At 37.7% G+C, this 144,179-nt stretch overlaps 6 protein-coding genes across 10 annotated transcripts; all 6 read right to left on the bottom strand.

The window, feature by feature from the left end:
• Positions 1–25,546: 25,546 nt before the first annotated feature.
• ssb (small RNA binding exonuclease protection factor La) lies at positions 25,547–37,546 on the bottom strand. 2 transcript variants are annotated; one of them, XM_036571483.1, is made up of 12 exons: positions 37,463–37,546; positions 36,615–36,679; positions 36,289–36,392; positions 35,993–36,167; positions 35,274–35,381; positions 33,360–33,463; positions 31,453–31,524; positions 31,196–31,238; positions 30,922–31,059; positions 30,240–30,432; positions 28,478–28,612; positions 25,547–26,856 (listed from the first exon to the last, which is right to left on the bottom strand). In XM_036571483.1, the coding sequence occupies exons 2-12, from the start codon at positions 36,669–36,671 to the stop codon at positions 26,762–26,764; spliced, it is 1,224 nt and encodes a 407-aa protein (XP_036427376.1). In that variant the 5' UTR covers positions 36,672–36,679; positions 37,463–37,546; the 3' UTR covers positions 25,547–26,761. The 2 variants fall into 2 exon arrangements, with proteins under 2 accessions (XP_036427376.1, XP_036427377.1); XM_036571484.1 differs by having other exon boundaries at positions 37,476–37,532.
• Positions 37,547–39,177: 1,631 nt separating this feature from the next.
• Positions 39,178–46,465, bottom strand: LOC118807598 (kelch-like protein 23). The gene is made up of 5 exons (XM_036569634.1): positions 46,407–46,465; positions 44,013–44,921; positions 42,088–42,411; positions 40,400–40,552; positions 39,178–39,613 (listed from the first exon to the last, which is right to left on the bottom strand). Exons 2-5 carry the CDS (start codon positions 44,911–44,913, stop codon positions 39,303–39,305), a joined length of 1,689 nt encoding a protein of 562 aa, XP_036425527.1. The 5' UTR covers positions 44,914–44,921; positions 46,407–46,465; the 3' UTR covers positions 39,178–39,302.
• Positions 46,466–51,063: 4,598 nt separating this feature from the next.
• phospho2 (phosphatase, orphan 2) lies at positions 51,064–53,364 on the bottom strand. 3 transcript variants are annotated; one of them, XM_036571481.1, is made up of 2 exons: positions 53,283–53,364; positions 51,064–52,088 (listed from the first exon to the last, which is right to left on the bottom strand). In XM_036571481.1, the coding sequence occupies exon 2, from the start codon at positions 52,080–52,082 to the stop codon at positions 51,357–51,359; it is 726 nt and encodes a 241-aa protein (XP_036427374.1). In that variant the 5' UTR covers positions 52,083–52,088; positions 53,283–53,364; the 3' UTR covers positions 51,064–51,356. The 3 variants fall into 3 exon arrangements, with proteins under 3 accessions (XP_036427374.1, XP_036427375.1, XP_036427373.1); XM_036571482.1 differs by lacking the exon at positions 53,283–53,364 and adding an exon at positions 53,170–53,282; XM_036571480.1 differs by lacking the exon at positions 53,283–53,364 and adding an exon at positions 52,941–53,141.
• A 1,433-nt stretch (positions 53,365–54,797) lies between these two features.
• On the bottom strand, positions 54,798–65,630 carry ppig (peptidylprolyl isomerase G (cyclophilin G)). Of its 2 annotated transcripts, none has more exons than XM_036571479.1 (13): positions 65,512–65,630; positions 64,449–64,513; positions 64,264–64,338; positions 64,027–64,134; positions 63,845–63,889; positions 62,871–62,958; positions 62,571–62,646; positions 62,243–62,382; positions 61,090–61,276; positions 59,970–60,194; positions 57,415–57,496; positions 57,126–57,277; positions 54,798–56,644 (listed from the first exon to the last, which is right to left on the bottom strand). In XM_036571479.1, exons 5-13 carry the CDS (start codon positions 63,884–63,886, stop codon positions 55,633–55,635), a joined length of 2,004 nt encoding a protein of 667 aa, XP_036427372.1. In that variant the 5' UTR covers positions 63,887–63,889; positions 64,027–64,134; positions 64,264–64,338; positions 64,449–64,513; positions 65,512–65,630; the 3' UTR covers positions 54,798–55,632. The 2 variants fall into 2 exon arrangements, with proteins under 2 accessions (XP_036427372.1, XP_036427371.1); XM_036571478.1 differs by having other exon boundaries at positions 62,571–62,600.
• A 2,074-nt stretch (positions 65,631–67,704) lies between these two features.
• On the bottom strand, positions 67,705–73,367 carry klhl41b (kelch-like family member 41b). The gene is made up of 6 exons (XM_036571477.1): positions 72,168–73,367; positions 71,130–71,287; positions 70,583–70,690; positions 70,078–70,263; positions 69,197–69,343; positions 67,705–68,169 (listed from the first exon to the last, which is right to left on the bottom strand). Exons 1-6 carry the CDS (start codon positions 73,284–73,286, stop codon positions 68,058–68,060), a joined length of 1,830 nt encoding a protein of 609 aa, XP_036427370.1. The 5' UTR covers positions 73,287–73,367; the 3' UTR covers positions 67,705–68,057.
• Positions 73,368–78,405: 5,038 nt separating this feature from the next.
• On the bottom strand, positions 78,406–127,691 carry col28a2b (collagen, type XXVIII, alpha 2b). The gene is made up of 36 exons (XM_036571476.1): positions 127,451–127,691; positions 126,754–126,942; positions 124,332–124,906; positions 111,475–111,495; positions 111,310–111,369; positions 106,275–106,328; positions 106,149–106,193; positions 105,015–105,041; positions 104,826–104,870; positions 104,685–104,729; positions 104,422–104,475; positions 103,063–103,131; positions 102,721–102,789; positions 102,457–102,525; positions 98,959–99,027; positions 97,813–97,881; positions 96,837–96,905; positions 95,405–95,473; positions 95,185–95,256; positions 94,420–94,488; positions 93,133–93,204; positions 92,832–92,900; positions 92,255–92,323; positions 92,069–92,137; positions 91,869–91,937; positions 91,703–91,771; positions 90,283–90,351; positions 90,021–90,089; positions 89,824–89,904; positions 89,148–89,183; positions 88,123–88,159; positions 87,450–88,007; positions 82,542–82,837; positions 81,343–81,586; positions 80,395–80,586; positions 78,406–79,575 (listed from the first exon to the last, which is right to left on the bottom strand). Exons 2-36 carry the CDS (start codon positions 126,935–126,937, stop codon positions 79,568–79,570), a joined length of 3,741 nt encoding a protein of 1,246 aa, XP_036427369.1. The 5' UTR covers positions 126,938–126,942; positions 127,451–127,691; the 3' UTR covers positions 78,406–79,567.
• Between the last annotated feature and the right edge of the window lie 16,488 nt (positions 127,692–144,179).

Genomic DNA, 144,179 nt, shown 5'->3' with positions numbered 1-144,179 from the left:
CTTGTTATGCAGTCAGAATGAGAGGAGTTGAGGAGATGTAATCTGTGTCTCGTGGGGTCCATTTATCTGCGTTTTCCTTTTTCTGCAATTAATTTGTTGTAGCTGGAGTCTCTCTCTCTCTTTCTCTCCATACTTTACTTTATGGTCAAAGAAATTAACATTAGTATATGTGTGTGTGTCACTGTCCAAAGAAAAACAAGTATCTCCAAAATAGTAACTTTAGAGGAGAGGGCAAAAACCTTCTTTACTTTCAATACAAGTTAATGGAAAGAGATTTTATTATAAGCAATTTTGGAGTATTTCTATTGGTCCAATCATCATGAAGTTTTCACACAATGCAAAGGACAGCTGCTGAGCTAAAATGATGCAGAAAAGTAAAAACTGAAAAAAATGGAGATACATGTTTTTGATTCGACAGTGGCAATACACACACACAGACACACGTTAATATGTTTTATTACTCTTTAGACAGTAATTAGAGAGAATACTGCCTTTTTTCTTTTCTCTGTCTCTTTATGGGTTTTTTTCTCCTCCTTCCACCACTTCCTTCGATTTATCACTCTGTCACTCTCACTATCTCAATCCACACCCTGCCCTCTGTCTCTCAACACCCACCATCTATTCATTCTCTCTCTCTCTTCTCTGCCATTTCATTCCTTTTCTCAGACTTAACAGTGATGGAATACACACGTTCCACCTGGGGCAAAGAGAGGGAGAGAGAAACAACTTATCACTCTATCACTCACTCATTTCATTGCACTCCACTCTCATTCAATTTGCGCCAGGCTCATTTTCTTTCCTTGAAGGAAATGCCTGTTGCTTACATACCTCCTTCTTTTCATCTATTCATTCTTTGCTGTTGTCATCTTGGTGAAGCAGAATCTGCAATGAAGATAAAAAAGCAACACAACTAATACAAACAAATTCAGATTTTCAAATGCTTTTTCTTGAAGGGCAGATAGCCCACATATTCTGATGAAGACGGAAGGAAAAAAATCATGTAATTGTAATAACAATAATAATAATAATAATAAGCGTTCTGGTGGTTTGTTGGTGATAAACTGAAAACCTTTGCCTTAAATATCACAATTATTACAGTCAATATGCTATAGACTAACTCTAATGCCCATAAGGATCTTAATCTATCCCTGTGCCATCCAGACTTGCAGGTGATATTATAGGGTTATAACACAGCTACTGGCCTGTTAAAAACAGCACAAAAACAGTGAAACAGTGCACAAACACACACACAAAAGAACATAAAAAACTAATTAATAATTGGGAAACAATGTTCTAGTTAACAATGCTGAATGGAGACAATAACAAAGACTGGATTCAAAACCTTTCAGAGAGCATGAATAAAAATCTTATGAAAAGAAAAGAAAATGACTCATTTAAATATGTTGTGTGAGAAAAGAAACAAACAGAAAAAAGAAATAAACTCGCAAGAATGTTAAAGAGTCAGAAAAAACAGAGAGGAAGGATAATAGGAGAAAGAGAGAGAGAGAGAGATAAAGACGACAGAGGGTACAAGACAAACAGAACAGAGAGCGAGGGAGATAAAGAGGACAGAAAGTACAAGACAAGCAGAAGAGACAGAGAGAGAGGACATAAGGAGAGAGAGAAAGAGACAAGGAAGAGAGAAAGAAAGGAGAAAGACAGAAAGGCATAGAAGAAAGAATATACGAGACAAACAGGAGAGACAGAGAGAGAGGACATAAGGAAAGAGGGAAAGAAACAAGGAAGAGAGAAAGAACGGAGAGAGAGGGAGAGCCAAAGAGGACAGAGAGAGGAGAAGAACAAGAGGAAAAAAAAGAAAGAAAGAGAACGTGGAGAGAGACAAAGATGACAGAGAGAAGAGAAAGAAAGAGGAATAGATAGAGACAAAGAGTAGAGAAAGAAAGAGGAGAGAGAGACAGAGGAGAAAGAGGGGAAAGGGAGACAAAGACATACAATGGGGGAGATACAGACAAAAGAGGAGAAAGAAAAGAGGAAAGAGACAAAAAGCAAGAAAGAAAGAAAGAAAGAAAGAAGAGAGAGGGAGGGAGGGAGAGAGAGAGAATGGACAGAAGTCACAGAAAAATGAAACAATTAAAACACTTCTTGAATAAATGTGTTAAATCCTTTCTGAAGCTGTCAGTTCATTTGTTTTCTTGCCGCTGGCTCTGAGCTCGGGGCTCTAATGCTGTTTTAATAGAGTCATGATAAACTAATGCCCAACTCCCCTCCCATCGCTCACTGCAAACGCCATGCACTCCTAATGATGATGAATTCTGGGGCAGACTCCGACGCTTAACAAGGCCGTCCAGGCCTTCAACAGGATTTCACACTACATCCTGCACTACTTCATGCCTAAACCACTCTATCTGTCCAGTGACTGTTCAGTACACGTCGCCTGTCGAATGTCTGCAGAAATTTATTTTGAAATTTGTATTTTCTCACTGTAAGGTTTCAGTGAAGTAAGAAAAATAACCTGCAAAGGTTTTGTTAGATAAAAACAGATATTTGCTTTTTCCTTGGTAAAAAAATTTCCTTGCCTAAATAATTTTCTTTTTACCCAAAGGTTGGAGTGTCGATAATTGCTGACACAAGGGGATAAAATGTGTAAGCTTTGCATTAATACCAAAGTATCGTTATTGTTAATACTGACACAAATATTTGCAAGTGTGATATTGTTTTCCTATAAATAAACCTTTTTAGCTTGTGATTTGTTATAAAGGGCCTGTTTCCTACATTTTTCTTGTATTTTATTTTTCCCCTAAGACCCACTCACAACATTTGTTTGGTTTTATTTACCAAAAATGTTCATAATTCATTTTTCCATGATGCTTTTCCAACCTGTACTTTTCCCTTACAATCAAACAGGCTGTTTTTGTTACTGTGCCTTTAAGACGTATTTATGTAAATGTGCTCTGTCCAGGCTGAAACACTCCTTAGTACTTCAGTATGAATGGGTGGGGCTAAACTGCTTTAGGCTGAGTAGGTGGATATATGTAAATGAGTGGGCTCTTGTGACATCACAAAACAATTAATTCAAAACTGGCTGTTTTTTCAGTGTAGTTTCCATATATGGACCGTATGGATTGGCTAGTAAATGGTACATTTTGAAACTTCAACAATTTACATACTGCATCTTTTTTTACATTTTTTTTTTTTGTAAAGCATGGACTGATAATAAATCAAGTCGTTCTCTGATGCTGCTAAATCATCAGTAGGAGGGATACAATGTATATGTGTTGGGTGTGTTTGATACAGAGTCAAACTGATTGCTCAGTTAACCATAAAAGAACATTTCTTCCTCTAGACCTACTCAGCTTTTATGTAACACAAATATGAGAAACAAGAACAGAGCTCATTTGTTGCCAGGCTAAGAGAACTCGAGGACGTGAGGAGGGGGATATAATTACAGAGCGAATAAAAATGAACACATTTTAACACTATAGAAAGAGTAGAACGAGATTAGAGCCGCACAATTGCCATATGTACGCAATATGCAAATGAGCTCTCTAACCAATCACAACAGAGACTCTGACCCTGATCCATTCTGAGTTTGTCACAGTGGAAGGAATCACTGTGTTGAATCACTATATCACTGTATGATATAAGCTTCTGCAAAGCTTCTTTTTAATGCTAGAAGCACTGAGATTGTTTCCGCGTGAGTTAGCGAGCACTTACTATTGCTTTGTGTAATCAATGCAAGGATAAAATGGTACTGGCGTGTAAATATATTTAAAAAAAATGTGGCCTTTTAAACTATCCTTTTTAGATCACATCCTTATCATACAAAATAAATTAAATAGCAACACTGATATGTCACATTATTTACAAGGAAGAACAGTTTAAATTTCAGAAAAAGCCACGTTTTTGCATCAGCTTTAAAGGGTTAAGCCACAACGGCATCAGGACATTAGGGCTCACAAGCTAAGAAAGTGCTGTTCTGCACATGCACATACTGACTCACTGCTTCCTGTCACTGTAGTCTGTTGTGGTACTATGACAAAAACACCAATTTCATGCAGTCGCTAAAATGTGAGGATAAATTTTGATATAATTTTACTCTTTGTTGAACTGCAGGTACCACAATGGGTTCTTTGAGCCATGGAAAACCCCCAACACTCAGAAATGTGGTTTATAATTGGTTAACTCTTCTTGGATGTTTTGTAGACTGATGTTTGTACCAAATATGTTACCATAGTGCAGAGTTCACATATTTCCATTGAGAACATAGGCCTTCTCAGTACATATGGAAAAAAAATATTCCTAAAACATTCTAATAAGAGAACAGAACATGTCTGCACTAATATTGCTTTAAAATATCTGGACTGTACAATAAGCTGTTAGCTAACGTAAATAAATGATATTGGTATTTAAAATTACAATGGTGTCAAATATATAATCCACATCTATATATATAATAAACTACCAAATGTGGTGTGTAGAACAGTTCTATACATCACAGTAGGCTACAGCTTCATACCAGGGATGGGCGAGTAGCTAAGTAGCACACTACTTTTTGTAGCTAACTACAATTTTTTTAGCTAACAGCTGTAGCCACTACAGTTTTATGAAATGTAGCTAATAGCTGTAGCGCCTACAAATTTTTGTGTAGCTATAGCGATAATTTTCGCTACAATTTTGCTACAAGCTTCAGGCAATCCACGCAAAATCTGAACCATAGAACACAGTCGTTAACTGAGCTGGTGGCGATCGGACAGTTCGAACAAACCCCACTTAACTCAGGGGTCGGCAACCACAATGTTAAGAAGAGCCATTCTGTCCTTTCAACAAAAATGAAACCGCCTTGGGAGCCACAACATTTTATGCCCATTTTACCATCTTGGCTGTACATGTCTCAGTATGTGCTGATGTGCTAGGCTGAAAATATAAACGAAAATGCAGACTTACTTTGCTCTGCTTTAAGCTTTAGGTCAGCTATAGCCACTTCTCTCGCATCTCAGGAAACTTTTCCGCAAGTTTCTTGTAAAATGTCTCTCAACGCTTGACTTTTTACGGGGCTGAAATCAGATCCTCATTCACCAGCTTCTCATTCGAATTGTCCCGTTCCACCTTATATGCCAGATTGTACTCCTGCGCCATTTAATGTGGAACGGGACAATTCGAATGAGAAGCTGGTGAATGAGAAGCTGACTTCAGCTTCACAACTTGTTGCAGATTAAACACATCAGGAAACCTGTTGAGTGATTATAAATGTAAATAAGTCCATTCATCTCCAAATTATCTATGTTCGTCTTAAATCTTTCTCTTTGCCTTTTCGTTATAGTGTGACCAGCAGTCTGCGTGCTGATCTTCAGTGTTAAAAGTTGGTGAATTAGCAGTTATACGTTAACTCCAGCTTTTAAAACCATTTATTGTGGAAACTGTGTTAGAACTGTGTGTTATAATGATTTTACAGCAAAGGAGGATCATGTTATTTTACCTAAAAATCTAGTTCTGCTGTGGAGCCGCAAAAGCTCTGCAGCAGTGGAGAGATTATTCAGGCCTGATTCTCACCCCAAACAGAGCCAGGGTCACTGATCAGGACTTTGAGGCTAAAGTGTTGCTGAAGTTTAACAAAGGACTCTGATTGTCATGTCTGTAAATATCTTGCTGAAATGTTTAAATTGGAGCAGTTTTATTTCAACAGTTGACAATGCTTTGCACTAAATTGTTTGGTTTGTATTCGGTTATTTTTGTTGATTTTTGTTAGGAAAAACCTGAAATGATTGATTTTGCCTTTACTGAGTCAAAATTTTTGTTGGATATCACGCATTTGATTGTGTAAGTTTGGTTGTTGGTTACACTTAAACTTACTTTTTGGTGATCTTTTCAATTGAATGTTTCTGGCAGTCGGGCTTGTTTGCTGTGTCTGGTGGAGATTCACAAACATTCTGACAATCGTTCTTTGAAAGTAGCTTAAAAGTAGTGTACTACTGTTCAAAAAGTAGCTAAAAAGTAGCCACTATTTTTTCTGGAAAAGTAGCTAAATTGTAGCTAGCTACAAATTTTGAGAAAGTAGCTACAAAGTAGCTAGCTACAATTTTTTCAGTAGCTATCCCAACCCTATTTCATTCTGGCTCACTGAAGTTTCGTTTACACAAGTTTTGAGAATTAAGACTCAAATCTGAGCATGTTTTGGTGTGTGGAGTTGTTAGTTTAAGTTATTTTTACTTCAGTATCACTGTTAGTTAGCGAGAAGGCCGGAAACTTTGTCTGAATACCATTTACTTTTTTTTACTAAAACATGTCCTCAGTGTGGCCGAAGATTGGATTTTACCTTTTTTTTGCGTGAAAGCATGTCAACATGTTTTGTTTTATTTACCTTTTCCCTGTTATGTTAAAATCTTGGCATGGACATTATCATCGGTCCAGAGTGCAAGACGGCTCTTGATTTGGGGATAAATTCAGCATCATTTCATTGTTTCATTTCAATGTTTATTCTCTCATCTGTTACTCAATGCTCAGTATACGCATTTCCACTCTCGTAAATGTACATGGATAATAAAAAGCACATTCCATTTACACTTGTGTTAAATGTGGTCAAGTTCCGTAATCTGATCACAATATTCTTGGTGTGTTTACACCTGGTATTTGAGTAAAATCTGAACATGATACAGTCAGATCACTCAAACCACATTTGGAGGTGGTTTGATTCAGAGGTGGTCAGAGATGGATCCTGTTAATCATACAGAACTACGCAGGTGAGAGAAAAACAATAAAACAAAAGATGGAGGATACAGGAGGCTGGAGTTAATCCCCAACCAAGGGCCCTTTTACACTCTGGGCTGATGAAAGTGTTCAAGCCAAGCTTATTGACTCCTGTGGTAATGGAGAAAAGAAGTAAACAAAGGTAAAATGGAAACAAAGCATGTGTTGATGTTTTTACGCAGGAAAATAAAATCAGATCTCATCCGGCCACACTGGGGGGATGGATTTTAGTGAAAAGAATAAATGAAATACAGCTAAATTCTATCCAGATATGACTAGTAAACAAAACACATGTCAATGCAAGGTGCAAACAGGCTCACAGAGAGCACATGCAGGGTAATGGTGGGGTTTAGAAACAGGGTGGCATGCATGTATTTACAATTTTCATTATTGTGCATTTTCATAGATATTTGTATGCCAATTTTAGTAGTTTCTTGGGCATAACAGTAACGCAAAAATAGCTGCAGTTTCTCATCTCAGTAGCCATTAAATGCAGCTTCGGCCTGTTCTGGAAGTTGAACAATGCCTGTCTATTTTTCTGTAACGTTGGAATATCTTTCGGTGGAAATGTGTATCATTTACAAAACTGAAAGCTGTATTTTTGTCTAGACAAGCAAACGTAAAGATTTATAAAAGTTTATCACTATGTGTAAATGTTATATTTTATTGTAGTAGGTGTGCATGTACATCATCTTTTTAGTTTGTTTTATCTCAGCATGGCCGGCTTTGAGGAGAGGTGAGGACTGTTTTCAGCAGGGGGTTCTCACCCCTCCCCTTTCACCCACTGCTCACTGGCAGCTCAACATGGAGTCAACAGCATTACACACAGAGAGACAACAGTGTCTTAATTAATCTGAAAAGTGTTATGGGGAAAAATATATTAATTAATTAAAAATATCTGAGGTGATTTCCATTCTGCTGAGGGAATAGCTGCTAGGGGGCCTGCAGAAAGAGGCAACACTCTAAAAAGGTCTTTTACACTCATGCATCTTTTTAAAAAACTATTTTGAAATTTCCAATGAAAGGTTTTGTAGGAAACAAAAGGTCTTCCACTATAGTAGTTGAAAGAACTATAGTTGTACAGTTAAAAGAATTCTTTGTGGCACTGTTATTGTTAAGAATGTAACATTTTATTTATACCAGATTCATTTATACCACATTTTTCAGTTTCTGAAGACGTGTATTTAATGAGCAAAGACTGTCAGACACTTCTTTCATCATGTTGGAGTTATTGTGTAGTGAATTTAATCTCTGCAGCGTTACTGGTATTAATGTAGATTCATTTCTGATGTCGCTGCAGTCATCGATTCTTAAAGTCTGTGATGTTTTTTTTTACTTTGTGCTGTGAACATCATGACGAGTCACAGTTCCTGATGAGCGTCTATGGGTGCCCATAATGAATTAAAGTATTCATGTAATCCAGCAAAGTAAGCTATATTGGTCAAATGAATGCAGGTCAGTCTTTAACCATGGCACATAACTGACCCTTTTTATGTGAGTTTTATGTTTTGAGATTAACACATAACTGAACAACTGTTATATGCAGTAACATAATCAGACTGCTAGCATTTCGTCCATATCCTTATCATGAAGCCCTAACAGAGACTATTACATTTCCACTTTCAGAGAGAAACATTCCTCATGTGTGTGTCTAAGAGAAAGAGAGGAAGAGAGAGAGAGAGAGAGAGGGAGAGGGAGAGAGAGAGAGAGAGAGAGAGAGAGAGAGAGAGAGATGGTTATCTGACTTAAATTTAGTATTTTTCTCTTCCCTGCCTCTAAGAAAAGTAGTCTTCAATCTTGCTGTTATCACAAGGACAAAAATCCCAGTGATTACAAACGAGAAAGGAAAGGAACTTTTTGTAACGGCCTTAATCTCATCTAATCCCCACAGCCATTCATCTACCTACTAATTTAATGTCTCAACCTGCTTTAAACTGATTTCCCAAAAGGACATGTGTGTAGAGGTGTCTGGACACTGTGAGATGGACATCAGATGACGACTTTTCTTGGTCCATTCTTGGGGTCTCTCACCAACACACGCTTCTGCCAAGCCTCCAATCCAATCCCCCTTTGTAGCTACAACAATGCGGTTCGGATTCTGACGCAATACGGGATCAATGTAGCATTTTCGTTCCTCTTTTGTTGCATTCAGCCGTACAGCAGGGGGATTTCGGAGGAACATGCAGCAGAGGAATAATTTCGTCACCCTGAAATAACCGCTCTAAAGTAGCCTATAATTTGCCAGATGCAGCAATCATCGGTTTCCATGGTAACCAGCAGGGTAATTTTCTCGTTTTGCCATGAGGATGATGGTTGGAGGGCGAGGCAGAGAGACTGAGGACAAACCCACTGATCACAGAACAGGAGTGCTACCCAGCTTCAGTCCATTATCATGACATTTTGTCACTGTGCTCTCAAAGTGAATATGATGATGATGATGATGATGACAGAGATGAGGGCAATGATGAAGCCCCTTTCAGTCCACTGTTCTTTATTACTGTGCTCCGAAAAAGAGATCTGAATCGGTTATGGAAATTATGATAATGGCTGATGATATTGACAGTGATGGTGATGATGATGATGAAGTGCTGACGGTGTGATTATAAAATTGGCGGTGATGAGGAGGAGGAGGATAGCTATGACGGTGATAGTGATGAGGACGATGGTGATAATGGTGGTGATGATGGGGTTGAGGTTGTAATGAAAATGACAAGGAGAATGATGACAAAGGTGGTGGTAAGGATGAATAAAGATGATGATGGTAATGATAATGAGGGTGATGAGGAGGATGGTGATGATTATGAAAATGTTGGTGATGAGGAGGATAGCAATGATGATGGTGAGGAGGAGGATGATGATTATGATGATGGTGAGGAAGAGGAGGATCATGATGGTGATGTAGCCCCTAAATTGAGCCCCATTCTAACTCAACCAAACTTAACATAAAACTTTCCCCATAAGATTCTGTTTTCATGTTACTGCCACCAAGTGTGCTGTAAGCAGAAGAAGTTTATTTTGAGTTAAATGGGTCACTTTTTAAAATCTGGCACAGAAAGAGAAGCAAAAAGAGAGAAAAGGGAGAGAGAGACAGAGAGCGAGAGAGAGAGAACAGCGGCTGTGCAAAAGAATGCCACCCCTTTCCTCAGGTCACTCGACTCCAGCTATAATCCAATCCATGGTGTGTAATGAACACACTGAGGGAGTGTTTTTCCAGCAGCCTCCGCTGAGCATCTTCATCACTCTCTGACCTATTTGCAGCACCTTCATGAGCAGTAAGCTTTTTCACATTGCATTCAAGTAAATCTTCAAGAACGAGGCAACACTTTGGACAATCAAGGGTGTTCAAACGTGTTTTCCTGGCATTAATTTTAGATGTTGTAAAAACAAGGACATGAAACAATGATGCACCAGTTAGTCAAGTGGACTCCATTGAAACAGCCCACGCTCCTGTTCAGAATACTCTCTGCATGACAATAAGCAGAGTTAAGGTCAACTCAACTCTTACACACTGCTGCCCCCTACAGACGAATGCATGACATGAAAACTGTTTTGCTTAGAAAGGGGAAAAATGAGGAGTGAGAGACAGTGAAGGAGAAAAAGAGAAAGGTAAAGATAAAAAGAGGGAAGACCAGTAAGAAGAAAAAGAGATAGAAGGAAAGAAATGTGGAAAGAAAGAAAGGAAGCGACTGAGAGGGATGTGAAGAAAGACAGGATGTGGGGAGAGGAAAGGACAGAGAGACCAAATGAAAGAAAGGGATAAGGAGAGATAAGAGAGAAAGAAGAGAGAGAGAAAGGAAGCAAGTTAAAGAGAGGTAAATACAAAGAAAGGGACAGAGGAGGTTGGAAAAAAGAAAAGGGGAGAGAAATTAATTAGAAAGAGAAAAAGAGGGAGGGGAACGGAAAAGAGAAAGAAAGGAAATGAGTGAGAGAGGGATGGGAGAAAAAAGGATGAGAGAGGGAGGAAAGGAGAGAAAAAAGGAAGGAAAATAAAGGCATAAGAAGAGATAGATAAAAGGAAAGGTAGAGAGGGAGAGAAAAGGAGAGGGAAAGAAGAGAAGAGAGAGAATGCAAGAGCAGAAAAAAGGAAGAGATGGGTAGAAAGAGAAAGAAAGACAGTGAGAGAGGGAAAGAGGAAGAAAGGGATAGAGAATGTTGAAAAGAAGAAGAGAGAAAGAGGGAATTAGGCAGAGAGAAAGGGGCAAGAGGGGGGAGGGGGGGAGTGACAGAATCTCCTAATCCAAAAGCTCTGACGTTTTGTAACGATCTGCATTTTCTACGTCATCCTCTTCCTCACCCTCTTCATCGTGACTCTCCACCTCGCTGCAAGCACTGTGGGTTTTTTCCTTTGTGTGTGTGTGTCAGTTCATATAAAGTTTTCCCCTTTAACAATACATCACGAATTATGCATCTGTGTTAGTTGTGTTTGCTAGTTATCTGTTTTAGTCCTGTTTTAGTTAGCCACGTGTTGGTAAGTTATGTGTGGGAGGTAATTAACTGTGTAAGTTATGATCTGTGTTGGTAATGTGTGGGAGGTAGCTAACTGTGTTATGTGTGGGATGTAGTTATCTGTGTTAGTTATGTGTGGGAGATAGTTCCCTGTGTTGATTATGTGAGTGTGGGGTGGCGCGGTGGGTAGCTAACTATGTCAGTTGTGGGAGGTAGTTCCCTGTGTTGGTTATGTGGGGGGGGGGTAGCTAACTGTGTTATGTGTGGGAGGTAGTTCATTGTGTTGATTATGTGTGAGAGGTAGTTAACTCTGTTAGTTATGATCTGGGTTGGTTATGTGTGATAATTAACTGCATTTGTAATCTGTGTCAGCTGTGTTAGTTATGTGTGGGAAGTAGTTATCTGTGTTGTGGGTAGGAGGAGGTTATCTGTGTTAATTTTGTTCAGGAGGTAGTTTTTCACAATAAGTGCATCATTTTGCTGAGCACTGGTTGCGAGTGAGTAGGTCGGTAGGCAGGTCAGTAGGTAGGTAGTTAGATAGATCATTTTATTTTCCCAAAAGGGAAAGTCCTCTATTGCAGCAGTACAAAGTACAGTAAACAAAAGTGAACAAAAGCATTGCCGTACGCAAGTTGCAGGTGCGTAAATAGATGAAGTAAAGATAAATATAATATACTGAAAAAACAATAAAAAATATAATTTGCAGTACAAAAATAATAAGTTAAATTGCAAAAATACTATGCAGTTGTCAGTGCAGTGGTGCATGTCCGTCCAATGAATGAACCGAGTAACTATGTACTGTGAACGTTAACCTATGTTAACAGTTGTGTAATACGAAATATTTATGGATGAACAATTCACTTTACACTGCAATTAACCAAGTTTCTACATTAGCACACACAAAATCAGAAAATGGACACATTAGATAAATTCTGAAGATAGATTCTAAAGAAGAGTGTCTACATCAATTTTCAAACCTGCCTATAAGGAAGCTGTTCTGTCGACAGCTGTGAAGGTGGAACAACAAAACAACCTGGAATTAGCCAGAAGTTAACATACTACAATTTGCCAAACAAGACGGGCTGTGAATTGGTTTATAGACTGGCGGGAACAAAACCACCTTCATGTTAATCTGGCAAATCTTCATAATGCTGAGCTGAACCTGATATTGTGATAGCTTCCTGGCCCTTTCAGTAATAAAAAAAACTATTTATATACTACTATACAACATTTTTGGCAGGAGGAACTGCAAATATTAAAGGACTCAAAAAAGCACTCACTGTCATTCAGTGTTCAAGGCTTCTTCACTTTACATGTTTCTTTATTTTGCAGTGCTGCTGTATATAAAGTAAAAGAACACTCAAGGTCAACCAAAGCCATGATGTTATTCGTGATAACACACTCCTTGCCATGTTCTATTGTATAGTTATCTGTGTTGGTTAGTTATTTTCATTTAGTTAGTTATGTGTTATTTCTGTGTCACTTGTCTTATATCCACATTCTACATTCTCCTATCTACCTGTATGGCAAAATAACAAACCAGTTCTACACTCAAACATGAATGAAATGAGTGGGCACTTTTATTAGAAACACAAATACATGTAAACACACATGCACTCATGCACAAACACACGTGGCTCTAGCATTCACATGGGCCAGCAACATCAACAAGACAAAGAGGAGCTGTGCAAACAAATATGAAAGGATACACAAAGCTGGGCTGACAGATTACACACATGCCCGTCTGCACCCACACACACACACACACACACGCACGCGCGCCCACATATACACACACATACACAGTAAGTAGGCTATGCAAAGCTAAAGTGACAGCTCTGCTGAAAGGGGCAGGGATTGCCAATGAGTCATGTCACACACACACACACACACACACACACACACACACAGACACACACACACACACAGACACACACACACACACAGAACAGGCTGAATTTCTAATTTGTATTAGCATTATAAAAAGCTAAAAATATAGGCTATAAGCAAATCAACAAATCTTGCATAGCATCCTCTTCGACTATTATGTTAATGGACAATGGACAACATGTCATGTAACATAACATACACATAAAACAATAAAAAAACAATTATTAAATGAGGTGTGCATTCCTGTGTGTGTTTGTGCTTACTCAACACGTACATGCTAAATTCAATATGAAATATCCAATTTTACAGCAAAGCAAAGTTTTTAATAAGCATTTTTTATTTTATAGCACAACAGAGTGGGAACCTTTCGCTCTGCAGTAGAGTTTGGTGTGTTTCAGCATTTTCTAAAATAAGCGTCTCTCTGCTTAGTCTGTTTGAGCGGGGGAGGGAGAGAGGATTAGAGAGAGAGAGAGAGAGAGAGAGAGGCAATTTTCTGCCGATAAAGTGAACGCAGTGCTGGAAAAGCGTCTGCTGAGCGCTGATAACAGAAAGCAGGAGCGTGGCCTGGGATTCACACACACACACACACACACACACACACACACACACACACACACACACACAGAGAGAGCAGGGTGGGAGAGGGTCATAGGTGGAGGGTCATGTATTTACCCTGGACAAACGTTGTGTGTGTGTGTGTGTGTGTGTGTTTGTGTGCTTTTGTACATTTTTAGAACAAAAATGTACAAACTAGCTTGTCGGGAGCACCAAAAGTATGTAACTATGTAAAACGAGTAGTTGTGAAATGTTTCAAACCATTTCTTTTTAAATGGGGCTTCTGGAATTAAAAAATACTACATACAGATATATGTATAATACATATGAGATATTTTACACATATGTAATGACACACATATATTACTTATGGTACAAACTATTATTACTGCTGACTTAGCAAGCTGAGCTAATCCAAGAGCATTTATATCTTGGCAGATATTATGTAGTATTGACTATTATGTTTGTATATTTGCATACATATGGGTCATCATGGGACATACTGCTACTTACAGGTAGTTAATGTTGTCACTGCAAAATCAGAACAAATGTGAAAATACTAGCTGCCTTTATTTATTCCTATGATGAATGGACCAATAGAAATGTTCCAGAATTACTTGAAATAAAATCATTTTTGCAATAATGTGCATTAATTATTGAACCAGAAATACAGGAGTACCAATCCACACAGGGCATTTTATTGTTGAATTTAGATATGTGTGTGTGTATATATATATATATATATATATATATATATATAAACATATATACACATCTTCATGTCCTGAATATATACAAATTGTGTGTGTGTGTGAGAGAGAGATGTAGCAAAGAAGAGGGTCTTCACTGTCCTGGGCCACACACACTCCTTTGTGGACAGTGATTTAAGATGTGTGTGTGCGTTTGCTGTAAAATACAACATGATCAATAAATGCCATGTACACACAGTTGTGTACCAGCACCGTTAAGAGTTTGGCCTATTGAGCCATGTACTGTAAAAAAAAACATCTCTTCAAAGTGCTGTAAATTCTACATGACGTTCTCTGCTTGTTTTTAGCTATTTTGTTGCTTTTCTGCTGATAGCAATAAACAAAAAACAAAAGTTTTCTAAACCAAGAAGTTTCATTTTCAGACATGTCTGTAAATAGGAGTACTACTACAATAATTGCAGTTTAAATATAACAGTACATGCTGATTATATTATAAAAAATCTAACTAAAATATACGATCCCCAGACTAATAAAGCGTGACCACACATTCCCACTTTCTCATAAAGAAATAGTAAGCCTCACAAGTGGATATACTGCTTTGCTTCAGCTCATCTGCTAACATAAAAAATAGCTATAACTCTTCAGCCACTATGTTTTCAGGTAAAGCCCTTTCCACAGAGCATGCTGTTCACCTGCTCTGGAGGCATGATTTACAGGTGGAGGTCTATGAAAATGAGAATGCAATCGGTTCAAATGCATTTTTAAAATTATTTTGTCACAGAATGAGCACAGTAGAGAAGAATGTGTAACTGCAAAGAGGACAGGCGCTGTTTTGCTGCTTGTTTTTACATTTAAATTTTGCCATCTTTCCATCTTACTGTTCTCTTTAATAATGTATTTTCAAGTGCCTTATTGGAGAGCGCAAACTCAAAGATAAATTACATTTTAATTATCATTTTGACACCATTATTGCCCACTTACATTAAGCATAACCATGTAGTTCTGGAAATATATTTTAAATTAAGTACTACTCATAAACCTTCTAAATCTTTGTGTAACTGAAATGTCAATACCAGTACACCAAAAGGCAAATTGAAATTGCAGTATTACATTTTCATTTTGAGCACAACATTGCATATGAGCAGGAAATTTAAATGCAAACATGCAAATACACTGCCATTTTACATAGTACATTTTGAAGAACAATAATAATAAATTATAATCATTATAATAAACTATGTCCTCACTTTTGTCCAAAATAATAACTCTTTTATTCTTTTTAAAACATAAAAATGCAAAAAAAAAAGCTTGGTGTATTGTTTTTTTTGTCCACATTCCTGTACTATCTAAATCATTCCTTCAGTGAAATGTGTATATTTTTGATAAATAATTCTGCATTGTACTAAAATAATCAAACTGAATCAAATCATGGTGGAATATAAGCTTTCATGATGCACTGAATCATTTACTAAAGAATCCAATCATTGTGAGGTCAGAGATTTACAGAGCAAGAGCAAAAGAAGAAACTGCAGAGAGTGAAAAGCAGGCTAGAGGCACATTTTTACTGCTGTGCGTCACACACACACGCACACGCTCACTTCTGACATCACTAGGGGTGCGGGGAAGAGGCGTGTTTCAGACATCATGAAGCTGTCGCGTGATTGCCTGAGCAGCATACAGCTTCTCGGGAACAGCCACATCTCAAATGAGTGACGGCCATATGCTAATGAGCCTATTTATGCTAATTGCCCATGATCTCCCCCACTTGCGGCCAAAGCTCTCCATTTACATTTCATTTACATACATTAAGAAGTAACGGTTCGGCTCAGGGGGAAAACTCGGAGGGCAACACACAAAAAATAAAACAGGCACATTATCAGCAATCAGAGCACTGACACACACACAATAAATCAAAGCACAGCAGACCCTGTATACAATCATTTCTGTAGACAACAAAAGGCCTCAAACATTCATCTTCTTCACAAATGTCCACGGCTGGATATGTGTGTGAATTTATCTTTGTCATATGACTCAGCAAAACTGTCCATTTCAAAATGAACAGAATTCTACACTCTTTAAAAAGATGGTTCTTCAAGGGATCTTTAGTAAAGACAATATATAGTACCATGAACACTCAAAGAACTCTTTGCATGATTAAATGGTTCTTTGCATTGTGAAACGTTCTTCTGACTGATGGAGAATATGCTGTATATGGTTCTACATACAGCCTTTTTGAAAAGGGTCCTATATAGCACGAAAAAAGGCTTCTTCTGATGTTACAAGCTTGACAGACTAAAGAACCTTAGAAGAACCATCTTTTTTTAAGAGTGTACTGGTGAGCAATTTGTTCAATATCAACCGTCATCCTAATCTCTTTTTTCTGATTCTTCGTGAATAGACACAGCATTTATTAAATAACTGCATAATTCAGTTGTTGAGATGTAAACATAGTTATTCAGAGTGGTTTGATGTGAAGTGTTCTCAGTGGTGGTGACATGAACCAGAGGTTGCAATGTCCACAATACAAAGGTAGCCATTTTATTTCTTATTCAAAATGTCCAGTGAACTCATATGCAACGCAAAATCTCATTTCAGAACTCTTGTAAAACAGTGTATCAGGTATTATATCCATAATCATTTAGTGTAATCATTTAATAACTTTGTGTGAGGGAGCTTTCCTATCAACACCACTGTAGACAGTTCTGACTCATAAGTTTCTCTAGAACGAAGCCTTTTAACATCAAACTCCTCTGAATGACAGTCAGCAAATTCTCCTGTAATTGAAAGGTAAGAAACTGGATTGGGGATTAGTATAAACACATACACACACACAACCAATCAGAAGCATGGCGCTCTTCATTCATGGTTGTCGTGACGACCCTGATTGTGCATGCTAGCGTGAAGCTGATCGTAAATAGCTGGAGAGGATGTTAGCGCGCTGCCGGCTAATCACAGTGGACAGCTTTCATAGCACATTAGAGCTGCCCAGAGATGACCACTGGCCTCTACGGTCACATCTATGTGCAAATATGCTAGACAACAAGGTCAAAATTGTTCTTTCTGTGAATATTAAAATCTCATCTCATATGCAGAAAAACAGAACTTTTACTGACCCAGTTAACAAGGGCCTGATTTGTATGTTTTGAGGTGAACGACCTTAAAAGCTGTACTGCATTTATGGATGGATTAAAAATGTTGTGCATAAGTACATTCACTAATGCACTTTATTCCTCCGTACCTAGTTATTTGCAGTTGTATGCAAATATTTGGACTTGTTTTGTTGATTTTCTAAGTGAAATTATATTAACACATCCTCTACAGGGAACAAACTTATTTATGAGTTACATACTTGAAAAAATCATAAAATATAAAACACAAAATGTGCCATAACATTTGGACACACCCCATTTTATGTTTTATGTTAGAAAATCAACAAAACATGTAAACAAAATATGTAATTTGACCATGGATGCACAGAATTTTGCTTTTGACTGTAATTCAATAATATAATATAATAAATATAATGTAATATAATTTCTGTAATTATGTTTTTGGTATTAAAATGTATTCTTGTACAAAGAAAACCTAAATGTTTTAATGACACAGTTTAGTTTGCTGCAATTTACATGCTTAAAGGTAAATTACCATGTAATTATACCATGTAAAATAAAAAACCATGTGAGTTGCGTTTGTAAAACTCGATGGCCAAAATGTAAATCCATAAAGGATTATACAAGAATATATTCACTGATGTGTTTTATTTCCCACATGCCACAACACTCAAACTTACTTGCACATGCAAATATGAAATGATAATAAAATAAATTTACACTAGTGGTGTACATGTGCATCATACTGCAATATATTCATCGGCTTCAATTTTGACAAGCTATAATCATTTATATTATATTTATATAATATAGTATAAAAAGATAATCATGTAAAAACATAATATTATTCTATATTTGTATACATATATTGCTTAAAATTTGGGCCTTATTTGAGTGGGAAGTAGAATTGCACAAGGGAACATCCACGTCAAATCTGGATTTTTCTGTTTAGAACATCATTTTTTGAAAATAAATTGAAATATTGTTTTGGTTACACCAAAATATAGCAATTATTGAAAGCAAGTGTGCTGGGAATATAACCGTTGAACTGTTTTTATTGTCACATTTGTGTATTCAGTACAGTTTAAAACATTATTAACTGTACTAAAATAACCAAATCAAATCGTGCCGCATTAAACTGTTTCTTAAAAACTCACAGTGCCCCTTAGTTTGATAGGAAAATGAATAACTTTTCATGGGAACATTGTAGCAGCACCTACCTCCTTACACCTCTCTCTCTCTCTTTCTTTTTCTCCCTATCTCTCTCTCTCTCTCTCTCACTGCAGTATTGATAGCTCCATGGTAGAGTGACTTTGACAGACTCCTCTCCTCCCCTCATCCCTCGTTTCTGCAGGCCACAGAGGGGTTGTCATAGAAACAGTCCATCTGAAGTGAGAGATCCGAGTGTGTGGTTGTGTGTAAAAGAGAGAGGAAAAGAAAGAGAAAGAGAGAGAGAGAGAGAGAGAGAGAGAGAGAGAGAGAGAGAGAGAGAGAGAGAGAGAGAGAGATGATTGTACCTTGGTCTCTGTCGGCTGGATGACTGCCCGAAAATGTGGGTCAACACTGAATGTTCCATCTAAATTAACTGCGAGGAGAGACAGAGAAAGAGAGAGAGAGAGAGAGAGAGAGAGAGAGAGAGAGAGAGAGAGAGAGAGAGAGAGAGAAAATCAGGAGGACAGAGACATGGATAAAAAAAAGAGTCAGGCAGACGGAGGGAGACAGAGAGAGAAAACTGTATTAAACCAGATACAGTACATCTTCATTTAAACCTCACATGATTACACACACCCACATGAGGACACATGTCCACACAAACACATAAACACTTAGTTTTTTTTGTACAATACCAGAATGTGAGATCATATTTATGTCCTGTCAAACACACACACATGCACACACATAGCTGTGACACCACTCTTTTCCTTGTGTGTATGATAAATGTTTTTGTATTTTCCAGCTAAAGATCACTCTATTGTGTTTATGATTATGGCCTAGAGATAACAGCAATATTTCGGTTAATCTGTGGTCATTTATAACATCCGGATGGCCGCTATCAGTACCACTCCCACCTCATTCATCACACTGCACTCACACTAATCACACACACCTTGTACACATGCATTAATATCAGTTTAGATGCTGTTACTGACAGCCCGGAGCAGACGAGTCTATGTCTGACCTTCAGATAGGTTCACTGCTTATCTCCGTAAAGCAGGGTGGCTGGTCCACCACTGCAGGGATGCTATGAGGGTGAGGTGACCACACACACAAAGTCGCCCTGAATCAATCTCAGGTTACATGCAAATAAGCCTCCTGAAAAACAAACAAACAAAAAAAAACCGACCTACATAATGTACAGGACATCTGCAGAGTGGCTATATGGCAACAGGCTTGAACTGAATAAATGGTGGGAGTTTTGCTGAACAGAAAACAAAGTTTGGCATTTTTCTTTTCCTTTAGATTTAATTGCATCTGGGAATAAAATACAACCTAATGTTAAAAATTAAACATGTTAAAAAGTTAAAAAAAAAACATACCTATAAAATATTTGCAACTTAATATATACACTTATTCTAATATCACAATATCTAATCTAAAGGAAAATCAGCATACTCTAATTCACTTACAGAAACTGATGATAAGCTAAAAAAAAAACTTATTCTCTAAGTGAAAATAATTTAACACATCCTCTGCAGAGAACAAATTTAAATATGGCAGTGTCTGCTAATTTCAGTTTAACATAATGTGCAAAAGTGTGCTCTCTGTAGACTATGTGTTAACTTATTTTCACTTAGAAAATCAACAAAGCATGTCATTTGACCAGAGGTGCCCAAACATTTGCATACAACTTTGTGACTTTAAAACATTGATGAATAAGGGTCAAGTAAACTAAAGTTAACATTTTGGGTATAAGAGGTTTTGGAATGAGAGGTAGCATTTTTTTACCTAAAATAAATAAGATTTTGTTTTCATCTTTTATAATTTACCTTCTAATGCAAAATTCCCATAGTTTTAGCTATTGTACATCTATTAAACTAAAGAACCCCACTAATAGTGCCTTACACCAGGGTATGAATATTTTGCTCTTGTATTGACAGCCATCTGCTTGCAGGTAGTGAACTAAATGGCTGTTTGACCTCTTAAAAAGGCACTAATTAATATAGCATTTAATTTTAATGGACTGAGTAAACATTATTTACCTGCATGTCACTGCTGATGTAGTGATTGATGGATCGTCTCTCCAGTATGATGAATCCAAATTGAAAGGCTTTTCGTCCTTAATGGGAAGCCCATTTTATGTCTCCTGCTTGTCCTATATCAACTGCCTGATAAGAGTAAAAAAAACAACAATTAGATTGCAGGATTTATTAGTGTATTTAGGGTTTGCATACAATATTTTGTAAGATTAGCTACGATTGGCTATTGTATGCCCTGTTAGCACAGTTTTGATTGTTATGTCTGTATGTGTTGTTTATTTTATGTAGGTTTGTTTATGTATTCTTCTATATTTTTTACTGTGTATGATCTATCTAATTTTGTACTTTAAATATATAAGCTATTTTAGGGTGCCTCTTAACATCTGGCCAGAGACATCAGATGAAAACTATAAGCAAGATAAGCAGCAGCATAGGAGGGAACCATAGGAGGAGTCAACAAAGAAGGAAAAAGAGACCATACTAACTGAACAGGTAGAAATGAACTCATTTATAACATTAAAAAGCAGTACTGACACCACTGGCACAAGAGTTAGATCCAAATAACCTGAAGTTTTGTGCAAGCAAGAAATACCGTGTCATGAGACAGACCCCTGGATCGAGAGAGCTGAGAAGTTACCTGTAATTTAAACTGTAACTTATTATAACCCCATTTATTCTCATAATTACATTATCTTTCTCTGATTATTGCGAAAAACATTACAAAATTGTTTCCTGTCTACTTTGTGTATTGGGGTAGACATATGATTGAATGATCCTGTCAAAGACGGTGAAAACGATAAATTATCAATGTTGAATAAAAGCTAAATTTACCAGCTATTCGAGCTCAGCTCCTCATAACACTTAAATGATGTCACTTCCACTTAATCATGTGACTTAATATGACAGTACATTTTTTTTATGGCTAAATAAGCTGGTGTGATGGGGAGGCAATGCAAAACTCAAGGACACAAATAATTATTCATTTGACTTAATAAATATAATAAATATATATAAATAAACATTTATGTAAAATTTATTGAAAGTCAAAGTTCAAAATACATTTTGCGCTTTTAACACTTGGACTTTAGACTACAGTATTTTTGCTTTGAGTGACCCTAGACTTTAATTATGTCTATTTTATTGAAACAAATGATTAAACACTCCATTTTGTCACTACCAAAACAATCACAACACTACCAAAACTTTACCAAATGTTTCAGTAGTGACAACTGTAGCCAATTCTCAGCATAACTCAAAGCGCTAGTCAGAGCATAACTAGCAAACACAGCTTTGAACAGTTTACACATCATATTTTCATTAAAACACAAAAGCAGCGGCGTGTTTATAAACCGTATAAGCCACACAGTGGATTCTGACAAACTCTTCTACAAACGCGGACGCTGCAGCTTCATCTACACAACAGCTGAAGACGGTAGAAGACGCTGAAACATTAAACACGTATTTAAACCCATTCAATCAGGCTCCGAAAATTCTTCCAAAAGGATGCCAAGACTGACCTTCTCAGCTTCCGTAAGCTGCATCACTTACGTAAGACAACAGTGCTCAACGCACCGTCGTTTTCGTTTAAATAAGCGTGGTATGCGTTTTGTTGGGGCTGAATGCAGCCCAGGTGTCCACGATTAACGATGCAGTCTCACTTCCTGCTCTTACATGCAGGGTGTGGCAAAAATGATCCACATATCGACTAAAACTCTCTGTGTTTCGGTAGTGACATGAAAACGTGGGACATTTTTGAATAAAGATTTTTATTTTCATTTAAAATTTAAACGCATGATAAATCTAAGTCTTTGTAAATAGTTATTTTTACTGTGGAACTGCAGTTTGAACTAACTGAATGAATGAGTTGAATGGTCCCTATATGACAATGTGGAAACAGATAGTCATCTAAACAAGGCAAAGGTTTAATCATAATACAACTTTTATTTTGTAATATTTAAGATGAAATGTAAATTCTCTGATATGGATATGTAATTACTAAAAATATATTTTAAAAATATATTTTTTTCCACTAGCAATAAATAAAAAAGCATGCACTATGTTAATGATGAACTTTGAAATAATTAAGCTTATACACTTATTAGAATTACAACGTTCTGAAAAGTAACAGCTCTGTAGGCCTAATTTCAGTGTATTACCCAGATGCTTCACAGGTTTAGTGTCTTATCTGTTCGCTCTTGTTAACTGGATGAGGTTATATAACTGCAATCAAGTGTCTTATATAATCAAAGGCTCAGGCAGGCTCTTGTTGCAGAAAGGACGGGCAAAGGCAAGGCACCTGCTCCCCACACGTCTTCAAAATGTTCAGTTTATACACTGAACATGAGATTTAGCCGCCTGCAAACCTAAATGTGACATTTGTGTTTATCTCCTACTTACCATCTACCTTTTACTGAAGAACATGGGTTTGGTTCGTGTTCATCCAGGGAAAGAAGCAGAACACACAGGAATTTACACACCTGCATGCTGTTAGCCTCACTAATTGGAAAGAATGAAAAGAATGAAAACATTTGCTACTGCTGTAACATTATTGGCCAACATTATCATTCTCCACCAAACACCATCGTTCTCTAACCAGTCCTATCATTCTCCACCAAACACCAATGTTCTCCACCTAACACTATTATTCTCCATTAAATATTGTCCTACAACCAACATTCTCTAACCAACATTATCATTTTCCTGCAAACATTCTCTTACAAACACCAACATTCTCCTAAATTCTAATTTTCCCCAACACACAGATGTTCTCCATCAAACACTCATTATGAATTTAGAAGTTATTGCTGTAGGCTTGATGTTTTCAACATGTATTGGGGGATAAACTGATCATACCGCTCATTTATCTTCTGATTAGAGAGTGATGACAGAGGATGGTGGAGAATATTGGTGTTTGGTGTATAATATTGTTGGTTAGAGAATGTTAATGGAGAATGATGGTGATCAGTGAAGAACATTGGTGTTTGGTATATGATAGTGCTGCTTACAGAACGCTGATATTTGGTGGAGAATAGTGTTTGGTACATAATAGTGTTGGTTAGAGAATGTTGGTGTTTGGTGAATAATAATGTTGGTTAAAGAATGTTGATGGAGAATGATGGTGTTTGGTGGACAATGTTAGTGTTTGGTATATATTAGTGCTGGTTAGAGAACTTTGGAGTTTGGTGGAAAATGTTAATGAGTTAATGATGGTGTTTGGAATAGTGCTGGTCAGAGAATGTTGGTGTAGAGAATGTTGATGGAGAATGATGGTGTTTGGTATATTGTTTTGTTTAGATATGCTACTGGTTAGTGGTGTAAAATGAAAGTGTTTGCTGGAAGATATTTCATTTCTATATATACTTTTTGGTTGTTTGTTTTGGAGCATTTTGTGTAGACTGCTGGTATTTGATGGAGACGTTTGGGACGTATGCTTTCCCAGCCAACAAACCCCCAGTGGAGATTCACGATGTTTCAGAACAGAGAGGGGGAAAAAGAGTGAGTCAACATGTCAGCACTGTGTGGAGAGGAGACAGCTTTAGGAAAGAAACTCCGCTACTGCTCTAATCTGCAGTCGTGATCCCCTCTCCTGAGCTTTTGGGCCTTTCTAAGACAGATCCCTCACGTTCAAGCTGCACTAATTCTCTTCCTGACCTTCAGCAGAGGACACTGCTATTTTCTCTCCCACACACATCTGAGGACCCGGTATACAGACGCAGCCACACAACGCTAGCTCTCTTCAGCTCTTAGACACTTAATCAGGCTGAATCAAGATCTACTCAACAGTCAAGAATCCTACAACACTGTGCTAAAGACATTAACCCCTGCGTTATCACACTGCTCCTGCCCTCCTCCTTTATCTTCACCCAGCTCACCTCCTATTGCCACTGCTCCTCAAACCATTACCCAATTCAGAAATATTGATCACAACTCACACGGCACTAATTACAGTGAAGCTGGGAGGCTCTATATCCTGAGCTACATAGGAACCTTCCCAAGGACATGTTTCAGTCTCAGTGGGGACAGTGTGGGGACATCCATCCCCTACACTTTAAACCAAATCACATTCTAAACTTATCTGCAAAGGACCTGGTGTGGCTACAGGTTTTCATTCCATCAAAGCGGGAGCACACACGATCATTTGAAGGCTGAGCAATAGATTTAACAAGTAAAATGAGGTGTGCTCTGGATTGTTTAGAATAAAAAAAACGGCAACCACACCTGCCTTTTGCTGATAAAATTGGAATCCACTTTTCTAAACAGCGTAAACTTAACACATTATTACATTTACAAACTTCAAATGAATGAAGTAAGCGTCCATCACCTGCCTTTTAAAACACACACTGAACACTATTCAAAATAACCAATTATGTAGCCAAACAGCCAATCAGTTAACTAGTGTACAATGATTACAAAAGAATGTCTATGAAAACAATAATCCACACCACCACAAACGTCTGAATGTGAATGGTTTGGTGGGGGTTAATTTTGACATTCTGTCCAGTGTTTTTGCACAATGAAGGACAGTCTTCCATCTAAAGGCATATACTAAAGATGTTCTTATTCTCTTTACTGCAAATATTCGATCAGGCAGTGTCATATGTTCAAAATGGTCATACAAATCCAAAACATCTATTTGCACATCAACATGTATAATGTTATATATGTAATAATAATGTTATTGTCCAATACTCTATAGTATAAACTCTGAAGTTCTTAATGGTTGTAGAAAACAGGATGATTCATTGTGCAGTGAAAGAAGGGGAACCCCTACAATATGCTGGAGACTCTTATACACAAGGTGACATTCCAGTATGTATTCATTATGCAAGATTAAATACTGACCACATGTAACAATGCTGCCATCTACTGGCCAAAAAGTGAGTGTAGACAAACAGCAACAACATACTGCTAAACCGAAAGGATAAAATTTGGACCAATTCATTTTCCCCATTTTTATTGAAATTGAATGTATGAAACAATAAGCTAAATTCATCACACATGAAAAACAAAGTAATAAAGAAAATCCGAGTGCCTTATGTTGAAATCCTCAGAGACGTTTGTACAAACCAAGATGAATTAAAATAGCACTTAGGAAATTTTAGGGTGTGGCTTCAGTCACACGGGAGAGTTTATTGGTTTTAAAAAAAACAAAAAACAACAACAAAAAAAAACAAAATATATATATTACCATTTACTGGCTTGTTCTATTCAATTCATAGTTTTCAATAAAAACAAATTCACACTACTTGGATCAGGGGTGCACAACTCCGGTCCTGGAGGGCCGGTGTCCAGCACAGTTTCCCTGCTCCAACACACCCACTTAAGCTGGAAATTAACAGATAAGTGTAATCAGGTGTGTTGGAACAGGTAAATCACCAAACTGTGCTGGACACTGGCCCTCCAGGACCAGAGTTGTGCACCCCTGAGGTTGATGCAGGTAATATGGACTTAGGCACTGCTGTAATCAATTCATAGGAATTTCAGCACAACAGATGCCAAGTTATAGACTGAGAAGATGGCCATAATAGTAAAACAGGACCAGAGAACTTGAAACACATGGAAATGCAGCCAAACCAAACACAAAGGCATGAGTTAAATCTTTGAGTGAGGCAGAATTGTGACTTGTTGGTAAGTAACATTCACCAGACTGCAAATGCTAAACTAATCATTGACTTAAAACCTGTGTGAATTATTCAGGTCCTGTATTAGGTCATTACCTTATCACAAATGCAGCCTGATCATCAGGCTGGACCAAGCCTTCCATTCAGAAAATGAAAGCTAGACTTAAAAGATGTTAGAAAATCTATCATCCATTTGTGAACATAACCAAGATGGCAAAACCCTCCCCAAGGCATCAAGGATGTAACTTATGTGATGAGCTTAGACAAGGAAATAAACATCACATAGTAGAGAGGGTTATAAAAAATTAAATAAAAATGTAAGAGTCAATGACTATTGAGCCTTTAACAACAGGATTACGTTCAGTCCCTAAGTCCAGTTCAGTATGGGTTCTCCATGACGCTCCTTCAGGATTAGGTGGGAGGCTTCAAGTTAGTGGCTAGTGGTGGACAGTGGAATAGTCTGGGCTTTTTGCTTGTTTACAGGAGAACATCTACAGTACAAATACAGCAGGGCTGCAGCTCCCTGCTTATGAACCATTCTCCTCCTTTGCCTGTTTAGGTGCTGGTGCTTCAGCGTCTCTCCCGTTGGACTCGAGAGCTCTCTTCTTTGGACCAGTGTTATCTGTGAAAATGAGAAAAGTCAGTCAACTCCTCATTCCTGTATTTAAACTGAGCTAGATACATAAAAACTAGAACTAGGACTGCATGATATGGACATAAAACACAACGTTTGATAAAGCTGTTGGCTATCATGACCACACCACCACACAAAGGCACCAACCATTATTGCACAAAATACAAATAGCTACTTGCATCAGGACTGCAAGCACGTTTTATGCACTGTGAAAAAGCGATAGAAGGAAGGCTGAGTGGTGCCAACACAAAGTCGGCAGAGTCGACGATGCCACAAACTTGAGCAGATTAGGAGAGAAGTGATGAGGCGATTACCAATGGGAATCGAGCAGGGTTTTTGTGCTTTATCTCTGCCACTGTGAAACGTTATGACCCTTTCTTGGTTCTTAAGTATTTGCTCCTACTAAAAAGGGAGGACTGGCAGCGAGACAGCAGCAAATCGCGAAGACCAAATACTGTCTTGGTCTTATACTTACACAGTCTGTAACCACTAGACAGTAAATTGCCAGTACAGACACTGAAGCGAAACACTCCTCTTATGAAGCATCAAAAGCTATTTGACTGCTAATAATGCCCACTGTGGAGAATTTGTAGCCTATGAAATGTCAGGACATCCTATGTGGTGCTTCACCCAAAAAAACAACAAAAAAAAAAAGTCACATATCCTCAAACTGCTTCCCCCCCTCAATTTGTGTTTGCAATCAGTCTACAAACAATAAATATGAAAAAAGAATAAATATGGTATATTTTTTTTTCAGTACAGGCATACAAAAATAAAATACATTGACGTTGTCAGAATAAAATTTAATATCTTCAAAAAGGTAGCGGAGAAATTACTTTTTCCAAGTCAGTTTGGAGCATTTCTATTGGTCCATTCATTATGACAATGTCTTCACAGATATTTGATGGCGATTTTAAATTGTCAAAAAAAAAAATGAAAATACAAAGCTTTGTCCTAACACCAATGATATATTCAGTCCTTAGAAAGCTCTTTAGGATGCTGATTTGTTGTGATAGTACCCATTGCTGCTCCACAAACTTTACCATACAACACCGAGTGAGAAGATTTAGCACAAACGAAGCATTTTTATAGGCTAGTAGTTCAGGATAGAGTAGCTTTTGAACTGTGCATGTCCGTGTTTAACAGGTTGTTTAGCCAAATGTTTAAGTTACTTGCTGTCCTTGTCAGAGCAGGGGTCTAATGTTTCAAATGTTCCCACCAGCCAGCACATTGTGCATGAGAATTTCTCCTGTCATCACGGCCCTTAATGACGTTTCTCAAATGCTCATAGTAATAACGAAAAAAAACAGGATTTATTGGGCAGCCCCAACTAATGCAAACAGAAAGGTATTGAATTAAATAGGAACAGAATAGTATAAACACAAAAAAAACAAAAACAAATGCATCACAGCAGATTAGAGGTGAGCTATATAACTATCACAAATTACATTTCTATACACTTTTCTAAGCATATCATGTGTATAGTAAGAATTTAAACACTGACCAACTGCATGTTCCATTAAAAAGTGATTTGAATGGGGCCTCCAAGCACTGCAGGTCTATGAATTAAATATTTTCAAGTGGGACTGTACTGGCATTTTCTCCTTACCTGCATTATCTTCATCACCACCACCGTCTTCATCATCACTGTCAAATTTGGTTTTCTTGCCCTGGAACTGCACATGCTCTCTCCCACCTTTGTCCCTGCGGCCGCCCCGGCCTCGGCCACGACCCCTGTGACCTCCTATGCACACAGATTATGCAAAGATGATCCACACAGTAACATAAGGCACCTAGACTTTATAAAGCAAATTATGAAGACTCTAGTCTAGCAGTCTCTGTTTTGGGTGTCAGTTTCTCTTGAACTTATGCTTCATGTCGAGCAAAGGAAAAAAAAAATATCAAGTCTGATATTATGCTGCTTTCCACAAGCACTTCAAAGGAATTTCAAAAACCGTTTGGTTACTTTAAAAGTCGTTACTGTGTTTATGCAAAAGGCTTAATGTTTGATCCCCACTTTATTTCACTTGTAGAAAAATATGTTTGCAATAACTTAATATACATATTAAGGACTAAGCAGGTTTATATTGAGGAAAACATCGCATGTAAATATTCATGCCAATAATATGTCAAGCATTTCAGTCCCTTGTTGTGATGTCAGCACTCATCAGTACTCAACCCTTTCAGATGTTTAAACCACCTGTGGCCCACAAGACAGCAGTCAAATCATTATTTAGGCAAAATCTACTTTTTGTATCAACATGAAACTGAGTGTTGAAGACAAATAAGCGCAAAGAATTAGCAAACAGCTGTTTTTTGCTAACAAAACCTTTGCAGGTGTTTTTTCTTATTTAAATGCTTTGGAGAGAACCCTGATGCAGTCAGCCCAAAGCATTTCTGTAAAAATGCATCATCAAAACTTCTCAAACCACATCAAGAGGATATTTCACAAAGTGGGACTTCTCGGGTAGCCCAATAACTTGGGCCAAAAAACAAGTCCGTCCAATAGTAGAGCTAAAGAACATTCCTACTGTTCAATCTGCAACTTTTGGCTTAAGTTATCCTGCTTTGTGAAATAACCCCCTGGCCTTTGTCAAGGCTGCACAGACTTGATGTGGTTTAGTACACGATATGACTTACCACAAACTATAAACATGAACAAACCTGCAGACAGCCACTTTAGACCAAAGGGTCTGTATTCAGAAACCACGTCAGGAGTAGAAGTGCTGATCTAGAATCAGTATTTAACAATGACCATCCAAATACGGAGAAATCTGATACAAGATCCTGCTCTGTGAATATGAGCCCTGGTATTGTCTGAAATGGTGGACTTTGATTATTTTAAAGCTTACATTACATTACATCATACTGTTTTCTAAACCACTTCAGCAAGCCAGTGTGACCTTATTGAAGATCTGGGTGTGGAGTGTATTGAGAGATGTTACAGAAAAGATTTGGGCTATTTGGGTGACTGCTGAATTGCAGTTTTTTAGTAACATTAGCGCTGTAGCTCAAGATCTAAACTAAAGAAGCAAAATTTGAACTGATGTGTCTAGGCTGAACTACAACATTGGAGATGAGTGGAAAATTAAATGAAAACTAACAAGTGAAAAAAACAACTCAAAAGAAAGCCAAGTGTGCCTAAAATTAACAGGCAGTGTCCTTCTGCTCTTGATGGGACTGATCAGTAGAACTTTCTACCAACACAGTGAAAAATGATATATCCATCAAAAAGGAATCTATACTTGCTTGACTGCACAATACAGACAAAAACTAGTATTGGGATTGCTATAAATACAGATTTACAGATAGAGCAGCCTGCTAAAGACAAACCTGGAGTTGTGTAGAAATATTACTCCAATGTGAGATACCTTTTCCTCCTTTGCGTTTATTCAATGCCTCCTGTTGACTCTCTATAATCTTCTTCAGCATCTCCATCTCCACATCTCCTTCCAGCACCTCCCACTGAACTGCTTTGTCTTTAACCTTCAGCTCTGCACCTCCTGCAGCCTCTTGGGCCTTCTGCAGGGCCTCTTTAGCATTTGAGCGGAACAAGATAGTGCCCTGGAGTTACAAAGACAAGCTGTGAGCAAACACAATCCAAACTGGAACATCAGAAATACACACTAGCTTTAGAGCTCAGGCTTGAGTTTGGTCAAAGCTAGATGTGGAAATCTTTGAGTAGTTTAAGTTATTATTTACTGTACCCAACAACAGGGTATCAGCACATCACAAAGACTTCCAAAGAGACAAGCTGGCCAACATTAGCTAACTAAGTCTTCCCATTTTACTATTTATCTGGCAATACATAGCCAGAAAGTCAGTGCTGGCAGAACAGATTGTCCTCTCATCAAATCTCCTTTCTTTTCCAGTTTAACAGTTTTGAATATTTCAAACAGTTTTTCCCCATTTCATCATCCTATTAAAGTATATAGCCAGAAATGGAGCCCCACAACTAGCTAACTTTAAAGCTGGTGGAGGGACAAAAAATGGTTTTTAAAAAGGTGCCCCTTATCCCCAAGGTGAAAACTATTTGCTGACAGCAGGCCTCACCTCTTTGGCTCCTCTTGTGAAGTCAATCCACTTGATTTGGGCATGCTCAGAGAAGATTTCATGGAAGTCCTCTCGAGAAGTCTGACCCAGGTCACCAGAAAACTTCAGCAAACAACCTCTCTGCTCATCCAGAGATTTCTGAAATAAGAAAGTAAATAAATAAATAAAAAATAATTAAGCATATATGATAACATTAAAAAGAACATACGATCATTAATACAAATGTACGCCTGTGTCCTACATTTTAACAATAAATAAATAAAACCCCACTCACCATCTCTTCCTCTTCAGCCTGTTTTTGCTTTTCTTCTTTCTCACTAAAATACACATTTTCACACAAGTCAGCCGTTGTAGACTCCCCACAATTAAATTATCAGATAAACAGGCAACAGGACATATTACACAGTTACATTACAAGCTTTGTGCCATATAATGTGAAACCTCTACAAATATCTGACCTTCAGCCAGGTCAATGAAGAGCTCAGAAGCATTTTCACACCCAATTTCAGTTCGACTTATTCAGTTTCTCACCTCCTGGCTTTAGCCTTTGCACCTGCACGACTCTGCTTTCTTTCCTCTGCCTTCTTAGCAAAGTAGTCCTCCCTTCATAAAAACAGAAAAGGTCAATATACCAGATTTGACTGTAGTGGTGAACAAGTAACTACTGTATTTAGAAAGTGTTGTCAGCGCAGCTAGAGCCAAATATGCTTACTGGGCACACGTGTGTCTTTAACTGCATTCACACTAGCTTTCGACTAGGGATGTGGAAATTGGAACCATTTGGATTAGCATTATTGAGAAATAACATTTATTTCTGTAGGGTTTAAAAAATGCTTTTTAGCACATTAACCCAGAGCCTAAAATAAATGACATTTATTATGTCATCAAATATCAGCATGACATCTGTCAAATCTTAACGTGCGACAACATTAATTATTTAAGCGGACATCTGCCGACACCGATATGATTCCAAGATCACTAAGCATCCCTACATCTGACAGCAAAATCAAACAAAATCACTGCAGGATTTTGCATCGCAGACTTCCAGTTACAATGAAGCATCGTACAAAACTTTGCTAAAATTAGCTGAACTGTGATATACAAATTCTCCCAGCAGCATGACCGCTTTAGCTGTGTTGACCTCTGAAGAGGTCCTTCATACAACAGCACTGAAGATCAACAATAAATGAAGCACTAATCAATCCTCCAGTCTCACCCTGGTCATGCCCATTTTGTAGGGCAATGCAAACCGTTAATATCTAGAGTGACAGCAATTTTAGGTAAGGGACATAATTCCAGCCCTAGGTGACCTTATCCCTCGAGTTCAATTATGTGTGTTCGCAAAGGGAACACAATACACAGAGCAGTGGTGACCATACAGGAATTAAACAGTCCACCTCGGTCCCGTGGACTGCGTTTACATAGTTTTTACTCCTCCTTTCAGTGAAAGCACCCTCAGGGCAAAAGGTTCTGGAGATTTATGCAGGTCATTGTTGTATTATAAAGGGGTCAGATTCAAACTTGTCCCCATTCAGAAGCTGAAACACAAATATGTTCTACCAACAAACCTGCCAGCCGGGCAATGCAAATTAACACCAAGTTGTCCTAGACTTGGACAATGCACTAATGGCTGACTTTCCAAAAACTAGATTAAAAAAGGACTTACAAAAGCTATTGATCACTGACACTGCAATTCAGTCCAAAACTCCTCTTTATCCATGACTGGGGAAACTGGCCCTACATATGATTTAGATGCTATTTGCATGGAATTAGTTTTACAAGAGGAGGAGGGGGGTAATGTATTTTTTTAACGGCCATTTCTCAGTGACTTAACGTCTGACTGTGCCATATGAGGTATTTTTATGAACTGCACACTCCGGCGTCAGTAAAGATGCCGGTACCTTTACTGTGCCACAGAAATCACATGCAAAGAAACTCCCTCATATTCTGTAGAAATGGAGTATGGAAGCACTTGTTTACTTGTGTTTTCTGTAGCTAAAAACCAAGCCTACATGTAAAAGATACTTGTCCTACCTCAAGTGTGCAACTCATTCATTAAAATGTAAAAATGACAAACATCTGATTTTACGCAGTAAATGTTGGCTGTTGGCTGCGAATTCCCAAGTTAATGACCGTGCCATTTACTAAAGTCAGCCAAACAGACTGGGCTAAGTTAAACAGAACAATGGTTAAATTGTTTTCACCTCTTTTCTGGAGTTAAGACATTGAGTAAACATAGCAGACACTGGCATCTCGCACATTTATACCGAGACTTCTCAACTTGTGCGCATCAGTCCGAAACATTACAGACATTGTGGTAAACTTGCATGACCCCACCTCCACACAGAAAATAAGCCAGTCCAGAATGGACTATACAATGTAAAACATAAGCAAAGACTTTTATGCAAATTTACACAAAGTCCTTGACAGTTACATACTTCATCAGAACGATCATGTCGTTTCCTTTGAACTGCTTAACATCGTCTCTAGCGACAAAGGCCTTGGCTGCATCCTCTGACTCCAGTACCGCAAAGATGGAGCCCTGCAGAGGGGGGAAGGGGGGGGAAACCTTTAAAAATTAAGTTTTATAAAACATTACCTCATACGGTTTGATGCACAATGCACCACTCCAGAGAAACTTACAGCATTATGCACACAAACAGCGCATTATATGTTCAGAAGAAAGCCATTTCTATTCAATCAAAGCTGCACAAGTGCACTATTTGGGCAGAGAAGCCATAGTTTCATGACCTATGCAGCACACTATATAGGGAGTGAGGAGCCACATCAGATTCATGAAGCGTTCTTATACAGGAGAACTGTTGGCACTTTTGTGCTCGAGTGTGTGTAGATTCTATTTTTACCCAAGAACAAATCCCAAAAACGAAAACAATTTTTTTTTTATAAACAGTTGGTGAATGAGGCCCATTGAACAGATTTGTCCATTTCTCTCACTACTCTGCACTCTAATCTGAATGTTTTAACCTTTAGAAGGATAGAAACTTCAAACTAAGCAACGTTAAACTAGGAAAAAGAATAAGACTGCATTACACACTGGTTTACAGTGATTTGCGTGGCTGATGCTTGTTCAAGATTCACAAATATCATAGCAGATCTAATGAAATATTTCCTCAAGCGAATCCACTGATACTACGTCATAAAAAGATATGCATGAGTGGTACACGGGGTACCCTCATCTACCTGTAGTCAGGGAACATAATTGCACCTTGATCCATTATAATTATATACAAATTATGTAAGTTGTGTAGACTCCACACCCCGTCTCATCTCCAGGCTTCTTATTTTATTGTTCCGTTTTAAAACATTAGGTTATGAAAACATACAAAAGGTGCTTTTCCTCTGGGAAAAACTTATTTAAGGTGCACAAAGCCATTAAAACCACTGTTGTACCTTTGAGGGTACATTTACATTTTGTTCATCAAGGTATAAACAAAAGGTGTACCTGCACAGTACTTTTATTTTCAACAGTGCAGATAACAATGCAGTGTACGCATGCGTGATAGTGGTGCACATGCACAATGCAAATATGGCAGTAGCCACACCACTGAACTAATGGATTTAAAAGATGCCATTTTTTCTTTATCCATAGGATGGCACTGTTTCTTTCAGGTGAGTCAGGAATCAAAAACACCACTACTCAAAACAAAAGTCATTATATTCACCTGTCTTTGTAAACTGTTCTAGATAAAAACACGTAAAATACATAAGTCAGTTTTAAATGCAGCTTTGGCTACTTCAGAAATAAAAGCATCTTTAATGCAATAGTCAGCATCTTTAAACATCTTGAATACAATTGATTCCCACCGCCAAGTTTTTGAAGTCACGAATATTCTCAAATGTCTACTGGAACTGAATATGAATGTTACCACGATTGGCAATTCCCAATTCCACTTATCCAAAAACTTAACAGCTCTAGAGATGAGGCAGCACTGCAGTGTGCATTGCTAACAAATGCCTTGGAAACTTTGCTTTTCCCTGTTTGCCCAATAAATTAGAAGAGATGACCAAAATGTGTGTATATATCATCTCTTCCAATTTATTGCCATTACAAACATTTATACAAAAAAAAATAAAAATACAAAAATAAAAATAATTCACACACAGGGTCGCTGCTTATTCTAAAATAAAAAAACTGGCTATACTGACCTCTGGTCCCCATAACCACTGTACAGAAAAGTCAGCTGCTTTCTATGTAAGCACCATCTTACAACCCCACCCTGTGACTTTCAATTACTTTGTTTACTCAACAACTGATGAATACAGCACTTTGGTAGAATCTGTGGAATTACCCTTTAAAAATGAAAAACCACTGGCAGCACTGGTAGTCTTACTTTGAAGGTCTTCTGTAGGCCTTTCCTCATTTGAATGTTCTCCACATTTCCTTTATCAGCAAGCCAGTCTTTAATCTCATCTAGGGTTGTGTCCAAGGGAAAGCCTTTCTGTGGAAGGATAATTAACTTTTAATATCAAAAATATCCAGCGTTCCGTGTGAGGTGATGCTAAAGCCTGACATTAGAATTAGAAAAAGCACAACATTTTACACAGTGCCTTTCATTTGCATTAGTAACAAAGAGAAAGAATTAGAACTATTCTTAAGGTGCCATCTAGAAGCATAACAATTCAAAAAGATTGAGTAGTTTTTCTTTCAATAAAGGGATTCATATCTATTCTCAACTTATTTCCTTTTGTTTTTAATTCACAAAGAATAACACAAAATATTACATAAAACAGAAAAATGCAGTAACTAAATCAGCCTTCTCAGTTATAGTAGCCTTAACTGATGCCAGTAGGCCAGCCATAACGAAGAAGTTTTATTCTGAACTGTTTCTTTTTTTTCCCCCCTCCTCTGTAATAGACAAAATTCATCAACAATGCCAACAGTCTGCCACTACCTCCTAAAGGGCACCAATAAAACTCACAGGTACTGTCTATGTACGCACAAAGCGTACGTACTTTGGGCTGAGCAGAAGCTCGAAACCAAACACTCATTTTGATTTCTTTTTAGTTACATTTTACACTCCTAGTGCCATCATTCAGCATGTACACCCACCATATATATAGACTTGTGTTTAACAGCATCCCTGTACTCCTCATTGTGCTCAGGTAGAGGTTTGCTTGGGCACCGTCTGATTTTGGTTTGGTCCTCGCTGATCTCCAGCAGCCCCGTTTTGGATTTCTGTAGCGACCTGACTATAACCGCAGCATCCGAGGTCAAACTTTTCAGCCTGCGATGAAAAATTGGTGTGAGAAGGGCACAAGAAAAGAGCATCACAGGTCAACAATTTAACTGCAAGGTCGATTCCAGTCGGCATGGAAAGCGCCCAGCCCTAGCATGACTGTACTTACCTGTTAAACTTGAGCATTGTCTCCAGGGTAATCCAGCCATCATCCAGCTGCATCTGCTCCTTCAGGAACCTGTCTCGAGGGAGATTATGGTCTCCAAAATAGTACTAAAAGAGCAACAGAGGACAACTGTGAGACAAATGTTAAAGCATACAGCAGTGGTTCCTAAACTGGTCCTCAGGGCCCTTCAGGATGGTTCACATTTTTCCTTCATCCCTACGTTTTGCAAATTGGGTTGGAGCAAAAAATGTGGACCGCCTGGTAGTCCCTGAAGACTGGGCTGGGAGCCACTGGCCTACAGAATATAGAAGTAGGCTGGATATTCTTACCTCTATCTGTTCGGCCACCTTCTTCTCCAGGGGAGAGATTTCTTGTTCTTCTGCCATCTCTAATACTATGATAATTAGAGAAAAGAAATAGGTAAGGCCTACACAATGGAGAAGAACAAATTTAACACCTGTTTGACTAAAGAAGAGTAAATAAAAGTAAACGGCCACAGCCAGCTAACTGGTTAGTTTGTAGAACCTCAAACTCAACCCCCTATTTCTTATTAAATCACTTTCCAAGATCGGTAAAGCAACAAGCGTAGTTAATTTTACAATGAAGCTATGACAACAAACCCCCTGTTACGTTCGTGTGCATGAATCCAGCTACTTCCTGCACAGAAGAATGCGAGACCACGTTAGTTAGCCACCAAGCTAACGCTACACAGATCAGTGGAGCGAGTCATATAAACTGTAACTCTACTTTTAAGTTAGGGATATGTATATAATATGTCCTGTAAGTAAATATGACATGATTTATTGAGATGTGTCTTGGCCACAGTTCAGCTGGACAGCTAACCTAAATTCCTCTGGGCCAGGCTGCTCTAAGGTTAGCTCCAAAGCTGTAACTAGCTAACCTTATTGCAACTTTACTGCACAGGCTGATGTTTTCTGAGACTGAAAGAAGCGCGTTAGAACAGGGAAACATGAAACTGCGAAGTGCAGCTGGATCTACAAGATCCAACGTGACATGAGCTTCACCACGCCACATGTGGACAACACACACATACGGCGGCCTGCAAACCCACATACACACACAACCTGCTCAGCTCTGCACAGACACTCAGACATACATTTTCATATACAGAAATCTTAAAAAAAAAAAAAAAACATTTCAAAAACACGACACTTACTTTTAGAACTTACTGCTCTGCTCTTAGCTGCACCGCTTCTCACTCACGTTGCTAGAGCGATTTTTCCCATGAATCCATGCGAGTTCGTGCATTAAATACGTCATTTGTAGAGCCACTGATGCACCCTGGGACATGGAGTTCGTAGAGTGTTTTTCATAGTTTTACTAGTAGTACTGACAAACCATACCAGCCAACCTCATCTTAATTGAAATACGGAGGTGGGTAATAGAAAAAGGGTAGGATTTGGTAAAAACCGTGAGTCAAACCAACACCTCCACCTCATACCCAAATTCTTTGTTCTCTGTTTTGGACCTACATAACATTTATCCTCTTATTACAGTATTATTTTGTGCACAGTCACCTAATAAAGATGCTGCTTAATGAACCCAAACTACTCAATAATAACAAACAATTAGATATCTGAGCATGTTGTGTATTTATTTGCCACGAATGCTGCATTTTTAAGTATTTTATACTAGTAAACACCAATGGCACAGCAATTTTTACAGCATGCTTAGGCAAAATGCATACTCTTTCCATAATCAGACTTCTCAGTGCAATAAATGCCACATTCGGGAGAATTTATTTTTGCCTATACAGGACATATGCTGCTTGATTGCGCTAAGCATCAGTTTTTATAGCCACTTTAAATGTCAGCACATGAAATCAGTACTCTGGTTGTTAGAAGTGAGAAGGCTGTATTGGCCAATATCGCTGGGGGTTGCAATCCAAACATATAGCTGATTACTGTTAGCTATTACTGTTATGATACTGAGTAGTGCACAAGAATTGGAGAATGTGAAAACCTGTGAGGTTTACAATTAATATAGCTGTGAGGCCACAGCAAATAAATAAATAAATAAATGTTTTACAAGTAAACCATGAGACTTGATAGCTATGATAAACATGGCTGAACATGACTGCAGGAACAAAATGTCATTACCAGGTATGTACATTTTCATGCTAACAGATGGCAACACAGATTCAGTGTCTGTTAAACTGTATTTTATTTTGCAACCATCATAACCACAACTATTTTTGAGACCCCATAAATATATGCTTGAAACACTGAATTTTGCATAAATTCTGCAATATAATTCATATTTATATGTAATTGTACATGTAGTCATTTGCTATGAATAATTATCATACAATTGTGCTGCTGTTTGAAAGACTTCAGAGACAATGTAAATAATAAAAACAAAGTGTTACGCCTGAAACTTAATTCATTAGTTTATAATATCATACAAAACACCTTCTTTCAAAGTCCACTGCATACAACAAAACAAAGCACACATTATACTTCCATGTTTAAAATACTGAATGTATATAACTACATGTATAAACTAACTGAAACTACTTCATGTTTCACATTCCATTTTATTTTTCACATTCTGTAGTCATCAATAAAGCATAACATGCAAATCTGAAAGGATGTCTTTCTAACTGCTTTTTGTGCATTTAAGTTATTGTGCATACTGTAAAATAAAACTCTGTCCAAACACTACAAAATGAATTAGAGCTGTCAGAAAATAGGTTCACCTAAGCATAGGCGTCAGTCCACTTTTAGATACGTTTTCCTTTGTGCTTTACTTGAATGATGCTCTTTGAACAGATTTACATGAATATAAAAGGGATGCAATTTTTAAATCTAGTCACATTCAAGTCTAAAATATCAATGGCCTTCATTAGGATTATTAAAAATAAATACATTTTAAAATATGGCACTATTCAGTAGCTCATTGCTTATTGGCACAAAAAGTCTCCAATGGATAGCTGCCTTACACCTTCCTCCTTGTGCTAAAGAATTAATTTGTACATTATGATAGTAGCGTACATTTTACACGCTGTACAAGCACACACAGCCATGAGAACGTGTCGGAACTGGGAGATTTCCAATAATCTCCCATGTGTCTGTGTCAGGATCATACCTTTCAATCGTGTCTAGGTATGCACCTTTGGAGAGGGAATAACCTCCAGTTACGTAAACACAACCGTTAATGACCACAGCACTGCACTCCATCCTTCTCTCCTTCATTTCAGAAAGCTCTTTCCATTCATTCCTCCCTGGGTCATAGCAGTCCACTGTGGCGTTCTGTCCCCCAACCAGATAAAGGCAATTATTCAAGGTCACGGTGGACAGACCATATTCTGTGGGAGATATCAAAAAATACAAAATAAAAATAAACAACTAAATAAACTTAATGACTTTTGTTTTTGTTTAGCAGCAATTTTCAGTCATATGCAAAAGTTTGAACATTGCTGGTCATATGACATTTTGTAGATTTTCTAAATGGAAAATAAGTTAATGCATCTTCACATGGAACAAATTAAAATATGGTATTTTTCTGCAAATTGTATTGCACAACTTCTACTTATTTGCTGAGTTTAACATATTGGAAACAAACAAAACATAAAATATAAAAAGGTGCTGTAACTTTTGCCACATTTTATGCAAATATGTTAAATTAAGCAAATAAACAGTAATTATGAAGTAAATGTGCAGAAGTGAGTTCTCTGTAGAGGATGTGTTAACTTGTTTTCACTTAGAAAAGTCAGCCTGTGAAAGGTTAGACATTAAAACAGATTATGTGGACAGTACTGCACTGACGTGCTGCTAGAAGAAACAGAAAAGCATGCTCTGAGGTTGAATTCCCTTGTTTGGTGTGGACCATCACAAAAATGAATTCTTACCAGCAGCGAACCGAACCAGGCTTCATTTGGAAGCAGATTGAAACCCGCGGTTTCTCCTGGACCACAGTTAATTAAAGTGCACCGAGTACAGCTGGAGTGTCCATACTTTTCAAAATGGACTGAACTAAAGAAAAAGCTTGATAGGTCCACACTAAACGAGGTAGGTGTGAAAATGCTCCTAACTCTTAAAGTTAAAATACCAGTGGTGATTCACCATTGAAATCTTAAAACAGAGAAAAGGACCTGGGTGAGGACAGGTAGTTGCAATGCTCCACACGTTCAGATCTGTTCGATACATCTGAATCTTTTCATAAGTGCAGGCCCCTTTAAAACCATAATGTCCACCAACAACGTAGATGGTGTCATATAAAGCACATGCAGTGGCGTTGCCCACACCTACAACAGAAGAAAATGACAGTGAGGGACACCACACTTGAGTATGACATTATTAGTGCCAGCTCTACCTAATAAGCAACATAAGCTGCTGCTTATGGCCCCACGGCTGGCAGGGGGCTTCTGGATATTTTACTGCACCATTATGTTATCCAAACAGATTATAAAGAACTGGGTATCTCACACTGTCTAACTGGTTTCTGCTGATTTTTTGGCAAAGCAACTGGTTGATCATGTCTCAAAAAAAAAGAGTGCACACATCTGGAACCAGAAAATGTAAAAGAAAAAGAGAAGATGAGAGGGAAAAGCTTGAAGTTAATGGTCTGTTCTGGGTTTTTTTGTGGTGTTAACGTTATGCCATTTTTTGGCTTGTAGTTAGACAAAAAGAAGTAGTGGATCTGGGCTCTGTCTAACAAGCCAGGTTCAACTTAGACAGGCTTTCTGACTAAGTTTTAGCTTCACAGATAATGGTGGTTTTACAACAGCAGTTATCAACTTTCTCTGCTGACCCAGGTTTAGATACTCAGGCAGTGATTAATCCTCATGCATGAGAACATAAAGGAATGTTTATGTTTATGATGAACAGTCAATCATTTGAAACATGTGGAGGAGTCGCCAAAGGAGGAAAAAGAAATCAAATATGTAGAAAGTAAAGCATTTATGGTAACAAAGCAACGGCGTTGCCACCATCACCAGGGTTAGATCCAACTAAGCTTAAAGTTAGCTGGGTATGCTAGAAATACTACATTGTGAGAGAGACCCTTGGGTCTAGAATACTAGAAGGGTTATCTGTCATTTAAATTGAAACTTATTGGGACCCAAAACACCTGCAATACACAAAGAAGCCAATTATAAATCTCCGTAATTTAGACAGCTAGTGGTAGTCATTGTTATTAGCATCTGGATTTACAGCATATCAGCTAGGGTTTAGGGCCCCCAAAAAGATAGAACTGGTCCTGGACATTATTATGATGTAGAACAGGATTAGTCAGTTGTTCTCATTCCTAGTCCTTAGGACTTCTCAAATGTGAATTTCAAAGGCAAAAAAAAAATTGCTACTACCCACTGCCCAGGCAACCATTTGCCTACTGTAGAGCTGCAGTAATCAGTTGACACTAAAGGAGTGTAGAGGCGATATGGCTTCGATTGTTTTGCTATAACAACATTTAATGATGGTAGAGGCTGGGAGAGAAAACGAAGAAGGCAGAATGGTTTGATCGATTATTTAACTGAATAACAGTACCCGGGTGGGAGAGTTATCTTATGTCCGTGTCCATATAGGACAGATATTAATGGTTAGAAAAAAATTCCCTGACGGTGTTCAGAGGCAGGCAAAAACCGCTACACTTCGATCAAAGATTACAGAGAAATGGAATGAGCTCACGATGACTATGACTAACATTTTGATTTCAGGTTCACTTTAAAACTGAACATTAGGACATGCTTTTAATAATCATCAATCATTACTGACATTGAATTATTACGCCAAGATATTTGGCCATATCGCCCAGCCCTCGGTATAATGTTTGTCAGCCTACCTTGCACCATTCTGGTTAGAGGAACCCATTTCCTCTTTAGAGGGTCGAAGAACTCTGTTTCTGCAGTGGGAGCACCCCCTCTGTACCCTCCCATCACATAAACACTTCCATGCAGAGCTACGGAGCAGTGATAATACCGTGCCCACAGCATAGGAGTGCCAAGTGTCCACGTATCTCTGTCCCCGTTATACACCCACACGGTGTCCAGAGCCTCTGTGGTGTCTGTGTGGTATCCACCAGTAACATAAACATCTGCGCCCAGCTGAGTCACGCTGTAGCTTTCTCTGGTGTGGTCAGGCATGTCCTGTCCCTGCACCCAGGAGTCTGGCAGGGACAGAAGTGGGTAATAACTAGTTACTTTTACTCAGCAACCTGTACATTTTGTGATGTGTAAATGTGAAAATTTGATGGATTTGTACTTCTCTAAGTACAATGATTGACCATATTCTTCTTTCATGTATGTTTTAAAATGAATACTCATAATTTCTTCTATACTGTTAAGCTTTATCACCTGTCTGTAAAGCACCTTGAGCTAGAAAGTGCTAAATAAATAAAGATTATTATTAGGAACCCCTTCCTTTGTAACTCCACTTTGCTGGTGCTCAGTTACAGACTGTAAGCCATCAATGGATACACAGTTTCTGTTAGCCATTTTTTAGCCCTACAACATGGTCACTTTCTGACCTCAGCTGTGCCCAGAGATGGAAGTCGCACACTGACCTGACTTACAAGTCAACTTGTGCTTGCGCTTAACAGACTCACCGTTTGACTCAGAAACAAGCTTAAAGACTCAGGGAACCTAAATCTGTTTTTCTTTCTAATTAGACATTGTACATTGACATAATTAAGCATGTACTAAGTACACACTTTGAATCATGTTCCAATGACCAATCAATGACTAATACATTTCTCTGCTCTCAATGTAAACTGGGCCCTAATCTTGGGACACACGTCCGTAAGCATTCCCGTTACAAATCACTGGGCACATATATTTGATAGCCTAAATCACCTGACCAGAAAATGCTAAAAGTACAGATAAGATATTCTGATATCCTAAATCTCCATAACAGAAAATGTTACCAGCATGAAAAGAATAAGTAGGATATTTTGACAGCCTAAGTCTGTACTGAATTAACATTAAAAACACAATAAAACATTGAAAACGCTAAGTTAGTATGCTATACTAATAATATGAACATACTCAACCACTTGATGGGTAGCACAAACTGTCAGAACAACTGTAATTCCATTCATTAGGACATCATGTTTGATACGACTTCAAATAACAAGCCTTTCGGTACAGAAAAACTGTCAGCCTAAAGGAAAGAATGAAGCACTACACGCAGTAAATGTGGTGTTTAAAGGAAAGAGGAAGACTCGCAATAGCTAATTTAGCTTTAGTTGTGAACTAATTTAGCCAATATTTAGCAGGTTCTAGATAATACAAGACTGAACAGCTAAACCAAAGACGCAAGACTCGGACTCTTATCCCAGAGACTCTACTCAGACTAGCACCCTAGGGACTCAAGACTCTACCCTGACTCATGTGAAGCAACTCGTGAACACCTGTACAAGCATCGAACACATTACGACCATGTTAGTGTAACGAATGAGGGGGCTGATAAATTGTGCATCAACAGATGAGTTACAGTCAGCAACTGTACACCTGTATAGTGGACCTATACGATAGGCAGAGCTCTTAAGAAGTTTGGAGTTTGTAACAGGAAGGTGCATGTATTTTCAAGTGGCAATACTTAACAACCTTAAGCTCCTATGCTGATATATGCTGCACTCCAGGAGTTTTGGGCCTGATATGTTTCAGCTTAAGTTGCTGTTTGTTAGACTACAACTAGGACAGGTTATTTTTTTTTCATTGATGTAACAACACTTTAACTTGAGTATAAGTTTTAGGCTACTCTACCCACCTCTGGTCTGCAGATCCCAGGCATGGACTTCAGCTAGGGGGCGCCAGTGGTACCCACCAATGACATACATACTGGAAGCTGGCTTTTTGCTAGTCATGTGGGAAGAGTTTAAGCTAGGCTTTAGCATTTGTGCAATCAGGGCACGAATAGTTGTTGAATCTGTGAATAAGTAATTGTCCCACACGTTGTAAGCAGAGTTAAAGCTTAGCTCATCTAAATTTAAACACAAACAATACATTAATTCCTGAGTGTGTTTTAACCTAGCTTGGCTATCATGGCTAACCCAGCGCACCAGTGCATCTAGCATAGTCTGTTCTTTCTGCGTGAGGTTCGGCAGTGATAGCACATCTCTTAGCCGTTCAGAACTTAGCTCCACAAACTCCTCTTGACCTACAAGCTCCTCAAACCTTGACAGAATGGTTCTCCTGGCCTCCATCTCAAGTTTTGTACACATATGCAACTCAGCAAAAGTCCGCATGCCCAAGCAGTTATCCACGTCCAGCAGGCGGATCAGAAAGGCCTCACAAGCCTGCTTCACTGACCCCAGCTGCAGCAAACTGGATGCTTCCATCAGTCTCTCCACATTGCCTTGAGTTACAGTGACTTTTGAAGTGTAAATAAAGTCAATAACTGCACCCAAAACCTCGCTGTCCACGCCTGGAAGCCGCACACACTTGTCCCTCTTCTCCCGCATGTCTGCGGTGAACATGGCTCGAAAGAAGGGACTCCGGGCTGCCAGCACCATCCGATGGCAGAGAAAAACACGTCCAGAGTCACTCAACAAGGTGACATCTGTGAACAGCCCCTCGGCCCGAAAATCCTTAAGAGCATCGAGCATCTCCGTTGGGTGTGATGGGTCACAGAAATCATAACTGTAACTCTCCTGATCTTGACTTGACATTTTTGATCCTGAAAAAAACACAGTTATTAGTTGTTTGCAAGGCCACAAAGCAGGGTTATTACAATAGAATACTTGTATGTGCACTGCACATCAAAGGTTTGTCTTCTTTTGTCAATGTATTATTTCAATGTATTATTTTCAAAGTTACTTTTCAACTAAAGCTGCACTTGAAGATTTTTTGGTTAAAAGCTAAAGAACTTTAGGAGCAAATCAAAATGATGGTGTCCATGTACTGCTGCAAGTCACACTGTAAACCCTGAAATAGTCAACATTGTACTAACGAAGAAATAATGACAATAGTAGATTATACACTTACATCCTCATAGGACACGTCCTTCACCAGTCAAGTGTCAAAGATCTTTTGAATACTCTTTTAACAGCCCTGCAATCATTAGATCACCAGCATCCAAAGCATATAATTCATTTAGGAGGCCCAAGTATCTTATTTTGGCAAAGAAGAGTATAGACTGAAAATTATTTTAATTATAATTGTTACTATATATTATTATAATTATATATTATAGTGAGAATAATTGATTCTAACATTCCAAAACTGATGCAACTGAATTGCCATCTTCAAATCAATGTATCACGATGCAGTGATGCATTTTTACACCTCTAATGCACAATTATTAATTGTTTGCAGAGTCACAAACAAGAAAAACAAGAAAAAAAAATCTCTGTTGATGCATTCATGTATTTTTTCCTATGAGAAAGCAGAGTCCAGTGTTGGCCACCCCATTGCAAGCATTCAACCAGGAGCTGAACATTTTTTATGAAGAAACACCTTAGAACCCTTCATGAACCGGCTATAAGAGATAAGTGATTTCAAAGCATCAAAGTGTGATACCTACCACTGCATCTCAAATGCTCACGTTACCAGATATGGTCATGTTACCCTTCAAAGTTTATAGACTGAACCTGTTGTAAAACCCTCTGCAAGGCCTGTCATTTGTAATAATCAGAGCCAAAACCTTCACCAAATGTGGGTCACAATGTGGCTTTTGATTTATAGGTTTATTTATTTACTATGGACAACACACATTAATCAACACAAAGCACATATGTCAGTATTAGCTAAATGGTTAATTTTCTATTGTATTTGGGAAATTAGCCACTGAAATAAACTGGATGTAAAAATGCTTTAACTGTGACTGAATATGAGCACGACGCGAACGCCAATAAACCGATTGGATTTCAGCTCCTGTAACATCACCGCTGGCTATCACGTTTCTACGGCAGCATAAGAGTCCAAGTGACAGAAATGAGCGTGATAATAATAAAAAAATGGCCCAAACAACGTATTAAAACGCAAACAGCTGTGCTCTACATGCAGTTTATAAAACGAGCTCATATTCGCTGATTACATTCCAGAGCGCACAGTGTTGTGTTTAAATTAAGGATAGAGCTGTTCAACGATTTAACAAAATTAACATCCTGCACAACCAGGGGAGACTTAAATGTGACCAGACAGTTCATGTCCATAAACTTACCGTGTTATCTTCAGACCAGGAATTAAAATGCTCTCGGACGGGGTTTCTGCATCTCCACGTTCATGCACGCTGTGTAATTTGGGTAGCGATGTTTTTCCCCACCCGTATTCCGGCATGTACGGCCTTCCTGCGCTGTGATTGGTTAGCAGTTCATACTTAAAGGAGAACTCCACCATTTAAAAAAAATCTACATAATTCAACACTTCAGATGTAAACAGTCATTCAGAGTGGTTTGATGTGAAACTTACTGATTTATAATTGCTCACTGTGTTGTGATAGAAACCAAATTTCTGAAGAATTTAATGCCTCTAAAATATCCCTTACAAAAAAAGTTATTACACAAAATGGTTAAGATTACGCTGCCTGGTGCCTGAGACATTATTTTGCGATAGCTTTGTGATAAAGGTTTGGCCTGAAACGTCTTGTTGATCAGTTTTAATCCGTTCATGGCTGAGGGGTATATGTAGGGTGTCGTACATCTTACGTAAGGCAAAATAGCCCCCCATCCCCCCCAAACAAAGCATATTTTTTCAGATTTTCCACTATTTTTACCATCATAAACATAAATAAAGTACATAAAAACTTACATAAAAACACGTTTAGGTTTACTAGTGGTTTTGGACAATGAATAAAATGGCTATATTTGTGTTGTAGTCAGTGCTCTGAAGAAGTCAGGGTTCTGAAGAATCCCTCTCACAGCAGTTCGCATTTTTCTATTCAGCCAAATTAGAAGTTTTAGTAAGAATTTTATTTGTATTGTCAGAACTGAGGATATGTGAGTCAGCCATGTACGCGGATCATCCACACCACCAGATTCTACAGCAGCGGACTGATCTGATCTGATCTGATGGGGCAGTAAACTTCTGAAAACCATAACCTGGCAGGTTTTAACAGTCTGAAACATTAACAGAGAGCAAAATCTCGGGAGCTACAAAGTTAGTTTCATTTTTACGTGTATGGTTTCTTTCTTCAGTAGTTTTCGAATGATGGGGAAAAATGTTAATATGTGTAAATGATCATTATAAGATAGATAAGATAAGATAAGATAAGATAACCCTTTATTAGTGCCACAACAGGGAAATTCTCAGTGCTACAGCAGCAAAGGGACAGCAAGGCACTCAAGAAAAGTAAAGTAACAAGAAGAGAATTAACAAGCAGGTAATTAACCTAGTTAATAACTTAACAAGGTTTTTACAGTTTGTTACTTGTTACTATATATGTAAATACTAAATATAAAAAATAAGATCAAAATATAAACTCTATCCTTCACAAAAAATAACAATATAAAAAAATTATAAATAAATAAATAAAGGCAAAAATATTTGCACTGTAATGATATTTTACCTGAATTTCACATAGAGTATTGTGTGAGGAGTTAACAATATAAACATTAAGAATAGAAAAACAAAGAATCTTTACACTATAGAAATATTTTTAAAATATTACACATGGAGTATTGATTATATTGCACACAGGAAATGGTGATGAATTCACAGTTTATGTTCTGTAGGAGTGTGAGGTCTAATGGGGGGTGGAGGAGAGTTCTACTGGGAGCAGAGCTGGTTGTACAGTCTAACAGCAGCAGGAAGGACCTGTGATAGCCTCCTTTACACACTTGGGGTTGAGCAGCTTGTCACTGAATGAGCTGCCCAGTGCTGCCAGAGTCTCATGCATGGGTTGGGAGCTGTTCTCCAGCATGGATGTTAGTCTGGCTAAGGAGGATGCTCCTGTCTTATAAAATGCAGTGGAGAAATTGCATTAATACGCTGATGAACTGTGGCCATTTTATAGGGCTTTATTTACAAAATATGAAGTTAAGGACTAGGTAGCACAACACGCTTTGTCCAGGATTAAAAACTTGATGTGTTAATAAAGGAAAATGTAAAAAAAAAATCAGGGTACACTTTTTTGTCATGTGTTGTAACATTAGCATGCTGTTGAGGAGGAGGATGTTCCTGTCTCCCACCGCCTGCACTGGGTCTAGGGGGCTTCCCAGGACAGAGCTGGCCCTCTTAATGAGTCTGTCAAGTCTCTTTCTGCCCGCAGCTGAGATGCTGCTACCCCAGCAGACCACTGCATAAAAGATAGCTGATGCCACATCTGTGTTGAAGAAGGTCCTCAGGAGTGCCTCCTGCACTCCAATTGACCTCAGTCTCCTGAGCAGGTAGAATCTGCTCTGGCCTTTCTTATAAGTGCACTGTGTTTTCTGACCAGTCCAGTCTATTGTTGAGGTGAAAACCCAGGTACTTATAAGAGTCCACTCTCTCAATGTCCGTTACCTGGATGTTCACTGGTGGAGGGAGGTGACTGCGTCTGCGAAAATCATCACCATCACAGTCATTTGTGACTAAGACGATCAGCTCCCGCTTAGTTTTCATGTGAAATTAACGCCTTTTTAAACTCGTGGTACACGTTGATTTCTATGAACTGCTGAAACCAGTGAGAGCTGATTAGGGAGCGTCTACCATCATCAAAGCCTGAGCAGGACACACCAACATGAAACCTGATGGGCCAGTACAGCCTTTCAGCAGAGAGAACACACACGATGGCCAGTCAGAGTTTCCAGTTTGATTTGTGTTTACTGTTGATGAGAGGTCTCAAAATAAGATTGATCTTTTGACTTAGGCAAGAAAAACAACAGATTTTTAACAAATAAGGCTAATATGTTAGTCCCAGGAGAGAAGTATAGTTTTTAACTATATTGCATTTGATCCAATGTACTGGATCATTCTACATCAATTACTTGTTCCCTGTGTTTTAGTCTAAGAGCTTTTAGTCTCAGTGTACCTATTTATTTATTTATTCGTCATTTTTTTGTAATCTTTTTCCTGGGGAGCAAAGCATGATTATAAACTTCAGGGTTATGTAAGTAAATATACATGTCAAAACTCAAACAAATTATACTGTTATGCAAATTTGTCATCTTTATGTTTGAATTATATATATATATTATATTGCTCCACTTAGATTTGGCCATTTCGCTGTGAGGCAGTGAGGAAGTCACCTATAATCTATCATTTTTGTGTTTGGTGTGTTAAGTTCAATTCTTGCTAAAAAAGTCTTTTTTTCCTCATTTCTTTATTTAATTATGCATCTTTAATTAAAGACAAGTAACCCACAAGTAACAGAAGGTATCAGATTACATTAATATAGTAATGCTTTGGATTAGGTTACAATTACATTTCTTAACAAGTAACCAATAATCTGTAACAGAATACATTTTTAAGTAACCCTGCTTGTAGACATCATATCACCACCACTGTAAAGAAATCTAAATCTGTATCTCTATACAGCAAATAATTTTACATTAGATCACTCTGAAAGACTTTTATACTGCAACGATGGAATTACACAAAAATTTTGAAAAATCGGCGGCATTCCCCCTTAGTTCAGTACACAGGGTCTTTGTAGCCAGTCCAAGCTCAATAGATTAGGGGTTGCACATATTCCTTGTTAAATATTCTAGCAATATTCACCATTGTGATACTCAAGATCATAAAAAGCTCCCATATGCACTCCACTTCCTGTTTGTGAAATATTGTATAAAGCATATTGTACTCAGACTATGTGGCAATATAATTACAAGATGGGTACGCTGCCCTTTCTGTGAGGTAGCTTTTACAAGCATTAGATCTTTTGGACGCCTGGTTCCCATCACCACTGTAGTGGATTATTCTGACTAAACAAGTTTCCCTAGAATGGAGCATTTCACAGTAAACCACTCTGAATCATTTTGTTTACATTTCAATAATTTAATTATGCAGAAATTGAGTTTTCCCTTTAAAATAAACTCTTAGCAAATCACAATTCAGTTGTACAATATGTCAAAAGCTGGTCAGTATATGCAAAAACCATACATTAAAATGTATTTTTATGTAACATTTCCACCTCCTCAGTAACACAATAGTGAATGAAATTATAATTCAGCTACAGTATTTTAATGTCAAAGAGTGCAATAGTGTAATTAATACACTTACATTACCAGAACAATGGACAATGGACAATGGACAACACAAACTACTTTTAACATACTGGCTTCATTTATGCAGTCACACAGATGTTAATGAACATCATTATACTTGTTCACTGAGTTTATCAACAGATTTATCCCTGAGATTACCACTCACTGACAAACTCAGTCAACAGACACAAACAGTAGATACTGTTTTTAAAAAATGACATATTGATTCTTGCATTGTATGATCAAAATGCCCCATAAATACTGATAAACACAGTACAAATTAGTGCTGATAGCAGTTGATCAAAGGAACCCACAACGTGGTTACATGTCACTCAATGGAAGGAAGTACAGAACTATTAGAAATACTGTTATCACTTTCCACTGACATCAATTTCAATATCATATAGCCAAGCAGTTCTTCTCAAACAATCCAGGCTAGTTGGGAAAACAATGTAAAAAAAAGGTCTATGAAATAAAACTCGAGCCTATGTTTTATGGAACAATTTCACATATTACCCTTTTATTAGCTTAACTGACCCATTCATGCCTGGAGAAGCTTTTCACAATGTTGACAAATAATGCTACTGTAGCTATGCTTCTAATTTGGACAATTTTGTTGTAGCTAACCAAAATTAGGCTAGTTAGAAACAACACTTCCTCAACAGCATGCTAATGTTACAACACATGACAAAAAAGTGTACCCTGATTTTTTTTTTTACATTTTCCTTTATTAACACATCAAGTCTTTAATCCTGGACAAAGCGTGTTGTGCTACCTAGTCCTTATCTTCATATTTTGTAAATAAAGCCCTATAAAATGGCCCTGGTTCAACAGTGTATTAATGCAATTTCTTCACTGCATTTTATATATATATATATATATATACACACATACATACATACATACACACACACACATTTTATATATTGTAAACGTTACATTTCTTTTAAACTGTCATAGATCCTTCACCACCTAATTAAAAGGTCAGATTACTGCTGGATGAGGTCAAGCAACTGGTGCTGAATTTCACTTCCACTGCTCCAGGGTGCAATTTGGGGCTTAAGTGCATTATTCTCACGTCTGGCCTTGGACAGCAGTTTTTCAAGTGTGTAACCTTTACGTGGCATCACTAGATCATTCTCTTCCAAAACCTTTATAGGACAAAAATCATTCCCTCCATCTCCAACATAACATATGGCCTGGTAGTGGACACCAGAGTTGGCTTGACTTTCTCTGAAGTCACTCAAAACTTTCTGTTTGCACAGGTTAACTGGACAGTTCTCACACTGGTGTGAATGGAAGCACTGAACTCCTATGTAACCACCATTATCAATGCTAGCAGGATTTGTAAACACACTGTCAACAGCACCCTTCACTCCATGCACCTCTAAAATCCAGTCTATAAAGAGTGTGTTGGAATCAGAGACTATAATGCAGTCTATATCGTGCTTGTTTTGCGAAATGAAAGTCAGCAGCTCTACCATTCCATCTGTGAAGGGAATCGTTTCCAGAACTGATCTGATTGTGTCCGGGTAGATGGACTGGTCTCTGAGGTAAGACAAAACTCGGCCCATGTACTCCGTCCAGCGTCCTTTTTCATAGGAGGCCTTCAGCCAGGCAGGCAAACTCTGCTCTGGAGCACAGCGGACCACCCATGTGTCGCTGTTATCGTCCACCAGAGTGTGATCGAAGTCGAACACAACTAATGTCTTCATCTTGGCCTGGAAACACATTCGACAAATCCAGTAAATCAGATCTGCTTTATATTTAAATACCTATAGACTTGTTATAATAAAGCCATTGTCATTAGGAGTTTTTTAATTCTTCCTAATACTAACTAAAGTAAATGGAGCTCTGCATATATATTATATATATGCACACACATACACACACAGTCTTACTAGGCTCAATGATGTTGAAGTTAGCTCCTTATTCGGTAAAATAAAGGGAGTGTCCACATTCGCATATTTGCTGTGCAATTTCCACCTTTGACAGACTCAGAGAGACTAATAATGGAGATACACTAGTAAAGGAATTGAGAATGTGCACGGTTTGTCATACCATTATGAATATATAGAATATGACTATAAGGTAATAAAATATTTAATTCTGCAGATATAGGATGTTTCTTCAATTCATTTCTACTGTATAATTTTATTACAAGTAGCTCATTCGTAAAGTTGCTTTTAATCCTTTAATCATTTTTACGTCATTTGAACTGTACAAATGTCATGATTTTTCCTGAATCTGGCGAATGTTGGTAGAGTTCAGGCTACACGGAAGGAAATTAGGACACTCGTTGAACCTATTATAGTAAAGGCATAACTTGCAGGCAGTCAATGCTCAATAACTATATTCAGGTAGCTACTGCTTTTAGACACCTCTGCTACAAAATACGCCGTATCTCCATGATTCAGTAATGCTAACATATCGACTTTTCACTGTGATTTTAGAAACATGGACTCCCAGGAGCTGGATGACCTGGTGCCCGACAGCGCAGAGGACAAAGGTTGAAAAAAAGGATCGATTAGGGTTTTGGTAAATCAGCGATACCCAGTGATACGCATCCTTACCAACATTCAGGCGTCTAAACTACCCCACTTATCGTACGTGGCCCCCTCTCGTCTCTCTACACACAGGAAAGAAACCATGTTCTCCGGTAAAGGCGGATAACAGACAGGTGCTCTACTTTGTTATAGGGAAAATCAAATTTATTACATGAAACCGTGACCATTTCTCCCTTCTGAGACTAACCAGGACGGTAGCTAGCAAACTGTCAACAGAAACCATCAAAACACTTACCGATCAGCGTTTAAACGTAAAATAAAAAAAATAAAAAAAACACTGACTAGAGAACATCTATCAAAAAGGTAACTTATGTAGCTAGTAAAGCATTCAGAAACACAACTGCTCACCAGTTCAGAAGTACAGAAACCTTCTTCTCTGAAAAACAAACCGGCAGGTTGAATATAAATTAAACACGTCTACTGCCCCCTACAGAAAGGATGCGGCATTGCTGAAATTAGAAGGTAGCTCAACTCAACAGGAAAAAACACACTTATATATATTGTAGTATTAATTAAACGCGTATCTAAATCTGAGTTTTAAAGAAACAAAACGTGCCTTCTCTTCTTGTGCCCGGCCCATTGGAAAAAAAATAAGTAGCTAGCCTCGCCATCTCGAGCTGGTTAAACCGGTTGACCAGCATGCCATGATTTTGTAGGAATTTTGGTCTACAAACTTTATTATCAGTTTTCGGTGTTGTTTCCAAAAATCGTGCCACAGTTAATATTTGGGGGAAAAAACTGTACTCGGATTTTATACCTGTTGAAACGCTAAGTCTTGTTCAGTAGTAGGAGTATTAACACAAACCTCACATTCAGGGTCACGTTACACGAGCTGTTGTGTGCGTTCATTTCCTTATTTCTATTTTTCTTAATTTGTAACTTGACCGCAAGAATTAGCTAGGCATCTAGGCGGACCATAGCAACACTGACAATGATACAATTACGAGATCATTAATTATTAAATTATTAATGAAATAATTTTTGTTTTCGTGCATCGTTTTACCAGAAGACAAGCTGTAATTGGATGATTATCGATGAGATCTGTGGTCCGGAAACTGCAGCCTCCTGTTCTGCAGGAACTTAAGAGTAGTGGGGATTTTATTCCAGTACATATGTCATGTCCGTAGTTTTTACAAGTCTGCCAAGTAATAATTCCAGAGGGAGTTTCCTTCTACAGCACTATTCGAGCTAGATTAGTTTTACCAGAGGTGGATAATTTCCTAAAGTAGTCCAGATCAAAACGTCACACACAATATTAGATTAGAAAAGAAAAAAAACTTCCATTTCAAAGCAGACAGAATAGCGTTAGGCTAGGACAAATGAATGACAAATGCCCAACAGGGCGGAAAACACTGCCGTGTCAGAAGCACCTTGAGATATTTATCCGATTTCATTCTCATTAGCCCATCTCCAAAAAGTTTTAGATTGCGGCAGTCTGGTTTTGAACTGGTTTTTGAAGCATAAATCAAGAGCTCCATTTTTGTAATTCGCTTTCTCTCCCAGCTGCCACAAAAACAGCGATTACAAATTTGTGTCATTACATCACCTTGATGTCGATTCAAACAGGACTCTTAATTTGTCAGTGGACCTGTTAACGCCAGATGAGCAGAACTGAGAGGCAAACACACAGGCCTACGTAAGATAAGGAACAGAAGGATTTATTCATTACCGCACAAAGCTCAGCGATCCTGATTCAATTAGTTTTGTTCGCGTTTTTTTCCTCTGGCTGCAATTTTGTGAGCCTTAAATCTCGAGTCCGAGTCGTGACTAGAGTGGACAGGTGAATCGTCCTTTTCGAACAGTCATTTCCAAAAATAAAAAGGAACACATGACCGTAAAAGAAAATGACAGTTTACAAGACAATTTCCTATTTCAGAATCAGTTTTAATTCCCAAGTTTGACTGAACTGACACTTGCATCAGGATGTTATTACAAACATAAAACCCATATAAAACTCCAAAATACAGATTCCCACCCATTATCTCTCCCTACAGATTAAGAACCACACAGCTAAAGACAGCAACGTGGGGAAAGGCAAAAACATTAACCATTTTCTCTGAGTAAAAATTTTGCAACCAAACATTAATTCTATTTCAAAAACAGGCAAAGAAAATAGATTGTGCAGGGGAGGAAAAAGGCCTGCGTCACAACATGGTGGAGGGAAGAACAAAGGGAAAGAACAAGAGAGAGAAAAGAACTACACAAAATTTCCTGATCAAGGACCATCAGAAATTTGCAGTCTTTTTGCTTCCAGTTCAACTAAATCTGTGTGCACAAGTCAATATAAAAGGAAGAGTGTAAATGCAAAGCAGAAACATTCTTGTTCATAAATGTTCTTATGGGGCAGCTGATCAATGTTGAATGAGGACAGGGGTGTTCTAAAATCATACGCCAACATTTTTCAATCTAATCTGCTGCATCTGTAGCATACAGTCAATTACTACTTACAATTTCCTTGTATTTCGAAAAAGAACAGAAAATTTGTTGACTACAAATCAAAAGGCAGCTGCTAAACCAACTGCCCACTGGCTGCCATCACTGGTGTTCTGAGAGCAGATGTTTTCTGTTCTTTTTTTTTTTTAAGCACAAGTAAATGAGGTGAAATTATTTTCTGTAGTAATTGATCATATTGTACAAATATGACACACAATAGCTTGAAAAACGGAGGAGTACTTCTTTCAGCGAGTGAACAGGGAGGTTAGTCGCTGTCACTGGAGCTTGAGTCCTTTTTCTGATTCCTGTGATGATTTCTGTCTCTCCTGGGGCTGCGTGATTTGTCTTTAGCCTTTTCTCTGGATTTGGGGCTTTTGCTCCTTGTCCTTTTCTTACGTTTATCTCTGTCGCTGTCCGAGTCGCTGCTCTTGCTGCTCATTCTTCTCCGTCGCTTCTGTTTGTCGTCACTCTGCTGGTCACTCCTGTCTTTGCTTCTGTGTTTATGGCCGGAACGGTCTTTAGAGCTTCTGTCTCTCCCTCTGGTCTCTTTGCTCTTGCTTTCTTCATTATTCTTCCTTTTCTCCCTGTCCTCTCCTTCTCTCCGCCGCTCTCTGCCCCTTTCTCTCTCTCTACTTTTCGATTTCCTTGACTTTCTGTCTCGGCTGCTGCTGCTTTGTCGTCTGTCCCTGTCTCGTCGGTCTCGGTCACGTGACCCTCTCTGGCCACGCCCCCTTGACCTGGACCTCTGTTTGACATCACGATCACGCTCTCTTTCTCGGCTTCGTGATTTTTCACGGTGATCTTCTCTGCTGTTAGCTTTCTTACCATCTTCCTTATGTTTTTCTTTCTCCTTTCCATCACTTTCAGTCTGTTTTGTCCTCTCTTTGCTTTTGCTCTTCTCACGTTCTTTCCCTTTTTTCTCCTTCTCTTTAGCATCTTTCTCCTTGTCTTTTCGGTCTTTGCTACCTGACCGGCCCTTTCCATCATCCATTTTGCTGCGTTTGTGTTCCCGCTCTCCTTTCCTCTCTTTGCTTTTGCTGCGACTATGCCCCTTTCTCTTTTCTGTTTCTCCATCTGTCTTTTTCCGTCCGTCTCTCTCTCTGCTTCTCGAGCGATGCCTGCCACTCTTCCTCTCTCGACCTTTAGAGAGACTCCTTGATTTGTTTCGCTTGCTCTCCTTCTTCTCTCTCTCAGAATTTTTCTTCTCTCGCTCTATGTCGGGTTTTTCTTTTTCCATGGGCTCTGCAGTGTCTGTCTTTTCTTGTGACATGTCACCTCTGTAATACATGAATAATTTAAAATGATTTTAAAATACTGTAAACATTAAACTTATTCTTGCAAAAATCAATATAGCCCACAGTGTCAGAAAGCCATTAACTTTTACAATTTGATTACAGTTCTACAGGAAATTACTTAACAGGAAATCTCAAATTTCACCATGATTCAGTTAAATTATTTTTGTGCGATTCAGAATTTGAGAAAGTTTTCAGACTGGAGAAACCATTTACACAATACTGAAATACACAAGAATAATACCATTTTTTAAAACTTTTTAAAGCTACAATTGTTATTGAGCAGATGTTTTATAGGATATAATCAGTTATAATTATCAACACAGGGGAGGATTACCTTCAAATATATAAATAATGATGCACTGCTCTATTTTCACACCCCTAGTGTCCACACTTGTTTGAACTGTTGAATTTTACTTTCAGCATGCACATCTCCCCAGAGGTTTAGGTATTTTTCCAGCCTTACTTGTCTCCTTTTATCCAGCGGTCCTGGGTGGCCTGTGTGTTCGGTGTGGCCTTCTGTGTTCTTTGCATTTCCTGTCTCCAGTGTGGGGGGGTTTCACTGCGGCGAAATCTGTCCCACGATCGAGATCGAGACCGGGATGGAGTCCGGTAACGCTACACAAAAACAAACAAAAAAAACAAACCATCATTTACTCAATTAAGCATATTCACACTGTGCTCATAAAATGAGCAAAGAATAGTGTAAGAACAGAATTATACTGAGGACAGACACACAGGCATGTTTCTCTCACCCTGGGTCCTCTTCCTTTAATTCTTCGCCCTGATCTGGTCATCACCAGTCGTGTGCGATTCGGTCTCGAGTTCGTCATGGGTCTGAAACACAAGAAGTTAAACCCACAGATTTACTAAGAGCTACCCATGATCTAAAACTTCTCTGTTGCAGCAGCCACATGATCCGCATTACAAAAAGGTAAAACTTAAGACACAAAGTTTGTTTTCTAAAATCTGAACCAGAGTTAAGGTTTTTGTGCTGCATCTTTTTCCATTTGTTTCACTGAGTTTCACAGTGCAATGACTGAAGTGGCCAAATTAGATACATGGGTGTCTGGTCAGAACTTTGTATGGGATACACAAGCTCTGTTAGTTTCACATTGAAGCCAAAAAAACAAAAAACAAACAAACAAAACAAAACAAACAAACATCTGTCCATCACTGTGTAAAATCCAGATCCTTCCCTCACATATATTTTTGATACTTGATTTCTACATCTTTATGATTATTAACCCAATTAATTAATTTAACCAATCAAGTTAAATCAAAGTGAAATGCATTGCTTTGCTATTTTATTGCTTGTCTGCAGTGATCAGCAGCTACTTGTGCTGCAAGAACAATATGAGCATCTCTTAAGAGTCAACTGTTAGAACAAGCAGAATTATGCAGATGGTACAGCATATACTGTCATAAACACTGTCTGGTGTGAACCATTGTAAACATGTTTCCACCAGCAGCAAACTGAAACAGAGTTCACCTGGAAACAGACCCATGATTTTGGATTGGTCTGTACTAGGGCTGGGCGATAAAACAATAATTATCGCGGTATGACTTTCCTCGATAGAAATAAGAAATGTTCGCTACAACAGAGCATTCTCACACTCCACATTCTAGCGACAGCCCTGGTGGCGTTTTCTACTGCAAGTCGCCACAAGAGGGCGCACTTCCAAGTTTTTTGACGAAGTGAATAAGGAGTGAAATGTCACCAAAAATATACTTTAGCAACGTCTGAAACGTGGCGATATACAAATTCCCTGTTGGAAGCGGAGCTTCCTGTGACCCAGTGTGAGTGACAAGATAAGTGGCGTAACTGTACAAGTCCTAGAGCGAACTCACCTCTTTTCTAACATCCTTACAAGCTTTAGTAGCATTAAGTCACGCCTGCTCCTCACAACTACAGTGCTGTTACAGCGCTCAAACAGTCATATTTTAGTGTTAGTGCATTCCCAATCAACGGAAGTGAAAGAGCACTAGACTGAAACTAGTACAGAAATCCAGATGTCTGTTAGCTGGTGTTTGAATACTGTGATATACTGTGATATGGATGTGGTAGGAGTGATGGCAGTATGGCGGTGTGATCCATCATTGACGTACCGAGCCAGCTAATGTTTGCTGTTTGTGTATTAAGCTGACATTGCTGAGAAACTAAAAACAGTTTAGCAATCGTCACCAGATAGAATTTTTTTAGCTCTCTTAAATTATGAATATTACAAAAATTGCAGCCATGCTTTTCCAGCTGGTAAAAATAGCTAACCAGAAACTTTCTCCCACTATCCCATTTGTGAAATGTTCCACCGTTTGGCAAGTGTTTGCCACAGCAATTAACCACTCAGGAGCCAAAATCAGACTTCAAACTTGAAAGAAAGATTTGACAAATCATTTGACAAATCACGATACGTACCAATATCAACTGATATGAATTTTTTTTAATCATGATAATATTTTTGGCCATATTGCCCAGCACTAGTCTGTATCAAACAAGGTAGGTGTGAAAGTTGTCAAAGAAAACTTGCCAGGGACATCTGCATGACATATACAAATACTAATTGAGCTTCCAGTGAAATAAAGCAAACCCAATTCCAAAAAATAGCTCAGACAGCTAAAAGCCAAATAAAAACAGAAAGCAGTTATTTATAAATCTATTTCATCTGTATTGGAACAAAAATAAAATAAAATAATCCATAAATATCCTGTCTTTTTTTAGCTTATCTTTTCAAATTCATTGTGCTTTTTTGTGAACATATGCTTATTCTTAAATTGACACCTGCACCTAAAAATTCCAAAGCAGAATAGGGACAATTTGAGACAGCAATATTGTGAAAAATGTAAAAAAAATTGTAAAACGGGCAATGATGCTTGGTTTTTAAAGGAGCACCCAAGAAAGATCTAGTCTTTTATGAGCATAGATGGGTTGAGGCTCATTACTTTGCCAAAAATGCACAAAAAAAAAAACCCCAAAAAAAACAACAAATGAGCAGTTTAAAAACAACGTCCTTCAGCGAGGGACCTTTGATCTCTCAGAATTAATAAACCAGCATGCTTCTGTGATGGATATCACCAGATGGGCTTCAGAAATACTTTGACAAAACGCTGTTGAAACACTGCTCAACACTGCGTCCACAAATACAAGTTAAGACTGTACTATGCACAGTGAAAACCATATCCTCCTAGGCAAAATCACTCATTAAGGTACAGCAATAATGGATTGTGTGACCGTAGTTAATGGTGTAATGCCAAAAAAATAAATAAATAAAATAAATATTTTAAAAGCAAAAGTCAAGTCACAACACCTAACCTGTCTCGGTCCCTGTCTCTTTCCCGTTCTCTTTGCCTCTCTTTTCCAGAATCCTCTTTGTGTTTTTCCTTTTCTTGCTCCTCTTTGGGCTGCTGCTGCTGCTGCTGCTGCTGGGGACTACGTCGCATAAGGAAGCGATTCTCTGGAATGGGCGGGACTTCCTCTGGACGGATGGAGGAAACAGGCTGTTGAGGCTCTGCCTCCTCTACCTCTTCATTATCAGAACTAAGAAGGAAAAACAGAAAACGGGGAAAAAGTGAGTTAATTAGTACGTCAGGAATCACTTAATACCAAATCAGAAACCACATTAAAATTATGTATATCATTGCTGACAGGCCCCCCCGGCTTTTCTTTGTTCCCTTTTACACTATAAAAAAAAACGCTAGCTGCCTTTTAAATTGTGTCAACTTTTAATTAATAACAAATTAATAAAAATGAATCTATGTTCACATGAAGTTTTTTTAAAAACCTATAAAGCTCTGTTTTAGCGATAAGTGGTCCTATGATAGCAACTATACAAAGACCCCGTTTACACATGGTCACTTCATGTGACTAGTATCTAATGTGTATCCTAATAAGACTTCAGCTACATACTTTTACAATTGGTAATCAAATGTGTCTCCAGTTGGTCAATTCAATGCTTTGAGGGACGGAATAACAACTATCAATTATTTATCCGTTCAGCACCCAGCCACTTTTACTGTTGCTGTCTTTGGCTTTCCTCTATATTTGCTCCAGGTTCTTTATCTTCCGTTGACACTGCAACCATGTTCTCAAGCCATGGTTACTCTAAGGTCATCTGCAGTTTGTTTTGCACAGCAATGCCTGTGCATTGTCTGGTCCCCAACCATGTGCGTCCTCCATGAGTATTTTCCTTCTACACACATGTACGAGTTACGATTATCCTGGGAGGGGTTTGGGTTGTTGAATGTGTCTTGGGGAGACGGCGGCACTCATATCCATCTCCAAGGATATGTATCCATTTTACATGTGTCTTGGGTGCATTTACACTTGCATTTTTATGTGGCTTGGCCTTATCCAAATATAATTCTGATACTCGAGATGCATGAAATGACCAGGTGTAAAGGCGGAGTCAAAGATGCATAGATCACATACGAACCCCTTCTCCTTTTTCTTCTTGTGTTTCTGTTCCTTCTTTTTCTTCTTTTGCTCCTTCTTACGTTTCTTCTTCTGCTTCTTTTCCTCCTTGTCTGTCTCTTCAGATTCAGATGAGGATTCTGAGGAGGAAGATGAATCGTCGCTGCTCTCGCTAGATGACTGCTGTTTCTTTTTCTTCTCTTTCTTAGCTAATACACCCAAAAGAAAAAAAAACAGGACTTCGTAAGGGCACACAGACACATTCTTTTAGAATCAATTTCATAAGGAATGTGTTTGGATACATGACCATTTGTACTACTGAACAGAATAGTCTAGTCCAGGATTCTTCAAATCCTGTTCTGGGGAGCCAGTGTACAGCACAGTCTGGTGATTTCCTGCTCCGACACACATTACTCTTTTGTTAATTACCAGGTTTAGTAGCTGTGGGTGAGCAGGGAGATCACCAAACTGTGGACATGAACTTAAGCACACTAGTCTTGTTTGTTAAAATTGGAGATTGCACCAATCTGATACTCATCTAGTGTATCTGCTCTGATACCCAGATATCAGAGGATTAAAAACACAAACTCCAGTCTTATGTGGTAACAAGTCTAGCCTGAAATATCTGGTAGAAGAACATATCATGAAGTAAAGTCAGACAAAGCTACAGACACAAACAGCAAAAAAAGTTTAAATTGGCATTGCAGTAAGCTTTCTAACTTCCAAGAAAAATCTAAAAATAGCTCTACTATTAACTGTAATAACTTCCAGGCTTTGCTCTTGTTAATTATATTGATGTTGACTTAAAAATATTCCAGGTACATCTATGTTCTTAATAACAACTTCAATAAATAATCAAGGGTTCATGTGAAAACATCTTTATCTGAAAATTCCTTTACACATAAAACTTTTGTCCAAAAGTTTTCAATGGGTTTTTTAGTGGCAAAACAAGTCATTGTCTTGTTTTTCTGTAAGCCATTTTATGAGCACAAAAGATGATGTGGATAAAGCATTACCAAAAAAAAACAAAAAAAAACAAAAAGAAAAACACATGTAAAGATCCAAGTAAATCTTTACATCTTTAAATACTCATCTTAACCAAAACACATACAAAGCTTAAAAGATACAAAAACAAAACAAAACAAAACAAAAAAACAAAAACAAAACTAAAGCACCTTTGGATTTGGGGATGAGCTCTCCACAGTTGAGCACCTTGACTTCTGCGTAGGGTCGGCTGCTGGTGTCTGTCTTCTGGGCCTCAATCGTCCGGATCACGTCCTGGCCTGAGATCACCTGACCAAACACCACATGAATTCTGGAAAGATGGAGATGAGAAGTTATTTTAAAGCACTGTAAGCAGGCCTGGTACATATTCCACAAAAAATTGTTATAACTAGGCTAATATGTGGTGCACAACATGCATTAAAGAACTTACAGACAAATCTACACTGCTATGTAATCCATTACACTTAGATTTGCTCATACACACAGACAATCCCTTACCCGTCGAGATGAGGAGCAGGTTTTGTAGTTCTATGGTCAGGGACACAAAACAGTGAGGCAGAATGTAAATACAAATCTAACAAACACAAAAACAGTGATTAATGCACATATACAGCTCATTCACAGCATGATCATAAGCAATTCACAATGGCCATACACTTGTAGAGCTCATTCAACATTCTACATAATAAATTTAAAAAGCAAACATAACTTAGAGCATTTTTAACCAATATGTGAAGTGAAGTCAGAAGGCAGTATAAATACTCATAAGAGTGGCCCGTTACTCAACTCCTGACTCACATAAAAAACTGTGAGCCATTGGTGTCTTTGCCTCTGTTCGCCATAGACAGCAGGAACTCCTTATTATGTTTGACAGAGAAGCTCTCGTCTAGGAAACAAGAGAGACAATATTAGAAAATAATCATCTTAAAGCTAATATGTTTAACTTTTAAGCAGGTGCTGTTCTGGTCCTGCAATTTACAAATTGTACATGTGAAGAAGGGGTGGGCAATATGGCAAAGATACAATTTCACAGTATTTTTTTTAGAGGGCTCCGATACATTGAAATAGAAGTGGACAATATGGCAAAAATGATACTTTAAGCTTTCATGACACGTTACAATATATTTTTGTAAATTTGAGAAAACAGTGCTGACATAAAAAAAATACAATCAAAAACTATGAATACAATGACTTGTATTCCATATTTTACATACTATGCTTCACTAAATCCAATAAAACAGAGCAAACTGTGCTCTTTGTGATCAAATACGCAGTTGGGAAGCGTTTTTAAGTACTGACGATATCCATGGTACACTGAGAATAACACATTGTGACAAACAGTAATGGTCACTCATCACAATAAGTATTGTCATATTGCCCAACTACATGTTGAAACACATCAGAAAAAACATTGGTGTTACACTTAAGTATTTAATCTAAAACTATAAGTATTTTTCTTCCGTGTTTCCCTTCCAACACATTACTACACCCTGTTAAGCAAGCCCGATTAATCTATCTGGGGCCCCCAGCATCGCTGGAAATCAAACTCATTATTTCCCAATAACAGAAATAGCTCTGTTTAATTCTTTTTCATGAAACACAGTTCTGTCGATATTCACTACTGCAATGCCAACTCATAAAAGCACAATTTAGATGATACTGTAATATCATACTGGCCAATCCTTACACAAAGCATTTTTGGGAAATCAGAAGATAAGTGAACATTAGAATATTAAGAAAATGTCTTCAAAAGTGATTAATTAAACCTGTACCTTCGAAGAAGCCTCCATATATGGATTCACCTCCTCTGCCATTTCCTAAAGGAGAAACATTTATATCTTTAATTATATAGCAGCAACAGCATTCTAATTTTTATAGACAAGCGTACAATACAGAGTAATATTTCATGTAAACTGATAAGTCTACAGCGCAGAGTTTACAATGTACACAGTACCTTCACTAAAGTCTCCTCCTTGTATCATAAAGTCCTTCACTATCCTGTGGAACAGACATCCCTTGTAGTGCAAAGGTTTTTGGGTAGTTTTGCCAATCCCCTTTTCACCTTAAAAAACAAGAAATAGTGCTGTTTTTACATTGTTGATTCAAAGTTGCTCTGAATGTATATCAAATTATAAAAATCACAAAATTTGCAAAATTGGTTAAATGTATGCAAAATGCATTGCTAACTAACCTGTACAGAGACAGCGGAAGTTTTCACACGTCTTGGGACATACATCCGAGAAAAGCTCAAAGACCACTCGTCCAGCTTTAAATAAAATAAAATAATAAATAAATAAATATAATACAAGGCAATGTGAACTCCTTCAAAGTTAGTAATTTATCTTCCCTGCTTTCTATTAGTATGTGCATTCTTACCAAGTGTATTGCTGATACCAATGTCAAAGAAGCAGCGAGGACGCTGCACCTTCACCCCCATAGTTCTGATAAACACAAACGAATGACAGTTAGTTAGCAATTCTAAATCAAGTACATTCACAACAAAGCCTTGTATGGTCCATCAAGCAAATTCAGGCAATTAATTCTGCTTTATCTATATTTCCTTGCCAAACCAACAATAAATTGGTCATTCCAATTTTTAAGTTAGTTGTGTTTTGTGAAACACAACACAGAAACAACTAGAAATGCACTGATGTGAATTGTAAGCTCATGCCAATATCTAATATTTTTCTCGTACATATGTTGAGTGCAAGACAAACATTTCTAAAATGCAGAACTTGTGACTAGAACCACCTTAATTACCATTAGAGATGTGAGAATTATTTGTAGAGTTTCAAATGTATTAAAATGAATAAAATTCAGATGTTTTAACGCAGAAGCCCAGCATCACTTAAACATTAAGCTCTTCCAGAATATAATAAATACACCAACAAATAGCAATGTAAAATGCCTGTGTTCAGATTTCCGAGACAAATTCTGTCACTGTAAGGTTATGTTAGTTCCTAGTTGGCGGACTAATAAACGTATTCCAGGTGATCGTAGCTTAAATCGCGTTGCACGCTGCTAATTGTATTTTTTAAGTGAGTTAACTACGTGAGCTATTAGATAAAACAGAAAACAAAGCAGCTGCTTCACTCTCAGTGAGTTCACGTTGTTCCATTCAATTTCACTCGCAGCTTCCACACACGCTTGGCTCACCAGCTAATCCCTGACAAAACACCACTTTATACTGACGCCTGTTCTTTCTGCTCGCCGAGTGCTGAGTAAATATATACCACAAGACACATTCTTCTAGTGTTTCTGAACTGAAACACTCGGTAAAGATAATTACAGAGATGTTAGTCTTGCGCTAGTGCTAGTGCTAATGCTAACCGAGCAAGTTCCTCCGCCGAGGCCTTCGTTTGGCCAAAAATGAAACTAAAACTCACACACATTTTCACTGACGACAAAGAGGTGTTTGGAAATCAGGATTCGCACTTACCAGCGTTTAACCAGTGGCTGGAGCTGAAATAAAAAGAGCAAATATATAAAACGCAGTAAAACTGCAGAATGGAAACTGGCTCGGCTTTAGCGCGGCTTTCAGAAGATGGCGCTCTGAAGGGCGGCGGTGCATTGTGGGTAATAAACCCCCGCCCCCTCCAGCACGAGAGCGCTAGTGATGATCGTTCCGGCTCACATCAATCGGCTCTTTCGCCAAAGCAGCTTTTCATTCTGTAGCATTGCCAGTTTTTTGTTCTCAAAATGAACCAAGTTAACGATCTTATATATCATTTAATTTTCAATAAACCTTAGTCTGGCTTCTAATAAACTAACTCCCAACACTTGCATTATGTTGGCTCTTCAAAAACAGAATAAGTCAGACGTTGGTAAGTTTCACTGGATGAATTTTGGGAGGCAGGATTGATCATCGTCATCAGCCAGTTATCAAACAGCAAAGGCGGGTAGAGTTTTAAAAAGAAGCACCAACGAGGCACACAAAGGATTACATGAAACCCTCACGAGCAAAACCAAAGGTGTTAATAATAAGGGGAGGAAAAAAAGCATCTTAAATGCGAGCTGGCTCCCAACAACCACCTAAAAGAGACAACTCGTTGAAACGACACACTAGAGCGCGCGGAGAGAGCGCGAGAGGCGGCGTGACGGAGCTGAGAGCTGATAGTTTCAGACGTCGGAAAGCTCACAGACAGCAGTTACCATGCAGTGGAAAAGCGGCTTTTGTAAAAATGTAATCAGCTTGTTTTCAAATTTTGTAAGAAAAAAGAAAAGAAATAGAAATACAAGGTTTTATTCCGACAGCGACATAACTGGAAAAGTAGCTGGTGCTGCTAACCACAAATGGGCAAGGCCTGGCTACTTTCACAGCTCCATATATATGAGCTTTTTGTGTACAATTCTAATGGATGTACAATGTCTTACTTACTATGTCCATTTTCTTATGCTCATATAACTCAACAAATTCATCAGTTTTTCACTGAAGTACTTGTGAGTAAATGTAAGTAGTTGCTACCTCCTTAGGCCTAGCAACAGCTTAAGGTCTAGTGTCATTAAGATGCTGGAAACAAGGCCTATAGCGTCATTAAGATGCCTGAACCAAATACCATATTTTTCCTTACTCTTTTTAGAAAGCTTTTTGTGGCAAGGTCTGACGAAAATGTTCTCTAAAATAGCAGGAACCAATTTTAAATCTGTATGAAACTACAGGGAGGTTCACTCGAAAGAGGCCCCGAATATTCTGTTATAACTCTCGCTAGGACGAAGCAATCTGAACGAAACAACGTGCAATGTGCTCCTCAGTATATGGAGCTTCGAACATGCCGGGATGCCCCTGCATTGGGGCGATGAGGTAGGCGCCGGACAGCTGTCGCGACGTTTAACCTCCGTTTGCAACTTCGGGGTGCATACACCTGTACCCATTTCATGTGTCTGGCAGAAAACGGAGGATCACTTCCAGCATCGCAAGTAATGCAATCGATTACACATACGTCAAGGTAGGTAGCGTATTTTTTGTTCAGATTGCTTCATCCTAACGGGCGTTACAACAGAATATTCAGGGCCTCTTTCGAGTGAATCTCCCAGTAGAACCCTGCAGGGTTTAACTATGTTCAACTAGCCATTCCTCATCATTAAACTAATAATTATGATTATGTTAATGTCAGCTGGTCTTGGTCAATTTAGCTACCCAAGATAACTTACGTCAGCTTTTAAAATAACAAAACAGGAATTTAATGTGGAGTAATTTATCATTAACAGCTTGCGCTAATTTAACACACTCCAAATTAGCATGTTATTATTTGCATAAACAGTTAGCGTTGGGAGGGATCCTGGTTCTTGATCACCACACACTATTATCTATTTTTAGGTCTATTTCTAGATTTTAATATTTTTTATAGTCTTTGTTGTTTTGACAAATTCAGCAGCTGTGGTTTCAAGCAATGTACCAGCTCATATAAAGAAAAGAGGGGTCTGTCGTATTGCACGGGACAAAATCTAGGACATAAAATACAGAAAGCCCTGGTTAAAATGTATGGCAAAGTTAAAAAAAAAACTTTTTGTTACAAGGGAAACCACTTTAGACTGTGACCCATTCAGTCACACATTTCAGTAAAAGATTGACTTGACTGAGAGCACTTATTAGTTTGGGAAAATAAACAAGCCAAAAGGAAGAATCAAAATGTACGATTTAAAAATATTTAATTTACAAAATAGAACACAAATAGCAACGAATAACTAGGCCAAATGTGTGCAACAGTTATTTTTATGTGAACAACCTGAGACTTGAATGAAGTAGTGAAGGGTTACTAGAAAGTCCCAAAATGAACAGAAATGTAGCGTATGTCAAATGTACATAAAACACATACATATACTCATTCATACATTCATTACACAAATGCTTTGTTTCTTCTTCAGAAACTGAAAAATGTAGGACATTTAAGCTTAGTTTAGATTAGTCTAGGCACATAATTGGGTGGATTCTGAAGATGGACTCTGGGGTCATAAGGACAAGACAGTTGAAAAGAGTTGCTGAATTTAGAGTTTGGGCATCCGGGCAGCATTGAGACGCATTGCAACACAAGAGGCTCCGGACGCATAGGGCAAATCTCTCAACATACCGCTCCACTGCTTCTTCCCATCATCATACCTGAGAACAAACACAAAGGGAAAGCACTTAAAACACAGCCTGCATCTGCTGTCCACTTATAAATACTGAACATGCTTAGTAAGGCCACTATTTTAGAAATGCCTGATAATCCTTTTCTTATATAGGTCCTAAACTCTGGGATAGCATCCTATAGAACATTAGGAATGAGTAAAAGGCAAGCTCGATAGATGTTTTTGAATCCAGATTAAATATTTGTTTAGACTAGTGTATGCCTAGAACATTTGGTCTCTTTTTTCCTGAAGTTTGTAATTGTGCTGTTCTGTCATATAGACCATGGAATTTTATACGTCAATTTTACTTATCGTCTATTAATATTATTTTATTGTCAGTGTTTTACTAAGTAGACAAAGTGAAGAGAATTAGCTTCTCTTAGCTTAGCTATTAGCTATTAGCTTAGCTATTAGCTTTTATATATATATATATATATATATATATATATAATATATATATATATACATATATATAGTTGTAAGCAAAAGTTTGAACATCACATACTTGGCCAGATTACATGTTTTTGTTCATCTTCTAAACATGAATATGGCATTTTTCTGCAAATCTTAGTGCACAAATTCTATATATTTGCTGCATTTAACATTTTGGAAACATAAAATCTGCGATAGCTTTTTTACAGATAACATTTTTCTTCCACAATATGTTCAATTCAGCAAATAAACAATAATTGCACGTTAAATATGCAGAAATGTGTTAACTTATTTTTACTTAGGAAAAAATGATCTATTCGTGTATATAACACTAGAATGAGTGTTATGTTTCCTTAAAGGTTGGCAATATTACCCAGACTTAACACTGATTATTACCAAATGCATATAATAATTAGTGTTAATTATCAGTATTAAATTTATAGAAAATATCTCGAGACAAAATATTTGGTAATATAGCCCAGTCCTAGACCACAGTCCTAGTTGAAAACATGCTGAAATAGGCTAAAGTAAACTGGACTTTAGAAAACTCAGACAGTGTAACTGTTTAAGACTTGATAACTTACTGCCAAACATCTGTGATTTCTGAGGGTCCGAATTCTTTGTTCTCTAACTCCATGATGGCAAAGCCTCCGACAGCATAGAGTTTTCCTTCACTGCTCACGAGGTTCACTGAGCTGCGTTCCTGAGGGAACTCTGTGAATGTGTCCCATCTAGACAGCAAGATAAGAGCATAAAACGATTAGATCCACTGTAATATGGTCATGCCATACTTCCACACGTCAAGACAAATGTGATCCACAGAGGGATCCAGAAATATTGGACAATATAATGTTTTTATAATTTGGAAATTTTCTGACAGAACACATTGTGACATTTTCCAGTGTCACAGCTGCTGGTTGCTGTGTCACTGCAATAGACACAGGAAGAGGGATTAAAATAAATTCTTAGAAATATAATTTAATTATTAATAACTTATAATTTAATACAATTTACTTGGAAAAGCATGTAGACAAAAGAAATCTAGAAATTATGTTGCCACATGTCACTTGCAGTACATTTGTTGTGGAGACCAACAGACATATTCATTGGCTGATATTAGCGTGCTGTAGAGTTATAGGTTTCAGCTGATGAAATTGCTGATAATACATTTAACTCAAGTCTTCCGCTAATGTAGTAAAAACTTTGGCACCCAAAACCTAAACTTTAACATGAGAATAACGTTATAATACATTCAAACTTTTTTATTTTTTTATGAAGAGAACAATGAGAAATAAGAAGCAAAAGAGGTGACACAAATCAAAGGTCCAAAACATTCTGGGTAGCCCTCATCCCAGGGCCACAATATAATATTTAAGTATTCGATTTTAAGAAGCATGATCATAGACACTCATATCAGAGGAATATAACTGGAATATAAAATCTAAATCTATATCTTTGTACATACTTGTTTGTTCCAAAATCGTAGATTTCAGATGCAGCCGTCAGACCTTCCTCATTCACTCCTCCAGTTACAATGATTTTCCCGTTGTGAGCAACAGCTCCAAACATCGCTCTGGCTGTCTTCATACCAGCCAGTTCTCTCCACTCTGACTGCTTGTGGTTATACACAAACATCTTGTTTATAGCTTTACTGAGAGACAGAGAAAGAAACATTTCACTTTCACAGTTCCACAGCCTTCATAATATCACCATCTTGTTTACACCGATATATTTAGCTCCATTTCTGTTAAAATACTTTTTTGTCATTTCTGTCCAGAAACAGAAACATGGAAATAACTACCATGCAGAGGTTGAAAAGCACTATGTTTAGTATGGGCCTAGTGAGGCATCACTACACCCCCCCTAATGCTGACAGAGCACAGACAGCTGCAACACACACAGACAGACACACACACACACACACACACACACACACACACACACACACACACACACACACACAGACTCACTTATCATCAGTCTTTCCTCCGATGCAGTAAATCATGCCGTTATGTGAGATTACAGCGTGGCCATGTATGTGGAGAGGAAGTTTCTTTGTCTCACTCCATCTCATCTTCCTGTAAATAATGACATGTGATTAGATTCTTATGTAAAGCATAAAAAGACGGATCAGGAATACTGAAACACTGCAACAGTGCCTTATATCTGAATATATTTAGGATGTTTTTTATGAAGTAAAAGTTATGGACCACTGAAGAAAGATACGCAAGATTGCTTTAAAAAAGTCTGAAAGTAGGCTGAATGATCTAATCTGCAGACTGTGCTTAACTGTAGTCTATGTGAATCATTAAAGCACTATGAATTGCTTGTACAAACGGTGCTGTACATTTTTGTTGAGTCATTGGCGCAAAGTTCTAGATCAAATAATAGATTTTTTGCCTGTATTAATCATGTTTAGCAGTGTATAGACAGGATTTATTGCCTATATATAAGATACCATTTTTTTGTAGCATGCTGAGAGAAAGGCTGAGTGATATAAGAATTGTCATTACTCACTCAATATCATAACACATGACAGAATCAAGGGATTCGTTGGTCTGCAAGTCTTTGCCAGCGATAGCAAACAGCAAATTGTTACTTTCACCCAAAGCGAAGAGACATCTGGGGCTTGGCATGGGCGGCAGGGCCAGCCAATCAGCAGTAAGGCTGTCCAACTGAAATAAAACAACAAATAATTACAATCACTGTTTATCTATTATTATTATTATTATTATTATTATTATTATTATTTTTATTTTTTTTTTTTTTACTGAAAACATAGTACTTTCTGGCATTAAATGTGCTCTTAGCATGAAGGACTTCACAGATAAGTCAGAGATTTGTTACTTTCCAGGCCAAACAAAATCTCAAATGGCTCCTATTCATTCAGAATGCTAGGGCTATTTCACTAATATACACTGTGAGTATGGCATAATTGTTATTTCACCCAAAATTTAGTTTAAAAATGTGCTCATTGTAGCCTTTAAAGATTTAAATAGTGCAACACTGAATGGAATAAAACTGAAAATGTACTAACTGTTAATTAAACTTTAACTGTATTATTCAGTATCTACTTTGAATTATTCAGTAACTACTATGAAACTAATACGTATCACACTAATAGTATCAAAAATGCTCTTTAATTTGTAACAATAGCAGAACACTTTTGGTGCTATTACACAAAAGAGAACATTTTACCATGCAAAGAAGCATTATGCATTCAAATGGTTCTGTGAGTCACAGGTCTGTATATAACCATTACCTTTACTAAAGAACCCTTGAGGAACCACTGTAAATACAGAGATTAGTGTGTACCTCATTCATTATTGATGAGTGTATTGAAATAAGCACTGCATTGAATTTAGTGTATTTAAATATGCACATAATTTCCACATTAATAAAATATGTTATATCAACACAATGTGAAGTAAACTAAAAGACAAACTTGTGTTAATATAATATTTTACATTGCATTCATGTGTTATTGAGGTACACATTTGAATTAAAAATTGCAATGCATCACTTTTTTGTCAGGGAGTTTAAGTGGTCACCAACCTGGTAGAAGTAGCATTGAAGTGGTGCTTCTTTGTTGTCTTCATCCACAAACAGACCACCAAGGATGAAAAGTTCATTCTTCTTGGAGCAGAGGCTTATGTGGTTTTTGGGCACTTGTTCAGCCATGGCCGCCAGGAAGCATTCGTTTTCTCCAACGTCGTACGCCACCGCCGCCTTGTCGTTTATCATGACGATCAGATTCCGCCCGTACATCCCCAGCCTACGGTTATCATTCAGGTACCCTGGCAACAGCTCTTCCTCATCCTCCTCTCCTCCTGCTTCTCCATTCACCTCTCCTTCCTTCTTCTCCTTTTTTGTCTTCTCTGGAAGTTTTCCTTTGAAAGCATCTTTGATGACCTGCAGTTTCTTTAGGAGCTCTGGGTCAGCCTTGATGATGTCATCGGTCTCCACCTTCTCCCGGACGTACTTTTCCGGAAGCAGACGGAAGCGGATGTAGTTAAAAGCTTCACTAAGGGCTTTGGCGCGTTTTTCTTTGTCGCTTCGCACCCATTTCATCAGTGACTCAAACACCACTTCCTCCTTTTCTACATTCAGCATGTCTCCACCGATCAGGGCAAAGAGCTCATGAGGTGCTAGCTGCAAGAATTCCTCTTCATTCACCAGGCTTTCAAAACGGTCTGCTATAAAATCTCGGGCAGCTATGGCTAGCCTGGGCACATTGAGGACCAGGCCAAGCCTAAAGATGGCCAGACAGTTGGCCATGGACAACTTCTTCTGCAGATAGTTCACACAAACTGTAAACACAGATGGAATCTGAAAGCGGTTGGCTACTGCAAAGATCTCTTGAACGTTATCATCTGTCAGCTCAATTTCAGCAGAGTAGAGGTATTTGATGATCATGTCCAGGATGTCTGGGTCAACATCGTCTAAAGCAACCTCTTTGAGGTCTTCTTTGACCTTTCCGTCTTCAGAGAAGAATATCTCCCTGAAATAGGGGCTGCATGCGGCCAGAATGAGGCGATGGCATGGAAGGCAGCGGTCTCCCACTTTTAAAGTGCAGTCCACAAACTTGTTCTCATTCAGCAGCTCTTTCAGGCCATCCTGCAGCAGTGTGCTTTGGAACAAGCGGAGTTCTTCCTTCAGCGCTTTCGGATCCATGGCGGTAGGTGGAGGTAAGTTGCGGAGAACAAAAAAAGGAAGGAAGAAAGAGAGGAGAGAAGGTGGCTGAGATTCTGCTTGCCACACAGTCCTGGCTGGAAAAGGACAGGGCAGAGAAAAGAGTCGCAGTCTGAAGAGGCTGTCATTTAATCTGGGCTTTCTAAATTTAAACTGGGCTTGACCCTCCTCCCCTCTGCTGTCCCCCAATCCTTCTATGAGGAGGGGGAGTGCAATGACAGCAGCTGTCACAGTAAAACAGGCAAAGACCTATGTGAGATTTAACCCTCAGTAGTCTACATTTATTATTCTCATTTTTCTACACTACTCAATGTAATTAAATAACTAATTACGTTGTTTTGAAATAGATTACCAACCAGGACTGAACCAGACCAGCAAATGTTTTGTTCTTCTAAATTCCAGGACATGCTTAATCCTTAGATGTTCATAGTCATTACTGTCATTTTGCTAGGTATTCAATGTATATTATATAATTATTTGTATGTAAAGATGTATTTATATCATCAAATACCTAGGTTCATAATTCATTTTACATTCTATATCGACAGCTTCAATTCGGGTCTTCTGTTTTTTTCCATCTTTTTCAGTATTAAATGCTAATAGTGACAAAGAATTATATATAGTTTTTGCCATGAAAAACTAAAATGTAAAGGAGACTTTACTTTTTCTCAAATTTAACTAATAATAAAATATCTTTTCTTCTACTTACAAACTCAAATCTTGTGTGGGTTCAAAGTTTAGAATCTGCTCTTTCCACAAAATGTCTCCACTTATTTCAATGAGTTACAAATTACAAATTCTACAAATTATGAATTTACATTTACAGCATACAGCTGGATGAAAATGTTGAATATCCCCAGTCAAATTACATATTTTGTCAATTTTCTAAGTGAAAATAAGTTAACACATGCTCTACAGAGAACACACTCAAATATGGCATTTTTCTGCATATTTTAGTGCACAGTTTGTATTTGTTTATTAAAAACACAAAATATAAAATGTGCCAGAAATTTTGCATACGCCCCATTTAATGTTTGTTTTTTGCATGTTGTTCTGCACAGTAATTGTACATTACAATTTGCAGAAGTGTGTTCTCTGCAGAGGATGTGTAAGATGTGTAAGGTCAATAAAAATACACTTTAAGCAGAGGTGCCCAAACTTTTGCACGCAAATCAGAATAAACGAGTGTTGATGCTGTAATATTGTGAGCGTGTTTTGTTGTGTGGATGTATATTTTATTGGTAGTGTGTGGTTGTGTGTGTGTGTGTGTGTGTGTGTGTGAGAGAGAGAGAGAGAGAGAGAGAGAGAGAAAGAAAGAGAGAGACAGAATTCTAACACGTCTCAGATCAGAGTGACAGTGAGTGAAGCAGCTGCTACAACAGGTGATACCCCCCAACACACACATATGGACACACTTAACACACCACCCCACTACACATAACACTTCAAGCTGATCACCATGTTTAGAGTGACTGGAACCTTATTGTTCTTTCCTTAATGCTTTATGGTTTAATGGTTAGAGAGATAGAGAGTGAAAATTAGCATGAACATTATAAAGTACATATCAAAATTGCCACTGACTGTTAGAAATCTGAACTAAATGGAAATAACACATCACAGCTGACATTTAAAACTGTTTGTAACTGCAGTACAGGACCTATTTTGAATCTACTTATGATCTGATAAAATAGGGTGTGATATTGATATGGATCATTCTACCAAATTTGTTCAAAGTCAAATTTTAGACTTTTAATTGACTTGGACTTTCAACTTCAGTCTGTTTGCTTTGAAAGATCCTATATCTTAATTATGCTTATTTTATTAAAACAAATGAATTAAATTGAAATTATTAAAACTTTTCATTTTGTCACTATCAAAATGATCATAACACTACCAAAACTTTACCAAATGTTTCAGTAGTAACAATAGTGACCATTTAAGCTAATTTTGAGCCTAACACAAAAATAATCAATAATCAATACTAATTACGTAATCAAAAATGCTAGCCAGAACATGACCAGCAAGCACAGCTTTGAACAGTTGTACACACTATAATACACTATATATTGTACAATATTCTCAATAAATGACAAGTTTTATTAACCACAGAAAACGTGTTTCAGTAGTGACAGTTCTTAATGTTACACACTGATTTTCAGACTTTGGGACATTTTTAATTCAAAACAATGGGATCTGCTCACCATGAGGCCATGAGGGACAGGGATGCAGTCTCACTTCCTGTCATAAAATGCAGGGGTGTAGCTAAAATAAAGCTACGCCTTTGGACTAAAACTCTCATTAGTGACACAAAAACATGGGACAGTACTGTTTTTTTACTTACAAAATGAAACTCTTCAGTTTCACCAGTCCTCTGCGGATAAGGTTGGACACCCGTGGTCTAGTGGCTTTATTTAGTGGCTTTATATTCTGAATATTTCAAAAATCCCTTTCCAGATCCAGTTCTCTGAAAAACGCACACCGGTTTTTCTGTTTTTCAGCAGTACTGTGCAAAAGTTAGAGACCATCCTTCATTTTTTACATTTAATTCATTTTAAGTAAAATGTTAAAGTTGCACTATGTAAAATATGGGGGTTTGGAGACCTCAGGCTTTACAGAGTGCTGCTTGAGCTCATATGTGCTGATGTTGAAATTTAACAAATCTATGTGATGGCTGAAGGTGTCAAGGAGAAATTCGGCACCAAACCTTTGTTTTCTCTTAACCAGTTCACAAGGATCTTCTTGTTACTTTTTACTGCATTTAGCTTTATTTGTATATTATTACTGTCCAAAGAAAAACATGTATCTCCATTTTTGTCGATTTTTACTTTCCTACATCATTTGAGCTCAGTAGCTGCAAGTTACATTGTGAGAAGATTTCATGATGAATGGACCAATAGAAATGCTCCAAGATTGCATGGAATAAAATCTATTTACATTTACTAACATTGAATGTAAAGAATGCTTTTGCCTTCTCCTGTAAACTTACCATTTTGGAGATATTACAAACACAGTTTGTAACCACAGTACCATTCTTATTTTAACCTACATATGATTTGATGAAATTATAACTTAACAGGTCAAACAGAGCATGTGAAAAAAGTGTTCTAACCATATTACTGATGTGTGCAGGGCCTGCAGTTTAAAAACAGCTCATAAGAGAAGGCTGTGTTACGTTAGAAATAGTACCATAATTAAAAGAGGCTAGGATCGTGTGTGTGGGTAGTGTAGGTGTAACTTAAGTCAAAAGAGTGACAGACAGAGGGGGTACGTGTCAAACACACACACAGACACAGAATGATATCTAGTAGGGGGGTGTATGGGGGTGAATGACAGTTTATCCTGTTAGCGACCACACAGTGGATAACAGTCTGAACATGTGAATAAATAAGCTTAGCCAAACATGCAAAGGTGTTAACCAAAACAAATAGTTTCTAAAAGCAACAGTTGAACAGACAACACCTACATTGTGCCTATTTACATGTTGATGCTATTATTCTTTGCTGGACATTGCTGTGCTATAGTACAATGAAATCAATTGTTTTAGAGACTGAACATCAGAAGATCATAATTAAATGAACATAATTAAAGGTCTAGTGGCTTGGAATTTTGTATTCTGAAAGCACTGTTGTATTGACAAATCAGTCAGTCATCAATAAATAACTCATCACATAGCTTAGCCCTTTGTTTGGTGTTTGTGTTTTTGTTACTCAGTGGGTCTGGTGGACCCACCGCATTATTGTTTTTTTTACAATACAGCCACAACAATTTATGTAAAAATAGCAGATGTTTAAAATATCACAAGTGGCCAGTGTAGGGTTCTCCTTTAGCATCTGTAGCCAGTCAGCAGCCTGTCCATGTTGTCCACCCTCTCACACACATGTACACATATACAAACACATACACACACACACACTAACAGCAGGCCATGTAGGAGGAGAACAGAGTGAAGGGATACAGCACCTCCACACTTTTATTCTCCGCGGGTTCACCCCAACACCATGTGTGTAATATAAAAGTGTGGGTGGTGTACAGTGTGAAGTCATTGAAAATGTGTTATTTTGTATTTTCCTTAGCAAAGGCCAAGGAGTCTGAGGTTGAAATAATAATAAATTGTATCAGTTCTTCTTTTGGTAAACATTGAAAGTGGGTCCCACACACCTGAACACCACTCAAGGGTTAAAATTGCTTTTTTTCTAGCATTTCAAAAATCCCTTTCCAGATCCAGTTCTGTGAAAACATTTTTTCTGTTTTTATACATTCTGTTTTTATATAAAGAAATCTGTAGGGATATTTTTTCACACTTCCAAAGTTCAGTCTTAGAAGTTGGTTGCATTTTGCTTCTCACGATCAAAGTAAACCATAACACATTCAGTGATGCTGTGGTCTAGACTCTAGGGTGTTCTGAGAACACCAGCAGCTTCTTTGTTTGATTTGCAAGTGTTCCTTTCCTCAGTAATGGCTTCTTGACCTCTGTACATTTTTTCAGACCTGTATAAGAGTGAAGGTCGATTTTTTTTGTGTCTCTTAAAGAAAGGTTTAGGCACTGTTTATCTGATGGTGACAAGGTCTTGCACGGTTAGTAGGAGTCCCATTTTCTGTCTTTTATTAGAATTTTTTCACATATTTTCCTTTGACTTTTCCTTATTAAAGTGTATAATCTTACATGTAATCATCTCAGAAATATCTCCTGAAAAATTAACAACGTATACTTTGCATTATATACTTTATACTTGCGTTTTTGATTGGAAATAATAAATGAAACATAGTCTTTGACTTGTGTCCAGGTGATGGCAGCTTGCAAGTCCATGGCCTAAGAACCCAATAACTCAAACTGTCCTCATTGTAGAAGAAAGCAGCAGAAAACAGGCTTTAAAGAGCACTTGCTGGTGTTCAGACATAAATTATCCCCATAAACTGAACATAAAACGTCAACATCTGCCTAATTCTGAGCAGACATCTCATCAACATTCTGCAACCTTAATGCAACCTGACATCAGATGGGGGTAAAACATTCACAGAGGGTGGTGTTCAAATAAGCTGAGAATGTGCAAGAATGAAAAACTTCAGATCTTATTATTGTAATAATTTTTGTTTTATTAAAAAAAAAACCTGGGATAAGACAAACAATATTACACCAAAATTGTCAAAAAAGTATGTCTTAAAATTGAAATGAGGACATTGCAACATTACATTGACAGTGTTAATTATACAATACTGATTGTTCACAGCTATTGTCGTTATGGCTCTTAATCAGCCTCAGATACACATGACATAAAGCACCCATAGCATATGTGCACCCAGTGTCCACTTTATTGGAAACCCCTCCCTTGTAGATGGTGTACAGATACAGACTGTGTCCCATCAGCTGATGCACAGTTTTTTAGCCATTCTTTAAACCTCCATCAATGGTCAATTTCTGACCACAGAGCTGCTCTTGTCTGGATATCCTAGTGGACCACTCATAAACTAACAACCCTGTACCTGATACACTTATACTAGCACCACACACACTACCATGTCAGTGTCAGTGCTTTGTTGAAAATGATCAACCACCCAAATATGATCTGATCAACTATGGTTGTAACTGGAAACTGATCAATGATGAATAATGATAGAGGGGTGGGGATAAACTGTGCAGCAACAAATGGGCTAACTGTACACCTATATAGTGGACATATTAGTAGATGGAATGAAGTGGGGAGTGTTTCAAATGAAGTGATCAAGGAGTTTACTACTGTTCTTAAACACATGTATGCTTTGCTTTTACAGGTACTGCAAACATTTGTGGATCAATTTAGGGTTTAGGCTTTACTCATGGCCACTGCAGAAGTATATATATGAAAGAGAGAGAGAGAGAGAGAGAGCAACTGCTCGTTTGCTTTTATTTTGAGTGTTGAGTCAACGTTCTGTTCTGGAAATTGATGTTTGTGGGAGACTAAGCTGAAAAATGAACATTCTTTTAATTACTAAGCTACTAAGCTACCATTATTATTCACTGATAGACACTGGAATGGCTCTTTGGAACTTAATACAGCTATTACAAAAATACAGCTAAAATACAACTAGTGCTAAAATATAGTTTAATTGATTTAAGCAGGTACAGAAATTATTTACACAACAAATCACAGAAACAGTAAGATGTTAACTATATGAAATATGTATTTCAGCTGTTATGTGCACATCTCTCAGTGAGATTGACACTTGAGGTATTACAGGTATTAACCCAGTATATAACAGTCTATTATAAAAATCTTCTTTGTTCCTCATCCTCCTGTAAGAAAAAAAATGTGATTATATATATATGTACCTATCAGTAGTGATGTTATACTGGGTACTGGAGCTTTAAAGCATGTGTCAAGAAGGTAGGGCACTATCAACTGATGCTCATATCGATGCTTGTGTTGTTTTCCTGGAATGATGTAATTAATGATGGCATGAAGCCTTGTTTAGGGATTGCTTCGAGAATGGGTTTACTTTTGTCAGGCTTCACCGCCATCTGATCGTGTACAACTTTATTCACTTTCCGAGCCCTTTCACTGCCAAATTAACGGACACTGTCACCATTCAGTTGAAGCATGCTGTTCTGTTTACATTAATTAATTAAAAATAGTACAACTGATGTGTAACTAATAGTATTGTAAGTTTTATCATCAGAACGAAAAGCAGAGAACTGTACCATATCTCTATCAACATTAGGTTTTGAACCACATATTATTTAAAGTTTACATCTACATGACATTACAAATGTAGTACACTATCAGAAATCTGATATTGCAATTGCTTACATCAGCCATTTATTTTATATTGGCTTTTGCTGGTCTAAGTTTTTACACTCACAACATGGTCTTACAAAATAGTTTTACATACTTATATATTTTTGACAGTTAGGGGGCTCTAGCGAGTACTTGAAGCCTTGAGAAATTAGCCAAACTGCTTCAAGAAATCTTAAGTTGACTTCAGGAAGCCTTAATACAGTTCTAGTCACTGCTACTGCTCTCTAAATTATGCAATGTGCTTTTGGAAAGATAAGGGGGAAATTGTGTGAATTAGATTTTTTCACCTTAATATCGCTTTGTGTTAGAGAGTTTACCTGCTCGTGAGACCACACAGGTCTTTTTGCACTCCTCCTCAGTGTCAAAGCGGTTGCGGTTGCCATCACAGCCTCCATACCAGAACTGGGCACAGGCATTGGCCTGCCGGTCGTAATACCAGCGGATATTATAGTCACGACATGGACCCTGGTCTAGTGTCAGTTCACAGCGAGGGTCCAGGGGTACAATTTCTGACCATAGATAAGACACAACATACAATATTACTTACATTGCATTACATCCATTATATACTTACTGTACATTATTCAGAAAGGGTTATGTTGCTGCATTTATGACACCTGGAAACAGGAAATTTTCCACATCTGAAATTCCTACTTTTGCACCTCAACTTCAGCTGTTTAATGTCAGAAAAAAATTTAAAAAGCCCCCAAAGATTATTTCATTTTTAACTATTTGGTGAAACGGTCAACCGTGTTAGGGTTATGATTAGTTCCAGGTTTAAGACCAGGATGAGGGTTAGGTTAAGGTTTTGGGTTGAGGTTAAGGTTAGGGCCAGGATTAAACTGGCAGTGTACTGCAGATAAAAACTACGTTTAGTAGCAAAATAATGTCTTTTTGGCCAAAATGACAATGTTGTTTGAGTTTGTTCGGTGCAGCGTGCACCACTTGCTAACAGAACTTGTTTGTTCTGAGACCTCTAGCAGTCCTGGGATGTCCACTGAGCTCTTATTAACAACAGCTCTCTCGGAGGTATCTTTTAAAAAGCTTTTAAGCAGTACACATAATTGCCCCAAAACAGCTTCATTTATTTTAAAAGTGTATTTTGGATATGGCAATTCACCATTATAAGCAGGAATTGGAAGTTGGGTAGCAAGTGGGTTTTTCCTTCTCAGAAGTTGGAAACATCTCAGTTCCAACTCAGTCATGAATGCAGCATGTGAGGGAATAAAGTGTGAGGGCATATTTTTGTGTCTGTGTGTATTTACCTTTAGGTAAAGGTGGCCGTGGGGCAGGGACATAATGCACTGAACTGGATGATGTTATTACAGTTGTTGATGATGATGATGATGACGACGATGATGATGATGAGGTGGAGGAGGAGGAGGAGGAGGATCCTGATGAAGCCCTGTCGTGTGAAGATGTTCTGTTGCCTGTTGGAATGTCTACACTGCTGCTGTGCTCTGATATGGAGTGTGTGTAAGTATCTGCTGTGTGTGGCTCTCGAGGGACCTTACAAGGGAAAAAAACATTTTTAGGTATTAACTATTTGAGCAAAGGTTCAAAACAGAATTTTGTAAACATCAATTAATGCATGCAACACTAAAAAATCAAAAGTGAAGTCAACTTGAAATTTTAAGTCGATCTTCTGCATAGCAAAATTTTTCTCAACTTAGTTTAGTCAAAAGTTCTAGTACTGCATCTTAGGTCAGCTTAACAATTTGAGCTTACTCAAAATATAAATAAATGAGGTGGCTTACTTATAGGTTAAAATTGTCTAATTTTATTATTGTTAATTTCCAGCTACAGTCTACAACTCCCACTGTCATACAGTGCCCCAAGGCTATGGGCTTCCTCCTCTTAGACATCTAACCATGGAGGGCTGTGCCATCACCAGAATTCAAACTCATAATCTCTTGATGAATAGGCAGTGGGACAGTTGTGACTCTCAGGAACCACAAAGCACAAATTTTTGTGTCCATTCAAACAATAAATTAACTCTGATCATTGTGACCTGTGCTTAAATTGAGAGCATATTCTGTGTTTAGCTAAAGCACACATGACTGTGGCATGACTGTCTAATGCCAGATGCCAGATCATCAGGAGACAGGAGATCATGAGTTTGAATCCCAGAGATGCCTTAGCCCTCTGTGGTCACAAGTCTGAGACAGGTAAGCTCTGACTCCCCCAGGCTGGGGATACTGTATGATAGGGTGAGTTGTAGCCTGTGGGTGGGAACTGGTAATGACTAAACTGGGGAGGAACAGAATAAACATCCAACAAGAAAAGGAAGCAACTTCAGCTTGTAAGCAACCAGATTCATTGTGAGTAAGCTCAACTTTTTTTGTACACCTAACTTAGATGCAGTAAGAAAAATAAAAATGAAAAAAAAGCTATGGGGATGGTTGACCTAAAACTTAAGTTGACCTGACTTCTAATTTTTTTTTACAGTGTGTACTATACTCACATCTGGAGTAACTGGTGCAGGCAAACTGTCCCCTCTGCCAGTGGATGTCGCAGTATGAGTTCTGGTGTGTGTTTCACTGTGTGTCCCAGCATGAGTTCCTGTGTGTGTTTCTCCTCGGTTGCTCTCGTACACGTTGTTCCCGTAACTGCCAATCCGGTTGCCATTGTGACCAAATCCATATGGGTAATTGTTGATGCGGTTGGCATGGTTACCAAATCCATTACCATTGATGCGATTAAAAAATGGAGCTCCATTCTCATCCTCGCAGAACTGACTGACTAGTTTAGATTCCAAAGCTAGAGAGAAGGGAAGAGAGAAACATGTGTTATCAGTCTTGTAGACTTCATAAATCTACAAACATGGATTTTTTTTAGTTTTGAGATTCTTTTAACATGTCTTTTAGTTTTGACCTACACTACATGTCTAAAAGCGTGTAGACACCTGCACTGTAAAACTCACTGCACATCTTAATGAAAGAATTAAGTTAATACAACTTAAATACTACAGAAATGTGGAGTAATTTAATGTGAAAAACGCAAATTAACTCAAAAATGAATAGTTGAGATAGTAACTCAGTCATTTTGAGTAAGATTGTTTTTTTCAGCATATTTTGAGTTGAGGTAACTTTATTTAAATGTATTATATTCACTATTTTTATTTAACTTGACCTTACATGCAAATACATACAGGCAAAAAATGGGTTGGTTTTGAAGACTGCTAATGTGTGGCTTAATGTGATAGACAGTATAAATGTTTACATAACTTTATTTTGATGATTTCAGACTCAAAGATCCCATCAAACAGGATCTTTGAGTTGAATAAACATATTCAACTCAGCTTTATTAACAGTATTAACAGGATTGTTCCACTCTTTGCTGCAGTAAAAGCTTCTGCTCTTCTGGGAAGCCTTTAGGTAAAGGCTTTAGATAGTCAGATAGTGACTCCAGCTTATCCCAAAAGTATTAGATGGTGCTTCATCACTCCAGAGAATGCAACTGCACTGATCCACTGCCCAATGCAGCAGGGCTTTATTCCCCTTTAGCTGATGCTTGGCATTGGGCATTATGACCTTATAGTCAGGTGCAGCTGCTCCAGGATGTCTAATTCTATTGGCAATGCTTTTCTATGGACATTATATGAACTGTGTGTGCGCAGTTGTACGCCAGTGACAATAATAGGTAACCTCACTAATAGGTAAAGCTCACTAATTATAAAGGGTGTCTGGATACCTTTGGACATACAGTGTGTAATAATACCGCAATTTGTCCAAGCATTTGTCAACAATGTTGAATATGAATTATCATTGAACTGGATTTTACAAGAGGTCAGCACACTTTGTTTTTAAAACTCTGGCCTTATGATTAGAAAATAGCAGCTGGCAGGACAATCAATTTTCAGTTTTCATAACAAGGTCATGCTCCAAACAGAGAGTAGTTTCAGGTAAATGATTGCCACAAATGCCTACATCCCAAACTCTGCTGAATGTGGAATGGTTGAGTTACCTGGCAGTTAATTCATCTATAAGATACATTGTTCTTATTGTCAGGATGAGTCAACATGTTGCAATGATGAATTTAGATTTATCGCAGAAATTAAGCAGGGTTTACCAACAGCAGTTCCTAAGCTTTTTAACAGTGTGACTCTTTTTGGGATTTAAAATATTTTGTGACCCCCTCCTGACCCCCAGAATTAGAAGCTTGGTTGGCAATTGGTTGAAAGCACGGTTGTCAACATATCCAGTAAATGCAGTGGTCATGTTTTAATAACTCAACCAAAAATCAATCTAATTATGCTCCCAGCTGTGAGTGACCTCTACTAAAGGGATGCCATAGACCAGTGTTTCCCATCTCCAGTCCTGGACTGTCCCCTGCGCTGTACAGTTTTGTGTTTCCCTTATCTAAAAAGCCTGAGCCATATCATTAGCTAATTATCGGAGGGTAACCCTCAGGGCCTTCTAGGTCTTCAGAAAAGGCCTGATGATTCATGATCATGTTTTTATTTACACTCAAATATTACAGTACTAATCTTGTTTCATTGTTAAGTTAAGGATGGAAACGTAGCCTTCAGAATATCCTAGATATGTCCTTGACTGTGAATACGAGATACAGGTTAATCAGTGGGTTATTAGAAAGAGAAAACAGCAGTGGAAGCTCCATACCAGGGCTCACTACTGAAACTGCTACAAGGTAAACTATATGCTAATATGTCTGTCACAAGCTTAAAGTAAAACATGTAATGTCTTTTAGAAGCTTCGAATATCTGTGCTTAATCTTAATCCATCCCACCTCAAACCCTGCAGCAGTTACATTCTAGTACCTAATTGCAGCAGAATGTAACTGCTGCACTGTTTAAGGTGGAATGGAACGTTTGATAAAGAAGGTAACTTCAGCCTCATCAGAAAGTGTACATGTGTACCACAGTTAGCTTAGCACTAACAAACTACTAGAATCCTATATGTAGGCTAGCAGATGTTAGCATCATTGTTCAGGTAAGTTTTTTCCTCATGTTTTGACCAATGGCTGAAGGTCTAGTTCCAATAGTCACGGTTTACCACTGCTTATTATCAACCCCTTCTTGAACAATACTACGGAGTGAGAAACACATTTGTTGACTATGTTGAAAACTGTTTTCAGTCATTAACCAATTGTGTAATATTAAAGCATCAGTTACCCCAAATTCAAACTAGACATGACATTACGTTCACACAGAGAGTGAAGCCCAAATGACCATGCGTCCAGCCCACACTGAATCTGAATCAGCACCATTACATGACTGCTTTAGGTATCAGTTCTTTTCATTTACTTTTCTTTTTTTTAGAAAGTGTTTTACAGCAGTTTTAAACCTAGACTGCACAAACAGCAGATCTGTTTTTATTAAAATCACAATCATAAGTTTTTATTCCTGTTGTTGAATGATAAAAGGCCTTTCTTAGGACCTAGGGCTGAATGACATTTTACAAGCTTTGAATACTCATGGTGTTTCAGAATGAGCACCTGAATACTCATTCTCGAAACCACTCTCAAAAACAATCTCATAATCAAGCATAATTTCAAGTAGGTTTGTCATTGTAATTCGAAATATATCCAGTAGGTGTCAGCGATGTATTAATAGTGTATATGGCACAAATGAACTGAAATCAGCTGTGATGTAGGGCATGTAGTCTAGACAAGCAGTATTTGCACAAGTATCACTATACATACATCTTTGAAATGATTTATCAGATTTTTCATGCTGCCATGATGTACTCATCTCTTATTGCAACTTTTGCACTAAGTATCTTTCTTATTGTCCAATAAAATAAAACGCTCCCACATCTGATTTCTTGGGCATCTTTACACTTTTGCTTCAGTGGAACAGTGTAGTTTGGTGCACACTGAGACAAGCTGACGTGGAGGCCTAGCATAAATTTATGATGCAATCAACATAACCAGCTAGAATTTAAATTGTTATTTTTTTAAACATTTTCCATATATTAACAAAAAAGCTTCTAAATACTTAATATAGAAGCAAACACCAACATAAGGAACAAATATTTGAGTATTCTAATTATTTTGACCTGTCCTGATAATATCAGTACCCTCCAGAAACAGTGCAATTACTAGGTTGCTCTTAAGTTGTTCCACAACTACTATACTAACAAGATCAAAGTAGCGAAGTAGATTACCAATTTAAATATCATTTACAATGCTATAGAAAGTTAGTGTGAGTAGAAGTGGGCAATGTTTCATTACAAAGAAAGCAGAATTAGTCATGTTTAATTGGTTTAGTGATACACAGTATGAAATGTTGAATAAAATTTCACATTTATTACATTTTTTACATTGACCATATGTATAACCTTATTATATTATTGGGAATGTATTACATTTGTAAGTTGACCATTTTTGCTCAAATATGTTTTCAAAATGGATGATGTAATATTATTAGTATTAGAGCAGTAACCAGAAGTCTCCGAGAATGCTTTTGTGCTGTACACAGGAATCGACCCAGCCTGGAATGAGGGGAGCAAGTACGAGACAAAGTCTTAGAAGTGTTCGTTATTTCAGAAAAAGCCTCCACTTTTAAGACTTTTTGTATGACCACTTTTGGTTACAACTGTAACTTGCCTATTCTGGAGAAAGTAATCAGGTCAAATGACAATCATATGAAAGAAATTATATTTACAATAGAGAAAAACAATAAATTAGTCAAATGTGACTGGAACACAACCAGAGGTATTACACATGGTCAATGTAAAATATCATAAATTTTCAATAATGTAATGAGGCATTACATTATCAGTAGAAATCTTGATACATTGTCAGACACTATTATTGGGTTTTATCAAATTTTTGACCGAGTAAAAAATTTGTATTATATTTCAGGCTCTTATTACATTGCTGGGAAATTATTACATTATTGGGTTCTGCATTGTCTTTGCAGAAAAATGTGTTTTTTTTCACAGCAGAGGGTTCTCACCCATCCCTTTTCACTCCTCATTACTCGCTAGAGGCTCAACAGAGCCACAACATTTTACAGAGAACCAACAGTATATGTATATTGTATTTATTGATCATAACAATTTAAAATATCTGAGAAAATATATACTAGGGGGCCTGCAGAAAGGGGTTAGATATTGTGATATAACATTTTTTTCCATATTGCTCACCCCTAGGAGTGTGTGATTTTAATATAACTTCACGTATGTAGGAAAAGTTGAACAAGTGTGCATGGATTAAAACATTTTTAAAATGGAGGTGTATTTGTTACATCAGATGGATGACAAAAAAAACACTTCAAAAGCACTCTTGGTGTGAATTAGTCTTTAGACTTACACAAACAAAGTTTTCTGACTTACGTCAAAATTTTACACTTACGCTATAGACACCTACAAACTGAACTGTACGCTATGTGGAGCAGCTGATTTACCTGGCAGGGTGTTGAAGTCATCTATCAGATACATGTGCTCAGTGTCAGGTTGAGAAGCGATGAGATTCAGCTCACTGAGAAACTCTGCTTGTGTTGGATCGCTGATGTTAACAATACCCAGAGCATACATCTCAATGTTGGCTGCGTGGGCCTCCCTGACTGCAATGTCCAGCACCACCGGATCCCGCTTGTCCGTCTGTCCATCTGTGATGACAATGATGACCTTGCTGACACCTGACCGGGCACTGTAGAAAGCTTCCTGTGTAGCCTTTCGAATGGCAGTTCCTGTATATGTACCTTCACCCATATAAGGCATCTTTCGGATGGCCTGTTTGACATCCTGTTTGGTCATGTATCGGGCCAGATTAAATTCCACTCTGGCCTCCAGGCTGTAGAGCACCACTCCAATCCGTGTGGCATTGCGGCCCACTGTCACTCTGTCCACCAGTGCCGTCACAAAATCCTTTATGATCTCAAAGTTCTCCGGGCCAACGCTCTCTGAGCTGTCAATCACAAACACAAGCTCCATGGGACGCTCTTTGCATTTGATTCCGCAGCCTGAAATGTTTTCAATCAAAGGAAGTTTAAGATGTTGGAAAGTGGAAACAGAGTTTGAATAGAATTTGTAGCCATAACTGTAAATTTAAGAGTTTGAGAAGACAGAGAATCATACCACAGATCTCCTTAATCATTCTGATGATGTCTTCTCTCTGAAAATGAACATCATATGAACATGAATCATCAGAAATGTAGTTTTGTGTCCAAAACTCTGGGTGATTTCAGCTAAAGGAGTATATGTGGAATTGATTTGGCTGAAATCACATAAAACTGGAAATACATAAATAAACCATATTATAGCAGTGATATTACACTGATGTTAGATTGAGTTGTTGAAAACTGGTTATCATATTTGTTGGATAGTTGCTAATATGCAATTGCCTGATATCACAGTAGTGGTGAAAGGAACCAGATGTCTGAAGAGTTTAATGCTTCTAAAAGCTTCCTCACAGAAAGTTTTTACATGAAATGATTATTAATACACTGCCTGATGTCTGACTGATATTTTACAATAGCTTAGCAATAAGATTTTTTAAACTGTTTTTTTTTATCCATTTACGGTGGAAAAGTATATGCAGGACGTTTAAAGGAAAAACTGTCGAAGCCAATGTATTTGAAGTTAATGTTTTCAAATTTCTCACTATTTTACACTTAGTTATAAAAACCTACATTACTCATAAAAACTCAGAAGACGTGTAGGTTCACTGGTCATTTTGGATAGTGAGTAAAATGGCTATATTTGTGGTAGCAACTCCTGGCTCCTGTCACCACCATCTGTAAAGAAACCTGAGTTTCCTTATAATGAACTATTTCACATCAAATTACTCTCAATTACTTTGTTTACATAACAAGACTGATTATGCAGAAATGTTTTAAAATCAATGGAATTCCCCTTTAAAGCATGAGTTACTATGTATCCATACCAGACATGACACATAAGTAGCAGTGAAGTGCAAAAGTGAAGACCAAGTAACCATGCATTAAATCAACACTGCCTCCGACAGTTTCTTTTGGACAAGACCAACAAATTAGCAATTTCATGGTTCTCTCCAGAAAGGGGTGGTTGTTTTTTCCTTTTATAACTTATACATCAATGTTGAACACTGTAGTAATACAGGAGAAAATGGAAAGAAACCTCACCGTCAGCCCTGATTCTCCCTTCACTCCTTGTCTGCCCTGAAAGAAGAAATAGTGTTATGTATGCCTTGTTGATGCTATGTTAATAGCATGTGTATGTCCTTCTCTGTATGTGAATAGATAGCCTGTGCCCTTTGGATGTCTTGGAGATGCCGCATGATCTATGGATGTTCCATGGAGGTGCTGAGGATGCCCAATGCCCTGTGGATGCCCCGTGCTTTCCCTGTCCCCTATAGATCCTTCATGGATGTCCAGTGGATACTCTGTGGATGCTCTATTGATGTGCTGTATTGCATGCATGTCCTGAGAGTGCCCCATGCTCTATGGATGAGTTGATGATAGCCTATACCATATAGATCTATAAAATGTCCTGTGCCATGTCGATGCCACATGAATGCCATATTAAGGGCCCTGTGTCCTGTTCAGTGCCCTATAAAATTCCCTGTTCCATGCAAATGCTGCATGGATGTCCTATTCCCTGAGTATGCAATGGGGACTGTGGATGCACCTGTTCCTTATGGATACCCTGTGGATGCCCATCGAATGTGTACATCAGAAACATGTAAGCATCACATACTAAGATTCTGACAGCATACATGCAATATATAGTACAACAGTTTCACCTTGTCTTCCCAGCTGTAACCCTAATCATGTAATGCTATAACACAGCAGCACTTACTGGTTGTCCTGGATTACCAGGATCTCCTATGTCACCTTTGTTCCCTTTTATACCTTTTTCACCTTTAGAACCACGGTCACCCTAGATAAAGAGGTGGAGAGAAAGTAAAAAGCTTTTAGACATTTTCTAGAAAAAAATCCATTCACACTGTATATACTGAGCTTTTCTACATTGACACAGCTGGGTTGAACTTTCACCTTTGGCCCTGCGAAGCCATCGCCAGGTGGTCCTCTTGGCCCAGTCATGCCCTGAGATCCATGCTCACCCTGAAAAAACATAAAAACAAAATAATAACAGGTTTGTTTACACATATACAGTACTGCACAGTCTGTTGGAGTCTATGCATGTATGTCAGAATCAGAACCAGAATAATCTATTAGCCAAGTATGTATTTACTAAAGTTACTTGGAGATGTTTTTGTTTGGACAGAGTTGATATGCTTGTGTGTGTGTGTGTTACCTTTGGCCCTTGTACTCCCTGTCCTGGTGGTCCTGGAGCACCTGGAGGTCCTGGTCTTCCAGAGTTGCCCTAGAGATTTTCGAAAGGATGCTTAACTTAAACATTTGAAAAGGCAGTTTATAAGGAAGGGTTAGGATTTAGCCTCAGTGGATTAGTATCTGCGTGTCCTAAGATGACTGCTGTGTATCTGGAGTTTTTATGTTTTACAGGTGGACTGACTGGATTTGTTTCACTGCATATGAAACATGTGTAGATGCCTGTATGAACATGGAAATGGTATCATGTTAAAGATATGGTATACGGTAGTCACTCAGGCTTAGGCTGAGTTGGATGATAGATTATGCTGAGCCTGGATACAGTATGCTCTGTAATTTAATACATGAGTCAAACGGTTAATTGAACTTTAGTGCCCACATTTGGTACATATGAAAATTTATAGATTAATTTCCATCAAAACATGAAGGATATAGTGTAGATTTATATTATAAACTATTTATACTATGGTCTATAGGTGTGTATGAAATAGTGAAGTTAAGGAAGTTTCCACAATTAAACCCTATTTCTGTCATACTCGGAGTCGCAGATATATCTGGCGAGTCACTGGTGGGTCCAGCATGTGTATACTCAAGTTCAAAAGCTTCTCTGCCAAGTTGCCTTACTGTGTATGTAATTCACATAGCCCCATGTTTGGACGTCTTGTGCAAAATGATACCACATATTCTGGTAAAAGAGATTACGGTTATATATTTGTGTCCAATGAGTTTTATTTATACCTCATCAGTCCACAGCACTTGTTTCCAAAATGCCTCTGGCTAATCTAGATGTTTTTGCATACGTCAGAAGTTCATTTTTGTCTCAGATGCGGTTTCCTTTTGATGACTTTTCTATGTGGATCATACTTATGCAAGCAACGCTGCACTCCTGTGTCTTGGTCCTCTACATAATGCCTTGACTTCTTAATGACATTTTGGACAGTGGAAATTGGAAGCACTTATTTTTTTATAGCCTTCCCCTGCTTATTAGGCATCAATTAGCTTGATTTTCAGATCCTCAGCTAGCTGATTAGAGGATATCATGGTTGAGCGTTAGCACAAATTTGAATTTGAGTTTGAGAGAGAGAATTTATTACACTCTGGACTTGTCATCAGTTGACAAATTTTAATGCACTTCTTCACTTCTTCACCAGCCCTAACAAGTCAATTAAGGCCTTGCAAATTAACCCCTTAATATTCCAGACTTACTACATATTAAGGCTTATTATTCAGTAAGTGCAGGGACTTGACTTGACTTACAGGGATATATTTATGCTAATCAAATGCTAATCAAAGTATAAAGTATGCAGTATATAAAGTGCAGAGGTTGTGTTTGTGTCTATCCTCATTTGAATTTGACTTTTTTTTTTTCTGTTGATGTGACATACCGGTGGTCCTTGTAGCCCTTCTCCTGGAGGTCCTGGTAGTCCTGGCAACCCTCTGAACCCAATGTCACCCTGAGATGTACAGATACACACTTCATATCCATCCTCAGCATATCCTCACACAAACACAAACACACACACACACCGCAGGATGGGTTAAAGTGGATACCTTTGGTCCTTGGATACCAAATCCCTCTGGACCAGGCTCTCCTGGAAGCCCAGGAAGCCCAGGAGGACCCTGATAATAATGAACACAGACACATGCACACATACATTAAAAAAATCATTACTAATGAATATAATCATACATAGGTCTAATTTCTGAAAAGTTAACAGAGCTAAGAAAGAGTACAGTCTGTTCCAACATACTGCTGGTCCAGGATAGCCATCTCCTTTTGGCCCAAATGGACCAGAAGGACCTGGGTCTCCACGGTCACCCTGAGAGACAAAACAGAAAGAGACAACAAGAATCAGACAGATTCTGGTTCTGGATAACAGTTAATGCAGATTTGTGAAGCATAAGCTTTCTAGTAAGTAAATATTACTTTGAATTACCTTTGGTCCAGGAAGGCCATAGCCTGTTTCCCCCAAGGGGCCAGGAGGACCTGGTGGACCTATGTCACCCTGTAAAAAAGAAACATAAAAACATGTCTGTAATAAATCACAGCATTGTGAAATTATTCATAAGTACTTCAATGCAGAGCTATTTTATATGTGGTTATGTTTGTCTGCACACATACACTACTTTTCAAACGTTTGGAATCATGTCATATTAATACAACTTCTGACTGCCATGTGGAAAAGGGACATCAACAATATCTTTTCACAGGCTCCCTATTAAATTTAGAATAGGTTAAATTATGTGCTTTTAAGGCATGACAGCACTTTGCTGTTTTAAATGCATTTGTTGTTTTAAATGCACTCTTATAAACAAACCTGGATTTGACTTAACTTTACAATGTAGACTGAAATATTATGAGACCTTAAGATAGTTTGTTTTATTGTTTTATTAATGTTTTATTCAATAGTCAAAGTATTCTGGGAACAACAAGAAGTCATTACTTCTTTTAGATTTTGTCATACTTTTCCAAACACGAGGCTTTCTGGATATTGCACGTGTAATCTTTTATACCTTCGGTCCTGCTAGTGCACGTCCTGGTAGCCCTGGTAAGCCCAGCCGCCCTGGTGATCCTGGCTCACCCTACAGAAGGACAAAACACATCACTCACAACAAAGACCCTATGGACAAGTAATGCTTTATGGGCTTTTAGCTGTTTTCAGAACCATGTCTTTTGCAGATGGTAAGCCGTGTAAGAAACAACATACACAAGTATAGATGAATATACTGTATCACTTTCCTCACCAATATATAAGGTTTTGTTTGGAAGCTGTGAATCTTGAAATGAGTTCTTATTTTATTGGCCTTTGCTCACCTTTGCTCCCGATGGTCCAGCGATTCCTGGAGGTCCAGCTAAGCCACGGATTCCTCTCTGGCCCTGGTCACCCTACACAACAGCATAACAACCAATGCATTACACCACAACTGCACTCTACTGGCTTTATAGTATACATTGAATATTGATGGTCAACAACTCTACTCCCTATGAGTTTAGTTTAGTCCTAATCTGCTACAACTGATACAACCAGCACTGATACAACCAGCACAACCATCTAAGTGTTGGCTTTACTATTCTGAGATTGAGAGTATACAGAACATGAATTCTAAGAGGTTTTTAAGCATATAGGACTGAATATATGCCAATGTCCAACATGCATACTTCAGTGGATTTATTATTGAGCATAGTGTTGGTGGACACTGTTGTCCCATAATGCAATTAAAAAGGGAGGAGCCTCTCATACAAGCAGACTTTATAAACATGGCAAAAGTTAAGTGCTAGCTAGCTAGTTAAAAGGATATTCCAGTTTTCCCCCAAAAGTTCTGCATAGTTAAATGATCAAGATGTAAACAAATTCATTCAGAGTGGTTTGATGTGAAATGCACTACTCTATGCACTATAAGGAAAAAATAGTCCCCAATTACCACTATTTAACTAATATCAACAAAACACATAAAAAATATGGTGGCTTTGGATAGTAAATATACCTCTATAATAGTGCTTATATTTGTTGAAGACATTGCAACCCCTGCTTCCTATCACCACTACTGTAAAGAAAGTTGGCAAGATACTGTACAATGAAAAATTTCATATCAAAACACTCTGAATGACTTTTGTCATGTCCAATATGGTCCCTTAATCAAATTTGGATCACTATATTATAATACTATTATAGGGAACATAATTTGTGATGGTAGTAAACATCATGTCATACAAGTTTGCGACAGCAGATTCCATCACATGAACACTATAAATGTCGTGCCACCAGTCCACTATAACCACTGCGTTTAACTGCGCACATGAGAAGAATTTTCTACATCTGTAACAGGTCTGAAGAGAGGTCTATAGAGATGCTGCCATTGTAGCTTGGCTCGCTAATCCTACTCAGAGAAGTTTTGCATGAATCTTCAAACCAAACAACGCAGTACATAATTCCTCAGTAGTGCATATCTTTTCTCTTGTTAGTCTTCTCTCTCTGTAATGATTGATACAATGCAACTATATATTTTTGTAATACAACTAGAGCACAGAATGATTTCTAAAGGAAGAAGAGTGTTGGTGGCCACTCAATTTAGAGCAAAGAGGAGGAGAAAGAGATCTTACTTTTTCACCCTGAGTGCCAACCCCAGGTGCTCCCTCTGGTCCTCTTAAACCTGGAACACCAGGTTCCCCCTAAAATACACAAACATAAACACTTACCCCACATCCGAATTACGTTGACATACTCTTCTCCAGAGCCATAGACATGATCACCCCACAGTCAAAGTATTCTCATCACACATTGTGTGTTATCATGTGCTGTTCAATTGTCTTGTAACCATTTTGAAACTCCATGAACTTGTCTGCGTGTCAAATTTTATGTTTCTGTAAATGTTTCTCTGTCCTTAAGATATAAAAGCTTAGAAATATGGTTCCAACATTTCCTGAATCTGTAAAGTGAGTTATGAGGCTATGAAGAGGGATTGCGATGCACATCATCTGCTGTTCACCATGTGTAATTGGTGGATTCTTGTGTCTGTCTACAATTTGTGTGAAACTGACCAATGGACACACAGGAAATCACTAAGGTCTTATCCATCATGCTGGAATCCCTTCATTCTTCATTCAGTCGACATCGGAGACACATGTGAAATGGAGTGCAAAGAGTTTACTGCCACGTACGTTGCTGCAATGGTTTTGGAAAGTAGCAACGAAGATAATGGAGCATATTGATATGAAAAAGATGGATATTATTATGCGTAGGTGGCTTTAAAGGCGAATTTAAGAAGATATGCAAAAATTGAGAAAATGCCCTCAGAACTTCCAAGATGGAAAAAACTCACAGTTGTCGTGAACACAGCATATTTATCTGTTTATGCCAACTATTACCTTTTGCCCTGGAGCTCCATCCTCTCCAGGTAGACCTGGCAACCCTGACAACCCAGGTGCTCCTGGTTCACCCTGTGGATAAGAAAGAGTCACTTCATTCAAGTGCTGTTACTACTACACATAAGTCTTGCAGTAAACTGAACATACAAATCCACTTCTACATAAAAACCTAACCAAAATTCTTTAATGCATTTTTTCCCACATAATTCTTCATGCTGACCTTTGGTCCTGGTTCTCCCAAACCTCTCTCTCCCGGTGCTCCGGACTCTCCTGGTAACCCTTGATCACCCTTTGAAAGCACATACAGATACACATTCATTTTTCATATAAAGTCACCATCCACTTGCCAGCCTCTACCCCATCTTTGGTCAGTTTCTGATGACAGCACTGCTGTTGAACCAGATATTATTCTGGTAGTGGACTGTTCTTGGCACAGCGGTCTCTAACTGTACACCAGCAAGGTGAAGCTACAAGGAAGAGTTTCTAATCTTGTTAAGTGCTGCCGATTCCTGATGACCATGTGGATCATGTTTCTCCAGAATATCCTGTCTTCTGGTTGTCCTCTACTTTCAATTATTATTTTCCAAATGTATTGGTTCTTCTGAGAATATGTTCAAAATAAGAGAGCTTCAGTTTGGTTATCTGGGTTTCAAGTGAGAGGTAAAGCTGGTTTGGTTAAGGGTCCATTTTATTTGTTTTATTTTTGTTTGAGAGATATACTCTCAAAAGTCTTCGCCAACACCATCAATATTTTTCCTGTCTCACTTGTTTATTGTCCAGGTTTCACATTCATAAAGAACCCCAGTGAAGACCATAGCTTGGACAATTAAGATCATTGTCTGTAGAGACAAATCATTGCATTGGAAGAACTTTTCAAGCTCCTTCATCCTTGTTCTGCCAAGCGGTGTCATATTACTTGAATGCTGGATCCTTTGTTGTAAATAATTAATTCGAGTAGGCAAAATGTGTCTACAATTTCCACATCTTCTCCATCAATGGCAGTTAGTGGTCTTTCCTGTTGTCATAACCTTAGTCTTATATAGATTTGCAGTCCCATCTTTTTCCTCTGTTCTTTAACCTTCCTTATAAGGGCCTTTAGGTCTTCCAGATTTTCTGCTATGAGTGCTGTATCTTTCACTTCAAAGGTTATTGAGGTTTCTTCCACCAATCTTGAATTTGTGACATCTTCCTCCAGTCCTGCTTCTCTCCTTATATGTTCTACATATAGGTTGAACATGTATGTTGATAGTATACAGCCTTATCTTATGCCTTTTCCAGTGTGGAACCAATCTGTTTGTCCATTTTCTATCATGATCATGTAGAGATCAGTATGTTAGATGCTGCGGTATTCCCATTTCCCTGAAGACATAGTTTTACATAGTCAACACAGTCGAAGGCTTTGCTGTAGTCACTGAAACATGTTGACTTCCCCCTTAAACTCCTTGGATGTTTCAATAATCAAGTGTGCATCAGCAATGATCTCTCTTGTCCCTCTGCCTTTCCTGTATCCCGCTTTCATGTCTGGCATTTCTCTTTTAATGTAAGGCTCTGTGTTGAATGAACTTGAGCATAATGTGGCTGCCATGTGATACAGTTTCTAATAAATTAGCATCAATCGTATTGTACACAAAGTAGCGATGGGATGCTTTTACCTTTGGTCCTGGGTAACCCTCGCCCGGCAGGCCCCTGACCCCAGGAGGGCCACGTGGCCCCTCCACTCCCTGACAAAAAACCCCACAATAATTAATAATCAAATCAACATATCATTGCTACACCCAGAAACTCATAAAAACACATCATCTGGACGGCAGCATATGTTGCCAAAATGTATATATACGTATATATAAGCCCAGAGGACACAGTGTCCATGATTTTCAAAAACAATTTCAAATGTTGATTTGTCAGACCCCAGGACACTTTTCCCCTCAGTCCATTTTAAATGAGCCCAGAGAAGGCGGCGGGGTTTCTGGATCCTGTTTATATATATTTTTTATCAAGTTTTAACTTGCATTTATACAGAGATTTATCCAGAGTCTCTGAATCTTTTAGTGAGATTATGTACTGTAGATGATGAAAAGCCAAAGTCCTTTGCTATTTTATGTTGAGAAACATTATTCTTGAATTTTGCACTATTTGCCTGTGCAGTCTTTCACAGAGTGGTGAACCCCTAATCATCTTTACTCCTGAAAGACTCAGCCTCTCTGGGATTCTCTTTTTATATTCAATCACATTACTGACCTGTTGCCAATTAACCATCAGGTGTTTTTTTAGCATTACACAACTTTTTACCAGCCTTTTGCTGCCCCCTGTCCCAACATTTTTTGGAATGTGTTGTTCGCATCAAATTGAAAATGGGCATATATTTTTTAAAAAGCAATACAATTTCTCAGTTTCAACATTTGATATGTTGTCTGTACTATTTTGAATTAAATATAGGGTTTAAATGACTTGCATATCATTGCATTTTGTTTTTATTTACATTTTGCACAGCGTCACAACTGTTTTGGAAATGGGGTTGTATAATGCCAGTTGGTTCTTCATACATATGTTCTTCAACTGCCCACCACAGTTAAAGCATTGTGAGGTGTTTGGCTTAAGCTAAAGATTCAGTGCTTCATCTGCCAGCACCTTTTCTCCCTGTATGCCCAGTCCAGGAAGGCCGAGTGGTCCGGGTAACCCAGGAGGTCCGATGTCACCCTAAACAAACACATACATTATGCACAATAAAACTGTAGAGAACAATGTTGTATGATAGGGCCTCTCATCAGGTTCTGGCATGCTAAGGACATAAGTTGTTATCAGTTACATTTCTGGAATTTGCAGATATCACCTAAAAGATACTGTAGCAACAAAACCACAAGCCTCTGGCACATGACCAAGTGAGACATAATTAGGAGCTAAGGCTAGGAACTGTGCTGTTTGCACATGATTTTGGCCGCAGGCTGGATAATCTGCAGCAAACATGCCGTAGCTCGTGGTCTCATAAGCATAGTGAGGCACTTACATAACAAAGCCGTTAAATCTGTGATGACTTTCTATGCGTGAGTGAGTGTGTCTGCTCTCACTGACTGACAAACACACAAGCACAAACAACCCAGATAGCAAACTGTGATTAACAGACCATCTGAGGCTACTGACACCTGTTGCTTTGGCACTGGATAAGGGAGTGGTATGGATTTAACAAACGTAAACAGTCTGTGGACAGGAGAGAGAATATGTGACATTATCTATAAATAAAATAAAAATGGGGGCGTTACCTTAGTAACACTTTATTTAACATTGGATAGATGCACCAGGAAATTATGTGGTCTTTTTAAGTTCACTATCTGTGGTGTCAACATCAGCTATTGTGGACTATTCAGTCAACTATACAGTGGACTATTTGCAGAGATTGTGTTAATCAGTATGTTTTCATTCCATTTTTTTAATAGTAAACGTTAATGTTAGTGATGTTACTGCCCAAACACTGAAGTAATTAACATTGTGATATCGGTTAGCTGACATAGGGACACTGTCTACAACCTGGCCATTTACAACACTGGACACTGTACGACATTAACATTAAAAAAAAAGCTTGTAGCCCCTGTCAATATATGTGCGCCCTTGATATTCTTGTTTATTAGTGCAGTCACCGTAATGTTTTTACTTCTATGATGTTTTCTGATGCATGAAATACTGAAGTGTGAAAAGGTTCTCTGATTGTAAGCACACTGAGTATGATGTTTAGAAGAATGAAGAGCCCATTTTCATGGCCGTGATGCATGTATGTGTTACCTTGTCTCCTTTAATGCCAGGTCCTGTTGGCCCCCTTTGTCCTCTTGGTCCCTCAGGGCCTCTCTCTCCCTGTGTAACAAAAAAAAATGTTTGTATCACTCTATCACTATGTTTCATTCACTTGTTAAGTCATTCACTTTACACTACGTAGTATGGCATATGTGTATGTATCAATATAGTGAACTGATACATGAGTTATAAAGCACTCTAGAGTGATTCCACACACAATCTTTTTAAATCAGTCTTCGTTTCCTTCCATGCTTCTCTAGTCTGTAAGTGTATGTATGTAATAAAAATATGTCACTTATGTAAGAATATGCAAGGAAATATGCAAGGAAATTTTAACCTAAATTTATCCTTAACCTCAAGAACCAAGAAGACACTGCCCATTTAGTTGTAAGAAATAAAATATGGACATTTTCATTATGTTGGTCCTCATATTGTATTGGATATTAGAAGCATTTTTCAGCTTCTGCTTGTATGATTGTGTTGTCCCCTCTTAGAGATCATATTAAAGGTGTTGTTAGCAGTGTCTGTGAGGAATGTTACATGTAAGAACAGCAGACTGCCAAGGTCCAGTGAAAGCCACAGAGCTGTGATGGTGCATGACTCACAATCAAAACTAACTAGTGCTTTAAGAACTCTATAACCCCTCAGGCATAAGAGTTATGTATGTAACTATACAGAGACAGGATTTGCAGTAACTCTCTTTGTCTATAATGCTGAAAGTCTGACTCTGTGGTGTGTGCAAGGAAAGACTTAAGTTAAAACACCTTGCAATTGCACTGATAGATGGAAGAATGGATTCTACTAAATATCAGCCAATACTAGAGATGTGACACAAGTGAGTCAAGATACTGAAGCCTAAAACAGGCTGGCTTCTACAACAGGTCCAAAACATACCTCAAAATCCACTATGAACTACTATGAAATCCACTATGAAGCTTTTGTAATGGCTCTCATTGTTGACTTGAATGTAATTGAAAATTTGTGGGTAGATGTTAAACATTCTGTGCATACAAGACAGACCAAGAATATTGCAAAAGTAGAAGTATTATGTAAGGAAGAGTGGGTGAAATTCCTAAAACAAGAAGAGAAAATCCTAGGTGGCTACAAAAAGTGTTTGCAATACCTGCCTATGGAGGTGATACCAAGTACTGACTTAGTAAGGTGTAAAACTTGGCAATGCCACAGTTATTTATTTTATTCTTTTCTTTTACTAAGTTAATCAAATAAAAAGTAATAGAGCATTACCATTTGAGGATTGTTTTAACCTCTGCTACAGAGGCTGTGTTTTTTTAACCTCAAAAATCCACAATATATGTCATTTGGCCAGGGGTGCCCATATTTTTGCATACAACTGTATCTATATCAGGACAAAACTTTGTATCTTCATTTTTTTTTGTTTTTTTTGTTTTTTTTTGACATACTTTAATAGCACCAGGTACTCTTTACATTGTATGAAAATTTCACAGAGAATGGATCAATAGAAATGGTCCAGAATGATTTAATTGCATGAATTACGTTAACTATATTAATTAGGAATCTTTTTTCCTGTGTTGTAGTCAAGACCATACAAGGCAAATCCGAGTCAAGATCAAGACCTGAATATATCGAGTCTGATTCAAAACTGAGACTTTTTAGCAGTCGAGTCTGTGTCAAGACTTATACAAGATTAAGATCTTTTTTCAGAAAATGAAATTCATTTGTGGTTCATTGTAAATTCATTATCATTCAATATACATGACATATAATAACAAATAATACAAATTATGATGTGTAAAATGTAACATTAAATAATACATAGCTTGAAAATATTATTATATCATAGTCTTAATCCAACTTTGTATTGTAACTTTTGAAAGCAAATGATGGTGAGGTTATTCTCTGTACTTTCTTCTCCAAAACAAAGTGTGAAATTTAACTACATATATGCCCTAAAAAGACCAAGAGTCCAAATGATGTCTAGACCGATGCAAGAAAAGACCATGAATTTATGGCTTTAAGACTGGACTTGAGTACTATAACGCTAGATTTCGAATTTTTTTTGCAGGTGTTCAAAACAATTTATCTTCACAGCTAAAACACTACACAACAGTAGTGGAATGATGTGAACATGCATGCTGGGTTTGTCTTCACTCTCACAATATTTTGAATAAAATACGAATTAATAACGATGATGACTATAATCATGTTATTGTACAGTTTACTAATGAAACTATAGCTAGGAGGCAGGAGAAGTGCTGGAGTGAGTGTTTGATTGGTGCTAAACTCTCATTCAATCAGTGCTTTAGATGGCATAATTAATAGAATGTTTGTTCTCACAGCTTTGCAATGTGATGTACACCCCTATTATATAACATTAGAATAAATACACATAAACCTAAATACAGTAAAACGCAACATAAATTGTCTGAGTAATTAATATCTTGGTTAGAAGAACACAAGTTTGGTTCCTGACTTCTCACTACACTCATCATGTATTGGTTTAATTTCTATTAGCAGCACATCTAAGGATAGCTCAGCTGAAGCAGGTATTAGACAGTAACAGTAAATACAGGAACTACTTGAGGAGAACTTTGAAAATGGTTAAGCTACACACTCACAAAAAGTCACAATGGATTTTTAAAAAATATATTTATTCTAATGTTAGCATTTTTGTAAACAAATCAATGCTTGCTGCCCTGATAAATAGCTTTGTATATACATTTTTCTTTCTAAGAAATGACTGTATATACAGAGAGAGAGAGAGAGAGAGAGAGAGAGAGAGAGAGAGAGAGAGAAAGATGTTGTCTGCTAGACTGTTCTGCATTTAGACACTTTTAGGCCCAGCATCTGTCAGCCATCAGCTCTTGATGTATGTTCTTCCTCTCTCATTTTCCTCTCTCTGTCTCAGAGGAAAGTGTGATGCTCTCTGATCACAGCTGATTATCAGATGGCAACATGCCCATACAGTGACTCACACAGATTCCTAGTTTAACTCAAACAGATTTAGATCTTTGACATCAGAGCAAGGAGTTAATTTAAATAGCATTCACACGTAAAACAGTGGAAGCTCTGTCTTACAGGAAGTCGTCTTTTTTAAAATTTGACAAAAGCACATAAATCTGGCTACTGTTGCCTCTGCTATAGCTAGCTATAACATGTCATCAGTGTCAGAATTCAGAAAGTCTACTGGCCCTTATTCATCAAAGTTGTGCATCAAAGTTGTCAGTCTATTTTGAGGCAAGTGTCTGATGATTTAGGCACATGGTTTGCACAGTGCAACTTGGTGGGCCATAAGCTTCCATTACTTGTTAGCTACATTGTGTTACTTCCACTACATGTTAGCCCTGCAGTGTCAGTACAAGAATAATGAAGCAAACTTTACACACCAAACACGGAAATCAAACATATGTATACAGCACAGTACTGAGGTGTAAAACACTCAAGGCTGAACTGACACCCACATACACTTTTCACGTCGTAGACTAGAGACAGTAATACACGTGCATATACCTTTGGTCCAGGAAAGCCCTCTCCTGCAGGCCCTTTCTCCCCTTGCACACCTTGTGGCCCCTGAGGTCCCTACACAACAAGTAAGAACATACAAAGAACAAGTCATGTATTTATTATTTGTGTTTGAATATATGACTGGCTGACTGACTGATGGAATTACTGACTGAATGTCTGACTGCAGGACTGATTGATTGATTGATTGACTGACTGACTGAATTACTGACTGGCTGAATGAATGAATGAATGAATGAAGTATATAATTACTGGTAAGCCAGGTTCACCAAGCCCAGGTGGGCCAGGAGGCCCCATTCTGCCCTGGAGTCCCATCTCACCCTACACACACAGAGACACACACACATACAGTTAGGCAGCAACCTCTTCTCTAGCCCCACAAACTGTTCTTTTTTCCTTGTGCAGTCTTTTCACTGTGTTTGACTTTATCAGTTTTGTCATCCTCTAGCCTTTGATCAGTGATTAGTTAGCTTGCTTTTCTGAATTAGTTTATTATTAGTTTATTATATACACAATGGCTCGATTTACAAACTGGTCTTAAGATGTTATTTAGAATGACTTGTTTATATGTAGTATTGTTTTGTAACTCCTTACCTTTGGCCCAGGAAGCCCTATTCCAATTTCACCCTGAAGTCCTGGTGGACCAGGAAGGCCTCTCTCACCCTTAATGTGCATCACAAAACACACACAAACACATGTAATTTCACTGCAAACTGCTGAGTTCATCATTAAGGTGCCCCTTTGTTCTCTTACACATTATTTTTGATTTTACTAATTTGCTTAAGTGGTGGAGGCTGCTCCTTAAGGTAAGCTAATGCTACAGCTAAGACTGGTGCCAACCAGAACAGTGTTATAGGGTGAATAGCACTTGTATCTTTTTCACATGGTCTTTTAGCAAATCTTAATGAGAGCAATGCAAAGGATGGCATAAGTGCGAGTACCTTAACACTTAATCACAAATACAAGCACAACTGTCCCACTGTACACCCCTGTAAATCTCTTCTACTCCTCAAATTAAGTTCCATCTACAGCTCTCTGAGAACCCCACCATCCTTTAGCAAGTCCAGACAGTAGCCTACTGCTCAGCTGATGCATGACAGCCTTCTAAGGGTCTAAAGAACATTCCTGAAAAATAATTAAGCTTTGCCTTGTCCTTCGGAGCTCCTGTGCAATCACTAAGAATTGCCGAGAGCTGATGAATGTCAAAGACTATCACACACTGAAATAACAAAGATGGCTTCTTGTAAATGTTGTGTAATATCATTTAAAAGCATTTTCAGCATCATTCTGATGTCAGATCATTTCATTTTTCAGGCACAAACGTAAACTAAAACCTTACTTTACTATACACTACACTAGGCTCCATCTACACACTACACTATACTCAGTATACATATATAGTACATTATACACAGTCTTTACAGTACACAAGACTGTCTATGCAGTACACAAGACAGTACAGTACACTACTATCGGTCTATACAGTACATTACACGCAGTCTATACAGTACACTGCCCTAGACAGTCTAGACAGTCTATACAGCACACTAGACTTAGTCTGTACAGTACACCATACACAGTCTATGTCTAGAATCAGTCAATTTAGTGCACTGCAATTAGTCTACACAATGGAAAAGTCTTAGTCTATGTAGTTCTCTACAATCTTTTTATGTACTGTATTGAACAAAGTTTACATAGTGTAATAGCAATAGTCTATATAGAGCACTAGAATCAACATTATGTAATGTATTAAACTTAGTCTATACTGTGCACTCCAATCAGTGTATATAACGCACTAGGCTGAGTCTTTATAAAGGGACAGATTTGTGCTATTTCTGCTCCAGAGTACAGAGAGTTATATTCATGTTCTTCTGCTTGACCACCTTAGAAATCCTGGACTGAAAACAGTGATGGGTAAGATCTTGTGTTCGACTGATGTTGCAAGTGACTCACTTTTTTCCCTGGTGGACCCTCAGGGCCAACATCACCATTAGGTCCAGGCAATCCCTGCATTTGCACAGAAAACAACCATTAAGCATATAGCTATTTGTTCTAAGCCAATAAGCTTTCTTCACTCTTCATTTAAATGTTTAAATATTGTGCTTTGTTGTGTATTTGTGTAGTGTAGCGTATTAATTACCAGCAGTAAAGAAGAATTTCCACCTCATGTAAATTTATTGGCCAATAAAGTATACTTATCCTGATAAAGCTCATACCTGCAGCCCACGGCTTCCTCTAGTGCCCACTGGACCCTCAGGTCCCTGTTAGGAGCAAATGATATATCTATTGTTTGTAATAAATTCAAACAAGGTCTATATGAGGATGAACTCAAATACTGTTCAGTGGATAAGACATACTCTGTCTCCCTTTACTCCAGGCATTCCACACTCTCCTCTCTCTCCCTGGCAGCGGGATAAACAAGAAAACATAGAGGATGAGTTTTTACTGAAACACCAACAACTACATGAAGATAAGCAGATACAAAACCATACAGATGCAGAGACAATCTATAACAAAACGTTTGGAACAATCCCACGAGCTCTTACCTTCTCTCCTTTATACCCAGGTTTGCCCTGATGACCAAAGAACAAAGGAATTTTAGCAGCAATTTCAAAACTGTCTTTTAAAAGCAAAATTAAGATCTTTCATTTTACTCAGGCCTTTAGTTTTTCATATTTTACCATGCTTCTTGTAAACACCTCAGAAGTTCAGTCTTAGAAATTGGTTGAATTTTTCGCTCCTCATGACCAATCTAATCCCAAACACATTTAATATTGTTAAGGTCTGGATTCTGGGATGGTCAGTCCATTGCCCACTGAAAACACCCGCAGCTTCTTTGTTTGATTTGCAGATGTTCTTCTTTTTGTTTATCTCCTTTTCTTATTAACACCTTCCTGACAGCTACACACCCTTTCAGACCCATAGTGTTGAGGTTGTCTTCTCACAGTGGACAATGGACAGCAACACTTGTGGATAACTTTTACTAATTTATATTTTTGAATTACTTTTTCTTTCAGTTACTTTTGCTTTTCACATATTTTAGTATCCAGTCATCAGTGCAGGCATACACAAAATACACAAGTTTTTCCCTGAGAACTAAGACACAAACAGACTTATACACATACACCGCTTACAATCAGACAAGGCACAGGTGTACTTGAATGTGTATTAACAGGTCCAGCATATGAGGGTATGTAAACTTTTGACTGTGTAATTTCAGTTATTATGATAAACATAGTAATTGCAAGTTTCTGTGATGATAAATAGCTTAATCTGAGCTTTAATACTAAACAGAACAAATGTGTTTTATATGATCAATCATATTAAGAATGGTATAATGTATAATGACAATAAATAGATAGTAATGACCCAAAGAAAGAAACACTAACCTGCCCTGGAATCATTTTCTACACTTCTTTACTGTACTTTACTGGTCATTTGCTGACTTATGTCATAACAATTATTAATAGTCCTAGCTTTTTCTTCGTCAAATCATTTTCATCATTATTGGGCGTTGCGCTTAAATATATAAAGAAACATGCTGATTTAAAAAAAAAATGCTACTGCAAAAAGCAATAAAGCTGAATTACATATTGGTAAAAAAGCATAAGCCAGTGTCAATCAAGCTTCCAACCAAACAAACAAACAAACAAACAAACAGACTAAGCATCAACACTCACCTCTGACCCCTCTCGACCTGGAAGTCCTTGATGGCCGCTTTCTCCCTACAGTGAGCAGGAGGCTGCATGTCAGAGACTTTGACCCTTACAAAGAAGACAAGAGATACAACAAAGTACATTTCTGACCTTCTGCCCTTTTGGCCCTGGACTTCCATCTTCACCCGGCCGACCTTTCTTCCCCTGCCATACAGAAAGAGAGAAAGAAAAACTGCAAGTCATACTGTAAAATGCAAAGCTATTTGGTGCTAATAAGACAGTACAGTATAGCGGACTACCTGACCACAGTTACTGAAGATTTACCAAAAAATACACAAGAAATCTGAGCTACCAAATAAACAAAGAAAATAATAGCTGTGAAAAAACTTAGTTGTGAAATTAGTTGCACTTGAATCCCCAGTGGAACTAAGGGGCCTTGCCCAAACCCTGAAAAACCCTGAAAAAAGCTGTTGGCATTATGCATTCCACATTTCTTTTATAGCATAAAGGTAAGCATTCTTATGTAGCTATCAGGTCCACCTGCCTAATGCTGGTTAGGTTGTCAATAGGTCTGTGAAATGAACTTGCTACACAAACTGGCTAAACTGTCTCACATCTGCAAGCCTTATTTGATTGATCACTGGGAATATGAAGAATATTTATTCCTTAATGGTCTTGAGGTGTGAACTACAGAGAATGAATCTAGTTTTGCATTTAGGTGGTACCAATAGACGCTGTATGCACAGTTTTTCCATGTATGTGCAAGAACATTCTTACACTTCTGCAGCTGTCCTGGTACAACCCTGCAAATGAATAAATGACTTGACATTAAGCAGAAAGTAAAGGAATTCTGTGAATGTGTTTTAGCTTGCAGTTAATCTTCTCTGGAGTTGCAGTGCTTGAGGCGATTGCTGAAGGTACACGCACTCAATTATCTCTGTGTGTGAGTGAGAAAACTGGAGAAGTAGGGGTGCAGAATGGGTACTTGTTATCAAATCAAATTAAATCAAATCAGCAAAGTGTGATTTGCCTGAGGCCCCCAAACTTTTGCATATGACTGTATCTTTGTTGCAAGCACCTATTGTCTATGAACAACTCAGCTGAAAGCTATATGACAGGGTTAATTGTGACAGAGTGAGGGGCTGGTTGTGACAGTTGCTGTAAAGCAAGCTTTCCAACCTAAATACAAAAAATATATGCAGTAAGAAAATATGTGAAAAAATGCTTTGTTAAGCCAATTTATTTTTGACCACAAAGTAGAACAGTAAATTTCAGAACGATAAAATCAAAACATATTTTGATAACATCTGTTATATGTTTTATATGAATCAATGAATAAAAACAAACTAACAAAACTAACAAAAATCTAACTTTGAGGCTTAATTGGAACTAGGTCAAAACTAATCCCTCCAGGCTCTCTGCATTTTGTGTCTTCCACACAACTCAGTAATCAGTAAAACAATATGAGAAACTTTACTTGGTAACACTTTACTGTAGGTCAGGTTCATGATTCATCCAAATGACATGAAAATTATCTAAGCCTTTCACAACAGCTGACATAAACCTACATGAACATTTATTAAGGCTTATTGCAATAAGCAGCAGCTGTTATAAAGGTAAAAAGATCTGACTCTATGAATCATCGTTTTGAGTGCCAGAACATTTAGCAAACACTTTTCTGCTTGCCTGCCCTTGCTATGGTATCACTTGAATTCATTCATGGATTGGTGGAAAGAAAACATTTGACAATTGTGCCAAGATGAAAGATCGTCGTGCATATTTTCTTTTCGAGCAGTGAATATCATGAGTCATTCTTACAATTCTTTATTACAAGGGATATTATCCCTAATGCCCAGAAAGCAGTGTGTTTCCCTGCTCTGATATGTTGCTTTGGATATGTATTTGCAGACCACAATGATCATACACTGCTAGACTTTGGATTTGTAATGCGATGCTGTTTAACAAGGTTTTGTGAGATCTAATGTCATTATCATAACACTCATATTCCTGTTTCCACTTCCACCAACTCCTTATGTTAATTTGTGGATTTGTGATTTCATTGATGGAGTGCATTTGTGTTTGGATCAGGTTTGTGTGTGTTGACAAGTTGGCTGCTGCCCCTACAGTTTATTGTGCCCCACCAGACTTTTTGTGGCAGAGATGCCACGGCTGTCATAACAGAGTATAAGTACCAAAACCTTCACAGTATAACTACAATACATTATGTTTTTATTTCAGAGTTAGCACAAAGTGCCAAAGCATATTTTAGATGTACTTACCTTTGATTTTGCACCCACTTGCTCTTGTCAAATTGTGAAACTGTGTAACATAATCATCATTATGTATTTGACATACCAAAAACACACTGAGCTACAAGATCACCTGTCATAATGTCATGATATTTTATCCCAGAAAGTGTTATGACACACCTACTGTCAGCAACATTCACTTGACATTATGTCAACTTGACATGGAAGATGACAAAAGCAGTCTTTATGGCAACTGTCGCTTATTGGAAGAAGTTCATTATTATTTCTCCTATCCATTAAGTGGTCCTACATTGCATGTGCATATCACTTGTATAGTGTAGTAGCTTAGTTTTTCTAATGCTTTATTATGTTTTGAACAGTAATTCAGCCTTACTTTAAGTGTATTATACATACTCAGCTTAATGTTATTACTTGTCCTCTGAAAAGGTGACTTAGGCTATAAAAGTATCCAAACTATAGTATGTAGGGAGCTATGATATATGGTCAAAAATATGTGGACCACTTGACCATCAAACCTATATAAGCTTGTTGGACATCCTATTCCAAAACCATGGGCATTAATATGGAGTCGGCCCCACCTCTGCAGCTCTAACAGCCTCAACCATTCTGGTAAGGCTTTCTGCAAGATTTTGTAGTGTGTCTGTAGGAATTTATGCTCATTTAGTCAAAAGAGCTTTTATGAGGTCAAACACTGATGTTGGATGAGAAGGTCTGGCTCGCAACTGACGTTCTAATTCATCCCAGTGGGCTTGAGGTCAGGACTCAGGCCACTGGAGTTCCTCCATGCCAAATTCATCAAACCACATCTCTATGGACCTTGCTTTGTGCACAAGAGCACAGTAAGCTGGAAAAAGAGACGGCCTTCCCCAAACTGTTGCCACAAGTTGAAAGGAAATAATTGTCTAAAATGTCTTTGTATGCTGCAGTATTAACATTACGCTTCACTGGAACTAAGGGGCTGAGCCGAATCCCTGAAAAACAGCCTGAGACCATTATTCCTCCTCCACCAAACTTTACTATTGGCATTATGCATTCTGGAAGGTAGCTTTTTGCTGGCATATGTCAGACCCAGATCCAGATCGGACTCTCAGATAGTGAAGCTTGACTGATCACTCCGGAGAATGTTTCCACTGCTCCAGAGTCCAGTGGCAGCGTGCTTTACACCCGTCCAGTCAACACTTGAAACTATGCATAGTGATCATAGGCTTGTGTGCAGCTGCTCGGCCATGGAAATCCATTTCATGAAGCTCCTGACGCTGATGTTGCTTCCAGAGGCAGTTTAGAACATTGTAGTGAGTGATGCAACAGAAGGACAGGTGATTCTTATGCTTTACGCATTTCAGAACTCAGCGGCCCCACTCTGTGAGTTTGCTTGGTCTTCTGCTTTGTGGCTCTTACAGCACTTACAGTTGACTGAGGCAGATCTAGCAGGGCAGAACTTTCATGAACCAATTTGTGGCAAAGATGACAGTGCTATGTTTAAAGTCACTGAGCTCTTCAGCATGACACATTCTACTGCCAGTGTTTGTCTAAGAAAATTGCATGGCTTGATCTTATACACCTGTGAGCAGTGGGTATGGCTGAAATCCCTAATTTCAATCATTAGGAGGTGTGTTCAAGGGCATATTCCAGCGAAAACACAGTAGTGGAGCAAAACAGGAAAGAGTAGTTTCCATTTTTTGGGGAAAAACAAGAGATAATCAGATGTGTTGGAAGTGATCAACACAAAGAAGAAGATGCTGCATGAGGCTGGCAGCAGTTTTCATGAGAATTCCAAAAAAAGGCGTTTAACATGGTTGATAAGCAAACAGAGATGTTTTTCTGTTTTTGAAGGTTTCCATATGGACTATTCTACTGAATTAGCTCAAACTGTAAAGATAAAAAACAACTATTTAAAAACAATTAAGTATTCAGACCTTAGATATTTATAAGGATTATGTTATGATCTATTTAAATACAAGGCATTAACAGAGATAGTAATAAGCTGTGTGTATAACTGTTCAACTGTTCAACAACTTTTCAAAGCTGTGTTTGCAAGTCAGGTACTGGCTAGTAATAATTGTCACTACCGAAATAGTCACTACTGACACATTTGCTAATGTTTCAGTAGTGTTCTGATTGTTTTTGTAGTGACAAAACAGAAAATTTAAACAATTATTTTAGTAAAAAAAAAACCTAATTAAAGTATAGTGTCATTCAAAGCAAAAGGATTTTAGTCTAAAGTTCAAGTCCAAAATGGGAACCAGTTTGATAGAATGAGCCATACAGGGTGATTACATTTAACAATTTAGCATTGAGTTCTGGCATGTTAACCCAGAAATGTCCTATATAAGCTGATGTTTTCTGTAACTTGAACTGCATATGTCTCTTTACTATTTGTTCATTCACAGGGAAATTTCTCCAAATATGTCATAGGTCTTTACGTATTAATGCCACACACACAGGCTCAAATGCACAATCAACATTAAACTGATAAAGACATGATACCAATGGTAGATCATTGACTTACATCCTCAAAAGACACACCCTTCATCAAGTTTTGACTGAGTTCTCTTCGAATATTCCTTCCACACACTTTCAATCATCAGGTTCACCCACTTGGGGAAGGAGTCTGAAGCCCACCAGACCAGAGAGGTCTCCAAATCTTACATAGTGTAGCTGTATACTGAATTTCATCCACTTTGCAAAACTTCATAAACATGTAGAATTACACAATTGTGCATGGAAGGATACACAACAGAGGGAGCTTTGTCAGGACAAAGAGAAACTACATCTCCACTGAAACCTCTCTTTGGCCCATTTCACAACATTATCACAACTTGTAGTACTACATGGAGTAACTGGAGTGATTATAAGTGTTGTTTTGCAGTGGTCATTGGGTTTGAAGAAATGAAGTGGAAAACATGGGTACTCACAGCAGGGCCACTGGGTCCTCTCTCTCCTTTCTCACACACACACCTCTTATTCAAGGGACACTGTAAACACACCCAAAATGGTCCACAAGATGATTGACACTGACGTATTCACAGCAAGTCATATTAAAACACTCATGTTTCTCTGTCATTCAAATATCCACTTACCGCTTCATCTGCCAACTCCGTCTAAAAAGGAAAAAAAAGATTAATATTAACCAAATTATATCATGAATATACTACACCCATCAGATCATATATGTGTAATAATATGTGAGTGGATTGACTGCGTAGGAACAACATCATCTGGTGCTGAAGTATTCTAACTAATCTGGTGCGATCCACAGGAGCATGAGTTCCCATTTCAGTTTTGGCTTCTCTCAGTGTTTTTTCATCATACTCCTAGGGAGTAGTTCTTTTGAATCTTGGTTTATCTATATTACTTCCTCGTGCTCTTAGGGAGTTTTTCTTGACGCTGTGTCCCTCAGTGATGCTCATTAGTGGCTCTGGAACAAAACTTCAAGGATCACTATTTTAGATGGTAAAATATACCTGACAAGCATTTTTACTGCCTGAAATTACATGATAGATATAGTTAAAGCTTTGCTATGTAAGCCTGAAATAAAAATATAAAAGTGAGAGGAAACAGGCTGGATTTTGCAGGAGATTTTCAGACAATATTATACATCTTTGCAGGGTTGTGGAATGCAATCCCCAAAAAATACAACTGAACTGAACCAAAATTAACTGAATAAAATTAATTTAATTTAATTACACTGAATTGAATTTAGATACATGCTGGGCACCGAAGTCTGAACCACCATACCTTTGAATCTGGTTCAGTTTCTCTGTAGTATTGGACAGGGGGGGTAACCAAGGGGATGGCCAGTCGGTCAAACAAAAACCTCAGTCAAACAAAATGAGGGTCAGCCATCATCAGTAAAGCAGTCACCAGAGAAAAGGTGTCCAACCTACCCTGAGCGAATGGTTATGCTTTGCCATCAATGCCGGTGCCAATCAGTTGTGAGAGTCTAATGACACTGCACTTAATAATCAGTATAGCTTGCTGTGATAAACTACTTTGCTGAGCAGACAGGGGAGAACGCTGGACAAACCTTAACAAAGCTAAAAGCATCTAAATAAATTTCTACATCAGTACAATCCAGTACTTTAGTTTTGCTGTCATGCTCTGTATGGATCACATGGCTAAAGATTTTGCCCAGTATACTTGTTTCCACTGTGCGCTGTGTACTTTTAGCAGTGCTACTGGAATACATTCATGCTAGAATAGGTCAGTTTGTCACCCAGCTAGGTTTTCATTTAATAAGTTCAGGTGACTTTGGTGGAGACTGCAGAATAAGTTTGAGAGAAGAAGGCACAGAGAATAACCTTAACCATCATTTGCTTCCAAAGGTTAAAATGCAAAGTTGCACAATGACTATAATATAATAATAATGAACAATATTTTTAGGCTATATTTTATTTAATGTTACATTTTACAAAATATATTATAAAATATAATAATATTTACTAATATATGTCATGCATAATGAATGATAGCCAGCCAGTGTGCAATTAACTACTAAAGAGCTTCCGTTTTTGCCCATTTTTATATTTATTTTTATGCTCTGAAAAAATCTTAATGTGTTCCTGGTCTTTTCTTGGCCTTGACCACTCCTGGTCTTGACTCAGATTTGATGTGTCCTGGTCTCGGTCTTGACTTGAACTTGCCTCTAGAGTGGTCTTGACTACAGCACTATTGCATGAATGTAAAAAGCAGTAAATCGTGCCTTGTTGGGTCTCTGTGATTATTAGATACTTCAGAAGCAAATGGCAGACCCCTTCGCTAAATTCCTCTGTGGTGCCACCGTTGGCCCATGTGATAAAGTAGCCTCCATAACACTGCCTGAGAAAGATCCACTACTTTACAGCTTCTCTCTGCTGTTGCATTGTTTTTCTTCTGTACATGAAAGGCAGACATGGATATAGAAAGAAAAGACTGAAATTCCAGGGAAATGTAAACCACATGCAATGTTGAATGTTATACAGAGAGTCTCTGAGGGCCTTCTGTTCTGAGGGGTTCAGCACATTAGTGTCAGTGGTATTTGTCAAAGGAACATTCTCACATTGAAATATACTCTAAAAAATAATCTTTGTTGTTGGAGATGAAAGAGCACAAACACTCACTTTCTGCATTTCCAGCCTAGATATCTTAATTTCAGACCTTTTAAACATCAAAGCTTTGATTAAATGTCAAGAATTTACCCACACAAAACAGTGTAATTGTAACTTAAACTTCAGTCCTTAAAACGTATATTTTTCTTAAATACAGACGATACCATTTCTATGAAGAGCAGGAAAAGAATAGTCTGGAAAAGGGAACAAAATCTGGCTCTTTAAATGTTCAAAAACAGTGAATTGGTTCATAAACTAAGCAAACTGTGTAGACATTTTCTAAAAGTTAAACTAATAGCGCCACAGGAAAAAATCTCTTAAAAAGTAATGGCACTTGTTAAAACAGCTACCTCTTTCATTGCATGATCTAGTTTGTAAGAAACTTCCAGTGTTCAGTTAAGTTTATGTTAGATGAGCTCACTGGTTTACTTAGATACCCAGCTCCCTTGTAATGAATGGCTGACATTAGCAGGCATATTAGTTCAGTGTCAGTGATAATTTCACTCAAGTCACATTGGCTAATGCTAATTTACCATTTTAAACTGAGCTAACTGATTGAAATTTCTAACTAAAAACACATGAATTACCAAAAATATTAATTAAATCGAGATTAGAAACCCAAGTAAATGTCGTCAAGGTTTGTCGAAATTAGATAGCAAAGCTACACTTTTCTTGGTGATTGCAGAGCTATCAATTCTTGCCTATGTTTACATACTATACACATCACATGTGTTACCACTGAGACTGAGTAGGTGAGTAGGCTTCATCATGATTTCCCATTGGCTAAAGGGGCAGCAGGCTGAACCCAAAGTGCATTCAACAGTCGAACAACTATACGCAGTTTCCCCATGAAAATAGTTACTGAAATTTTCAAAATCCAAGCCAGAACGCCATTCCCTCCCAACTTTTACTTCCAGTACAAGGTTTCCTGTGTGTTCCAGCACATTTACACCCTGACTAATGCATTCTTAAAATTATAGAAGCATAAAAAGCACACATCTGTATTTTGGTCTCATTGTGAGCTTCGATGCAAAAATAAAACAGCATATCAAATTGTTTACTGCCATATGCCTCCTTCATCTCCAAATCAATGTGGAAACGCCCAAGAGCGGTGAGCTGACAAAGCTGATGCGGCAGACTGTGGTGAGAAAAAGTGCAAGCGAAAGTGTAGCTTAACATAGCTAACAAATAATTAAAACTTAAATGCAAGCCAGTTAGCACTGTGCAAAACACGTCAAGTTGGTAAGTCATCTGAAATGGGCTTTTTATGTGGTTTCTGACACTGTATGATGTACTGTTATATATTAACCCTTAGATGAGAATTATAACTTAAATCTATAGCAATATTCAATACTGTAATTCAAATGTCAAATTTGATCACATAATAAATAATACAGTAAATTTCCATCAATTTGCATTCTGCATGAACAAGGTTTAGTCTGTACCACATTCCGATGTCAAAAAATGAAATGGCCATAGTTCCACAAAACAAGACTCTAAATACAACAATAATTTTTCATCAAATTCAAATCATAACAAAAGATCTCCTCTACTATTCACAAACACAAATGTGGTTTGGCAATGAGCTGTCAGAAATAACTGAAACTGAATCAAACCATGCTTTCATTATAACCAAATACAAATTTTAATGGGTAAAATGGACAAAACATGCCTTCCAATCTATCCTTTTTTAAGATGGCACCTCTGCCATGTCCCTTACTGTACCTGAACATTCAGCTGTGCTTACTGAAACCAGGAGAACTAAAGAGAGAAAGGAAGAGTTTAAATGAAAGCACCTGGTTACCAGAGAGGAGAGTGTCTGCGTGACCAAACACTGATGAATTGCAGATGGTACTAAGTCAGACATTACACATCACTATCAGAGAACAAAGGAAATCTACACACAGGCTTTAGTGTAAAAATACAACAGCTCTCTTCACAGTGCACCCAGGTAACCTTGGCTATACAGTAGATTTACGCAACGACTCCTCTTTTTAATCTGGAAAAGGGGAAAGATTTATTGCGGCAGAATGGGAGAGAGAGAGAGAGAGAGAGAGAGAGAGCGAGAGAGAGAGAGAGATACCACAGGCCAAAGGTTTGGAAGCAACATGAATTGTTTCAAACTAAACATGAAAATCATATTCTTTAACAAAAAAATACGTATATTTATATTATTATTTATTTGTGGTGATAGGATGCAACAGTGCTTGAGACTTGTTTTCAGACTGGAAGTTACACGATGCAGACCAAACCGAAGTGGTCAGCCAGTGATTAAAAGAAAATTGGCAAAAGATTTTATCTTATATTTGACAATAATGACAGTCAGTGTCCTACAAACTAAGCCATGTTAAGTAAGTTAAGGTCAGCATTTGCTGCCGTCCACCTGCTTGGATATATCCTCTTCCCCTTAAGCCTTTTCATTCATTTCTTCTTGGTGCCATCTTAATTCTTTGCAGTTCTTGCTGCTGCTGTCCATCTCCTCATGATTCACGTGTGAAAATATATAGAGCACTGTAGCGATGGTCATGTCAAGTAAGGGCATTTATTTTGGCAGAAAAATCACATTTTATTGAAGGAAATAAGGCCCTCCAAGCTCAATTTTGTCTCTGTTGTGGAGGGGGGGTTCCTTTACTCTTATGGGAGGTCTGGGACCCCTCTAGCCCCACTCAATTTTATAATTTATGCATTTAATTGATAAGTAGATAAACATGAGAGAGCAATTTGAGGGAGCACATAATGCTGAGATGAGTGAAAAACCTCTTGAAAATGAATTGTAAAAAATTAAGTGAAAATGCTTTTTTCAAGTTCAGTTTGTGTTAATCGTTGTGATGAGCGTTGTACAGCTCTGGATAACAGCCAAAGCTAGCTTTTCCTTCTTCGGTGACTAGAAGGAAGACTTACTCAATACTGATTGGTCAGCTGTGATGTTTTTTGGCACTCAGCAAAAAAGTTGCCAGTTTTTCAAATTAAGTAAATAGTATAACATTTTTTAAATCTTTCCTTGGTTACACACTTTTGGCCTGTCATGAACATACAGAGTGAGTACCCAGTGTGCACTGCTGACATATGAACAGGTGGATCAACGTTCAAGGGTTTTAATCAACTTTTTGATTGTGCCCTGATGTTAAACACCTGCATCAACAGCTCTTTTTGCATGGCTAATGTGCAGACAACCAATTGAGCTTTTGGGTTTAGCATGAAGGATCACACTGGCTGCACAGCATTTCTCCAACTCAACACACCATAATACACATCTCTTCCCATTTACAGCTACTGTACTCAATAGTAAAAAACCCTTGTGATTCTCCAGGTACTCTCCATATTATATGATTCGGACTGTAGTTACATGGCTCATTAAAATGTTGCTTAGTTGTCCAAGAATAAACTGGCTCAGATTTATAGCGCTGATTTATTCAAAGTTGCAAATGAATACATAATGAGATTAACAACTTATCTGTCTCCTCAGATCTATCTCTGGGGCTGAAATCAAAGCCCAAAGTGAACTGACAAAAACAGTTGTGATGAATCCACAGATGGTTTGTGGTTTTTATTATTGCAGATTAGAAGAAAGTTCTGGAAAGAGATGTTAGTGGCCAATATTCGCTCAGCAGCAGTTTCCTCAGCATGTGCTGTGTGCTTTTAAAAGGTCACAACTCACCACAACAAAGGATCTCACATCCTACAGCCCATATAACTCACTTCAAACAAGAGCACTCCCCTGGGAAGCCACCGCTGCTTTCAGACACAGACAAATTTACTGCCCTCCTCCAAAATAAAATGTTTTTAAACACCTTTTTTAACAAGTTTATCAAAGTTTCAAATATACAAAACTGTACTTACAGAAATGTATTGATAGATGTAATAGATGTAATTATTCAGTAAAATAAAGAAAACACATAATGGAGACGTGTGAGAATAGGCCTCTCCTTTTCACACACACACACACACACACACACACACACACAACTTCCAAACTGGTTTCATTGGACCCCCTTCCCCACAAGCCCTCAATTTCCTGTGGACAAAACATGTGAACACCACTAATGTTTCGCATGAAATCCAGTCCTTATTTTGTATCTTGCAGCTATGTACACAAAAGGGGAATTTCACTGATTTTTCAAAATTTCTCCATTAAGGCAAAAGATGTTAGCAAAGTCATTCACAGTGGTTTGATGTTAAATGATCTTCCAGATAAATTTACAGAGAAAGTGTTGTTCACAAGTGGTGATAGGGACTTGTAATAGAAATTAGGTCATATGAATAAGTCATAGGAATTTTTAATGCCTCACAGTAAGTTATTTCATGAAATGGTTAAGAATACACTGCCTGATGCCTGAGACATTGTTTAATGACAGTTTTGAGGTAAGCTTTTGGGCTATAGTCCTCAAAGATTTTTTTTTTTTAATTTACCACTATTTTACCATTATCAACATTACATATAAAACCAAGAAGACACATGTAGGTTCACTGATTACTTTGGGTAGTAAATAAAATGGCTATATTTGTGTTGAAGACATCATGACCCCTAGTTCCTATCACTAACACTGTAAAGAAATCACTACAATGAACTATTTCACATCAAACCACTGTGGATGATTGTTTACATTTTAACAACTGATTTATGCATAAATGTTGAATCAGTGAAATTTCTCTTTAATGTTAATGATCTTCCTCAAGGCACAAATACATTATATACTGTATAATTCTGTATATGTATTCTCTCTAACCTACTGTGTAAGCAACAGTATATTCCCATTAAGACAAACCTTCATTTGTGCATTCACAGTTTCTCATTTTTTTAAAAAAGGCATGAGTGTGGCTGACTAACCAATGTTAGCTAACGTTAGCTGGCTATAATGCACTTAAATTGCATTAACGTCAGCTTTTTAGGTAAAATATTAACATTTCTGTGAAACTCGCTCAGCTTTAAGCAGAAACTTTATCTAACATATATAAAGTTAGTTGTCATCAAATTAACATCAACAGGATTCCATAGACAGGTTTCTGTGCAGCGTCATCATGGAGATGCACGCGCAACTAGGGGGCAGAAACAACAGAAAGCGGCACTCCTTATGGCAGAAAGCAGCTCCCTTCACTTCATAAAGCAACAATGACAAGGAGCTGTTGTGCAGCAAACTGCACCAACCGCAGAGAAAATGGTTAGGGAATGGTTAATATCCCGAGGGGATCACAACACTATGACAGACACTGCAGAAAATTATGGATCCAGGCCATCAAAAGGGCAGATTCAAGTCCTGATGGTCTCAAAGGCAGCAAAATTCTGTGCAGTATCTGTGTGTATCTGAATGCAGTGTTTTTTTCATTGGGTGATCAGCTATCAACACATCCAAACTGTAGTTTTAATAGTGGTAGCATTTTCTGACACTGTGATTTAGGTGAGTCTGAAGTCAGCTTCCTGTTCACCAGCGTCTTGTTTGCATTTTCCCGTTCCCCCTTAAATGGTGCCTGAGTGGGCAGTGGCCTGAGGGGCTAGAATGTAACTGTTGCACCATTTAAGGTGAAAAAGGAAAATTTGAACAAGAAGCTAGCAAATAAGAAGCTGACTTCAGCTTTGTGTGATTTGGCCTATCAAAATATCATACCTACAGTTTTGTGTAGAGCTCTACCTATGGGGCTTGGGCTGATTCCCATATGTACTGACGCAGCCCAGGTGTGCATTCACAGGCTCCGGCCAGTTGTGGGTTACACTCAGCACTTGGCAAAAGGAGCTCGGGCCACATATGCTGTTAAGACCCCAGTGAGTATTTATAGATTTTGGCCCTATATGTTACATTTGGCAGCTGGAGAGTTGGCAAAAGGAGCTCAAGCTGATTCCCATACGTGTTCATATGGCCCAGGTATTCACCATAGGTTTGTGCCAATTATGGATAAATCTCAAATGGCTTCATGCTGCCTGTGTGGTGCACTATGCAGGTCTTGAAATAACGGCTCCTAAAAATGAACAGTGCATAAATTGTCATGACGTGACATGTCAGCAAACTGTAAAGATTTTTGTGATTTGGATAGCTCCTATTAGAGATTTAGTAAATCACAAACTTAGTGGGGTGTTTAAAGAGACCAGGTGTGTATCCAATACTATTTTTAGTGAATGTTTTACACTATGTTATATTAATATGCAAAAGAAAGACAAACAAACAACTATTCAACTATTAAAAGGCATTTTATTAATTAAAAATTATAAACAATGCAAAATCTATGTTGCAACATACAACAGTTGACTAATGTTACAATCTTGTGAACAATCGGTTTTGGCCCCTGGCTGTGTGCACACCCAGTAATATTTGTATACAGAAAACCTGTCTATAAGTAAACGCAAAAGAACCCAACTGTGAGTATTGTGCTAGCATGTTGACAAATTTAACAGATAGTTAAAAAATGCTAACTTTAGCTAATGTTTAAAGTTGGTAAAGCAACAGAGGTGCAAAAGTAACCAGGCACCCTCTCTCACAGCAAATGTATATATAGCTAGGCACCCTCTCTCACAGCAAATGTTAAGTTTTATAACCTCCTGTTCACTCCACCAATCCATGCATTCCTTATATGAAAATGAAGCAACAAAAACAGCCCTGTCTGAATTAACTGTTTGTGTGATGTCATGAAAACCAATGCATTTACACATTTACACCCATTCAGCCTACAGCATTTTATCTTGCCCATTCACATTGAAGTTGTAACGTTTCAGCTCTGACTACTTTTTGAATGAGGCACAATACAGGGCAGCTGATCACCCTCACTCTCAACTAGACTCCTCTGACGCTCTGGACCTGATATTCAGCAGACCTACCTCTGCGCTGGTTGTCACAGTAACTCCCCTTCACCGCTCTGATCACCAGTTTCTATATTTCACACTCTCCCTCCCTGCTACTCCTGTCCATTTCACCCCTTCGTGCTGTTCTACTCGATGCAACCTATACTCCATTCCTCCGTTGTCTTTCACTTCAACTATCCTGACCACCCTTCCCCATCCTGATTCACTTTCTTCTTTCTCACTGGACACAGCTACAGATGTTTTCCTTTCTTCACTCTCATCTGCGATTAACTTTCTGTGTCCTCTCTCCTCCAGGCCAGCAAGATCCTCCCCACCTGCCCCCTGGCTGACAGGTGTCCTACGCAGCAACCGGCAAGAGCTAAGGAAGGCTGGAGAAGGTGGAGGAAATCCCAGCTTGACTCAGATCTTCACTCCTACCAATCTCTCCTTTCTAAGTTCTCACTTAGAGTTAATGCTGCAAAGTCATCTTTCTACAGAAGGAAACTGGAAGCATCAGCATCTGATCCACGCAAGTTCTTTAGCATTTTCTCCTCTCTCCTCAACCCTCCTTCTCCCCCTCCACCCTCTTCTCTCACCCCCGAGGATTTTGTCACCTTCTTTGAGGAGAAGGTTGATAGAATCCACCAGTCTTTTCCCTCTGTCTCCACTCCTTCCACTAGACCCCGTCCTGTTGTTCTCAATCCCTTAAACTGTTTTTCTTCTCTTTCCACAGAAGATGTCCTACAACTGATCAAATCCAGTAATCCAACCACCTGCCCACTGGATCCCATCCCATCCACTTTGCTCCAGTCAATCTCCATGGATCTACTGCCCTATATCACTTTTCTCATAAACAACTCCTTGTCATCAGGTCAAGTTCCATCAACTTTCAAGACTGCAAAAGTACTTCCCATCCTGAAGAAGCCCATGCTTGTCAACTCTGATGTCAACAACTACAGACAGGTATCTTTCTTTCCTTTCAAAAATTCTCAACACTCAACAGAAACTGCTCTTATAGCAGTGACCGAGAAGCTCCAGTCAGTAAGATCAGCCAAACTGTCATCTTTCATGATTCTTCTTGACCTCTCAGCAGCTTTTGACACAGTCAACCATACAATCCTTCTGGACGTCCTCACCAACTTTGGAATCACTGGCTCTGCATGGAAGTGGTTCAAGTCCTATCTGGAGGGTCGCTCTTATCAGGTAACATGGAGACTTTTCTCTGTCCTGGCACCAAGGTGGTGGAACGAACTCCCACTCGCTGTCTAAACAGCAGAGTCTCTCGCTGTCTTCAAACACAGACTAAAGACACATCTCTTTATACAGCACTTAAGTGAGCACCAAGTATTTATTGTAATGTATTGTACTGCACTTATTGAGATGTATTGCATTGCACCTTGTTTAACTCTTTTCTTTTCTCTAGGTATCAACATGGACTTTTGTTTCTGACAGTATCTGAGCTCTGACTAGCTTTCTCTCTAACCTATTTGTAACTAGCAAAGATACTTTCTCTAGATAGACAAAGCACTTTTTGTAAGTCCCTCTGGGTAAGAGCGTCTGCTAAATGCTGTAAATGTAAATGTAAATGATCAGAACACAGATCATTTACATAGATGATTAAAGGCACAGTAACGAAAACAGCTTGTTTAATTTTAAAGGATAAAAGAAGGTTGGAAAATGGTTATGTGAAAACAAATTATAGTGAAAATAAAACCACAAATATTTGCTATCAAGGAAATAAGTAAATATAAGAAAATTGTAGGATACGGGCCCTATAATACATAATTCACTTAATGTGTGCATTTACGGCTTTGACTGTGGCTCAGATTTTAGAACCAGAATACAGTTTAATTACAGTGGAATGCACAAACTGAAAAAAAATATTTTCAAATGGTTTGGAAGAGACTGGTATTTTTCACTTTGAATAATCTGCATCCTACTAATGGACACCCAATTTTAGAAGCTAGCTGGTGGACAACTGTAGGCCAAAGAGGCCAAAGATTCTCAGAGTTTCGATTCCAGCCCCAAACCTCCTGTGATTTTGGAACATATCAGCATAAGAAGAGCTTGAGAATTATCAGATGATCCAAGTTGTAGAGCAGAAAAAACACAAAAACCTGCTTTGTGCTCCTAACCCTCCAGGACCGCCCCAGAAGCAAACACATCTGGGCCTCAGAAAGCCCCTCAGTCATCTTCACAACAAGTCAAACTTTTCCAAATCAAACACAGCAATAATTTCTCCCCTTCAAAGCAAGAAAACAGTAGTAAAATCTTGTAATGCTTCCCTTATGACATAACAAAGTAGAAAATTCAGCAGCTGTGCTAACACTTTCAACGATCTCCCATGGTGGCATTTTGTGAAACCTTACACACGGCCCAAGGTAAGGTCAACATTTGAGCCTGGCTGAAAAGGCCAAACACCTAAATATGCAACTAGACCTTATGTACCAAACTACCATGAGAGTGTGATTTATTAATGCCCTATAAGAGAATCCCACATCTCACAAAAACATCCTCTCTGTTCAGGCTAGTGAAACCCCTCAATGCATGTGTCAGACTCCAGTCCTCATGGGACACAGCACTGCAGACTTCAGTGTTCTGCCTCATTAAGCACACCTGATTCAAATCAGTTACTTAACCTTCGTGAACTGAATTTAGAGAGTTAGATGAGGGAAAATAGTAATCTAAGCAGAACTGTGGTCTGGAAGAAACCTAGTTTGACATACCTACCCTAAAAGAACAGTTTTGGTGAAAAGTCAGATGTTGCAAACACTGGTAAATATCAAAGTCAGTTCAACTTAAAATTCTAAGGTAACTGATTACACTGTTTTTCTTAAGATAACACAACTTAGGGATACTAGAATTCACTCACCTCAAACTTTTTAGTTATCCAAAAGCTCTCCTGACTTGCAGTTTTTAGTTCTGCATCTCAGTTAACATAACAATAAGGTAAAGGTAAACATTGCAAATAATGAAGAATGTATGTTTTTTACTAATTTTCCCCACTAGCTGAAACTTTTTCCATCAGACAATCCCACCAGGCACTTCTTTACAAACACTGAAATTCCTTCTAAAGCCTGAGTAGACTGATAAATCACTGTGATGATCAGTTATTAATCTCGGTTATACTGAGCACTTTTAAAGGAATGATTAAATTAATAATCTTCTCAGTAGTGGACATGTTTGCAAGTGCTACGTTTAGCATCGGTGTTGTATTTGTACTGTATATGCTCGGGGGATTATGGGAGCAGCAGTGGATTGAAGCAAGCAGTGAGAGAGAGAAAAATGTTACAATTTTTTTTTGTTTTTTTGTTTGTTGTTATGAAATGAATTACCAGAATAATACAATGAAGAAAACTGTCAACCATTCAGTATTCACCTATCATTACTTTTTCAAAGTATTTTGCCCGACCCCGGTGCTGATTCTGAGCTGGCGAAAGAAATAACTCTACAGAGATGCTTATAGCTTCTGATTTGCAGCAACACTCAGTTGCAGAGAGTTCTAGATCACACAGTTTGCCGGGAGTGATTAAGCCATCATAGAAAATCAAAAAGAGACAAACTTGATAAGTAGAAAAAAAATAAACAGAAAAGAAAAAGTTATATAAAAGTTATGTTAGCATTTGTTTTCTACTTCTGTATTGTGTATATTGTATCATGCAAAAACAGCATGTATTGTATTGGTAAATTTGTGCATTGTTACACCTCTAGTTTAAGTGCAATGATTTATACATGATACATGCAGTTAGCACACTGCTAATTGGTGAGTGTAAGTTTCTGTTACTCGTTAGCTCCAGTACAAAACTGGAGATACAAAGATACAAACTTTAGACACAAAACTAGTCTTTGCTGATTGACTATTTTTGGAATAAGGGGGAAAATTGGATAAATTAGATTTTTCCTGCCAGACTATTCCTTTAACCCCTCTCAGGGTATGTATGTGGATCCACACTTTAATTTCTTAATCTCATAAGTGCAAAACTTACACATTATTTTCATAGTAGTTTCTGAAGCCTTAAGATTAATAAGTGCGTAGTAAGTGTTTAAGGGTTAACACTTATTGAGCCTTCATGGTACTCACCAGCTCTTTGATGATCTTCTCCACGATGCCCTTGTCCTGGAGGTTATGTAGATAGCGCAATGAGGGTGAACTGGCCAGAAGCCTCAACTGGGCCATTTTTGGAGGTTCATTGGCCGCAGGTGTGACACCAATGGCAAAAAATCGAACACCTTGGTTCTTAGCATCAGCCGCAGCAGAGAATATATCAGGGTTTTTTGGATGTGACTGGCCATCGTACAGTAAAATGGCTACCTTCACACTGCCTGCCTCTGACTCTTTCAGGTACAAATTAGTGAGGTTTGTGATGGCATACGTCAAATATGTCCCTTGCCCAATGTAGGACATTGGAGCAATGTTAGCTTTGAAGTTGGCCACACCTCTCCATTGGCTGAAGGTTTGCTCTTGGATCACATGGCTGCTATACTGGAGGAGGGCGGACCTAAAACTCAAACCACGTCCAGTCTGGAGCCGAATGTTCTGGACACGTTCGATCACGTCAGCTACAAACTGCTTCTCCTGGCCGTGGTTGTCCTTGGCACTCTCTGAACTGTCCAACAAAAATGCCAGCTCCAGAGAGCAGTCCTCATCCACAGGTGCTGAAGACAGATCAAATAAAACAAGAAACACGCTGGATTTATGATTTACTACTGCTTGAATCAGATCCTGTGCAGCCATTAAAGTGACAAGGCAGCTGGATGAACCCAAAACGAAGTTCAAACCTCTGGGCTAAAGCAGTGACCTCCAAATGCTCTTTAATATCTAGGCTGCAGTAAGATGTATCATGTAATATAGCACACTCACTGCAGGAGTGGGTAAATGAACTACAGGCTTCAATAAATCACATATATGACGGAGCATGCACATGGCAGTCAGGAAACTACCCCCAGGGCAGAGAAACATGAATAAAACTCATAAGCCTTGGAAAGCAGGAGAAACAAGAAGCCGTGTAGATAAAATCAACTCTTCTGGCCATTTCCAGTGACTTGCACAGGCTAGAAATTCCACAGTTTAATCAGCATCCTACACGCCCCATAATCCAGAGGTGATAATTACACAGAGCTGGTAAAAGCACCTTCAAGCATTACCACATATGATCTGGACTAAGAGCTTTAGTTGTGCTTTGGAGCATTTACAATGACAGCTGAAGCTTTATTAAATATACAGTCATATGTAAATGTTTATTCAAAATGTTTTGTTTATTTTGAAAAGAAGTTAACACATTCTCCAAAGAGAACATGCTTTTGACCATTGTAATGCTAAGTAATATTTATTTGAGGAATTCAACATACTGGAAAGAAAAACAAAATGTGGCCTGTGCAAAAGTAACAGCACATTTAATATTATATGCATTATTTTTTATCAGTGTGTCCAACATAGAAATTGTGCCCTAAAAATGTCTAATTCATTCCCTCTAAAGGATGTGTTGTTTTCACTCAGAAAATAAATTTAAAAAATAATAAATTGACAAAACTTTTGCATATGACTGTATACTGTATCCTAATTCTATACTAAACACTAACACTATAATTTATATACTTTGTACCAACTGTAAGATTCTGGCATGTTAGCATGCAAAACTAACAGTGATATCAAGATGTTGCTATGTCAACATATATCAATTTGCAAGCTTAAGCTACCTTGGAGCTCCGACTGAGTAAAAAACATTATGTTGAAGACTCATTCATTAATTTTTGATTGTCATTAAACATTCTTTTTATACATGTTTTGCTGAGAGCTGAGAGTAGCCCCACACTTTATGCTTCACGTTGCATCATGGAGTACTCTGGACTCAAAAATCAACTGACTCTGTGTATCCATACTGAAGTTTTTTGGCACTTGTGAATATGCAATATACTACATGCTCAAAGTCAGTGAGAATTATTGTTTAGTATGCAACTGACCTATCCATGCTCTGCCCACAAATGCTGTTTTTCATACAGTTGATATTTTGAAGTTTAGTAGAATGTTGCCAGTTAAACCAATGAATTTGGGCTGGAGTTTAGATTAGCCACATAACATTGCTACTGTATGCTACAGAGGTGGATTATATTGTTGTAGCTAATCAAAACTTGGTAGATTGGAAATGACAACTAATTTGTAGCAGCAAAAGGTTACACCATTTATCCTAACAGTATAATCTTTCAGATACAAAGTAAAGAACATTTAAAATCAGTAATGCACTTTGCATTTATGCATGTTGATGAAGAGTCTACAAAGTCTACAATTTCTCATTAAACTGAAAAGAATTTCAGTCAGCAATCCAACCTTGCAACAGTAGTTATGAAAGAATGGGAGGAGGATGAATAGGTTAATTAGGACACAGCAGCAGAGCTGTAGTTTCATCAGTACACAGACACTGTTCGAAACAGTTTAGCTGATTACGCTTCATTATGAGGTTTAGATGTGATATGCTTGATTTTTTGATAAGTGGTATTTCTCTTACATTGTGCATTGTTTTTCGGTGTTATGCTGGTTGTCACGAGTTTGCTTTTGCCTCTGCTCCTGCCATTCCTCACTTCTTCTTCTTCTTCTCCTTCATTTTCATATTCTTCATCATACTCTTCCTGCTGAGTCCAAACACACTGCAGCCCGAACAGCAAAACCAGCAAGCGCACACACAGCCGCATTGAGCCTACACACACACAAAAACATGCATGATGAAGTAGTAGAAATAACCTGCTCTTAACTTAGAAAAATTCATTATTAAAAACTGCACTCAGAGTCACAAACAAATCCTAATAACTACTCAGTGGAAAACAAAAACCAGAATACCTAATAAATTAACTTGGCAACTCCACTCAAGAGACCCAAGCCCATAAAGAAAGTGATTAACTAAAAATAAAAATAACTACATATCAATAAAACTACAATCAAAAATAAATACTTGATAAAATGCAAACAAAACTGTGATCATGAACAAAGGTTAAACATTGACATAAATGCAGAAATTACACATTAGTGTCATAGTAGATACTGAATAATTCATCTGTTACAGAATAATTCATAGTAAGGATTCAACAGTACTAAGCCTTAAGATATAAGAGTCTGCATAATATGCCTGTGAATAATTAAAGTTGATAATTAATAGCAAAAATTACATAATGTTTAATCAATAACACATTTAGACTCTTGCTACTCACCTCTTGTGATGCTGTACTAGATATATGAACTTTCAGCAGAAATGCAGAAATAAAGCTGACACAAGATCAGACGCTACAAAACGTTCTCTGCTCTCCCTGTTAACATTGCGTGTGAGAGAAAAAACCCAATAAACACAAGATGAGATATAGGAGAGACTCCAAGCTCAGGGAGAGAAAGAAGAGAAAGAGAGAGAGAGGTGGGACGGAGGTTAAACCAGTGTATGGCACATCTGCTGGCTTACTGACGCTTACACATGCATGCACACACACACAAGCATTTTTAAGGACCTCCATCGACTTGTGGAATACTGTAGCTGAGTAATGGTACACCATTGCCTAACCCTAACATTAGTAACTAAAAGGCAATACTTTGGGTCTTTTAGTTTCCTCCATTACTTCAGCCATCAGCATATGCCATTTGTCTTCTACATTTTTATTCTACACTGTAAAAAATAGAACAGAGCTTTTTGAGATTTGAATACATGTAAAAATTTATTTTGTTCATCTAAAATTTTGCTTTGCATCGATATATTTATTGGCATTCAATAACAAAGGCCACCAATTAGCGTTGTGAAAACTGCAAACCTAAATCATCACACTCTTTCCTCAAACTGTTAACATCCTGTTATCTGTAAATGCAGACAAAAGTATGGCAAAAAAATGGGCTTTACAATGGCTGCTAATACTTTTTTCAACTATGTGACGTGCCTTTGTATAGCATTTTCTATAGAAACAGTATGTCATACAATGAAGAAATCAGCTTATAAAAGCAATTCATTATGGAGAGTGTAGTGAAGAATGTTATTCATTCTTATACTGTAAGCAAGGTGTGTTTTTTATTGACTTTGAACAGGTTCTGACACACCTTTGACTGAAGAACCATAGTAATGTATAAACAGACCAACATACCTTAGAGAACACCCCGTCAGGATTCCCCATAGGATAAAGAAGATCATTCAGACTAACACTGTATTGATTTGCAATGACACATACCTCTATAGCTGAGTGTAGATTGGGCCGGTTCCCACCCAGTTGGATGGATTTTGGTTGGATTCTGTGGGGGAAAAGGGCTTTGGAGGTGGACAAAATTTGGCCCGTTTTACTGTAATTTTGGTGGGTTTTAGAAATGTACATAAAATTATTAACTACATTACTTAATAATGCAACTGAAATTTGGATAGGTCTAAATTCTCTCCAAATACATTGAGTTATGAAAACTTTGATATACATTTTAGTCACCACTGTTGAGAGGAGGCTGTTGCCCCACCCATCCACATCGTTTACAGTTGACATCAGTGGTTAACATACCCAGTTTATTATTGATGTAATGGATGTGCAAACTGGCCTAATACAATGATTATCCTGTTCACATGGCATAACTGACAGTACAAAATTCTGCAACAGTAGTAAACTGGAATAAACAATAAAGCCTACAAAAGTAAGCAAGTTTTAAAAATGTGTATAAGGAATAGTTATGCTTGTAATATTATTGCTATTCATTAGCCTCTCTGACTGTGAGGGATCAGGGGTCCTATCATATAAAACATATTAAAACAATCTTAATACTCTGAAAACATTGATGACTTTGTGCAAGCTCTGTGCATTTTGGCAGGTTTAGAACAATTTTTAACTGGAAACTATAGAAGCAATCTGGCAACCCTAAGCCGAAGTTCTGAACGGAACAGACATCAATATAGCTGTCAACCCATGATTTGACTTGTTCGTTTACAACTCAAACCATATCTTGTTTTTTGATATCTTTACAATAGGACATTATACTGAATGAAACAGGTAAGACTCTTGGATGCACATGGATGTGACAGTTATAGTTTGTCTGAGCATGTATAAACCTATGTGAGTTTATGCATTAGTTTACAGTTACCAACCCAAAACAATATCAGCCCACTGGGAATTGTCCCGATTACCCACTGGTGTATGCCCAGCTTTAGGGGCCACGTGGACCTACACTATGCCAACAAAATGCCCTCCACTACATAACAGAACCACCAGACCCAAGCATTCAGGCCTGTACTATGCATGTCTGTCACACATGCACTCACCCACTTGTGGAGAATATTTTGAAGGATGACTCATCTGACCATGTCACTTTTTTCACATTTCTGTAGGTCAGTGCCCATGATTTTTTGCACCATCGTTGAATCAGCACTTTAAACATCCATTTCCAACCCCATGTACTGATATCTTTTCCATAGATTTAAATGCAGATGTCACTTTAGTCACTGTTCTTATTGAAACACTAACCAGTTGAGCAGTCTTTGTGACTAGAGCTTCTGCCTTCCATAACCTAATAGTGAACCCTCTTTCAAAGCCACTTTTATCTTTTCCTCTTGCTATCTTGATCCAGAATTGAGACCAGCTGAGGCTGCTTAGTATTTTTATACATGCTGCAGAGCATGGTGGGATATTAATAGAAAATATTGAAATAACTTGATAATAATAGTAGTAGTTAGCAATAGTAGTCTATTAATTATACTTGACTCTCAGAATCTTCTGTTACTATAAATGGCACTTGAAAGGCTGAGGTGAGCCAGCAGTAAGGAATTTCTGACATGATTCAGCTCCTTCTGCTGATGTTCCAACTCGCTCTGTGCCAACATGCTCTGATATACAGCCACATGTTGCCAGAGAACGCTTCAGCATAGAAGAGCATGATGAACAGCTAAAGGAAAACAGAATAATGCCCCATGATCCACTCTATTCAGCTGCATGATCTGAGGATAGAACAGCACTTTCATGTATCTGGAAATGCCGAGTATTAATTGAGAGGAAGACATCTGGATAAGCTCTGAAGGTGAGTTTTGGATGGAAACATAAATTCCTGAAGATGACATGCGAAAACACCTACAGATGCGTGTAATTATTTCCGAATGCATCCATTCACAAAATCTAGAGCATGCATTCAGAGTTTCATGAGTACATAAACTGTCAATATGTGATGTACAGGACTTTAACTTGTTCCTCTTTTCTCAGCATGAGCTCAGCATGCTGCTAGTGAACTCCTGAAGAACATCTGAGCACCTTCAGTAAGTCCGATCTTGCTGAGGACTGAATTACATTTTCCATTCGCTCATACTAAACAGATCACATCATTTCTCACACCTGCGCTTTACTTTGCCTCACTGCTGACTGACATGTCAGTTTTATTCTCCGTTTAAATTTTTTCCACAGGCCTTGCAGCTTAATAGAACCTACATTACACAAGTAGCCACTCACAGATTTTTCAAAAGGGACACATTTGCCCTCAGCTAGGTTGGTCTGAGTAAGCTCATTAGTTAGCTAATTTAACTTTCTATTGCTAACAGTAAGAAAAATGTAAATAAAAACAGACAGCAATGATTTGCAAATTTTTTACCTATATTCAACTGATAGCAGTGCAAAGACAAGATTAGACAAGAAGTTAATGTTTCAACTAATTAACTTTACTATTTTTTATATTGTATTTTGTAATGTACACTTATCTAAATTTGCTGAATAGGCAAATATATGTAATTGCATTTTTTTGGTGACATTATAACAGTCAGTTCAAAATGGCTTGTTGTTGCAGCTTGGTTTCTATATCCATCTCTAATTGTAATTGTGCATCTGCAAGAAATTCCAGTGTTAATGATGGTCATAGTAATACAGGACATAATTTTGATCTCTGTTTACTTTATTCCACTGACGAACTGTTTCATTGATGTTTTAACCTCTAAAACATCCTGATTGGTACTTTAAAATGCATACATGAGCAATTACTTATCAGTTTCCATGGGTCTAGAAGCGTTGCTAACACTGGATCCATCATCATCAGCCTCAACTCTGGATGTTTTCATCACAGCAAACACACAGTGTAGTGAGAAATGTGTCCACTGGGATCAATTCTGTGAGCTAAATGCAGCATCTCAGGGTCAGAAGTCACTGAGGTCGTATGCAGAAGGTGTCTGACATCAAAGCTCTTAGCAGGAGCAGTCAGAGATAAACAGCACTTTAAACTTCCATCTGTCCCAACACATTTAACTAGACTACTGAGGAAACAGGTCTATTTACTTATAGCCAACAGACGACGACACTGAACACTATAACAACACACAGACATGGACAGAGGCAAATAGGCCAGTGAGATTTCTGATTTGAGGATAAAAACTAAATATGTTTTTGTATTATCATTCATCATATACTGGATATACACCATTGTTTCAAAGTTTGGAATCACTTGTCATGTTATTAACTGCAGTAATAACTCATACCAGTGGTTCCCAACCCTATTTATAGTATGCAAAACTACATTGTTTGAGTCATTAGGTTCCCAACCCTGGTCCTGGAGGACCCCCTACCCTGCACATTTTAGTGTTTTCTCTGTTCCCAACACACCTGATCCAGCTAATGCTCTAATTACCAAACGCTTCCTTAGTTGAAGTGAGTGTGTTTTGGCAGGAAAACTCAAAAATATGCAGGGCAGGGTTGGGAACTTCTGACAATTTAGTTTTACATACTATAAATGTATACCAAAATGCATTAATAAATACAGCAAGAAGATATTACATGATAAATAATATACCGTGATTATCTATTTGCAGTTATTTTTGTAAAGTTATCTGCAGTGAGATTTGATCACTACATTTGAAATGCATTCTAATGTTAATATAAATACTGGACATCCATTATATCATTTAATTAAGGATATTAATTTTATTATTACATCATAATAATAGAGTAATAATAGACTAAGGTTATTATATATATATTTGTCTTATTATAACTTCAGTCAGGATATTAATTCTATTATAACTTCACTCTGGATGTTAATCTTATGAAAATGTTAATTTCAAGCTTAAGTTACTGACATCACAAAAACACCAAATTCAAAACAGGTGTTTTGCAGCTGTTTTTGCAACTTAGTTTCCATAGGTAGACTGTATGAACTGAGGAGTGAATAGTATGTTTTGAGGCTTTAACAATGTTTACAGAATACATCAAACTCTTTTATTTCAAAATGATTTGAGCCCTTTAAATTAATTTTCTTACATTTTGTTAATATTTTCCCCACACGTATATCACTGAAACAAGACAAGTAATTCTGTGAAAAGTGTTTGCTTGTACTTTACTTATCTCCCTGTGTAAAGCATTTTTTAAAGATTTGTTATCTAAAAGTGCTTTATAAATAATGATTAGTATAAGTGCATAACTTAATCTGTTGATATAGAATAGTAACTGGTTAGGAAATAATTCTTCAAGTTGCTAAAGGGAAAACAAAAAATGAGAGCAGACTGATAGCAATAACTCTAAGGATCCACTCTGACATGCTTAATCTTTTAGCTTCTTCATTAATGATGAAGTATTAATCAAAAAGTTGCAAACTTCTAAACTGCTTTTTAGCACTACACCCACTCAGGTCACGCTTAACTGAAAAAAATCAATACATAAAGCCTTCTCATTTGAACCTTGACTGACAAAACATGCATTTGGCTCCTAGCTTTGACTGATGGACTAATGAGGAATTCAGTAGACCTAGCCTGGAGGATCAGATAAAAGAAAAATGATGGAGATGAGTTTGTAAACCAGACATAAACCATCCCAGGAATGTCTAAGTGTCCCCTCAATGTCAAGCATGCACTTACTTTACCCTCAGGCATGCAGATAACCATTATAGACTATATTTTCGGTGCTGAACGATTAGTTGTATGCACCCAAAGTTCTGTGTTTCACACACGAAAGTTTCATATTTTCACAAGTAATAAATCATGTGTCAGAGTGTCAGAATGCTTTCCAAGCACTTCAAGTTTGGGGACTAAATGAAGTTCTTGGGATTTACCTCTATACAAACATTACTTACAAAAAAGTTGGGCCAGTATGTGAAATGCCTTAAAAACAGAAAGCAGTGATTTGTTAAGGAACTTTCACCTGTATTTAAACAAAAAATAGAACAAAGATTAGATAATTAATATTTTACCTTATCCAATTCATTGCTGTTTGTAAATAGATGATCATTCTGAAACTGATGCCTGCAACACATTCTAAAAAAGTTGGGAAAGACTAGCAATGTAGTGAAATGTTCAAAAAGCATCTTAAACAGGGGCTGCAATCATGCTTGGATATAAAATGAGCATCCAGGAAGGGCCTAGTCTTTTATGAACAAGGGTAGGTCAAGACTCACCACTTTGCCAAACAATGCATAAGCAAATAATACAAAATGGTTTAAGAATAACATTCCTCAACAAGCAATTGCAGGATTTTAGGTATTTCACCCAGTACTGTGCATAATATTATCAAAAGATTCATGGAATCTGGAGAAATCTCTGGCAAAGCTGAAAACCACACATGAATGCTCATTACTTTTAATCCCTCAGACGGCATGGTGATGGATACCAACACAGGGCCTTGGGAATATATTGGGAATATGTTAATAATCACCATTTGTCACTGCATCCACAAAAAGAAGTTAAGACTGTATTATGCATGGCTTAAGGCATATGTCACATATATCACAAAACAGGTCAACCTTTAACACTGTTTCTAGAAATAATGGATGTTGTGTTCTCTGGGCCAAAAAAGAGAAGGACCATCCAGATTGTTACCAGTGTAAAGTTTAAAAGCCAGTGTCTGTCATGATATGGGGGTGTATTAGTGTTCATGACATGGGTAACCTACTTATGTGTCATTAAAATACAAGAAGTTCATTTAATTGCATAAAATATGGATTTCAGTAGTGACAGTTCTTAATGTTACACCCTGGTTTTCAGACTTTGGGACACATTTACTTCAAGGCAACAGGATCTAAGTACTCACCAGGTGGCCATGAGAAACAGGGATGCAGTCTCACTTCCTGCTCTAAAACACAGGGGTGTGGCTAAAATAAGACTCTGCCTATGGACTAAAACTGTGTGTTCTAATAGTGACAAGAAAATTAAAGTTTGAAGTTTTTTTTTTTATTATTCTCATGATCTTTCAACTTCACTTTGAAAGAAAAAAAAGAAGTTTAACATTTCTTAAAATTTCTTAAATGATTTGTTAAACCCTAGGGGTTAGTGTTTAGAACAGCCACCACCCTATAGAAAGTACCCTATAAATGATGATTTTGCATATATTTAGCTTATTACTACAATCAATTAATGTTATCTTGAATATTGAATAGATCAACATAGTCCTTGTAATTATCTGCTTTTTAAGCTGGAAGAGAAAATTCGAATTAAAAACAGGCAAATAAGAAGCCAACTTCAGCTTCATTCTGTTTTCTAGAATGGTCTGTGAAGAAATATTGTTTGTTTTTAGTTTTCTTTTTTCTTTCTTGTACTGTTTCTAGACATTGCTTATTGTAACCCAAATCATGAAGAAAATGTAGAGTGGAGTGCAGAGCAGTGCAGGATCAGAAATATATGGTGAGCAGCGCTAGCACTGTTTAAAACCTGATACCAAGGGCGTAGAAGATGTGGGGGATGCAGGTGGCATGACCTCCGCACTCACTGTCAAGTGGTTCTGTCCCCTGCACATTTTGCACATTGTTTCCTGAATTGAACATGTGATTGGCAATCACAAATCACTGAAGAAAAATATTTAAAATAAAATAAGATAAAATAAGAATAAAATAAGAACAGCCAATCATAGTTAAGCAGTGTAGGACGAACCAGACCAAATGCATTGCATGAAGTCAGTGGGAGTTTGAGAGAATAGGTTCAATTGGCTAGCAGATTTTGCGTGACAAAAAAGTAGGAACATGTGAAATAGCAACTACTATGGAATCAGGAAAAAACTTGCTAGTAGTAGCTTGCTATTATAGCAATTATCAGATGGTGGATGTACTGTTGGCTAACATAACTGTTCAGTCAGAGATGCATCAGCATCCAGTTTTGACCCATCAGCATAGGTTTTTGTTCTCAGGGCAGATAGCTAGCTAGCTACATAGCTAAAAAAAGATACCACCACTACCACCATGTATTTGTGACCTGGTTAACTATAACTTCCGTAGTAGGATGTGTTTGTATATTGCTACTTTAAGCGAGCAAAAATTTTCTGGAAGGCTTGCTTGACCATGCAAATGCACTAATAGTGATTGGTTGCCGACTCCAAAAGAGCCATTTCTTTGACTCTGCCATGGCAGGCACTCGGAGTCTATTCGTGGCTGACGACTCTGAGAGTCTAATGGTTTTTCAAACATAACTTCATTGTAAGCATCACCATCTGAGTATTACAGAGCACAGTTTTTTAAAGTACTTGATGTTGTGGATATGCAATTCAGAGAAACGATTTGAGCAGGAAGGGTTACATATAATAATGAATCTGGAAAATGTGCTGTTAACAGAAGTGGTAGATGATGTGGTGCGTATTGAGAAAGCATCTTTGAAAGTACATATAGATCTGTTTAGATCTAAGTAGCCTATAATATACAGTCCAGCAGTGAAGCAACAAGCGTTCCCCAGGAAATGTATCCGGAAGTACATGCCCTGTTTAATCAGGAAGAAAGGCAAGTCAGATGGCTGCTGGTCATTCCTGTGTCCTCAGCTGAGGCTGAACGAAGTCTCAGTGGTCTTTGGAGACAGAAAACATGGCTCTGTAGTACCACGACACAAGAATGCCTTAATATTGCTGTGTGTCAGATACACAAGGAAAAGGTAAAGAGAACCAAAGAAATACTTTACGGGTATTTTGATAAGGAATGCACTGATACAGTTATTTTGATAAGGAATGCACTGATATGGGGATGCCAATACATTTCATGTACATACAGTCGTATGCAAAAGTGTGAACATCCCTGGTCAAAGGGCATTTGGTCACAACACTTAAAACACTTCAATAAGATTTTTTTTGTACAATTTAGAGCCCAGTTTACTAGTACTTATTTGCTAAGTTTAACATTCTGGGGGAAAAAATGTGCCATAACTTGCACAGACAGCATTTTATGTATTACTTTTTCAGCAAAAATATTGTGCATTAAAATGTGGAGAAGTATCTTCTCTGTAGAGGAAGTGCTAACCTATTTTCACTTAGAATATCAACAAAAATAATGTACTTTAACCAGGGTGCCCAAACTTTTGCATACGAATGTACCTGTGGATGCTGATACACACACATTTATAAATTGTGGAAACTTGGACTAAATCTACCTGGATTAGCATTACAGAGAAATATTTATTGGTAGAGAGTTATAAATGCAATAAAATGAACAAAAGGCAGATATTTTAGTACAGTAAACAGCACTGCCTAAACGCTCTGCTCTTCTGAAGGACAACAAATAAGTCATCAAGTATCAGTTTGGAGTATCAGGCAAATGCAAAGTCAAATAAAAAATAGTAATAAAATGAGCTGCTGATACAGATATTATGATACAGATATTATTCTGATATAAACTGAAAAGCAAAAGGTTGTACATGTATCTTGTTTAATTTACTTGTTTTTGTTTTTATTATTTCATGAAATACTTATGTTGACAAAGGACAGTCTAATTTTGTTTTTTTTTGTTGTAAGCTGTATAAATAAATATTTTTTGTTCTTTTAAAAGGATATCTAAAAGTTCTACCAAAAAAAAAAATCAAAATAAAAGTAAACATTGAAAGAAAACTGTAGTGACAACTGTGTCCCCCTCACAGTTGTCTGTGGCTGCTAGTGAGAGGTTTCTCAGGAGGACTATATCAAAACAAACTATAAAAAAGCAGAGGACCATTAACGCCCAGTGTGCAATGTTCAAATACAGCCACTAGATGGTGCAACAGTCTCTAATTGTATCTGTCTTTATCTACTATTCAGTTTTATGTATCAGACTTTGGGAGTTTAGCATGAAAAAAAAAAAAAAAGATGTGGCTTTTTTTACTGATTATTTAATGTGCAGAATGGCAGTGTTGGTGGCACATTGCTCATAAACATTCCTAGAATTAATAATATCAAGACCTATGAAGTGGTAGCAGTCACTACTTCTCTTTACTCAGTTACTGCAGTTACTTTAGTAAAATATTGATCAGTTTGAACTTTTTTTTTGAAAAAAAAACTTGAACTTTTACTTATACTGAAGTATATTAGTGAGGATGGAATCTGCTTTTTACTAAATTTAGTTCATATTTAGTTATTTTCTTGTACTGCACAATTTAAAAAGATTCTTCATGGGTTCTTTAAACATGAACACTCAAGAACATGAACACTCAAAGAACCCTTTGCATGATTAATAGGTTCTTTGCATCATGAAAAGGTTTTTCAGATTGATGGAGAGTGTGTTTTGAAAGGTTCTATATAAAACCCTTTTCTATATAGAAACCTTTGGTTATATATAGCACCAAAAGGGTTTTTCTATTGTTACAGGCTTGACATCATAACAATATAAGAGCTTTTTTCGGTGATAGAAATAACCCTTTTTAAAAAGGTTCTGTATAGAACCATCTACATCACATTCTCCATTAACCTGAAGAACCATTTAACGATGCAAAGAATCCTTTAATCATGCAATGAGCATTCATGGTTCCATATACAACCATTTTCTTTACTAAAGAACCCTTGAAGAACCATAATTTTTAAGAGTGTGTTTACTGTTGCTCGCACCTCTTGCACCTTTATTTTAGACCAAAAGGATCCAAATAAAGAGCAGAATATAGCTTTAAAAACATAGATGTTCTAAAAACTCAGCACTTTAGGAGTTTTTTGAACTTTTACTGTAGTAACAACACCTTTACTGGATTTGAGCTACTCTGGACATACAGTACATACAGACATACAGAAGAGATAACTAGCCAGTCGGCTGTGTAGCTTCACCACTTCAGGCCAGAGGGCGCCAAAGCCCAACATTTCACACAACACTCCAACTACAAATACAGTCAAATGGCTGACCACATCACTTATCAGATCATATATATTTTTTGCAGTCAGCATGCACTAATTAATTAATTGAATTAATTAATTCTGCTGAATTTCAGATCTTTCTTTTCTTTTTTTAATATTCACCTGAAAAACAAAAGCATAAAATCAAGTTTGTATTTGTTGAGACCAGATGAGACCTCTTCTGTCCTCTGTCCTTCCCTGCACTGCTTGGTAGGTGAACATCCTGCAGCCCTAAGTGAAATGAACATAGAAGACTGTTTTCCCCAGAGGAGAGAAACTCTCAGTCTATTTTCTGTCTATTTTCCTGCATCTTCTCCTTGACCTACCTGTACTTTTTTTGTATTTCTCCAAAGACCTGCGTCCTGGTTCTGGGGTCTCTGAGAAATAATAAGAGAACTGAATAAATGCAGGCTCTTAAATGACTCTTGAACTCAATTTGAGATAGAAGAACCTTCTATTACATCTTCAAATGGTCTTCCAATGGTTTGACTGGAAAACTGTTAGAGATCAGAGAGAAAATGTGCTTGAGCGAGTATATAGCAATTTCAGAAACAGTTTTTGTACTTTTGTAAACAGCTGTTACATGCTGCTGGTGTATGAGCACGACAGGGCATTCACTTCAGTTATTCTTACATGGGTTACATGTTCATTACATGTGGTTAAAAAAATGCTAAACCAGCTGTGTATATTACTATATAGACCTATGTAAGGTACCAAATCCATCTAAATGACTGCTATTTATTCTAGAAGTGCCTTTAATTGCATCTATTTTTGGTTATAGCAGTAAATGTGTCAAAGAAAAAACACAAACATTACATTGTACAATTAAAAATTTAAAAGGTATCTGTAATTGCTGTTTAGTTACACATTAACAACACATGCAACAACAACGTAACCATTGGTGATATAGTCACTTTTAGTTGCTTCAGCATATTTTGTAATTGCATATGTGTAATAGGATAAACTGCTGTTTTTCCAACAAGGAGGTGACAGGAGGTGTGTAATCACCTCCATTATGAAACTATTACACTGCATGTGCACAGGAAATGCCACTATTTAGCTAACTATACATTTTCAGATTCACTTTCAAAATAACATCTGCATGTCTTGCAGGCAGATAATAATGCTTGTCTTATAACAGAAGTGGCGTGGAACAGCTGGTAAATTGTGATTGTAAAATGTAGCATGAATGTATTTTGTACATGCCTCTAGCAGTAAGCCTGTCAACTGGGCACCACAGATGTGCCTAATAATCTTTTATCATTATTATTTCAGTGCCATTGCAGTGCTGACAGTGGTACATCACTTGATTACATCACTGGTTACTGGTGGTCCTGTGGTGGTTCCCTTGGATGGGGGGTTGAGCAGGTAAGAGATTCAGTGTTCTACTGCTTTTGCCTGCAAGAAACCCAGATGTTATTTCGAAAGTGAATCTGAAATGAATTGACAGAAAAACTGAATGCTTTTTAGAGATTAATTTCAGACATTCAGTTGTACATCAACCTTTAAACTCAGTTTCACATTTTATACTGCTCTCTTGTGAACCTTAACCCCTTAAAATCCCAGGTTTATTACATACTAAGGCTTGTCATTCAGTAACTACAGGGACTTTAGGGCAAACTGGTTGAGCTATTCGTAGGTTAAAAAAGTGTGCAATAAAACTTTGGGGTCACCAGTGGGGCCTTGCCATGTAAGGGGCTAAAATTCAATTTCAGTTCTGTATTTCATATCAGATGTTCTTATAAAGATTGAAAATAATGACATTCAAATTCAGATTTTTGCATTTAAATTAAATTTTCTAATGCCATGAATCTAAATCAATAGCATTTTCACAGCAATGGCAGTTACATGTATAAATACATGTATAATGTGTAAGTACATAAGAGAATAATGTGCTGTAATAGTATGCTATTATATCAGGTAATCATTCTGTAATTAGATGAGCAAAAATTAAAGTTGATACACATATATAAGCAGTACTACTGTAATTTTCTACTGTATTTTTCATAGCAGCCCTATCAAATTCATCAAGTTATTTCACACTCTTTTTAACTTCCATTGGTTAAAGTATGATAAATCCAGCCTCTAACAAGAGCTTTATGCAGAGTTGCTGTACCGGTTGTGTATGGACGTGTTCATGATGAAAAGTGGGGGTGCTGACATGGCTGTTGGAATAACAAAGGGCACTTTTGTCTTGTCACAATAATCCTAATCTTACGACTGAAAAGGGGCATATTGAAGTGTGTGTGTGTGTGTGTGTGTGTGTGTGTGTGTTGGGGGGGGTGAGGGGTGTGGGGGGAGTGGGTGTGCAGAGGGAAGAAACTGACACGATCTGACATTACATTCTAATAGCTGATTGCTCTATTAATTTTTTTGCCTTGATCTGGCCCCCACCTCCTTTTAATATCAAAACGGTAATATTTTGTCCTCAGATTAGCGTAGATATCGGCTGACAGGTGCAGCCGCTGCAGGTATTTCACAGACATAATTCATTCATAAAGGCCCAAACGTGCTCGTTTGTCATCTGCCGTTTTTCTCTTCTCCGTTTGGAAAGAAGGACTCCTCAGGGGTGGCGTGAAAGGCAGAGTGGGTTTTGTCGTTTTGTCACTGATGTATTAGTTGGCATATGCAAGCGATGAATTACCACGAAAACGGAAGCAATTATCCAGCCCTGAAAGCGTCCTGGAGCTGCCGTGGCCTCGGGGCCTCCTGAATTTGCAAAATCATTTCATGGGACAGAAAACGGAGGAGCCAAGGGACCACTGGAGAGGAGAGCTGTTCCAGAATACACACATGGGTTAGATTTTATACAATGTCAGGACATGGAGTCATATAGATAACTCATATGTTTTATATATAAGTATCTATATGTAATAATAAAATGTGTCTTATAAATTAGATAATCTATAATTATTGCCAAAGATGAGTAAATAAGTCATGATAAAATATCTTTGAGGTTAATTACCTCAATTTCACACTGAAAATATGAGAGAAATCTAAGCATTAATTAAATTAAATTTGGTCTAAGAAAACGAAAACTCTTATTAAATAAAATATTTTTTGAAAATAAAACACAGGTGTCACAATTATTGGCATTTATATTTCACTTGAGTCCATTTGAGTGACATGTGAAGTGGCTGCTCTTCTTGAGGTGACGCAGTAGTCACTTCTCCAAGGATCAGGGCTGGAGATTTGGAGAAGACGTAGCATTTTGGAGCTACCAAGTCTCCAAAACTACAATTACACTCCATTGCCATGCCTACAAACTACTTGGAAGTTTTACCAGAAAGTCTTTTCTTTCATCTAAAAACAGTTCACCAGATGCTACTAGAACTTTGACTGGAGTAGTTTTCTATGGTAAGATTTGTCAAAAATAGAGCTTCCTGCCAACAAACACCTAAGGTAGCTTTGAGTGTATCTGCATTTTTGTCTAATATTTTTAGTGTGAGATTGAGCTAATTAACCACAAAGACATTTTTTAATAACTTTTCTTTACCCACTATTACAAACAGTGCTAATAATTATGGAGTATGTATACATATGTATATATCAATCATCTCATCATTTTTGGTTTTATGTTGTGTGTATATATATATATATATATATATATATATATATATATATATATATGTATACAACCTAAAACCAAAAATGATTACATGATTTTGGTCTTTTTTAGTTGTAAAAAGTTAAACACACACACACACACACACACACACACACACATACACATGCACACACACACATGCAAACGCACACATGCACACACAGGTCTTTTAACCAGGGCAGGAACAACATTTTGAACTTCTCAGTAATAATCCATTTTTACAGCCCGGCACTTCAGGCTGATTTGTTGTGGACGAGTCAGCTTGGCTGTGACTGGTCCAGTTTCTCTCTCTCTCTCTCCATCAGATGAGAATGGTCTTCTGATTGACTGCAGTTCAGAGAGCAGCTGGGTAATGGAATATGGAATAGCCTATTACAGAAACCTCCCCGCTCACGTTAACCAAGTCATTTTTCGCCTATCAAACCTATCTTTCTGCACAGATGTGTGTGTGTGTGTGTGTGCATGTGTGTTTGTGTGCGTGTGTGTGTGTTTGTAGACTATTTAGGTCGTGCACTTTCAGGTATTGGAGACTTGATCATCCAACACAAGAAAACAGAGTTTCATGCTATAATTATGAACTGTAAGAAAATGTTTTTGTTTTTCTCCTTTTTACTCAAATCCTGATATGGTCAGGCCAGTTTCACTATGGTAGTTTCACATTATTTTATTTTAATTACTGTTTATTTGCTGAATTTAACGTATTCGGGGAAGATGTTTTCACTTATTTTTACTTAGAAAATCAACAAAACATGTCATTTAACCAGCGGTGTTTAAACTTTTGCACAAAACTATACACCGTGTCCTAATTGTATACTAAATACTAAAACGAAGAAATACACTTTGTACTATCTTTAATAGTGTAAGAGTCTAGTATGTTAGTGTGCAAAACAAGAAGTGATGATGTGAAGATTTGATGTCGCTATGACAACATACAACATATAAAGCTGCAGCCTTCTATTATCATATTATATTTTACATTTGAAAGCAGCTTATTTAAGTTGTAGATGATGTCATTAATCTTTAAGTGTATTATATAAGAATCAATATGAGTTGCTATGCAGTTATGCATCATATTCTCAACAGAAAATAAACTTTAATATGATATTTTTTGCAAATGTTAGTGCACAATTTCTATTTATTTGTCTCAAAGCTGAAGTTAGCTTCTTCGATTTTTTCCTTCCACCTTAAATAGTGCGGCAGTAACATCCTGGTGCCTGTACAGATGCTAGAACGTCACTAGAAAGGCACCATTTATGGTGGAATGGGAAAGAATCCAGCATCAGCCTCATCAAAAACTTTGTGTTTGCACTGATAATTTAATCGTGATGATGATCACAAGAAAGTTTGTAGACGGTATATCTGAAAATCAACAGCTGTTCCAAATAAATTTATACTGATAAGAAGTGACTTTGAGGCAAGCTTTGTTTGCTTTTTCTCTGTCTTTGTTGACCGTTTTGTACTCGCTAACTAATGCCATGCCATACGCAACTAGCTAACATGCTTGATAAGTGCTGCTTTCACTGTGGAAACAAGTAAACACAACCTTTTCACATTAAATCTTTTTAAGGTAGTTTTTTTAACCTTCAATGTCGATTTCTTGAAGCCCTGGCTTCAACAGCTCCCACTCCCACAGCAGAGACTCTAACTTCCAAGTACCAAATGGTACCTTACGGCATTCAGGAATTCACGTAGCCCTGCATTTGGTTGTCTTGTGCAGAATGATATATTATATATACACATATTGCGCTGAGGTAAAAGTGGTTCTGGTTACCTGCGGAGATGTTTATTTTTGTGTTTATAGACTAAAGTAAGACATACCATGTTCTAAACCACATCAATGTGTCTGTCTGAAACAAATGAAGATCTTGGGGGGGGGGTTAACGAGGCAGGATTTCTCAGTTAGCCAGATAATTTAGGCTCAAAATCAAGCCTGTCCAATAGGAAAAGAGTTGACATTCCTATTGGACAGTCCTCATCTTCAGGCTTGAGTTATCTGGCTAATTGCAAAATCCTTCTTTGTGAAATATACCCCAGGATTTGTTTTGAAGAGGTTGAGAGATGTTTTTGGGTAAGTATTTATGGGGATTAGTTTGGGGAAAGTGCAGTGCTTCCTCATAACGTTAGCCTAGCATATCCCATTGTAAAGTAAAGAAGCAGAAACCATACATGTCCTGACTGGTTAACTGCATCTGGAGTAAGTGACAAATCATATTAATCATGTTGATTTTTAACTTAATTTTACTTTGAAAATACATAATAATACACCTGCAGTTTTTAAAATGTTAATTTTCCTTGAATTAATAATTTACATAATCATAACTATAT

This window comes from Colossoma macropomum, unplaced genomic scaffold (genome assembly GCF_904425465.1).
Source record: "Colossoma macropomum unplaced genomic scaffold, Colossoma_macropomum, whole genome shotgun sequence".
Classification (NCBI taxonomy): Eukaryota; Metazoa; Chordata; class Actinopteri; order Characiformes; family Serrasalmidae; genus Colossoma; species Colossoma macropomum.
This window is presented reverse-complemented; position numbering and strand designations above follow the sequence as displayed.

Bases quoted from the DNA above. Each gene is read 5' to 3' on its own strand.
- ssb (XM_036571483.1), bottom strand. From the start codon at position 36,671: ATGGCAGAAGAACAAGAAATCTCTCCCCTGGAGAAGAAGGTGGCCGAA. The intron at 33,464-35,273 runs GTAAGACTACCA...CCCCCTCTGCAG, and splicing joins GCCTACAGAAGACCTTCAAA to GGCTCCATCTTTGCGGTACT. The intron at 31,525-33,359 runs GTATGTAACTGT...GTTTTTATGAAG, and splicing joins GACATGATCGTTCTGATGAA to GGAGGACTACTTTGCTAAGA.
- LOC118807598 (XM_036569634.1), bottom strand. From the start codon at position 44,913: ATGTCAAGTCAAGATCAGGAGAGTTACAGTTATGATTTCTGTGACCCA. The intron at 40,553-42,087 runs GTAGGCTGACAA...CTTCTGTTGTAG, and splicing joins TCTAACCAGAATGGTGCAAG to GTGTGGGCAACGCCACTGCA. The intron at 39,614-40,399 runs GTCCTTTTCTCT...TATCTCCCACAG, and splicing joins AACTACCTGTCCTCACCCAG to AATATGGTCTGTCCACCGTG.
- klhl41b (XM_036571477.1), bottom strand. From the start codon at position 73,286: ATGGATCCGAAAGCGCTGAAGGAAGAACTCCGCTTGTTCCAAAGCACA. The intron at 70,264-70,582 runs GTGAGTCTGTGT...TCTGTCTCTCAG, and splicing joins GGAGGAAAGACTGATGATAA to TAAAGCTATAAACAAGATGT. The intron at 68,170-69,196 runs GTAAGTTATCAA...GTTTGTTCTCAG, and splicing joins GAAATCACAGATGTTTGGCA to GTATGATGATGGGAAGAAGC.
- col28a2b (XM_036571476.1), bottom strand. From the start codon at position 126,937: ATGCGGCTGTGTGTGCGCTTGCTGGTTTTGCTGTTCGGGCTGCAGTGT. The intron at 111,496-124,331 runs GTGAGTACCATG...TTTCCTTTTTAG, and splicing joins AGAAGATCATCAAAGAGCTG to ACGGAGTTGGCAGATGAAGC. The intron at 91,938-92,068 runs GTATGTTGGAAC...CATTATTATCAG, and splicing joins ATGGCTATCCTGGACCAGCA to GGTCCTCCTGGGCTTCCTGG.
- ppig (XM_036571478.1), bottom strand. From the start codon at position 64,509: ATGGGGGTGAAGGTGCAGCGTCCTCGCTGCTTCTTTGACATTGGTATC. The intron at 61,277-62,242 runs GTGCTTTAGTTT...TGGGTGTATTAG, and splicing joins GCTCATCCCCAAATCCAAAG to CTAAGAAAGAGAAGAAAAAG. The intron at 57,278-57,414 runs GTGAGAGAAACA...GTTTTTGTGTAG, and splicing joins TTAAAGGAAGAGGACCCAGG to CGTTACCGGACTCCATCCCG.